Here is a 117,822-nt window from a genome sequence, read left to right as displayed (position 1 = left end):
TTTGGATTAAACTCTTGGCAGTTCCCCGCCCCTAAAGCGATATCTAGCGCAACACTTTGAAGTGGTTCCTTCAACATTTGTGCTGTCTATATTGTAGCAGCAAGGTAGAGTTGTTCCTCCACAACCTTGTGCTGCATCAGAACCTGACCATTTTGCGCCAAAGGTCACCTAGTTGGCGGTGTCAATATTTAACTTTGCAAGTATAATCGAGGATATTGTTGAGTATCCACGGAAAATATGAACATTCCTGTCGTTCATAATTTCCGATTACACCGGCATTTTCATGGAAGCCAAACCTTTTGGTTGTTTGCTCATTTTCGTCTACCGACTTTTGAGTGAGGTCTCCATAATAGCCCACTACGAGGGAAAGGCAAAGCCGAAAGGTGAGGTCAAGCCAATTTAACATCATGCCCCTAGAGATGGATGGAGAGTCTGCACCTGAGAAGAAGGTGAGTAACCGACTCGTGTACATGGTAGGCCGAGAAAAAAGAATAAACTCAGAAAGAGGTGAGAGTCCAAATAATTGTGTCCGGAACTACACCACACTCCAAATGGATCCGACTCAACCGATACTAAAGGACCACAAATTCCTTGATGTGCATCACGGAGAGGTCCGCTCTCATGTCGATATGTCTAATCCATGCGCCATCGTGCAAAGCTTGCTTGACGTTCCATCTTTTTCTTCTAAAAATTTCATAAATCCGAGGAATGATATAGACACGCATGCACAGAAAAGGTCTAAGTCCGTCTCGTCACATGGGTTGTTAGCTCCTAGCCACGCTTTCGACGAGTCGGTCCATTATAGCCACCTCAAGCGTAAGGCTCTTGCAAGAAAAAAGAGATTAAGCACACCGAGGCCACCAAGGTCCGTGGGGTGACACCTTGTCAGAACCGGTCCAAAGAAAGACGCCCCTTAACTCATTGTTCTTGATAACCCGTATGGGGATGGTACAAGGAGTGGGGTGATAAACCGCCTGAAATGTCACTTGTCACGTTAATTTTTGCATTGGATTTGTGTGCTGAATTTCCCCGGCCGTAGTACCGTGAACTGATGATAATTGTAACATTGGAGTACAACGCTAACATTTATGAACAAAGTCTCAGAGCTGTACAATGAATACTCCTATATGCTTCATGCTCCAGCTCCTGCTATAAAGGATGTAAGGAGGAAACAACAAATTGAAGCTGCACGCCTGCACCTTTTGTTTTGGCTAGTAATAATCGTTTGTAAGTATGACACAGGTGTCATGTATTATTCAGAAGTCAGTCATTGTCACGGTACGTATTTTCCATCTACCTATCCCGACCGTTGTACAGCGATGCATTACAGTTACTGATGCTTCTTTATGGATGTATATGAGCAGCTATCAGCGACGAAATTCAATCGCTTGTGTAACATTCACAAGTTGCAGCAAGACTGTTTACCCAAGCAATCTCAACCTGCAAACTCTAGCTGCAACTCCCCTGTACCTGATAGTAAGTGATAAGCAGCTACCCAAATGCGCACATCAGAGAGCATTGATCAAGTACACAGCTCTCCCGCATCCCCGTCTCCTGAAACCTCAGTCAGTGTACGCAGATAAGGATGACTACTGTAGACACAAGTTTCTCTGTAATCAGAAAGCAGACGAACAATTCGACCATGATTGTTCCTTCTCCCGGACCTACAGCTGCAGTACCAGCGCAAGCAAACGGCAGCAGGATTATCAGAATCCTGCTGCCGTAATTTTCTCCCGGCAGGACCACGCATGAAAACCCGTCGCATTGAATTCGGGGGCAAATCACTGGCCATGGATCGATCGGTCAAGCAAACGAGCTGGTATCCGCGAATTATTTTTCTTGGCCCAATCATTGTTAATTATTATTATCAGGGCGGGGGAAATTCTAGTACAACCGTGTCCACGACGTGAATCATGACAGACAGCAGGTTCCCCGTGAACTCGCAGGCGGAGCCCGCAGGCGTCGGTGCCTGCGGCTCTGTGGCGTGTCGTCCCCTCGACCGGCCCTTGCTCGCAGGAGGGGGACGTGAATTGATGAGGCGAAAGGGATCGGGACGGCAGACGGCGGAGACAGAGAGAGAAGAGACGCGGAGCAGAGTCCGTTGCGGAGAGGGCTGCAGGCTAGTAGCACGCTGCTGCACGATCGGGTCGGCAGCACCTGGCGCGCGCATGCACCCGTTGCTCTAGCCTGTCGGCCGTACGTGCCTAACATAAGCCGTAGAGACGTAGAGATCACCAAGAACTTCCTCTCTCTTTTTTTTTCCAAAAGAAGATTAGGAGAAGGAGACAGAAAAATATATATCAAAAAATGCCCTGCTGTACAAGATTTGTTTCTGCTTATCGTACAAGCCATTAGAGCTCGAGATGCCAAGTGACCATATGTACGCTTGCTTCCAAAGCAGCGGTCCTACTTCCTCCCTCCTATAATACGAGGCACGCACACATTCTTGCATCGTGAATTTAGCTAATAAAAATCATCTGTCACGAATGGGATCAAAGTAAGCATCTACTGTTTAGTTCTTCTTCTTTTGACAAAAGAAACTACTACTCCCTCCGTCCAACAAAAGATGTCTCAACTTTGATTAAACAAAAGATGTCTCAATTTTGATTAAATTTGAATGCATCTATACACTAAGTCACATTTATATACATCCAAATTTTGACAAACATAAGACATCTTTTGTTGGACGGAGGGAGTAGAAGATCCCATTCGTGACAAATTTCGTCGGCTTGGGTGTGCATTTTTAATTTGCCGAAATTTTCTAAATCTACTTTAAAAAAAATTGAGGGTGGCAGAAGTTGACACCAAGACAAAGCAAGTTTATTTTTTAGAGACAATAACATTTACACCGGGCACATCTTCAGTGGAACTTTGTTTCCAGGTTCACACGCCCTGTCATTCTCCGAGACATACGCGTTAATCCCGGGAAAGGAACCTCGGAGGTGGTCACTGACAAGCTGCAAGAAGTCCCAATTAGGAAGGCTGAATCTCTTGCGGCGAAAAGTTCTTTCGAGCTACGCACTTGGAAATCCGGACGAGACTACAAAGAAAGCCAACCCAAACTTCTGCCTCACCATAGCGGAGGCATTAGGGTTCAAGTCCATCAAAGCCGAGTACGCCAAAAGTTGGCTAGGAGGTACTGCGATCCACTTAACCGAGGTGCAGGCTCAATACCTGGGCAACTAGAAAAATCTGTTGCTTCTTTTCTACCGTAGGGACACGGCCCCTTGGTAGAAGTATAAGGTATCCACGGACAAGATGACGATCAGAGATGCGAAAGAGCTTGCGGAGACTTTAGATCTGTGAAACAAACCGAGTAGGTTGTTGAGATAAGTACAAATATCCGGCCACTGTAGCTCGTCCAACAACAGGATCAGCGAGGTTGTTTCTCTAGGGTTTGTTAAGTTGTTGTAATCCAAACTGACTTGTAAACACCCTATAAATATGAGTATGGCCGGTGGTTTATTCCCACGGCAAAACTCCCAATCTCTCCCCAATATTCTCACTTGGTGTCAGAGCCTTAGATCGCAATGCCGGACTCCGGCTCATCATCCACGACGACCTCCCTTCCGCCACTAGCAAGCTTCATCACCATTCGGCTGACATCTGCAAACTACCTCATCTGGAAAGCGCAGGTGGACCCGGCTCTTTGCATCCACTAGGTCTACGGCCACGTGGATGGCACCGTCGTCGTGCCGGCCAAGACGATCGTCACCGGCACCAACCCTGCGTACCTCTCTTGGTACCGATAGGACAAGTTGGTCCTTGGCGCTTTGCTGTCGACCATGACTGAGGAGCTCCTCGGCCAGGTCATGCGCCACACCACCGCCGCCGAAGTGCGGAGAGCACTCGGGGGATGTTCTCGTCTTCCAACTGGCGAATCCGAAGAAGGGGGACATGATGGCTGAGGCCTACTTCGCCAAGATGAAGAGGCTCGCCGACACGATGGCCACCATTGGGTGGCCACTCGACAATGATGACTTCGGCGGCTACGTCTTCGGCGGCCTAGGATTGGAATACGATCCACTCGTGCCTCCCTCACCACGGGCGATGATGACGTGAGTATCAGCAGTCTATACTCTCGTCTTGCTGAGAACAGCGCCCAGCTTGAGCTCCACTCTCGGCTGCCAACAATGTGACACGCAGCCAGGGGAACTCCAACAACCGGAACGGCGGGCGCAACAACTCCGACAATCGACACTCCGACGGCCGCAACGACAACACCCGCAACGACAACCACAGCTCCAACAACTGCCGCAATAACTACAATGGCGGGAGCAAGGTGCAATGCCAGGTGTGCAACAAGTTTGGCCACGATGCACTGCGGTGCAAGAACCACTTCAACCACTCCTACCAGCCCGATGATCAGCAGGACCACTCTGGCAACTCTGCAGGGCATGGAGGCTACTCTGACGACACCAACTGGTACGCCAACACCGGCGCGATGACCATCTCATGAGCAACCTCGACAGGTTGCACGTGCATGAGCGCTACACAGGAAAGGACCAAGTCCAAGTTGCCAACGGTGCAGGTTTGCAAATTTCGCACATTGGTCGTTATGTACTTCCTGGCTCATCTAAACCACTGATCCTAAAAAATGTTCTTCATGTCCCCAAAATTAAGAAGCACCTTCTTTCCGTTTGCAAGCTTATCCCTGATAATGATGTCTTTGCTGAATTCCATCCACATTCCTTTCTTTGTTAAGGACAAAGCAACGAGGAAGGTCATCCTTCACGCTAAGAGCAAGCATGGGCTCTACCCGGTGTCAGCTTCATGCTCTCTGTCGGCTCCTGCTCCTCGCCATTCCGGTCTAGCTGGCACCATTGTCACCAAGGGACATTGGCACAAGCGTTTAGGTCATCCCTCGTTATCAGTAGTTGAGTCTATCCTTCAGTCGAATAAGCTTCAGTTTGTGTCACCTAGCAATGGATCTTCAGTTTGTGATGCTTGTCAATATGCCAAAGCTCATCACTTCGATCGGCGGTTTTAAAATATTATGTGAGTTTTCTTGATGATTATAGTCAGTACAAATGGATCTACTTGCTTAAACATAGATCTGAAGTTGAGAATATTTTCTATTCTTTCCAAAAGCTAGCTGAACGAACTCCCAATGCTAAAATCCGTACCGTTCAATCCGATTGGGGTGGCGAATATCACCCTTTAAATCGATATTTTTCTGATACAAGGATCACTCACCGTGTGTCTTGTCCCCATACTTCTGCGCAGAATGGCATCACTAAGCGAAAGCACAGACACATCGTCGAAACCGACATCGTGCTCCTTGCTCATTCCTCGTTGCCGCCTTCCTCACTGCATGCTACCTAATCAATCACATGCACACCCATGTTCTTCAGAACTCCACGCTGCCGACTACACTTCTCGGAGACACGCCGGATTACTTGTTCCTTCGAGCGTTCGGGTGTGCCCACTGGCCCAACCTTCGCCCATATATACAACAATCGCAAACTCATGTTTCGCTCTCATCAATGTGTTTTCCTTGGGTACAGCACGCGCCATAAGGGTTACAAGTGTCTAGATCGCTCTAATGGGCGTGTCTACATCTCTCGGGATGTGGTGTCTGATGAACACACCTTTCCCTTCGCCACACCTAAGCCCTCCAGCCCAAACCCTAATCCTAGTTGAACTAGTTTTCCTTCCGATGGCCCAGTTTTGCAGGAAGATCAGCGGCGTTATGAGCTTCGCCTGCTACACCCTGACAACTCTGCCTCGAGCAGTTCCTCTTATGGTGCATTCGTTACAAATAATGTAAAGAGACCAAAATTGGACATCAAGTGAGGATGTACCAAACCATACATCCTCCCAGAATTTAATTTTGGTTCCATCGCCAACTACCCATCTATAACCAAATTTTGCAGCTTTTCCAAAATTTGGAGACACCTACAGTTCTACTGTAGAAGATGTTGGGGGACTAGACACCATATTTGTTATCAGCTATTGTTTTTCGGATTTTCCCATCGCTGTAGATGTATCTTTTAACCCAGAAAGCTAACAGAGATAGATTAAAGACTTAGAAGCTGAGAACACCCAGCCCCCAAAATCCTTTTTCATGCAAATCATGGACCAATTAGATAGGTGAAGTTTTCTGTGTCCTTCAAAATCATTCCAGAGGTCAGCAGAAGTCAGAACGGTAGTTCCAGGCCAGCACGAGCCTTCGGATCGACCGGTAGGTAGCTGGTAAGTTGTACGCACGCGGCCTCGCACTCCACCAAAGCTCCCGAATCCCAAGTCCCCAATGGCCTGCCTTTTTCGAGCCCATCCTTCGGCTTCGCGCCACGTACGTCCGTCCACCGCGACAGCTCCATCATCCATGGCGGCGGCGGCAGCAGCAGCGACGATGATGTTCCGCTTCGTCGTCCTCCTCGCGCTCTGCTCCGTCGGTCCGTACCCAATGGTTAAACTACAACTATCTGCAGTTGGAAACTTGGCATTTATCACCTTGTTTGTTGCCCTGACTGATCGATGGACGGTATGTGCAGCGTTCGTGGCGCTGCTGCGGGGTTCCTACGGCCCGGAGGAGCTTGTCGCCGGCCCGGGCTTCTCGAGGCTCCTGCGGGTGAGCTCCCTCTTCGTGCAGGACATCACGGTGAGGACGGATGAAGAAGAAGAAGGAGAAGGGCCCGGGGGAGAGAAGAATGGGCTCGTGCTCTACGGGCTGGCCGGGGCGCCGCGCCTCCTCGGCGCGCCGGCCGCGTCGTGGACGACAATGCGGGCTCGCCGCATCTTCGTCGTGCCAGCTAACTCTCACAGGGTACTCTTGCGTTGCCACTCATGTCTCTGAATTCATGTGCTGCATTGCGTATTTGCGTTGCTGCATCTGTCATGGCGTCATGCCATGCCATGGTTGTCTTGTCAGCCGTTGGTTTCAGGCAGCGTATCAGTTCGGCTCTCTCTCTCTCTCTCTCTCTCTCTCTCTCTTCTTCTTCTTCTTATTCTTCTTCTTCTTCTTCTTCTTCTTTTTGAATTTGTACACGCTTGTATGATCACAAATTCACAACTCCTCATTTTAGAGATATCGTACAATGTTGTGTCGAATTGCTTGTGAATTTTCTCTCCGACTTCTTGGTTTGATTTGCTAGTGCACTTTGCATCGTGCAGGAACGGGTTTATTTCCTGAACGAAGGGAGTCAAATCCAAGTCGATTACAGTGTCGACACTGGAGCTGAACTGATCTATCCACTTCACATCATCATTGCACAAGGTAAAATTTCCGTATCTGCAAAATGCCATGCATATACTCTCGTCAATACAGGGCATAAACGTGTGACTAGCGCAGTACTACTGTAACTCACAGTCTCACTCTCACCTGTTGAGATTGATTGCACTACTGTATAATTTTTCACAGGGAAGGAAAGATTCACGGAATGGACAGCCAATCTATCAGTTCATAACGCCACGTTATCATGGCGCATTGTGCACGGTAAAAGCGCTGCGGTGTCTGAAACTCTTAATTACGAACAAGCTGCTGCAATACTCCGAAGCATCACAAAAATCAATCCTAACGTGTACCAGATTTCTGAAAAATCACAGGAATCGGAACAGTTAAGCAGTCGATCGTTTCCTCTAGCGACTACTACTACGTCGCCGTGGGCAACTTGAACGACCAAAACACAACGGTAAAGAAATAGCCATGCATGTCCTCTGATAATTCGTCGTCAGGAATTCAGCATCAGATACTCGTATTAGCGCCGGAACTTGGAAGATGTCGTGTTACACTTCCACGTGCAAGAGCACACTAGCCCACACCACATGTATCCTCTTCTGAAGATTTCCCGTCCGTTGTGGGAGCAGGTGACGCTGGATTTCAGGATCAGGGCCGCGTTCTACGACACCACGGGAGCAGACTACGCGTGCTCGCCGGCGCCCGACTCCCCTTGCACATACAGGTTACCCATTCTGGGACACAACGCCGTGGTCCTGTCATCTGGTAGTACCGTCAAACAGGTGAAAACCTGGAAAACTAAACATCTGAACATTCAGTTTAAGTCGCACCGCACTGTTCTGACTTCTGACATGTAATATTTCAGAGACCGGATTCTGACGACGAACAGCAAGTGAAAGTGAAGCTGTCGTACGGGCCGCGCTGGATAGTGTTCGTCACCGGATCAAGTAAGTACATACTGTTCTTTTCAAGATAAAGAAATAATGATTTGATTCCATTGCCTACTGTCGCTGCAACAAAGCGATATACCCAACAAGAAGTTTTTTGTTTCATCTAGCGATCCTGGCGGTCATCCTGCTGCTGCTGTACGAGGTGATGAGCGCGCTGTTGGGTTGCTGCAACGCCGGCGGTACTACTTCCGGCGGCGGCGGGGACGACCAGAGGAGGACGTCGCTGCTGGCGGCGGGGAGCAAGGAAGGGGAGGAGGCGAGCTTGGGCTCGTCCTATGACTCCGTCTCCGACGACGGCGGCGAGGACGTAGAGGGAGGAGGAAATTACGACGAGGAGGGGCGGCGGCTGTGCGTTGTCTGCTGCGACGCACGCAAGGACTGCTTCTTCCTCCCTTGCGGCCACTCCGCCACCTGCCACGCGTGCGGCACCAGGTATATATTTGCGTCGTGGAGTGGAAGGAAAATTGTACTGTATGATGTTGATTTTGCTGCTGCAGGGTTCTGGAAGAGGGAGATGGAAGCTGCCCGTTCTGCCGGAGGAAGCTCAAGAAAGTGAGGAGGATCTTCGCCGTATGAATATGATGGTCGCATGGCCGGCCGGCTGCCCTGCTCCGGTGATGATCTCTGCGGAGTGACCATTGCCCGGATTTGGATGAACAGCTATTTTGGATGACTGTGAGAGCCAAAAAGGAAGCGACTCAACGTTTTGAAAATTAGTATCGCCCACCGTGGGGCTCGAACCCACGACCACAAGGTTAAGAGCCTTGCGCTCTACCAACTGAGCTAGACGGGCTTGGCGAAAGGAAATGAAATGATAACTATATCACTATTGTACAATGTTCACGTTGAACATATTAAGTGTACTTCTTGGAGATGTAGGAACCAGGATGAACTTATCGGACCGTAAATGGTGAGATTAATGGCAGCACACTCAACATATTACTCCCTCCGATCCTTATTACTTGTTGCTATTATAGGCATGTATCTACACACTGAAAATACGACTACTAAAAATAAAATAATTAGGTGTATTGGTTTATTTCCACCATGACATTAACAATAAAATTCTTCGGACAAGGATTGAAGCTAGGTCGGTAAGAAAATACCATCGTTCCACACTAGGCCGCTACTATGTTGATCGAAGGATTGTAATCGTCTAAGAAATTTTCCTTCAAATCTTTTGGATTGGCTGAATGGAACTGGAAAGTTGGCTTTACTCCAAATTTAATAGGAATTTTAAAATGAGGCCGTGCATCATGCAAAAAATCATCAGAGATGTCCAAGGTGAGGTCACGTTTTGCCCTTTTATGTCCAACCAAGAGACATTTCATGCAAGGCAGATGCACAACTATGCGCGCGAAAATTTTGGATTTACAAAATTTTGTTTGCTAAGAATTTTCAATTTTCCTAAGAATCTAATACTCCATGCTAAATTCATGTGTTTCGAACAGATTTTATTTAATTTTATATTTGGGGTCATTCCCTATCTACGGCCGCAAAGCTACAAATGGACCGGAGAAATGCCGTTGGATCCTACATGGTTGAAATACAAAATATCAACCCTACGATTTCCAACAAAAGCGGGGATAGCTCAGTTGGGAGAGCGTCAGACTGAAGATCTGAAGGTCGCGTGTTCGATCCACGCTCACCGCATCCTTTTCTTTTTCTCTACAGAGAGGCAGTGTTTGTGTACTCCTCCTGTACCTGAAGCCCTGAACTGAAGTTATCTAAAGAGAAAGCATGTTTGGTTTCAGTTCCTTTTAGTTTTGGCCCCCTGTGTGACCTTCGCCGCCTTGGTAGCTTCTTCTAATACAAGAGGGAAACACCATGCCAAGTATGCCACCAATGTTTGATCTACATAGGCAAAAGATGAGGTATTGAAAACTCATCTTCTATCGGGAGATTGTTTCACATTTCTTGGGTTACAATCATACAATTACTCTACAGCTACCGCACCTTCACCCTCCTCAAGTCAGAGTAAGCTTACAAAATACAACGGAGAGCTCCTGGAAGGCTTGAGCGTGCTCTACTTCTACCATATTTTGGAGGCGCATACAAAATACAACCGAGCAACTGGAACATGTTCTACTTCTGCCATCTTTTAGAGGCCTGAACTGAAGAGCCTCCTGCTAACTGGTTTGATGGAGCCTTTGTATGATCTGGTGAGACAATATTATTCTCATTAGTACCAGCGGAGGATAATTAGCTGTTCGTTCTAGTTTAAGTATTCACAGCACGTCACACATAAATATGGAAATCATTCGAGATGGAACAATATGCCACTTTTTCCAAAATTTGAACGCTTATAAGCACTGTTCACTTAAATTTTTGCAGGTGCAATAATAATAGAGACGTATCATGTCAGAAGGAAGTCTTATGCTTGGTTGGTTCATAATACATACTTGGAGTCTTCAAAACTGCATCCCTTGGTTTTGACCTGGGCATTGCTGACTGCCCATTTTTTGTGAGAGTGTATTTGGCAGTTCGCAATGGAACTCTATCTCTATGCCTGAAATCATTGAGCATTACCAGATTAGTAATTAAGCATACTTTTCAGAAGACGAAAGACTCTCATGATGACAAGTATAGGCAGAGAGAAATACTCCTAATGCATCCTAGTAATGAAAGGAGAGAATTGACAATTTTGATGAAAGTGCAATAGGAACTCGAGAGTACATTGTTGTGTCGTCTGAGTTTGAGTTCAGGATATTCGTCTTGCCAATAGAATAGTCGGTTTCTCTTACTGAGGAGCCATCTTCAGATACATTGTCATCATAATCTGCTTCATCCAACCTCGTAGGTGCAATATCAGTGGGTGAAGTATGACCAACATTTGCATTCACCTCAGCGTAACTCAGACGATCCGACAGTTCGCTCTGTTGGTTTAATATGTCCAGCGATGTCTGGTTGGAATTAAAATTATTTGGCAAGCTTGCACCATGTTTGTCAATGACAAAACTTGGGGATTTAGCTTTGTCTTTCACGAGTTGGAGCTGCTCAATTTCCATATCTTTTCGTGAAATAGTGTCTTTCAAAGATGAAACCTGAAATGAAAACATAAAGTGCAACTTTTCAAACTGAATGACAAAATATCCACAGTACAAGAAAGAATCATCATCAGTGACATAAATAGCAAACATGAACCATCAGTGTGGGAGTTTAAACTATTAATTAACAGCAACACAAAACTTGAATGATATCCGCAATAATACTAAGCTATTGAATTATAGAAAGCTTTTGTCTAAAAAAAAGCTTAAAGCATACACATGGTCCTATGAAAGTACAACTATTTGTATTTTTCTTTTCTTTCTGTAGTTGATTACTAACTTTGTTCACAACAGGACTATGTAACATGTTGCCCTACATGGTCCATGGCATTGGCTATCCTTGTTGGTAATTTCATATCCAGTACTGAACTATCCAGCAAGGAATAGATTGGAAACTCCTGCTATTTTACTATTGATTTTCACAAATTGTTAATGCATGCTACGAAACCAGTTTCAACAGTTTAACATCTTACCAATTGTAATTAAGAGGTTACAAAAACCATGCTCCATGCTGAGGTTATAAATGATCATAAAAGGGAAAGATGTATTTTGATTTTGGGGAGATAATTAGGATAATGATAATAATCTGGTACCAAGTTTATATGTAAGTCTAACCAAAAAAGTTCAATAAGTACACAAAAGGAAAGCAAATAAACTCCAGTTCGAGACGAGTTTGATAGAAGCTAAAGTATTAGAACCTGTTCCAACAGCTCTTTGATATCCTTTCCCTCTTTATTACTTCTTGCAGCACCTAACTCTACTCCAGAAACTCTTTCAGCAAACTTTAGAGTGCTTATAGTTTCTGAATATGACTCAACATCAGGATTTATTTGGACAAACATCAGTGTCTTTGCTTGTCCACCTGAAATTAAATAATTTTAAGAAATAATTGAAGGCCACACAAAGCCTCAAATGCATAATTTACCAACAAGTAAACAATTGATTACCCAAAGAGCTTTGAAGAACTTGTGTTAGCTTGCTGTTTCTGTATGGCACATGGGCATTTTTCTGTGCCAAAGCAAAAATCACATCGCCTAAAGCAGAGAGTGATTTGTTAATGTGTTGAGCCTCCTTTAATCTATCTCCAGTTGCTTCAGACCGCTCAACTCGTTCACTGCCAGCAAGATCAATGAGATGTAGACACCCTCTAGAGGTAGATCCATTCTTCACATCCAATCCTCGAACATGTACGGTTAGAATGCTACATGTAACAACAACTTCTTAATAAATCAAAATTATAGAGAATAAAGATACATATCATACAAGTTTGGTTAAAAGTTCAGTCAACCTGTGGGACCGACTGCTCCTTTCATTTAGAGCTGTTGAACCAACTGCTCTGTTTGCTAGTCCGATTTCCATCAAGTCTAACACATCTGATGTTGACTTAACTGGGTGTAAACTTGCATCTGGTACAACAAGTCCATTGGGTTGAGAAGTGTTCCAAATCCCAAGTGTTTATTAATGTCAAGGAGTACCATCATTACTTTTTGCAATTTTGGTAGTAACATAAATATAAGAAATGTAAGAAAAAATGGCATAGTTTTCAAAGGATATCGTTTCTGCGCAATATTGTTGGACAGAAGATCACGAACTTGTTCATTGTATATCTCAACCATTTGTACGCCAACCTCATATGAGAAAACATTTCTCCTACTTAGTGAGATATCAAATAGATCATTTAAAGCCCGGTAATTGACACCCCAATCTTTTTTTGACATACTAGGTCCACTCTGAAGAACAAAAAATGTAGACAACAAGAGATTAATGATTATAGTCAGTAGCATGCTCAGTACATTGCAAAAAAAACATGGCACTCAAGATTAGAGTTAGTACCATTGTGTAAGTTTTTCCAGAACCAGTTTGGCCATACGCAAAAATACACACGTTGAATCCATCTAGAACTGATCGAATCAACGGTTGAATGTCTGAGTAAACGTCAGCTGTGAATTGAAAAAAAGTGTAGTTATTACAAAATCAATTAACATGCAAACCCAATAACCAAAATAAGCCTTACAAATTTGTACCTTGAGAAGCAAATGAGCTGAACACTTTGTTGAACTTGAACATCCGATGTCCATCCTTTCCTTGCTTAAATGGATTTGAAATCAGAAGTTCACCACTTTCACCAATGTAATCAACAGTGGTTGATTTTTTATCTTGACCAGGAAGAAATGGTCTTACACGACAATACACTCTTATATTACCTAGAAGAAAGGCGGACATTTTAAACAAAAATGTTAACATGATAGATCGGTAGCTATGTTCTGTAGTTAAAAGAATATGAGCAATGGAATACCTTTTAATTCTTGCATTTCGTTAAACAACTTCTGATTTTCAGCAAGAACTTTGTGATAGTTTTCGGCAGCATCAACCATACATTTTAAATTGGACCCTGGAAAGTTTAAATACCAAATAGATTAAACATAAAAGTAAACATATACTCTGAAACATCAGAAAATAATGCAACAAAACATACCTAAATTAGACATTTCATCTTTCCACTTCATTTGAAGAGCATACATGTCATTTCTGATCAACCGTGATGATAAATTTAAATCCTATGATGGTAACTCAATAGAGAATATGTAAGAAACAAAAAAATGGAACCTTATTGACTATTCATGTAATTCCAAAATATAATTTCCTGTTGCAAATAAACATACCTTGACATATAACTGTTGACTGTTCATGTAATTCTGAAGAATGTTTTCCTTTTTGTTCCATAACTGCGATTTTAGCTGAGAGGCAGTCTCAACTTCTTCTATTTTCCTGTTTGATTGAAATACAAAAAGCTCAAACTCCTTAACTCTGTTGGTTAATTGTTCTCTCATTTGCATTGTCTTTATTTCAAACTGCTCAAGCTGTTGTTGATGCAGCCTACTCATCTCTTCCATTTCTTCCTTAAGGCTCCCTACCATGTTCTCAGCATTTTCTTTTTCTGTCATTAACCGTATAACATTTTGCTCACTGAGTTTTCTTCTCTCTTCAATATTTATCTTTTCTTCCTGCAAGAAGCAAAAGGAACTGCAATATGTTATCCTATTCCTAACTAGCAGCACGATTTCTCCTAATAGTACAACAGTACAAGTGATGAACAAATTATCATAAAATATCACAATGCCATTCTTCTTTTTATCTGCTCAGATATAGATATTTAACTAGTACATAACATATTTATACGAAATAACTCCACTTTTGACCCCTGAACCTCCCCTGAAGTCATTTGGCCCTAAAACTTTGGGACTTACTAAAACTGAACCCTGAACTTTTGAAAACGTCCACTTTTCAATCCTCGGCTGATGCCAAAACGATGTTTGCTGACACGACGTCCACGTCAAGTTGGTTTTACAGATGTGGTTGCCACAGGGATATGAGGTGCACGTTCAGTGATTGGTCTCCCCTACCATGACTCTGTGACCGTGAGACCTCGCCAGCTCGCAGAAGAGTAGCATCAGAAGGATTAGAGATTTTAGGGTCCATGTTAGTATTTAGAGGTTTTAAAAAGTTCAAATTATTAATTGGAGTTTGTATCGTCTTATATTGCGCAATAGAAGGCAAAGTCAGCGAACATCACCACCACATCAGCCAAAACTGCTTTGCAATCAGCCAAGCTCCAAAAGTCGATGGTTTGAGCAATCCGGGGTTCAGTTTCAAACGGTTTCAAAGTTCTAGGACCAAACTTGACTCCAGGGAAGTTCGGTGGCCAAAACTAGACTTATTTCTATATAATACTATAGAAGCAAAAAGTATGTTGAGTGAAGAATAGGGATGACAAATCTTCTATATCTAAGTAGAAGCAACCCACTACTTGATTTCTCTAAACATGCAAGCATGCCACATCATCACATAATTAATTTGTTCACACCTATTTAGTGGAAAACTCATACTTTTGCACATGCATGTTACTTCCATCAAGTTATTCCCACTAAGTGAAGAATGTACAATTTTATTATATGTTTTAGTTTTGAATACTCTTTATGTTAACTAAAGTTTCCGCAACAACGTGCGGGGCATAATCTAGTTAAAGATATACATATAAGAAGTTAGAATATTTCATACCTTGACTGCCTTGAGCCGATTAAGTATCATCTAATCAAGAAAACTACACGGTATCAGCACAAAATGAAAAAAAAATGAACTTCTATAATTTCTCCTGACAGTAAAGTAAATAATTTGTACCTGGTTTTCTTCATTTGTGCCATTTACCAATACTTCGAGTGCTTTAATTTTTGAACGGTACTTTTCTTCCCTTGTCCTGGTGATAGTATTTTGCTGAAAAGCAAGGGATCCTCTGAATTCAAGAGCTGCTTTATAAGAAAATAGAAAAACATAAATTTCAAGTAAAGTTTTTTCTTACATTTCTAATGTACTCTGCTTGAATACAGAGGCGACGCTCGATTTCTTGGACTACTTTCCTCAGTAGATAAACTACACGCTGATGTGAAGAGATTCAAGTTAGATGTAAATGTAACAGTTAAATAGAGAGGGTTGTGTGGTTCAGAAGCAAGACATACATGTGGAATTTCTCCTTTTTTTCTCTCAATGCTTTCGTCTAGAATGCCATTAACAACAGTAAGAAGCGACTGAGTTGGTGCATCCTGTGAGAAAAGAAATACTATTAGGAAAGGGATAACCAATCACAAGACAGAGCAATTCAACAAGTTTAAGCAATATCCTAGATGGCAACAAAAGTTACATCTAAACTGTTCGAATGCATCATCTCTGAAATCTTGGCAGACGGAAGATCAGCATAGGATCCCCGTTTTAGCTGGAAAATCTCACGAAGCTTCTCCCCTGCAGTGTATAACAAGATGATAGGAATTAAATTCTACAGAAAAATATGATCCTGAAAATATAGAAGACATTGGTATTCAGTGACTCAAATTGCAACAGAATATAAATTCTTAAACAGTATTGTGAATATGAAGCATCACAACCATGTTTAAAGCCCTGCCAATTGCCAAAGCACTCAACCTTATCAAATCATGCGTTGTCATTATGTTTGCATAACTGCTACAAGTATAATATGAATACATACACATTGTATCTTATATGCTACTCACACAATATGATGGCCAAGTGGCAACTACACAGCTAATTTACAGAACTGCATGCATAATAAACAACAATATGTGCATACCGTTAAAGACAGGAGTTTTCTGCTGAGACTTGGGGTATGGAAGCCCATTTCCCCTGTCCTCTCCTGAGGATGTTTTCCCTTGTGCTGCACTAGCAACTACAGGCCCATCAGTTTCCAGAACTCTCCATTTTTTCCGTGAAGGAGTCTTTGAAACATTCCCTAGATTATCAACTAATGCAGGATTCAGATTGTCCTGCAGAACCAGGAGGCAATCCACCACCGAAGACATTGATCCCTGCAATCATCAAGTCCATTGGAGTCAACATAATATAACATGTGAGCAATGCAAACATGACCAACAAGCTATTTCCACAAGCCATTTCAGCATTTCCTATTCTTCTCTCTTGCCTCAATCTTTTCAGATTTTTTTCTCGCTCTCTCTTCTCTCTCCTATTCATTCTCTCATCTTGTCATGGTACTTGTGCTAGGTTGTTTCTTAATTAGGAAACAGCTTGTCCCATCCAACCCTATTTATCTCTTATTTTATTACATCTCTCCTCCATTTCACCTCTAAGAAAGGGCTTGCATGCATTGTTGGAGATGCCATTAGTATGTAATATGATTATAAGACAAACACCCAGGTTCTAAGAAATTGCTTCCAACAATGTGATAATTAAGAATTCAAGCATGCATACAAACTACTCCGTACTTAATATGATAAGAGCTACCTCACCTCCTCAAGATCTTTGACGCTGAAGCCTGGTATCCCCATATCAGCAACCACTGAGAGGAACTTCTTCACATTGCCTGTCCGCTGCTCTGACGATGCGTAAACATCAGATAACCCCTAAACAAAAACAGCCATATCAAAGTATACCCATCAACATCTCCACCGCTCAACAAAACACCAGAATTTCTGGAGCACAAAAGTCACACCTCAAGAACACCAGGGATGAGTGTGTTCACAATATGGCACAGAGCTGTGCCATCGCTGATCAGCTCCCGAAGCTCTTCATCAGATGAATCCAGTGGCAAACGGAACTCTGGGATTAAAGCACTAAGCCATTTGATCACCTCCGCACGCCGAGCATCTACCAAGGTTTTTAAACAATCATGTGAAACAAATATACAAGGAGAGAATTAGAGAAACATGTAAAAATCACAAGCACGAGAGCAACAGCTCAAAGTTAACAATTCATAGGGGGGAATCGAGACACAGCAAAAGTTCAAAGGGGATAAACGAGGCACAGCAAAAGCAAACAAAATTCGAAATCGGGGGGTATAGTAAGCAAAATGTTAACAGCAGGGCACTTCTTTGGCAAATATCTTATTACAACCACCGAAATACAGTAGAAATCAAACACCGTGAGCTAGAAGAGATTCGACTCCAGATAACTGAATCAGAGCTTCGAATAGGAGGGTTGCCTTTGCGCAAAAAAAAAAGAAAAGAATAGGAGGGTTGCCTATAGCTGACGAACTGTATGCACCAACGGAAAATCACGAGAAATACTCTCGCTGACCAAAATTCAACCTCCTAGGCTCGACCCTATAACAGCACGATGAGCATTCGGAAGAGCCGCCTCACCTGCCTGGAGCCCCTCGGAATCGCCGTCCATGCTCCCCATTCCCCGCCCCCCTAGCCGGCGCGCGGCGGTCCCGGCACAGATCGAGGCTGCCGCCGGCGAGATTCGGGCGGATTCGACCTCGGAATGGGCGGGAATCGGGGGTTTCGGGGCCGCAATGCGGGGGGCTGGGGTTTTGCCTCCCGCCGTCAGCCGTCTCGTCCGCCGGCCGGGGTGCGCGCTTTGGCCTCTGTGCTCTGTTTTCCCTTTGGTTCGGCTCGGTAATGTCGTGTGTCGCGGGGTTTTGATTTGTTTTGATGTCGCCAGCTCGTCTTCCTTAACTCGTGCTCGCGTTACCGTCAGTTATAGCAAGCGAGGGTGAGACCGTGACAGGAGCTATGGACTTTTTTTCTTGGGAAATCTCTCTCCTTATTTTCCTAGGATCCCTCCATCCAAAATTGCAACGGGCACCGAATTTTATGATAAATTTTGGCCACTAATTTAATTACTAGTACCTTTTTCGCAACGAGACAAGGACTTTATCAAACTAGATGATGTCCTGCGTCTCGTTGGGAAATTGTATTAAAATTGCATAAATAGATGCTTAAAGTTAATTAACACTAATACTGTAGACAAATATAAAATTGTTCTTGTTTTATATACTTAAAAACAATAAACATAAGGAGTATGTGACAAAATGATGTTAAGAGAAAAACTTAGAACATACATGTACTTTTTTATAGGTGCAAATCATAGCTGCTCGAGTGATTAGGACTGCCAATGACTCGACTAAAATACTTTTTAGAACCTATATGTGCATTATTTTATGTAATCATGACCAACAGGCGCACCTCAAATGTTTTTATCAATAATTATAGGGATACATCTTTTTTTAGTTAATGAAAGAGAACACCTCCACTGGCTTATGTATCATCTAATGCACACAAACCATAAGTTTAGCAAACATACTCCAAGCTCACAAGCAAAATAACTATGAGCAGGAGTAATAAGGTCCCGATAGATGAAAACTAGTAAAGGAACATAGCCTACTACGTTAATGGGTGTTATTGGTGTGTTTTGTTTTGTTGCCTTTTTTTTTGGCAAGCCGCTATCTCTATGCCCAAATCTAGTTCATTTTTCTTTACTAATATTGGTCCATTCTTGGAGAAATAAAACCATGGTCAAAATTTTGGTTGGCCAATTTGTTGACAGGATAAACTTAGGTTAAAACCAACAAAACCTCTAATTTTCCAATTTCCTTCTGCCCGCATCTTTAGTTTAGCTCCAGCTGCTCGTTCTAGTAAACATAAGTTTTGAAATCTTGTGCTCCAGTCACTTCTTTTTTAAAGGAAAAATATCAGTCACTACATCAATGCCAAGCGACTCTGTTAAAGAACAGAGCTGACGGCGTCAGAAGAGATTAAACGTCCAGACGACGTGCGCGGCACACGCGTTTGAAGTTTTCTTGCCTGGGGCCCACCTGATGGCCGGCACGTTTGGTAGCGCTGAGCTGACGACGTCAAGCGGTTTTAATCGTGTTCCCGCCAGGCCCGCCAGGGCGACCGCCTTTGAGTAAATCAAATGATGCCCAGGAGCCCCACGCTTCTGCAAACAAGCGATGGATGAAGAAAAACAATTGGGTGTACTTCATACTGATATACTAACACGCGAATCTGTAAGCTTGAATCCCAAAATATGACCATCTACAGCTTGCATACAACAGAACAAGAGTTGAATGCTCTAAGCTGCGATACTATTCAATACCTTATTGGATTGAATATTCTTTTCTGTTTAGCCATATACTACTTCCGTTTCGTAATTCTTGTCCGCAATTTGCTCAAAAATGGATATATCTCTTCCTAAAAAGCGTTTAGATACATGTAATATTTCGACAAGAATTATAAAACGGATGGAGTAGTTTTTTTTACATGTTCACATGTTACATCTACATCCACAGTTTGTTTTACAATCCTCAGTTTCGGTCCTAATTTCTGAGAGTTGGGCGCGGTGGCATTTTAGCTGCAATATAGGACGCGGTGGCATTTTAGCTGCAATATAGGACGCGGTGGCATTTTGATTGTAATACTGGTCCCCAGCAGTTTCTCCTGATAGCGTCGGTGCAACTGTTTCGTGGCAAACTTGCAGAAGGAATTAATCACAACGACGTGATGCACTTCAATTTATGTCTGCCTCGAAAGCTGGGTGACGATAAATGTTGTAACATTCCCAGCCTTTCAAGTGGTTACGACTTAACAGTCAGGCTAGAAAATACTGCCGACGCATTTAGACTTTGCAGTTCTGCATACCCAGATATATCCTTGGTAGCTCAGTCATGTCCATCAGAGAGATTTTACAACTATTCCAGTTAGTTCAGTAATGTCCACCAGACCTTGATTACATCCATCGCAACCTCCCTCCTGTCCGTCCAAAGCTCTTTTAACTTCAGCCCTCCAACATCAGTAGTTACCGACACAAAATAGATTCAACTCTGCAGAACGATCCATCACCTGACAGTTGAGGCAAAATAAGAGCAGAGAAGAAAGCGATAAAAACACAAACTCATAAGCTAGATCGATTTTAGTTTTATCGCATATATAGCGCAATAAGAGGACATGTCATGTACATCAGAATATTGTCTATTATCACCACAATAGGGCACCAACATGGTTGCCCGTATGATTGTATGATATGCAATTGCGCCCTTGAGGCCATGACAACACCATGCCTTAATCCTATTCCTGGTGGGTCTTTTATTCACTGCAACTACCCCATTCTGGTGCACCTGTCTGTCCGAGTGCCAAGGTCTGGCTCCTTACTTGCCTGCAGGCCTGGTTGCGGTCCCGGCAGGACCGGCTTGTCGCAGCAGCTGCCGTGACCATGTAATGTTATTAGAACAAGAAGATATAGGATATCATGGTGATGGCTGGTTCTCAAGAGATGAAGCTGGGGATGACAAAGATTACCTGGAAGTAGGACTCCAGCTTCTGCCTAAGGATAGCATGCTCCCTCTTCACTTTCTGGAAAGATCTCATGCAGCTGCAAAACATCCATAGAGGAAGACACATAAGAGATGAACTAATGAGAATTCATGTGTCAACATGCTAACCAACTAAGCAGTAAAGAGAGAGAAAGGGGGGTTACCCTTCAGCATTTTCTTGTCCACAGTTGTTCCTGAATAATGTGCACTCATTGTTCATCTTAGAAGCACCAATGCTGTGACAAGTTGTGTTAAACCAAAACACTATAATCATAATATATAAAACAAATGCAAAATTGTCAGCTCCTTATATCATGATGACAAATAAGCTGTAAGCATGTAATCTCATCATTTATAATAGGTCGACGTCGCCACCTCCACATGCATTGAACTTTAGTTAAAATGGACGCACATGACCAGTAGCACACCAGCAAAAGCAATACAAGTCTCTGCATTAGCAGATCTCTGTAAAATTTGGTTTGCACATTCACTGGGCTTTAACTGCATTAACAGGGCACTAAACAGAGGCACGTCAAGTAAAATACAAATGCTGAAGCACTCCAAGCAAAGAATGTAATTGAACTAACTACAAGGCACTATTTCGAGTTGAGAACACAAAAAATAAAGTGGTCGAACACACCAGACATCTAGAAGAAGTCTAGAATCCAATCCTGCAGGAGCATTCTGGTGGCTCATGAAACAAATAGTTGACAACTCATTTGACAAATTTCCCATACATATAACTTGTACAATAATAAGTGTAGTCAAAGGTTCAGACTAAGTTCAGTGCAAACTATGCAAGAAAACATGAAACCAAAACATTCTCATTGATAGCTCATGACACCGCCACGTGCGGCTCTCCTTCAACAGGAGATGGCTTTCAAATCCAAGTTGAACAGTTTGTTGGGAAAATCAGGATTTTCCTTTTCCCACCGAATAGGTAATTAATACTAGGCAAGAACTTGCCTAAAAGGGCAATAAATTCAACAGCCTCTAAGAGTCCAACACCAGTTCTGTGACATAGGCATGCATCATCGATTGCATAAAGATAATCAAAAGCAACTGTCTGGAGTTACCTATAACAACTGCCTTTCAGTTGCTGCATGTGTGCATCCCATCTATTGAAATCTTCGGGATACTTCTCCCTGCAATGTTGTTGTTATATTGCTTACCAAATACAGCTGAATGTGCAATAGAATCAACCAATTTTGTGGAATTCCATTGCTTACATAGCTTGCTCGATGTTTGTCACTAGCCTCACCGAGTCCTTAAAGAACAAGGAAACCACTTCTTCCGCAAAATTAGGGCTTGTTTCATCCTGCAAGTCCTCAATCTGACAAAATTGCTCATCCAAATACCCCTGTTACCATATATGGTTCTCTAAATCAGCAAATATCACTAACACACATTAAGGTAAATAGCAGAAACATGAGAGTTAAAAAATGGTAAAAATGTATATCTCAATTCTTAAAGCATTTATGCACATAAAAAGTAAAATAAGAATTTGGACTTTACATGCTAACAAACTTATTCAATATTTTTTACTTCATTCAGATTCTTCTAAGGTGTGCCAAAGTTTGTATGCGGAGGTGCCAAGTGGCAACTCTTATCTTGCCTCTCTAAAAAAATGACATGTATTATTGCCTCAACTACAATGCTTAAAGTTTGAGATGAACAGAGCACAAGCCTGATCAAAGAGGCTCCTTTTCAAGGATGCTGCTTGGCGTCGCAAATTAGCATACTCCATTTACAAGTATTGAATGATTGAATGATGGGGAAAGAGGCAAAGCAGAGGCCTTAAAGGTGGGAGCAAAGCACAAATTGCATATCCAACTGGTCGATCACTTTGGGTGTAGAAAGCTGAACATGAGGTTGTTTATATAGGTCTCGAGGTTGTCGCTATTCCTGGAAGTGAAGATATTTTGAAGTTCCGAAGACAAAGCTTATCATCTCACATATGCAAATGATTATGTTGCCAACTTGTGCAACATCTATTCACATTTTGGAAAACGACTCGAACAGCTACAACATTTGGCGTGCGCTTGGTGCGCAGAAACCATAACCTTTGTTCTTTGCATTATGCAGACCGCTTAATACATACAGTCCAACAAGATACAATGTTTTCCTCCGCAAAATCTGCTAACCTGAAGAAGGTAGGTGAACTCCATAAGAAGGTATGATGAGAAAAATGAATGCCTATCGCATAATCTGATACAGGTCCACACATGACAACTTCAGATAAGTCCTAAATTCCTAACAGCTCAAGGCTTGACGACACCAAAATATTTTTGTAAAGAAGGAACCATTGAGGGCAAAACAAAACAACCTTCTCTTTTCATCACAAGAAACTTTTACATGAGTTCATGTCTACATGACTTGGTCTGAGCAGACTGGAGTTACCAAAATCAAGACAATGAACACAAAAGAATATGAGGTTTCATCAGAAATCATGTTTCAAACGGTAGCCAGTCTTACAGGAAAAGAACATGTGTCAAGTCTGAATTTGATATCCTAACAGAGGAAATTTTTTAGAGCGACACGCTGCAGGAATGAATAGCCAGACCTAAGGGGAAGGATACTACGATACTAGCATTTGTGCATCTAAAATCGTCGAGAACGATAGAGAATTAGAATAGGTCTAAGATACTACGATACTAGCATTTGTGCATCTAAAATCGTCGAGAACGATAGAGAATTAGAATAGGTCTAAGATATGTCTACTTTGTGCACAACCAAAAGAAAGCTGTAGAGAGAAAACGATTTCAATAGCTCCTTCCAACAGTTACAAACCAAGACTCTCGCAAATCACTGGACCACGTGGCAGAACATCAAGCTTTGCTAAAAGGAGCAAAATAGATTCATTCAGCGATTGGTCGAACGAGTTATCTTTACCATCCTTCAAGCAGCATCACATCTTGATAAGAGAATCTGATGTGGAATGACACAACCAAAAAGCCTATTGACCGGAAGATAAAAGAATGAAAACTCTAGGCAGATCAAACTGCCATAGCACGGAGTGATAAAATGAGTGCACAATATAAACTACATAGAGCAGTTGCTACCTTCCCCGAATGTTGCACGCGCTTATATTAAGATCCTATAGCATAGCATGGTTTCACTATTCTATTCATCCTTGCAGTGGCATCACTTTCCCTTTATTTACAGAACATTCGCATGACAACATCTTTCTGAGAGTGCAAGCCAGCGTTTGGCCTCAAAATGCAACAGAGGATGAAATATCTCTCTGGAGAAATTGCACAGGCACACGACAACATTTTTTTCCTCTTTAAACCACATTCAAGACCGTGCGACAAATACATAATCCATTGTTGCATTTCTGAACAAGACAACAGCAGCGTCCAATTTACCTGCAAGTTGTAACAAAAAAGCCCACTGTACCAGCAAAATATGACATGTAATGCCATGCCAGCACTTCATGCATGATTGGTACATGAGTTTTTTTGTAATTAACATGACATTGACGGAGTTATGGTCCTACCTGATTCAGCACAATGTCATGATAATATCTGGTGATCTTACTATTGTGTATGACAGTGTGCATGCCAAGTGGTTATCGCTTGCTCCTTGCCTAATCACTACCAAAATTTTGAGATCAAGCTCAGTTCCTTTTTTAATTTTTGGTAATTTTGAGTGAATGGTTCCCCGGAAGCTAGGGTGTCTCATGAAGTTTTTGCACACTTGCTCTGAGAAGCAATGAACATCATGTCGGCGATAGGACCAGCATACTCTGATGATATTCTTTAATCGTGTGTGCAGGATGTACCATATACATGGCATATATATCCTCTTGCGTGACTTTATCTATACCAGTGGCTTATGTCAGCTGTGAAAAGTAACACTTTTGTAGCAACGATACATGAACCTCCCTAAGCTAAAAACTACCATCCACAAGTAGCATAAACTCAACATGGCTGACAGTGCACTTCAGATGCTCTACCTCGTCTTCCGAACATGCTCCTTTTATTATTATTTTCTATATATGTTCATAATGTTCTTATTTGCTTAGTGTCCAGATGAATTTTTTTTCAGTGTGTAGTTCTTGTGTTCGTCCCTATAATTTCAAATATAAAGATAAGACAGGCCATTCATTTATTAACCTCTGGTGTGTGGTGGATAGCAAAGAATATTGCATGATCTACAATAGGTCCACATGATTATGCATAACACATTATCATTACTCTGGTAGCTCCAGCAAGGCATCAACCTCCTAATCTGGATTACTGCTTGCACCAAAGTCCATACATTACGATAACAAAAAGCACCTAACGCGCATTAACAGTCCTTGCTAGGCAGTGCACACAGTGTGTTTCTAGCAGTGGGATCATACACCTATCTCAGCAAAATCTAGTACTCCGTACTTCAAATAAATGTAAGCAAGAATACAAGTGGGGCAATCTTTGTCAAGGTAGCATAGCAGCCTGTAATGCATGTCGCGTGGATACACTACCTCTTTTAGATATCTCGATTCCGTGGCTGATGTGATGGCTCAATGGCTCATGGCAACCCACTGTCCCTCTAGTGATACCCAGATTGGGGCTGGGCAAAGCTGCAGTGATGCCTACACCAAGCGGAGGGATTGGCGGACACGGGATTCTTCGATAGGAGCCCCCGCGACCAGCAGCGTCCCCAATTTGCCGCGCAATCATGCACATCTCTGCTCGAATCGGAACAAATCAGCGTGGCCAAACCAGCATCGCAAACTCGAAAGTAATCGAAGAAAATAATCAGGAACACCGGTGCCGGGGTGCCCTCCTGCATAACTGAGCACGCAAGGGAGAGTAGAACCGAGTGGGGTAGTTGTTACCGGCGGGGCGAGGTCGGGACGACGCCGGCTTGACGGCGGTTGCGCCCTGTGGAGCGAGGCCGCGGCGGCGGCGGAGTTTGTTGGGGCTAATGGGCTGGGAGGATGCTGGCCTGCTTGGGGAAAGGGATAAAACTGTTTCTAATTGGGCCGTGTACACGTGGAATGGATGTACGAGAAGCCTTCGCGTCTTCGATAAGTTTCCCCTTCGAAGAAACTAGAGCGTCAGAGGCCCAGGCAAAATAGAAAAATCGGAGAGGAACACTGGAGAAAGCTAGGCCAAATCTCGCTTTGCGATTTCGGCGTGGTCTCCGTCCTTGGCCTCGGCGTCGCGGGTGGCGAGATGGCGAGAGACTGGGAGGGGATCCCGGCGAGGGAGCGGCGGCAGATGGAGGAGATCCGGCAGCTCGACGGTGTGGAGCTCAACTTCGTGGTGCTCGACAGTGACGACGACGAGGAGGACGAAGAGGAAGAGGAGGAGGAGGACGAGGAGGAGGAGGAGGAGGACCGCCTTCGCTCCATCGGCTCTTTCAGGAGGTCATCTCGCAACACCTCTCGTCTCCCTGCTCCCATGTGACATCCGCGCTGCACGGTTGCGTGCTCGATTGATTGCTGCTCTAGGGCCGAGGAACTGTAGAGTTGGGACTAGTGGAATCGGTGTTGCCGAGGCTGTTATTTTGGTGGCGATCAACCTAAGAGAGCATTTCGAGGTGAGGGTTTCGAGGGTGAGAAACTGAGAACGGAGGGCGTTGCAGTTGGATAAGGTTTAGGCGTATGGATTGTGTACTCTAGTTTCGCCTCCATAAAGAAATATTGTCACCAGCCTAAACCATAGAGTGGAGGAAGAGTTAGATTTCGGGGCAAAGGAACCTCTCCCGCATCCATGACCTAAATATCACTTTGTACGGCTCGATTTGCTTTGCAATTATTCGTCTTGTCTTTGCTTGTGTTACTTTAAGCTTTATCTCATGATCAGATGTGGTAAAAGATTATAGTATAGCTTGGGCCAATTTTCAGCCTTCTATCTTTTGTTCACTGTATTAGTATCGACAAGGTCGGTGCCTTGGAAGAATACACGCAACTTCTCGTTAGTTAGTTTTTCATTAGACTTTGAAGATATTTCTCCCTATTCATTTCCTGATTCGTGTGTATCAGGTTGGATAACGCGGTGGCTGGCAGAGACGGAAGTCCAACCTCATTGCACTCTTATCTCGGTGGTAAATATCATTGCTATTTGCTAACCTCCACATTTTTATGATGCTAATTACTTAGTGTAAATTTGTCTTTCTGTGTCACTCAGCGGTTGATGATACACCGGGTAGAAAAATGGTTCTATTAGATGCTGGTGCAGTCCTCAGCTTGCCAATGCTCTTTCTTCATGGTAATGCCATTCTTTGTTTTTATTTACAGTGTTAACCGTCAAACATGTACCCTTTATTTTCATGACTTGTCAACCTTGAAGATGCATGAATTGGTGCTTAGTCAAATTTACCTGACTTCATTTGTTAGATAATTTTTGCTGCCCCAGAGTCATCCTTCCACTGTCTCTTTTGAAGTATTTTGATACTTAATACTTTACCGTTACTGTTTGTCTGATTTGTCTAGTTTCAGGATATCAATGTCTTGTGTTATTATTAGTTGCCCACAACAGATATATTTTAGGTCCATTAAAAGCCACAGTCCAGAGCAGCATGTGTATCTAGCATTTGTAGTAGGATCTAGGGTTTCTCTTGATTATTGATGATTTCATATGTGTATACGACTAGATAAGTTATATCCAGTAGTGACTAGTCTATGAGCAATCCTAATTCCTAAGAAGGCAATATGTCGATTGCTTGCTATTCTTATCCTTTTACGTGGTCTCTGAAAATATATTCTTAGATGCAAAGCCAGAGCCATTAATAAGAGGCACAAATCCCCGCCAGTCTTTAACCTGACCCGTGAGTAATGGTGTAAAGTTAATATTGTCTTTCTGATAGACTCAAATGTAATGCTATGAATCTTTTGCAGATGTCGTCCTATTTCCTGAAGCTACCCTGCCTCTGAGACTAATTCATGCTAGTCTTGTGGTAGCTGTTGAGAAAGCTTTGAGACATGTCGATGCTCCAAACACAATTGGTGTGGTGCGTCCCAATCATGTTACAAATTTACAATCAGCTGCTTTTACTTGTGGATTTCCTTTCTAACGACCATGGTCCAATGTTTAGGTTCTCATGCATAGACGGCTAAATCATCAATATGTTAACGCCTCAGTTGGAACAACAGCAGAGGTGCGGCACACTTTATCTGCTATACTTTGAGTTGCAATTTTCGGACCAGTTATAGATTCTTTACCAATCACTCATGTTCTTGGGTTCCTCACTATTTTAGTTTTTTTTTGTGCCAACATTCTCTGTGGACCAATTACAGGAATGTATCTTTATTCCTATATGAGTTATTAGTTAGTTACCCTATGGCACACATGTAATACAGGTTTGTATTCTATTGCTGCATGTGATAAATTTCAAATTAACCCCCTTACTATGATAACTTTCAAGGATAAAAATGTTATGTGTAATTTTATTCCATCTGCGTTTTATGGTTGCAACAATTTCTTCTGAACAGTCTGGTCAGATGAGTTAACATTCTGTTTATTTGTTGCAACAGATACGGCAACTTGGACGATTGGATGATGGTTCAGTAAATGTTCTAACCCGTGGTCAGCAACGATTTCGTCTGATCCGTCACTGGGAGGATGTTGATGGGGTGGTAAGTATAATACCTAATTGAGTAGGCTTATTTTATGTTCTGGATTAGAAGAAGGGTATAATCTAGCTTCATTTCATTTACTCTTGTCATTAGGTGTGGGGTGACATCCAAATCATTGAAGAAGATACTCCTCTCAGAACTCCAAGAGATGCTTTTGCTCAACTAGCTGCATGTAGCAGCTTCCGGCCGCATACTTCTTCACCGGTTATGAGTTCAGATGTCTCCCAAATCAAGCAACAGAATCATATGGATTCAAAACTAGATTGCGATTCCCCGTCTCACACAAGTACTGTAAGTGATCATTCAACAATGGCTGCAAAGATGTGCCACTCACGTTCACAATCCAGCAATTCAATGAAGTTATGTGTTTCTGGTCAGTCAGTAATGAAAACCTTTGTTGATGACGATGACGATGATATTGCTGCTAGTTGGTGCTCGTCAAGTGCAAGAGCAACACGTAAAAAGCAACAGCATCAGTGCACACCTGCTAGTTACTCAAAGCAGCCAGTTCAGGCATCACTGTCATTTTGGCCTCGATGGGTTTATGAAATGTACGACTCATACACACTTGCTCGTAGAGCTGCGGGTAGGTGAGGTGCTCCTGTTTTATTGAACTTATTTTGTATGAATCTTGCAGTACATTGTTGTCATTCCTTATTTCATTGGATCTTGACTGAACAATGGTAACTTCATGTATGTATTGTTTCCTTAGAAAAGTACCCGTTCATCATTGTGATTGAGAGCTAAATGTGGAAATCCTTAGATATGTTGCAGTATTCAGTTGCTTTTTTTTTACACCATTCCCTTTGTTGCAGAATTGTGGAAACGCACAATAAAAAACTCAAACATGGATGATCATGTGGGGAAACCAGATCTTTTGTCATTTTACATTGGAAGCAAACTTCCTGTATCAGAATCTGGAAGACAAAAATTGCTGGAGATTGATGGAATTGTGTATCGCCTGCAAAGGGAGATCCAGCTTCTAAAGATCTTCGATATTATAAAATGCTGTCGTTGCAAGGTAACAACCTTCTGTACCTGGAATTGATATGTTGACGAGTTTCTGATAAGAACTGATATCTTGCACTAGGCTTTGGTCTGTGCTTTTCCTTTCAGCTTCTCTAGATTACAAAAGCAAACTTGTAAGTCATACAATCACAGTTTAATGTTTTGGTGCACAACAATAGCACGAGTCAACAATATCTCCAGTTCATTGTCTTGGGTCAATAGCAAAAGATATCATGCAACATGTACAGTTCATTGTTTTGGGTCAATAGCAAAAGATATCAGGCGACCGATACAGTTTAGAGGTGAAAAGTACACGTCTCTGACCTGTCCTTAGTAAATTTCCACTTTTCAGTATACAATACATCCATCCCAACATAGAGGAAGAGAACAGTCTCAGCCATCAAGGGCAAGGATGATGCAAATGCACACCTGAGTCGATGAAAGGGCTGGCAAAAATGAGCCAACGGTTTTTCACTAAACTGAAGATAGAGAGCACTTCTTGTAATAACACTGACTTGCAACTATAATTATTTGGTGTAAATGACTGAAAGAAAGAAAGAGATTTAGAACTATAATTACTTCAGTGAACATAAGATAAATGGACAGAGCCAAACATTCATGTTTGCAATACATAAATAGAGAGGAACGTTGTGTCACAATTGAAAGAGAATGGAAAAATAGTTTCTGTTTATGAAAGTTTCTCTTTCAGTTGTCACCTCTATACTGTATCAGTTGCATGATATCTTTTGCTGACCAGAAACAATGAACTGGAGATACTATGGACATGTGCTTTTGTTGTGCACCAAAACATTGATCTGTGGTTGTATGACTTATAAGTCGATTTTGTGTTCTATCCTATGTAACAGTTGGATATGCGTGTTTGAGAAGAAGAAAATATGTGCTGAAATTTCTGTTTTTATGATAGTCCAAACTAGCAAAACGGAGCGATCTGGTGGAGATGTCTTGCGATGGGCCTGTTGGTACTCATGTCAACCCTCATGGTTTTGTGCATAGTATTATAACAGTGAACAATGCAACTGGGCTTGCTCTAGTGGGGACTTCTTCAAAAGAATACAGCTGGTTTCCAGGGTATTAGCTTACCTCCACTCCTTGCTATGTTTTCAGTCGCCTCCATGTTTATTGTACAATATCTGAATGTAACAATAAGTAGTAAGCACATTATTTTGCTACGCAGATACTCTTGGACGATCGGGGAATGTGCCAACTGTGGCAACAACATAGGCTGGTTCTTCAAAACCACCAAGAAGCATCTGTGCCCAACATACTTTTGGGGGATCCGTACCGCCCAAATTGCAGATGTTGTAGAAGAAGATGATCTGGAAGAATGATGCTCTCCATGTAAAGCAAACTCTGTATGACTTGTGATGTCTTCCTTTTTTGGCTCACTCCATGGTAAAGAGCTTGTCTAGGTATAGTTTCTTCATTTTTAGCCATAGGCACCGGCAACTGGGGACATAGTACCTGCCGTTTCACCTTCCGAATGGTCGTGATGAACTTGTAAAACTAGTCACCACCTTGGGTGTGTTGTACTGTGTTGTACCCCGGGCTTTGTTACAGACGTTTTCCGAAATGAATGTGGTACATACCCTGGGTCGTGTGACCATTTTCAGAGTACTCACATCGTTCACTTCAGTCGTGCCCTTTGTTCATTTGCAGCAATTGTTTTAGGTTTTACAGTCTGTTCAGCCTATAAGTCGTCGTCGTCTCCACGAGAATCGGAATTTGAAGGCAGCGGGCTATAAAACGGAAACCTGAATCAGCGGTCCATATTAATAGTTTGGTGGGCTCATTTCGCAGTTCATCTTGCCCTTGCACTCTTTGGAGAGGATACGGCCCCCAGCAAAACCCACAGTGAAGCGTGCTTGGTTCTGTTAGGTACTGCCCTCGACCAAAAAAAAGTCTAAGGCACCACGGCTTTTCCAAATGATTTTCCCAAATGGTTTCTTCCCTTTCATTTTGTAAGGGGATATGTTTTCGACAAAAGAGATTCGGTTCTGAAAAAAACACGGCTCCGTCCTGCAGAAGCAGGAGGAAGAAGAAACTTGCATTTGTCCATACTCACGTACACACGAGTGCAGTAGCGGTATAGTGGCCCTATGCGTGTGGTACACTGGGTACCCCATAGTTCAGCACGGAGCTGGAGCCAACAGCAAGAACGCTGCTAGCCATAGCTAGCAAGTGTCGAGTAGCAATGCAGAGCATATGGCCGGGATTCTACGTGGAGTGTTGTCCTTTTGTTTCAGCCAGTTTCTGTGGAGCTGGTAGCGATTGGCCGGTATTCCGATACCGCCCTTCATATAAGGATTAAGGAGTACTGAAGCTAGAGAGGCCTCACGGGTGACAGAACAGAAGCAAGGCCATGGTAACATCACGTACCCTCTCATACTTGATGGAACGATCTGAAGTACTAGTGGACATCCTATCCTGTTTAACCTGTCATTTAGAGGATTCTGCGGTTTTAAGCTGCAAGAATAGCAGTGGTACGTACTTGACGGTAACCATCGGTAGCTTAAAATTTCATGATTTGGTTGTAGAATTAGATAGGCTAAAGCTAAACATGTATAAGATGATGACCGTATATAATTCACAAGTTCTAAACTCGTGCGTGGTGTCTTCACTTTTCTCTAGTGAGAGATACATAGCAACTTTCATCGCTCAAAAAATAAATAAATAGGTACGTACAATTTTCAGAAAGGGGGTATTTAGGACTCAAGACGACTTAATGATAGTTTAGTCACAAGTTCTAGCAAACTCATGCTGGATTCTTGTACATTTGCGATCGAAACCTAAAGCTGTTCCCATCCTTTTGTGCATGACGGCTTGTTACTCTTCCCGCAAAAAAAAAAGAAAGACGACGTAACTCTGTTTCCAGGCACCCATCCACTAGAATCCAAAGACCCACGAATGGAACCAGGATAGAAGAAAACAGTGCTCAAAACAACGCAAAACCACGGGGCAAAACACAAACAATACTACATACACGCCTTGCTACGGGAGGCGGGAGCGTCCGTCCGTACCGAAGACCGCAAAGAATTTACACGCCGTACGCAGCCCGAAGAGAATTCCCCGCAGCGTCGCAATGCCACTTAAAGAGTAGTACTAAGCCAAGGGAATGACGAACACACTTGCACATGCATGAGGATGTGGTGAACACCGCAGAGATGCCCGCGCTCCCGCGGCTCGTGATTAAGCCGTGGCATTCCATCGTGCCCTTCGGAAGCAAGCAGGGGACGCCCGTGATCTCCTTAAATTCTCCCCACACGCCCTATCCTTTCAACCAGCCTCGAGGATTAAACCTGACACACATCCCTCCCTTGTAGGCTAGCTAAGCCCAAACCGGTGACCACCGTCCACCGCAGCAGCCATATTACCAATCGCCGGCCATTGGCTTTCACAATTAACCACCAAACACATTGTCAGCTTGCCACCACCGGCCGGCCGGCAATGGCCATGCCATGGGCACGGCTCCTGGCCTGCGTGGTCGCCGTGCTGCTGCTGCTCGGCGCCAACGTAGTAGAGTCCGGCAGCCGGCACCAAGGCCGGCACCACGGGCGCAGCAGCAAGTCCCCCCTGCGTCGACCAGGCAAGAAGCAGGCAGCATCGCCGGGGCCGGCAAAGAAGAGGAATGAAACGCGGGAAGCAGAGGCGATCGAGCTCGGGTTCACGAGCTGGGTGCAGTACATGGGCGGGCCGGAGCACAGCGCCTTCCTGCGAGCGCTGCGGCTCAACGTCGACGTCCCCGCCCGCGGGGCGTCGTTCCTCTCGCCGGTGCGCACGCTGGTGGTGGATAAGAGCCCCGGCGCGGGCAACTTCACGAGCATCCAGGCCGCCGTGGACTCTCTCCCGCTCATCAACCTCGCCCGCGTCGTCATCCGGGTCAATCCCGGCACATACACGTACGTCTAAACGCTGCGTAATTGATCAGACATTATTGCTCTCTTTGTTGGTGCAGCTGTGCTTTGGATGAATGGAATGAGATTGTGCACAATGTGCAGGGAGAAGGTGAACATATCGCCGATGCGGGGGTTCGTGACGGTGGAGGGGGCCGCGGGGGCGGAGAAGACGGTGGTGCAGTGGGGGGACACGGCGGAGACGGCGGGGCCCTGGGGCCGGCGGTCGCCGCTGGGCACGTTCGCGTCGGCCACATTCGCCGTGAACGCGCAGTTCTTCGTGGCCAAGAACATCACGTTCAAGAACACGGCGCCGGTGCCGAGGCCTGGGGCGCTGGGGAAGCAAGGGGTGGCGCTGCGGATCTCGGCGGACAACGCGGCGTTCGTCGGGTGCAACTTCCTGGGCGCGCAGGACACGCTCTACGACCACCTGGGCCGGCACTACTACAGGGACTGCTACATCGAAGGCTCCGTCGACTTCATCTTCGGCAACGCCCTCTCCCTCTACGAGGTATGCACTGCATCAAGTGTTTTACGGGTTAATTGTTGTCAGCTCAAGGGCGGCTGATTAGATTAGGACCTGCAATCCAAATCAACAGAATTTCTTTGCTCAGTGGCTCAGTGCGATGTGTCAGTGAGTCCGCGGGAACCTATACAGCACAAAGAGAGCGACATGTCAGCGCTCACCGGGCCACAGCTAGCTAGCTCTCTGACAGAGCAGAGCATCCATCTTGGCCGACGCCTGTCCCACGTAGGAGTAGAAAGGGCCGTATAGTATAGCACCATAGATACGGTCCCAGCAGCAAATTAGACATTCCGGGCGTGAACGAGATCTCATTCTCTGGCTGGCAGCCAACCGCGCGCTCGATGCTGGTCGTGGCCTCGTTCGCTGGGACGGGAATGTTTGCAGATTCCCGTGAGTTAAATCGGGCTTTTGAGGGGGGGTTTAACTGAAGCGAACGTGTTGTCGCCCCCATTGTCGTCGTGCGCCAGCGCTGTTTGCGATTTGGGTTTTCTGAAGGCGGCAGGTTCTGCGGGTTCTGGTCCCTGTGAGGCGACCTGGCCCCAGGTGCCGGCCGGCCGCGCTCGATCCGGCCCGTGACGGAGGAGCTAGCAGCTGGTGCTTTTTTTCTTTGCCAGTCTGCTTTGTGTACCCCATCCTCGGAACTTACCTGGATTGGGTAACATTGCCAATGTTTTTAGCGTCATTACCAACACTCAAATGAGTAATGTACGGCGCAGGGGTGCCACGTGCACGCGATCTCGCCGCGGTACGGGGCGCTGACGGCGCAGGGGCGGACGAGCCTGCTGGACGACACGGGGTTCTCGTTCCTCAACTGCCGTGTGACGGGCTCCGGCGCGCTCTACCTGGGGCGCGCCTGGGGCACCTTCTCCCGGGTCGTCTTCGCCTACACCTACATGGACAACATCATCATCCCCCGCGGCTGGTACAACTGGGGCGACCCAACGCGCGAGATGTAATGCTAAGCCCGTCCCATTTCACTCTCATCTCTGCTTTTGCTTTCTCAGATGGTGCCTGACGACGGGGTTTTTGGTCTGCAGGACGGTGTTCTACGGGCAGTACAAGTGCACGGGGCCGGGGGCCAACTACGCCGGCAGGGTGGACTGGTCGAGGGAGCTCACCGACGAGGAGGCCAAGCCGTTCATCTCCCTCAGCTTCATCGATGGGTTGGAATGGCTCAGGTTGTAGCACGAAATTAATGAACTCGACTGATTTATTAGTGGTACTAGCTACCTTGTGAAAACAAGAGGAGAAGCACAAAAGAAAGAAGTACGGAGTACGTAGCAGAGTAACTTGATCTGGTCGCAAAATTGGCATGTCACACCGATTCGTTTTGGCTGTCATGAGTTTCTGACGAAGACAGAAAAGGCAGCATGCATTTGTGCAGTGTTGAGTGACTGACAACATTTTATTTTGGAGAAACAGAAAAATATTCTGAGAAGAACTTTCCCGCAAACAAATCGGAAAGGCCGAGAAGAACAAGTCGTGACGGGGTGGAGAAGTTCGGCCGAAGAAGTAGCGGCATCAACGAGTACGTCCTCAGCCCAGCCCATATAGAAACATCATCCATCGTGGGCCGGCGCACATCACTTACAACCAAGTAAACGGCCCATCACAGCCCTACGTTGAACACGTTTCGTCTCTTCAGTTCTCAAAAAAAAAAACGTTTCGTCTCTTCAAACAAACAATTCCACCACTGTTGCTAAAAACAGAAGGAAGAAAAAAATCACTGCTTTTCACAAAATCTTACCGTCCCGTATAATCATTTGCCAAGAAAAAACTTACAGCACCGATGATGCTAGTGAGTAGATTCTTTTTTTAAGGATATAGTGAGGAGATTTGATATACAGGTCCTCCTACTGTCAGCCAGTCCTGTGCTTCTGTCCTGCACCGGCCAGAGAGCCACTGTAAAATGTCAGCCGAAGGCTACTTGCACGCTCACGCTACGCAGCGAAGTTGCCGGGGGCGACACGGGCAGTCAGTCAGGCAGCGGAACCCGTGTTGCCCCCACAGCGCGCACGCACGCACGCTTGCTCCCGTTCGTACGCCAGCAGGGACAGATCCAGACGACACCGATCTGCCAAAAAGGCAGTGCTACTCCTGTAAGATCTAGATCCCGACCGCATGCAGCGGGAGAGAAAAACAAATCTCGGCTCCGTCTCCATCCTTCAGCCGTCCGTCCGTCCCCTTCCGGCTTCCGAGTCACTTCCCGTCGTCGTCGGCTGGAAACAAAAACTGACAGCTGCAAGCCGTATCGTCTCCAATGGGGGTGGGTTCAGACTTCAGAGTTCGGACAGCTTGGCGGGAGCAGCAATCGGGTGAAAGAGAGAGTGAAAGCTGATAAGTAAAAAAACTGCGGGTGCGTTTGGATCTTAAGCAAAAATTAGTTGTAGCCTTGCTTAGCAAAGGTAGGCCTTTAGTAGAAAAATAAAAGCCAGATTTGCCCAGCAAACTAGTCAAGAGGGGTTAGAAAATGCTTGTACAGCCGGAAGAGCCAATTCGGCTCTCCTCCAGCGACAAGAAGCTAAGCCGTGAAGGTAACTGCTCCACTAACTGTACTCTTGTTCATCGTTGGCTGGTTGCTAGGCAAGTGAACCAAATAATTAGCCTAGCTTGCAGGTTGTAGCCCGTCCTATCCCAACTTCTGCGGTCGTAACCACAATCTGAACCAAACGATGATTTGAACGCACTAAAATCTGTAAACGCAACTGCTTCGTGTAGTGTATATTCTGCAGCGAGTCCAAAAAAATTACCCACTGCCATCCATAAGTGATACCGTTTCGCTTCTTTTTCTTCCCCAGCCCTGCGAAGACCACGCGTTTTCTCCTATCTCACATCGAGAGGAGACAGAAACCCGTGAGCGTCTAGGGTTCCAGCAAGTCGCCGCTCCTCTGCCGCCTGTCCGGCCGCTCCCTGCGTCCGCCCTCGTCTTGCTCCAGCACAACAACTCGACCCCCCCCCATCCTGAACCCCGCTTCCTCTGGACAGTCTGCCGGCGGCGAGGCAATATTCCGGTGAGGCGCAGCTCCTTGTTTCTTCTTCCCGTGTCCCGGTCTGAGGAGGACTCGAATCGCATCCCCGACCAGCAAGCCACCCCCTTTTGTGCTGCTCACGGCCGGCCGAATCTTTTCCTGAGGTACATGACTCTTCCCATCTTCTGCTTGCTCTCTTACGCATAACTCCATGCCTATGTCGATGCTATATGATACCATAGCTGTGTATTGGTATATTGGTTGTGTGCTTCATCAATTATCAATTTATCATGCCTGAAATCAATTAATTTTGTTGTTTGATTGAAGTATGGCTGACAAGGCAGTTTGGGATGATGAAAACGTGAGCCACTTTATTGATATTTGCAAAGAAGAGATTAGTAATGGGAACAGGCCCTTAGGTTTTTTCAATAGAATTGGTTGGAAAAATCTTGGTGACAAGTTTGAAGCAAAATCTGGGAAGAAGCTCACAAAGACTCAACTAAAGAATAAGTGGGACAATCTGAAAAAAGAAGAGTAAAATGCAACCGCGGTCCTACTACTTTCACAAAGGTGTCAAGTTAGTTCTAAATGTTTGAAAATGCACGTCTAAGTTCTATATCTTTGATCAGTGGTTCACCACAGGTCCTACATGTGTATGCGTCTCTCTAACCGCTCGACGTGGCGGTTTGACCTTTGCCACGTGGCATGGGCCCATATATGTCAGGTACCCTTTTCAATAAAACACTTGCAAAACACCCCCTGCCTGCTATGTTCTTCACACCCGTGGTCCTGCTCTAGCACCCCTCCGCCTGCCTCCACCTCCTCGGCCCCACGAACACCGCCGCCCCACTGCGACCTGCTCCGGCTGAGGCCTCGCTGTCGCCCACCTCTCCTGTGTCCTGGACCCAGCAAGAAGCAGGAGATGGAGCTCCGGTTTGCTACAAATAAAGGCCTGAAATTCAATGTTGACAAGGCTGGAGCTATGCACATGCTCTAAACAAGGCACATGACGGCAATGCCAATGGTGGCTTTGGTAGTCCGGTGACTGAAGTTCTGAAGAGTGTGCATATCAGTGGCACCATCAATGGAAGCTGTGGAAGTCCTGATCAAGAGATCGAACATTTAAGAATAGTGTTTGAGGTGGCTGAGATGCAGTACCAGGAGGAGCAAACTCGGATGACCATCGAGACAAAATCAGCCTATGAATATTGGAGAATGTGAAATCTGAGTGTGCGCACAATTTGTGATATTGAGCTCAAGCTGACGAGCTAATTGCAGCATTGGCAGGCCGCAGGCAACGCGCATGACCTTCACACGAGGCCGAGAAAAGCAGTCGTCGCGTCGCCAGGGCCTAGAGCAGCTTTGCTCTGGACTGGACTCCGCGCAGGCAACGAACACCGTCGGCCAGGAGCCCCGCCGCCGCCTCGACCCGTCCTTCTCCCCACAGAGCCCCACCGCGCCTTGACCCGTCCTTCTCCCCACCGAGCCACGTCGAGGCGCCCGCCTCGCCTTCCTGTAATGAAAGCCGCCGTCGCGCGGAAGCACTTGCAGGAGATGCTCGCCTTCTGCGCCCTCAAGGAGGAGGCCAAGGAAGTCACGAACAAGGTCGCCGCACAGAGGAGGCAGTTTTTTTTTGCAAGTGTTTTATTCGAAAGGGTACCTGACAGGTGGGACCATGCCACGTGGCAAAGGTCAAACCGCCACGTCGTCCGGTCAGAGAGACGCATACACATGTAGGACCTGCGGTGAACCACTAATCAAAGATATAGGACCTAGACGTGCATTTTCAAACATTTAGGACTAACTTGGCACGTTTGCGAAAGTATTAGGATCGCGATTGCATTTTACTCAAAAAAGAATATACATGGTTCGGAGTTGAAAAATGCAACTACTGGACTTGGATGGCTTGATGATAGGCAAACGGTTGATTGTTCTAAAGAATGGTGGGATGAACACATTGAGGTAAGTTACAAATTTAATTTCAGAGATGCAACAATGCTGAAAAGGGTACATTTGTATTTATAGGATTGCACTGTCTAAGTTACAAATTTAATTTCAGAGATGCAACAATGCTGAAAAGGGTATCAAGTGCAACGATATGAAGTTTAGAAAGCATGGAGTGAAGCATTTGGATGATTTGCACATAATGTTTGCTAAGATACATGTAACAGGTTCAAGTGCAGGCTGTCCTGGAGATGTGTCCAGTGCTAATGACAGTGATGAGGATGTGATTGTGGTGCAGCAAACTAATGATAGTCCTGAAATAAAGTTAGCTCCTTTGAAGAAACCAAAAACAAGCAAGAAGCGCAAGGAATCCTCAAATGCAAGCGAAGAGAAAGATGAGAAAAATCCCTTCTATAGGTCGTACAAGAGCACTTGTGGTAGGATCGGAGCTGCAGCTGACAATATATCCTCAAGTGTTCAAGCATCATCAGCTCCTCATCCAACCAGCCATGTCCCTAGTATTGCAGATGTCATGCAAATGGTCAAAGATTGTGGGGTGCAAGTAGGAACTGCTTTGATGCACACAGCCACCATGTTGATCATGAAGCCTGATTTCAGAGAGATATTCAGTAAGCTTCAGACAAAAGAAGGGCGATTGATTTGCTAGAGAGAGAGCCGAAGAAGAGCATGTAGAATCCTTTTTTCTGTTGTTGTTTGCTGTGAACCGCTATTGTGTCGTGTTGACAAGGATTATTTTCTGTTCTTGAGAACCGTTATTTTCTGTTGTTGAGAATCGTTATTGTGTTTTGTTGAGAACCGTTATTTGCCGTGATGAATGTCATGATTGTGAACCATTATTTTTGTCCAATTGTGCATGTCGAGAGTATTGATCCTACCATGATTGTTAATTTTACCATGTCTCCAGTGTTGCGCTGATTATTAACGTGAACATGTCTCCATGTGTGTAGATGGATACAAACACGGAAGACTTGGCAAAAAAAGGACATGATGGGCTTCTATTTCTAGCTGAACTTGCGCAACAGGCTGCCATCATTGGGAATATGGGTGACCTCTATGCTGAACGCTATTTGCACAAAGATTCTTATAGAGAAGCTCCTGAACTGGATTGCAATGGGTCATGAGATGCTTTGGTCGGCCTAGATATTTTTACAAGATGTTTCGCATGAGCCCTGAGGTGTTCACGTCACTCCATGATTTGCTTGTCTCTACTTATGGTTTGAAATCAAGTATCCATGTTTCATCAATTGAGTCACTTGCCATGTTCTTATGGATTGTTGGAGGCCCCCAAGCATTTGCACAAGCTAAAGACCGTTTTGTAAGGTCATTGTGGACAGTTCACACAAAGTTCAAGGAAGTATTGTTATCTTTGCGCAAATTAGCAAAAGATAACATTGTACCATGAGATCCTACTTTCAGTAGAGAGCACGGGAGGGTTAAGGAAGATCACTTTTCGCCTCACTTCAAAGGCGCTATTGGTGCTATAGATGGATCACATGTCCCTTGTATAGTGCCTGCAGATGCGACGGTTAACCACACATGTCGGCATGGATATACATCTCAAAATGTGCTTGCAATATGTGACTTCGACAAGAGGTTTACATTTGCCGTTGCTGGTTGGCCGGGCTCAGTACATGACACGAGGGTCCTCCATCATGCATCTGCGAATTTCCCTTCCTTTCCTGTCCCACCTAAAGGTATAACACAATTATATATGTTTCTATTAATTCTTTTGTTATTTCTGCATGCTCACGGGTTGTTTTTTTCCAGGAAAATACTACCTTGTAGACTCCGGTTATCCAAACCAAACTGGATATCTTGCTCCATTCAAAGGGAGTACATACCATTTGCCGGAATTCCGTCTTCACCGTGGGCGTCCACCTCAAGGGAAGTATGAGATCTTCAATTTCTTGCATTCATCACTATGCAATGTCATTGAGCGTGCATTCAGAGTCTTGAAGCAAAAGTGGCGCATATTGAAAGCTATGCCGAGTTTCTCTCTTCGTAGCCATACATTCTTGCTTGCATGTCATTGCACAATTTTATCCGTGATAGCAAATTGCGTGATGAGGAGTTCGATAAATGTGACGGAGATGGGGACTATCTACCTGAAGCAGCACGTGGATCAGCACAAGTACACGGAGATATGTTGCTCCAGAGGTGGAGAATGAGGAAACCATGAATGATATTCGTAGTAGGATCGCAGATGCTTTGCTAGCTGCAACAGAAGGATAGAGCAGCTATGTTGATGGAGGATATTGATCCATGCCTTTTGTTTGATCCGTATGTCTAGCTTTTGTAATAATTTTAGGAACTAACTTCTAAAAACTTATCTATGAGTAGGCAATAATAAAAAGATGGCTGTCCCAAATTGGTCATTTACATACCAATGAATGAACTTATCTATGTTTTTTTATCAAAACGCATACAAACAGTCTCACATGGTCTCGAGGGCATTATAGACAATTCTAACCAAACTCACAGTTCACAGTTGCTCCAACCTAACAACTTGCTGAGAAATCCACAGTTCCTATCTCACAGCTGCTATTCCACAGTTCACAGTTCACAGCAGCTTTCTCGGAATCCACAGCTCAACCAAACACACCCTAAGTTAGACCAGCTGAGAATCCAAACACACCGTGTCTCCGGAAGCAAGCGAGTTTGAAACTTCAATTTGGTTGAACGGGCGGAAGAGCAGTTCATTGCTGATCTTCCATATTTGTTTAAGCCTGCCAATTTCAATTTGATCGAACGAGCTAAAAAGCGGTTCATTGCTGATACTCCGCATTTGTTTAAGCAGTCCTTCTTTCATGGTTTAAGAGCATGGACACAGCTTCGGTCGCATTTCCTAGCCACTCCATGAACAACCCTTTTTTTTTCTTTCATGAACTTGTATTGCATCTGGTTCCGTAGTCGTAATTGCAGAAATGCACGAGATGGACAGTCGGTTTTTTTTCTGACTTGGGCTACCCCCATTTTTCATTTCAATAACGAAACAAAACAGCGTATCAGTTATACAGAACCGCACAGACGGCCGGTTTTTGGGACTGAATCTGAGTAGTTCACCGGGTCTTTCCTACGCAACCAACTTCCCGTCCTCCACAACGTTGCCCAGAATCGGCGGGCCATAATGGCCGAGGGCAATATTTTCAGGTTGCTCTCTTTGTGCCGAGCCCCAATAGAAGGGGACCCATATTTTATGTATTTTCGTTTGTTTTCCCTTCGCTCGCCAATTGTGAGGCAATGTTCCGGACCATTATGATTTCAACATCCTTCAGCTAGTCAAGCCCGACAACTACGACGACACTCTCACTTAGTGGATTCACGCCTCTAAGGAGATTGACAAGAACAAAAGAAGAAACTATTTTAATGGTGTGGCCATTTACATCATGTGAAACATTTGGAAAGAGAGCAACCGGCGTATCTTTCAGGTCGTGGCCGCCCCAACTTTAGTCGTCGCTTCCCTGGCCCGTGACGCTACCGACGCTCATAGCATAGACTTGCTTTCTATCCGGTGACCGAGTGGTGAGGTGTACCTTTGACCTTTCGGCCAACTGTGCTTGGTCCGATGAGACGGATCGCTTTCTCATTTTCTTTGGCCTTTTTTGCCTTTTTTTTTACTTCGGTCTATTGTACATATGCTTGGTTTTCCCTGATATTGCATGGCAGACCTCCTGCCTTCTCGCCAAACAAAAACAATGGCTGAGGGCAGTGGTATAGGCAGGATTTTGAGTCAGGTTGGTAAACTATAAAAAAATATGACAAATAACCGAGAAAAAAAAAGTGTGTTTTTGAATGATCGAGTCAGAAATGGTGCGATCAAGATCAACGAGCCTATCTCATACAAGGAAACAAATATGTCAGTACGAGAAGGAGGCCGCGGACGAAAAAAAACATACTATGTAGACATTGCAAATCTAGCTAGGCTTGGATCTGGCCTTTTTATATATTTTTTGATTGAATTATATGGTTATATGAGCTAATGTAAAAATCGCAGCATGGTCCCCTATTCTACCCCCTTTGCTACGCCAATGGATTAAGGTTAGGGGAGTTGCTACCAAAAATAGCATGTTGCAATTAATTGGCTAAAATTATGACCGTTGAGTAGGATACATGACAAGTTGATCCGATGTCATTTGTTACTATGGTGGAATTTTAAATTCCTCTTATCAATTTGCGGTGAAATCAATGTATTAGACACATGTCAACAACAATTGTTAATTTTGCCATAACACCATCATGTTTAGACGTTAAGTTTAGAAACAAATTTAGAAATTAGAACTTTTGCATATTATGTGTTTGGATGCCATTAGAATTCAAAATAACTTCTATTTTTGTTGAATCGGGACATAGTAGAACACTCTCATCATCCTCTTATCTAATGAAATTGGTTTGACAGTTTAAGCATATTTGTCGAATACTACCACCGAAACGCCGATGCACCGTCGGATGCCGCCGTGGAATCTTTATTGGCCACCACTTCAACCTATGTGTGCAGCCATAGTCGTGACAGTTTCACCGGTCACCAATTTAACGTGTCGAATCTGCACTCTCTAATTTTGACCAAACTCTAAATCGATGTAAATGCTCATTATTTTCTAGAAATCCAACTCTATTTGAATTTGAAAAGAGTATAAAATTCCAACATCCCCAATCAAAATGCAAATCTGATATATAAAAACAAATATAAGATTATTTAGAAATCTAAACTAACGCTAAAAGTTAAGATTGTCATCTTTGTGGTGAAATATTGTTTCTGCAATTAGAGTCAGACAATACAACATTTTTCTACAAGCTTGGTTCGATGTTCTATGTTTTATTGCTTTCGATCTTCCGCCACCTCGTAGTATAGCAAACTTGTCGAGGAATTGGCTCATGGGTTAGCAAATCCACAAGTTGTTTACTCTAATATGGCAAGGTGACTTGTTGGTCCCTTTTTGAATTGTTGGAACGAGTTTGATTTTAACAGTTTATTGTTCAACTTTTTGCAAGTTATCAATATGGCAGGGCACTCAATTTGTACCTTTCTCTACTATGCTGATCGGACCAAAGAGATTTTATGGAATTGTTTAGACACTTTCAGTCGCAATGTTAGAAGCAGAGGCAATGCAAGCTGCATTGTTTTTATAGCTTTTCCTATTGCTGCTATACGAACGACCAAATGGTTTGAAATGTCGAAGAAATGAAAAATCTACAATGAATGTACTCAAGAATTCTAGAAACGGGCTTCATGGATACTTGTCTCTCCGATCACTTCAATCAATAGTCAATTCTCAGCAATATAATCTTGCAGCTTGTTTGGCACCCATCCCTTGGGCCTAGAATTATGAATTTTCAAAAGGTAGTCACGAAATTGGCCACATGAATTCAATTTGAAATTTCATGATATCACACTATAACTAACTCGAATTATTCTTTAAAAGTCATCATTTATCTGAAATTGTCTCTCACTCAACAAATCCATGTTGTGGACAAACATGATTTTTAAACTCAGAATTTTAATTCAATCAAATGAAATCCTATCAAAAATTGGATTTTCATTTCATTTCTACCAAATGAAATTAACAGATGGACGTCAACCGAGTTGTTAAGAGTGAGTCTCAACAAAACCAAACAAAAACAAAGTTAGTACAATTCTGTGCTAAGTGCCCAACACTTTTCATGGGTCGGAGAGAGGGAATACTAATTTTCTTTTTACAATTTTCAAAAAAGACCAAATATACTACTGTATGTATTCCCCATGTTTTTTTTAGGAATGTATTCCCATGTTGGGCATTACTGACCCGTGCTGTACCACAGTCGGTCACATTAACTCTTGAACAAATTGTGGAGACGAAAAGGACGTGATCGTCCGCTCGTCCAAATGTGCACAGGCATTGAATATTTGCTTAACTTCTCTAACAGCGAAACAGCGCCCGTCACGTCCAACGTACAGCTACCCCTATATGAAACGAAACCATATGGAGCAGCAGTACGACTGCTGCATCAATTTTTCACGATCCTTGCCTGATACCACTTCACATCAAGGCACGGCACGTCAAACATTTAAGCCATCCATAAAGCATTGCAGTTGAGTTGAGAGCCTGTACTGGCAAACAACCACAAACCTTTGTCTTCACTGCGAAGGATCCTCCTCCTCCCGCTAGAAGGCCAGAACTCGTCCGTATGCACATTAATTCCCCTTCTTCTTCATTCTGATTTCCATGCTCTCTCCACTGCACTCCCCTTTGTTTTTTACACCAGTTTTAGAGGCAGACGTCGGGATCAGATTCTACTGCGGCCTCTTTTTCACGAACGGTTTCAGTGCCTGCATTGAATGGCGGCAGGGCCGGGAAGAAGCAACCGGAAGTGGGAATCCACGAACTCCGGCCTCGTTTTCCCCCAAATGGTTTGGCAGAAGCAGAACGGATTTTATTCCCATTCTCTGTTCTGTGCCATGCTTGAGCTACATACATTATCAGATGATGATAATGATAACGCTGTGCCGTGAACTAAGCATTTGTTAATCCTAGTACTAAGATATATACCGAGATGGTTAAAAAGCTTTTCCCCTAATCAGTAGCGGCCGGGACGACGAGTGGTAAACTGGTAATCACCAGAGCTGGTCGAGGTAGTAATCTCTGGTGACCTCGTCGCTGATCTCGGAATAGTCCTCCATGCGGCTGGCCTCGGAGCTCTTGAAGCTGAAGCTGTCCTGCGGCTGCGCCTTCCTCGACCCGGAGCGGGCCAGGCCGGGCGCCTTGGGCTCCACCGGCGCGGCGTGGGCAGACTGACGCGTCCGGGGCGCGCTCTGGCACCGGCTGCTGGTGCGCGCGACAGAGGAGGCCGTGTCCGCCATGTACCGCGGGCTGCTGCTGGACTCCCGGCCGCCCACGCACGAGGACCGGCCTTTCGCTGGCGAGACGCCGCCGCAGATGATGCCGGCCGGGGGCAGCGCTCCGAGGCGGGGCGTGTTCTGGGTCGTCTTGGGCTGCGGCCGCGGCGTCTCGAGCTCATGGAGCCGCGACGGCGTCGGCTTCTGGTAGAAGAAGCACGGGAGCGGCGAGGACAGCGGCGGCGCCGGGTCGGCGGCGGCGTGCCGGCTGGGGATCCGCGACGACCGGCACCGGAGCTGGCACGTGTCCATCTCCACGATCCTCGGGCTGCCGCTGCGCTCGAAGCCGGCGTCCATCCCGCCGCCTTCCGACAGCCTCCGCCGGTGCATCATCACCGGCAGCACCGACGTCTTCCGCTCCTGCATATATAATCAAAACAAAAAAGTGTCCAAACTTAATTCCATCTCAAACGCTAGCTGTTCATCTGACGAACACCCTCGTCACGGTCAAAGATTCTCTCACCTGTTCGATGGATTTCCGGGACGACGACTTCAGAACTTGGGACGAGGCCTGCAGCCTCATGAGCGCCTGCAGCCGGTGCAGCGTCTGTGCTGCTTGCTTCCTCACGAGGTAGCCGCGTACCAGAGCTTGTATCTTGACGAGCGATTTCAGAGCGCGGAGAGCTCTCCTAGCCTGCATTTCGGTTACAAATTTCAAATTTTTACAGTCCTATTGTTGGGAAAAACCAGAGCTTTTTTTTAATCAGTGACAGGAAAAACATAACTGCGATGACGACTGCATCGACTAGGCTTGTGTCACGACGTGCAGCTAGCTACTCGATTCAGAACTAAAGAAAAATATCCGTAGCAGAGGATTAAACAATGAGCAGTCGCTAACGACTCAACGGAAAGGAAAACGCAGCCAGCAACCATTGAATTGCAACAGTTGGTAAAGTGAAGTCAAATCTCCCGTCCAATGCAAAAGCAGAAGAATCTACCAATATCCGGTTTACCTATTCATCCCTGTCTAACTGGCTTAGAACTGTATCCACAGAAATACAAATAAAACGCCTAAAGTCACCTAAACTAAATAAAATCTCCAACTATACGCAGCATGTTCAGCAGAAATTCAGATTAATTAATTTTTCGTGGGTTTTCGAGAAAAAGCTGCAAGAAAAACCTGAAAATTCATAGTTGAGGCTCAACATACCAGGTATCCTCTGAAGGCCTTCTGAATCATGACGGCCGCCTCCACCTCGCGCTCCTGGCCGCAGTTGCACGGCCTGACCTGAGAAAGCTCGCCGGCCACGACGGCGGTCACCGAAGGCCTCCGGCTGCCGTCGGCCACGCTGTTCCTCGCCTTGGCGAAGCTCCACCTCTTCCTCTCTATCATCGGCGGCGCGCCCGCCGCGGCGCCATTGATGTGCTCCTTGTTCCGGCCCCTGTCTCCTTCCTTCTTGCCGCCGGTGAGCACCTTCTTGAGCCACCTCATCGCGCGGCCCATGGCGCCGTGGTCCTTATCTGCAAGAACAGCGACAGAATGATGCGTCAAGAAGTGCGGCGAGCGTCAAAAGGATTCAAGAAACAGGCTGGGGAACAACAAAGTTACAATTTACAAAAGGGCACCAACTGCAAAGAACAGAGGCACTACTAGTGCGTACAAACTCGTCGAGATCAACTCAGGAGTTCTGGGAAGTTGGAGCTATAGGGGCACCAAGAACAATTTGAAAAGGAGATTTTGAAGCGCCAGAAACAAAACCTTTTCCTTTCTGAAACGGCAAAGGTAAGAAACCTTTTACAGAGGCCTGCAGCGGAGAAACATGGGACTGAGAGCAGAGAAGAAAGGAAACCGACTGGGGGAGGAAGCCTCTCCCGACTAGCCCAAGCAGAAAAGAGCAAGAGGCGTAGCGCCAAGGCACTGCGGCCTGCGGGAGTTGGTAGGAGATCGCCTACGTGAAGCCCGGAAGAGGAAACCTTTTTTCCGGACGAGAGCTTTTCAGGCAAAACCCACACCACACCTCGCGAAATCCCGGAACCAACCAACCAACCGCCAGTAAAAAACACAGCAGAGAAACGGAGAAGAAATGCAGACGCAAGGCGCAAACGCGTGTTCTCATCTCAACTCACCTCACCTCAGCTCGCCAGTCACCACGCAGCAGCAGCACTGCACAGTGCACAAGCAGCTCGCAGGCTGGGAAAAAGGGAGTGAAAAGATTCCCCCGAGTTGCCCCCGCGCCCCACGACGCCGAGAGAGAGCCAAGACAACAAACAAAAAGCCAGGGATCGATCGGGACACACACATGCGGGGGCCAAAGCGAGAAGCGCGAGAAGAAGAACCGGAGTGAGAGAGAAAAAACGGACACAAAAGAAAGAAAAATACTTGCAATCATATCAAGATATCATTCTAGCCCAACCTCAAAAACCGAAGCAACAGCGAGCGAACTAGTGGGTTGTGGTGGCCACAGCCCGGCGCGGCTTGGCGCGGCTTTTGGAGCGCGCACAGGCAGGCAGCCAAGATCCGATCCTGCAAATGATTATATTTCCGGCGGGGTGTGGTGCTGCTGTGTGTAGCTGAGCCGCTGAACGAGGGAAGTATAGCTGCAGCAGCCGTATCGCCTAGTGCCTAGTGCCCACCTCCCCTGCCTGCGCTGGCACCGAGGACTAGCTCCGCTCCCTCTACCTGCTCGTAGTTTCCGGTTTCCACACGGCGCACCGATCTGAAAGGATTACTCCGGCCACCCGGGTGGGTGGTGTTGGTGCTCTTTCTCGCCCGCTGGGTACTTGCGCTGCTGCAGTGTGTACACAAGGCAGTGGGCACTGATCTCCTCCGGTCAAATGGAGTAAATATTTTGGGATGCTTCCCTTTTCATCGCATTGTTTCTTCATCGAGGCGACGCCAGCGGTCGGTGCGCTATGTACTACGGCGTTGTAGGCGTGTGGACCACCCTAGACCGGGCTGCGTAGATTAGATTAGGGGTGAGAAATAGAAGGGAGGTGTGTGTTTTTGTGTACTCCTAGCACCAAAGTGAACACTGAGCTACAGTAGGCCCAAAATGGAGTACATTAAGTATAACTTTTCTTGGAAGAGGCAACAATTCGAAAATACGAAATTCAAATACGAAGTGTGGAGCAAACAAGGACCGGCAACAACAAAAATGAGCGTCTATTTCTCGCTCGATTTAAAATAATTATTTCGTAGTCGACAATCATAACCATTCTGTTAAAATTTTCTTCTCATCATTTGTACCTGTATGAATTTTACACGAATCTAAAAAATTGTATCAAACGGTTTCTAACATCTACTTAAATATTTATTTCTCAACAGCCTTAGAAGTAACAAAACTGAAGGGAAAAGTGTACAAACCAGACAACAAAAACCATAGTTGTGGGAGTAAAATGTGCATCCTTTAAGTAATCGCACCATTGATGGACCAGGTTGTCCACGATAGTTGGTGGCTGAATAACGACCCCCTAGTTGACCCTAGTTGAGTTGTGAGACTATATGGTCTGAAGAGATTGGGAGTACCGAGATAGAAAAAAGTTAAATAATACAAAATTTATGTGGAAATCATGTTTCGTTTCAGAAAAAGCTATTTTTTGTAGGAGAGTTGGCGGTTGTAGGATGATCCGCTACTTGACCTAGGTGGAGTTGTGAAACTACATGGTTTAGGTAGTGTTTGGTTGCTAAAACATGGTGGAACGTAATGAAAATGTTCAATATTTGAGCACGATTTTCATGTTTGGTTCCTAAAATATATAAAAGTGGAACGGAACCATTTAGTTCCTAAAAAAAATCCCTCAATATGTCTAACAGTCCATTCTTAAAAAAATTAGGAATCCTATGGTTCCAAGTGGAACCAGTGGATTTAATTGTTTGGTTTCTATTGAATATAAAAAAACTATAACCATTTTATTCTATTTCTATAGAAATAGAACATTTCGCTCACTTTTTTCCGGGTACATTTCACTTTGCTCTGCAACCAACGCTATCAGGGATCAGCAAGATACGGACATAGACAAACAAAACACGATAAATGCTGAAATTCTGTTCCCGGCCGCTTCTACTCCAGTCAAAAATATTTTCGCTTTTTCTTTAACCGAGACTATACTTTCGTTAAAGTTTCTGTTTGTATCACTACTTTTTTTTCTTCTCGTTGATGTCTTTTTATTTTTTATGCTAGAAGAGGAGGAAGCACGACTATATACATGAAGACGAATTGCGTATACTATTCACATTCAACAATTGCGAACGCATGCAGAAGCTCGAGAGGGGTCGAGTGGAAACGCATCGCCACGTGCTCGCCATGCTGTCATATGGCGTGGTTCATGTTTTCGTCTCATCCGAAACAGTTGAACACATTTTATCCCGGTTTTACGCCGTAGGTAGAACAAGTTGGTAACCGAACAACTAATACGTACAAGCCGTACAAGAACACCGCTGTAGTATTGTCTCATTGCCGTCGCATATCGACACGGAGGAATGATATCTTGATGCAACAAAGGGACAAGATGCACTAAGCAAATCCTTAGGCGAAAGAAATAGGAAAACAGGCTTCTCTCACACTGTCACACACGCCGATCCAATCCACAAGAGTACGGCGGGGACCAAACTAAATTCGCCCGTCCATCGATCGTGTCTTAACCACCGCGATCACGTGCGAACCCCCTTCCAAGCAAGACAAAAACAACACATAACACGGCAGGGATGGATGCGTCGTGCGTTCCCCTGCGCCACGGACGCACTCGTAACGCAAGCCGCGTGCTGCCGTGAGTTTTAAAATCGGGGAGAAAGTACGGGCGGGCCCAAAAAAATTAACGCCACGCGCGCGGCCCGGCTCTCGAGACGGCCCAGTGGTGACGCCATGCCACCGTCGCCCCCGTTGAGGCGTCGTCGAGGTATAATAAAGTTTCCAGTTTCGCTGGAAACAGGGAGACGAGAGGGATCTCCGGTACTGTTGTCCGCTGGATCCCACTCCTCTCCGGCAGAGAGCCAGAGACTGAGAGATACGCGTGCGTACACGACGATAAACCACAGGAGCTGGGGACACGTACGTACGGAGAGCACTCGAGTTATTCCGAGATCTGTATATTCTACGGACAATTAGGGTTTGTTTGGTTGGCAGAATATCGTGGAATGAAATGTAATAGAACCGTTCCATTTTTTTCATGATTCCTGCGTTTGGTTTCTAAAATATGCAAAGCTAGAATGGAACAAGTGGTTTCTCAGAAAGGAATATACCTTCTATATGTGGAACCAACTGATAACACCAAAACGAAGGAATGTGTTGGTTCCTCTCGGAACCGGTGGGGCCCAACAGAAAACCAGACCCAAACTCTCCCGAAATCCCCTTTCCTCTCTATTCTCACCCTCGTCTCCTATCTATCTCCTCCGGCGGTCCTCCCCCTCGTCTCATGTCTCTCTCTCCCATGGCGGTTGGGAGATTGGGCTCCACCCCCACGAGATCCCCGCCAACTCGAGCAGATCCCGGCCGAGCTACGGTCAGAGGAGGTTGCTGCAGGCGGCAGAGGCTGGGGACAAGGGGTGCTGCAGGCAGAGGAGGCCGGCTACGTGGCTTTTGCAGGGAGAGGAGGCCGCTTGCGGCAGAGGAGGCCCGCGGCGAGGCTGGCTGCAGCAGAGAGGAGGCTGTAGGGAGAGGAGACTGACGGAGGGCAGCGGACAGAGGAGGCCGGCGGCGAGGTGCTGCTGCAGTGGAGCAAGGATGACGATGGGTGAAGGCCGACTCAAAGTCAAATTAAATTGATCTATGGATTTCTGTTATCTCCATGTTCATCATGGCCGGCTGTGCCATCTGATTTTGCTATCCACTCAAGGAATTCATTTTTCATAGTGTGTTGATGAAGAAAATACAAACAAAGTATTGCCGATTTTTTCCAGATGTCATGAATGAATTATTGCTCATACCATACTCACGGTGAGGTAATCTCACCATAAGGTGATTACATTCTTCTCATCTCATTCCATTACCCCCAACCAAACGCAAGATGAAACCGTTCCATTTCGTTTTATAACCATCCTAACCAAACAACATACTAGAACCACTCCATTTCGTTCCATTTTAATAGGAACGGAACGGTTACGTTCCATTCTAACTGATTCTGCAACCAAACACTGCCTTAGCGGTCGAACAAATCGGAACACGATATAGTGAGTTAGTGCACCAGCCAATTAAAAGGAAAAAATAAACTCAATTACTATGCCGCACGTACGAGTCGATCGCACGCACTCGGTGTGCATTGGGAGGAACTGTAAACTTTAAAAGCTACGAGATCGGCCTGCATGCATGCCCTCGCTAGCGCTGTCGGTGTGCCATAATGGCCGCTCCCAGGCAGCCAGACCAAACGGCATATCTCCGGCCGGTTCGATTGCGGGGTCAAGAGAGCTCTTCTGTGTGCCCCCCTGCAGCTCTGCGAGGAGGCATTTCTTCCGGCTCAGTTCTAGACCTGCTGCCCGGGGGCCGGGACGACGTTACTACGTACGTAGCCCATGCCGGAAACAGCACAGGGCCAGAAGTGCCGGGGGTCCCCAGGGCAGGCGTTTCGTCTGTGTGCAAAGAGGACAGGAGTCAATGCAATTAGGGCATGCATGATCTGCATCATGATTCATGCATGCATGCGCGCGTATCGCATGAACGAACGGACCTAGCTACTCCTACGTGGTAGTACGAACGTGGCGCGCTTGTAGCCGGGGGGCATTGAAGTGGGCTTTGCGAGCGGGTACACATAATTTTGGCATTCAAGCCGGCGAGGCGATACGCATTTGCTGCTCGGCCTGGAGTTAAGTGGTGGTAGTACGAGTGAGCAGGGGTTTGCGGCGTGCACGACGGACGGTGGTGCAGGCTGAGAGCTTAATTGCGACCCGCCCGAAGTATGTTTGTGAAACAAAAGGATGGACCAGTTTAGCTGTTTAGCAGTTAGTGCTTGGGGCACACTGATGTGCGCTTTGCTGGGCTCGTGTTACGTAGGTGTGTGCCCGTAGGCCTGGCCGTAGCTGGACCTGCCTCTACGTGCGGCTGGCTATCTGGACTTCAGGATGCCAATGGGTAACCATTACCCATTCCCATATCCATACCCATGCAACTGGGTCGGGTATGGGTAGAAGAGTTTTTTGTCCGTAGGAAATGGGTCAGATATGGGCAATTGTCCACTGAGGTAACACGTAAACGGGGAATACCCGAACTCAAGCCACGAAACGAATGAGAAGGTCAAATCCCCACTCGTTCGAGGGCAAGTGGGAGGCGGTCGGAGGCTCCGTGGCCGCAGGAGGGGGGGGCGGGGGCGGGGGGGGGGGGGGGGGGTTGGCGGGGCATCGCGGGCGGCCGCGGGCGAGCGGCGCCGAGCGGCGCCGCCGACGGGCGCGCAGGAGGCGGCACGGCAGGCGGGAGGCTGCGGGACGGCGGCGACCGCCGACGGGCGCGCGGGAGGTGGCGCGGCAGGCGGGAGGCTGCGGGACGGCGGCGGGAGGCGGCGGGGCAGCAGAGATTGCGGACGGTTGCGCCGGAGGCTGCAGGACAACGTCGACCAGCCGACGGCGTGCCTCGGCGAGGGGTAAGGTGGTGCTCGCCATGCATCTGCTTCTCCTGCCCTCGACCTAAGGTCCTGTTTGTTTGAGCTGGAGCTCTCCGGCTGCAGATTCTATAATCAGCTGTGGCTGCAGCTGGAAAATTAGACCTGTCTGATGCATGTTTGTTTGGGCGGCCGGTCCGGTTGCAGCTGCAACTGAAATGTGTTGAAATGACCTGAATGACTTTATAGTTTTGTAGATTTAGTATTAGTGCTAACTGTACTGTTTTACGTGTAAATTAGTCAGGGTTTTTTCTGCAGATGATAACTTTTTACTCCATCAAACAATATGTACACATTATAATATATTTTTAAACACATTATAGCATAGTATACTAATAATATATTGTCTACGCATCGTTTGATTGCAAAATATTACAATCGATCACAAGCTAACATCACCATTTCCCCACGGTACAGAGAACAAATAAGAACAGGGAAGAAAAGACAGAGAACAGAGAAGGAGAGGCACAACAGGGGCTGGTCTCCTGGGCAGGAGCCCATCTCAGCGGTCGTGGCAACACTTACGGTGTGGAGGCACGCGCTAGCTCCCTGGAGAGGGGCGGTTCAAAACGAACTCAGAGGAGGGGGGCGGGACCATGGGGCGGCTCCGCGCCGTCGGACAGAGGGAGCGGCGGCGGGACCTCCGGGGCCACCATTGAGGTGGGCAAGTATGGGGGAGCAGGGGCCGTGGTGGCCTGAGATCGAGCAGCGGAAGCGGCACAGTAGGTCGGGGGAGCTTCAGGCCGATCTCCGGCCATCACCGCGTCGAGCTAGAGCAGGAGCGGGCGAGGTCTATGGCAGAGGGTGGGGGTGGCGCCGAGGCGTCTACGGCCATAGGACGAGGCGGCGTTGATAGCAGAGGAGAGGAGAGGAGAGGACCTCGGGGCGGCTCCGTTCCACAGGACAGCGGAGGGCGTCGGTGCCGGCGATGGGAGATCGAGATGCAGCGGCGGTGTGGGGTACTTTTCCGCTCGGGGTGGGGAAAGGGAAGAGCCCGTCGGCAGGGTGAGTGGGGAAGAAAAACACGAAACGTTTTGTGGCATTTTTGCCGTTGTATGGGAGTTGGTGGAGGGTATTCATGTAAAAGTGAAGTTTAGAAGCTGCAGCTGCTGCACGAAGCACCCCAATCACAGATTATCGCCCGTAGTGCGTTTTGATGGAGTGCTCCATGCCAGCGGCTGCTACAAGTCGGCCCGAAAATTAGTGTTTGTTTGGGTTCCAGCTTCCACAGCCCAGAAGCTGTTGGAACAGTTGCTAGGAGCCCAAACAAACGGAACCTAAACCTGTTCTGAAATTCAGATTGCCCAGATGTCCAACAGGTAATGGACAAAATGAGTAATTACGAGAATGGTAATTACGGGTAATTTTTACTTTGGGTACGAGGAGGGCAACACGTGGGTATACCCGTACCCTCCCAACGGCATGCTGATCTGGACTCCTCCTACCAGTGTTATTTGGTTTCGCTAAAAAAAACATTTATTTTAGTGTTGTTTGATTTCCATGATACGGTATACACTATCTATGATAGATGGGAATGTGGCCCATCTGTTAATGTTCTGGCGCTGCTGGCGTCTGGCGGGCCATCTGAGATGGCTCGCGCGTTGCTACAACTTTGTGTACGCGCTGGGCCAGATTCGTCGGAACGGAACGTGGAACTGGGTGAGTTGGACCTCCAACCAGGCCTTCTGCTGAAGTATTTGAGCTGGCCCAAGTCCAAGCGGAATTTGCAGGCCCGTCAAGTAACCCTAAATATACTTCTCGGCCCTGACAATGGATAAACCGGCCTGTACCTTCTCTCTCTAAAAGCGGCCTTTACATATGATGATTCGTGGCACTGGGCTGGGTAACTGAGTAGCGGGCATAAAAAAAAGGGACTCGACACAGTACGTCGTGGGCTTCGTCAGCCCGTCCTTTCCTCGGCCCTCTTTCTTTGTCTTCTCCCCGCGCTGAGCACGACAAAGAACGAAACGAGGAACAAAACGAAATCATAGGTGTCGGCGGCGAACACTTGCCTCTGCCGGTCTTCTGAACCTCGGTGGCGAGCAGCCCATCATCGCTGTCAACTTGTGCACCGAACCATCGGAAAGGAAACGTCTAATTGGGAAGACCATTTCCGGGAGGCAATCATTCGTGTACCTTTCCGTTAGGCGCTGGCTGAGAGGACCTTTCAGAGATTATGGCGGGGGATCGGCGCTCTCCCAACCGGATCACAAACGTGTTCTCTTTCTTCTTTCCTGTATGATTGGACACGCAATCGCGCAGTAGGCACAACTAAGCGCACAAGATTTTGATACGATCTGATCTCTCGCGTTATATTCTAAGACCACGCGCCCGGCCCTGCCAACAAGCGATCTATTGGGTTTTTCTTTTTCTTTCCAATGGATTGATTTTATAAGGCAAAGGTGTCGGCGGCGATGGCCGATGGCCGATGGCCGCTGCTATCGCCCGGCCTCGAGCTAACTAGGAGTACTCAGCGGACGGTTGACCATATGGCCCTATCCTGCACGAATCTCCAGCAAGACAAGAAAAGAAAACAGCTTCCTCTCTCCGCCTCGTGGCAGTCGTGGCTCATCCTCACCTAAAGAAATTTCCCGGTGGGCCCACTGTACATGTGACTCGGCACTCATAATCCAAACATCACGCATCTGACTTTTCGAACAAGTTGTTCTACCCTTCTAACCAGAGGCAATGAAATGAGGACCCTTGGTAGTAAGTCAACGGCCAAGTTTAAAGATCCGGGTGGTAAATAGATTTTTTGGGTAATTCCAACCTCTCCTTCGCCAAATCCATCTGGTAATTATTGCGCTATCTGGAAATCCGTTTGGGTAATTTTTACACTCAGCCGCTAATCCAAAACTATCAATAAATAGAGGAAAAGAATCTCCCAGATCCAGTTCCCCATCATTCTGCCATCCTGGCCGTCCACTTGGACCGTAAACAAATCGGAGCCGTGTAATATTTATAGGTGGATCCATAAATGCCGCAAACTGGGAAAGAGGGGAACCCGAAGTTACCGGTTAAAACGCCCTCCCGAAAGCCAGTGGCTCCCGTCTTCCTTCTCCCCTACGCGGCCGGGGAACGATTCCCTTCTCTCACTGGGTGGTATAGCCTCGGATCCAGAGCGGAATTCGTGTGGGGTTCGGGAGATCGTCGCTGTTGGGGGTGTCAGGGGCGAGAGGGATCTAGCGAGAGGCGGCGATCATGGGGAAGGCGGCGGCGGTGGGTACGGCGGTTGTGGTGTGCGCCGCGGTGGGCACGGCCGTTGTGCTGGCGCGGCGCCGGCGGCGGAAGGATGCGGAGCTGGTGGGGGCGGAGGTGGACAGGAAGAGGAAGGTGGCGGCGGTGATCGAGGAGGTGGAGCGCACGCTGGCCACGCCCACGGCGCTGCTGCGGGGCATCTCGGACGCCCTGGTGTCGGAGATGGAGCGCGGCCTGCGCGGGGACATCCACTCCCAGCTCAAGATGCTCATCACCTACGTCGACAACCTCCCAACCGGGTAAAGGATCCCATTCCCGATCTGATCTGGCCTGACCTCGTTTTCCTTTTTATTGGGTTGACTTATGAGCTCTGTGATCCGAAAGATGTCGTCTGTTGGGTGGAAAAGGTATCATGTGGATGTGAATTGGACGGAGCTGCTTTCCTCCTTAGCAACAGCTGGCCTTCCGGTGAATTGGTCGGAAATGTCCGGATCTTATTGTGACTTCTTGTGGGAAGATCGTGCCTTGTGGTGATTCTGAGCGTAATTGGGAAATAAGCCCCATTTATTACATCTGGTTTTGGTTCTAGATGAATCGTTGGCAGTGATATGATCCTCTTATGGCTTGTGAACCGACCAATTCTCCCCTGCCACCGGCCCTGCTTGCGATCCATGGTAGTTCCAATTCTGACATTCTAGGATTTTTGGATCAATGAGCATTACATTGGACTACCGGTCATGAAGTGATGGGAGATTTCATTGAGTTAGTCGTGCTGTTTGTTTTGCATTTGTGGGTGTACATTTGTCATATCCAATAGTTACGCTCTCGGAAGCACGGATACTTCACAAATTGCGCGCGTATCGGGGGTCAGATACCTCCGGATCCCCCAAAATACGTATCGGATGATTTTTCCTTTTTTTTAAAAGAAAATTAATTCGGATACTTAAGGGATACCTCCACGACATGATAGGATATAGAAATACCCTGGTCTCCTGCTGCTACGCTGTCGGATGCGGCAGCGGTGCTGGAGGAGCACATGGAGTCCAACTGGTGAATGCTAATCGTGTGTTTACTGAGTTGTGTTTTGTTTTGTCATGGGAGCTAGGTGGAGAAGAGAGAGGGGTTTCGTGTATAAAATCACTAATTTTTATATATTATTAATTTTTATTATATATATACAAACGTATCCCTGTATCAGGGTTTTTGAGAAATTGCCGTATCGCAGTGTCCATATCCGTATCACCGTATCCGTGCAACCTAGGTTACGCTGATGGAATGTATAGCCGGTTTACGGCAGTGATATTTCTCTCATATTTACTTTCATATATGCTCAATTCTGCATTTCATTATTTAATCATCTGGGTGATATTTCTGTAGAGATGAACATGGGTTGTTTTATGCACTGGATCTTGGAGGAACCAATTTCCGTGTTCTGCGAGTCCAACTTGGAGGAAGGGAGAAGCGTGTTGTCAAGCAACAGTATGAGGAAGTCTCTATTCCGCCACACCTAATGGTGGGAACTTCCATGGTGAGTGCCTGCTTTTCAATTTCCAAGTTTCCTTGTGTTGCACATTTACATGCATTCTTGCCTTATGTATCTTGAACTATTGATGCAGGAACTATTTGATTTCATTGCTGCTGCATTGTCCTCTTTTGTGGATACTGAAGGTGCCGATTTCCACCTCCCAGAGGGGAGGCAGAGGGAGCTGGGTTTCACTTTTTCCTTCCCGGTGAACCAAACATCAATATCATCAGGGACACTCATCAAGTGGACAAAGGGCTTTTCCATCAGTGGCACGGTAAAGTTCAAAACACTCTGAAGCACATGTTGAACAGGATTTCCCTCGGCAAGTTTCTTTAAACACATGGATTCCCTTGTTAAGTTTTCGGGGTAAAGCTTTATTTGATATAACAATTGCTCCTTTTCACGAAGGACCAGTGTTCAGTGACACAATTCATCGCTCTATTAGAATATTTAAGCAGATCTTTTAATGTTTTAGTTTCGTAGTTGTGTGGCTATTAAATGTGATTTCGTTTTTATTCGTTTGGCTATCTGATACTTTCATTTTTCAAACGGTACATTATGTTCAAACTCATTTATTTATCTCAATGATGAAATGTCAAGCTTTGTTAGGATAGAAAGCATATCCTTGAGATGCAGTAAGAATGATATGTTTTTCTCAGTTCGTGTTATCCGAGTCAATTCTGAACCTATAATGACTGCAATTACTCTGATTTTGATGTGTTATTTGATTACTCCTTAATCAGGTTGGTGCGGATGTTGTCTCTGAGTTGAGCAAGGCCATGGAGAGGCAGGGGCTGGATATGAAAGTTTCAGCATTGGTTAGTTAATATGCCATTTCTATGATTGACTGTCGTTTATAGTATATCTAATTTCTGTGTATGCTGATGGTGCTTCTGTTTTTGTAATGTTTTCTCTATTGATTGGATGAACATCATGCAAAATATTTTATTTTTGGCATTCTTTACTATGCAGGCTGAGCGTTGATGTTTTGTAGGTTAATGACACTGTCGGCACATTGGCTGGTGGGAGATATATGGATAGTGACGTAGTTGCTGCCATAATATTGGGCACTGGAACAAATGCAGCATATGTTGAGCATGCTAATGCAATTCCTAAATGGACTGGATTACTCCCTAGATCTGGAAATATGGTTAGTGTTTAAAATTCTTTTTTATGTTAAAAGTTCTATGAAACATTGTGGCGTCATATCTTTACTAGTGTACGGTATTCACCTCTCTTAAAAATTATTTAACCAGAGTTATTTGATATTCTGCAGGTAATCAACACGGAATGGGGAAGCTTTAAATCGGACAAACTTCCACTTTCAGAATACGATAAAGCCATGGATTTTGAAAGTTTGAATCCTGGAGAGCAGGTGTTTATCTTGGTGACATTTCCAGTTATATTTCTGTTTTTGCGCTTAACTGCACTAATATAAGAAACATCTGTATGACAGATATATGAAAAGATGATTTCTGGCATGTATCTTGGAGAGATTGTGCGAAGAATCTTACTGAAACTGGCTCATGATGCTTCGTTGTTTGGGGATGTTGTTCCACCTAAGCTGGAACAGCCGTTTGTTCTGAGGTATACTTTCTTGACCCATCGGTAATCGAGTTTAAGACTTGCTTCTTGATATGGCAAAAGCTGCTCTACTCTTTTGTTAGCTAAACATCGAGCAAGTATTTTGATAAAGTTCCTTGGTTATTTTGTGTTTTTTTTCCACGCTAATATTGAGGGGGTGATAATAAGAAAGCAGTGTCTCTACTGAACTTATCATGTTACGTTAGTTGACCAATCCGTGCAAGGCCAAAAGTCCACAAGAATAGGGCAGTTGCGTGCCTTGTTAAGTTATCATGTACTTCTGTTGACTAGTCCATGTGAGGTGACAAATATTCAAAACTAAGTGTCCATTCGTCCTGGTTGTGATTTCGTACTTTTCTTCTGGTCAATTCTCTGCTTTGTCACAATTGTGTGCAGTTCAATGTTTGGTGGTATCTTTTTCCTCTGGCCTGTTATCATAATTAGCTGCATGGTGTATGCAATTGTGTGGCTGCACAGCTTAATTAATTGAAGATCGAAAGAGAACTTAAGCTTGTTTTCTTTTGTTAAATGGCTTATAAAATCTGAGTGGTGTTCTAGTGAGTAATTTTCATCTGCTCCTTAGAATTAATAGAGTATTTATTTGGGGCCACATATATAAGGTGACGTCATATTCTTGATAGATAGATGTATCGAGTTGCCTGGCGTTCTTGACGCCTAACAGAGATTCCATGCCATTAGTTGCACAAATCCGTCATACTTCTTGACAAATGTTTTGTACTCCTCTATTCTTATTCTGTGTAAATCCAACTTCTGCATCTTATGTATTGCAGGACCCCAGACATGTCTGCCATGCACCATGATGCGTCACATGACCTTAAAGTTCTGGGAACTAAGCTAAAAGATATCGTGGGGGTATGACTGTTTGAACCAAAGTGGATACCTAAACTGTTCATGATCTTTTTAGTTGATTACTTGTATAATACCTTGATCTCATGTTCAGGTTGCAGATACTTCCCTGGAAGTAAGATACATCACCCGTCACATCTGTGACATCGTTGCAGAGCGTGGTGCACGCTTGGCTGCTGCTGGTATATATGGCATCCTGAAGAAGCTAGGCCGAGACAAAGTGCCAAGTGATGGAAGCCCAATGCCAAGGACAGTCATTGCCTTGGATGGTGGGCTCTATGAACACTACAAAAAGTTCAGCAGTTGCTTAGAAGCAACTCTCGCCGACCTCCTTGGGGAGGAAGCTTCTTCATCGATGGTTGCTAAGCTGGCCAACGATGGTTCTGGCATTGGAGCCGCTCTCCTTGCTGCCTCGCACTCTCAGTATGCAGAGGTCGACTAGTCTTGACAACGAGCCCTTTGGATTGAACTCTGAGTGTAGCCTCTCTCTCTTTTTTTTCCCTTCCAGTCTTCCTAATATTCTGGGCTCCCATGGTGGAATTTTACCTTCTCCGGCTATTCTGCAGACACACTACTCCGGTGCCTCTGCAGCAGGAAAATAGCTAGTATAGCGCCAATGAGTTTGGAGGTTATCTAATGGCATAAACGTCTCAGTGGCAGGAACATGGAAATGGAGGTTTGAACAATGCCATTCCTGATCTGCCAATTCTTTTTCCCCTTGTATGGTGTTGGAAACCAAACATTTTTTCTACCCTTCTGTATTTTCTCTTCCCAATAAAGATGGGGACATCATCCAATTTAACTATCTGTTGTCTTTCTTGATTTCTCCAGTGTATCTGTATATGACTCTGTGCACATCTTTGTCTTCAAAATGATGTTAAACTCAACACACATAAAGGATGGCACACAGTGCCCAATCCGCCATTGTTATCTGCTCTGCTTTCCTAAGAAACCGGGAAACTGCGCAAGTCATACATCTGCACGGTACTACTGTAGTCTATCTGCTTATTGTCGCTGCACATTTCGGCACATCGTCAGACGTTGCAGTCAAAACCATCGTCGGGGACCTTTTTTCGGCGGCTGCCACCCCGCGCCGGAAGCAGCGGCGCAGCGTCGTACTCGGAGACCTTCCCGTCGGTCGCCGTCTTCTGGTTCGCCGCCTGCTCGCAGCGCAGCAGTATCTGCAGCACGTCCTTCATGGTAGGCCTTGTCGACGGCTGCGCGCCCGTGCATATAATGCCGAGCTTGAACATGACCTCGACGTCGTCGCCGTGCGCCGCATCGCCGAGGCGCTTGTCCGCCGCGTCGGCGACGGGTCTCCCGGACTGCAAGTGCCGCCACGCCCACTCGGCGAGGGACCCGTGCTCGCCGCCGTCTCTGGCTTCCCTCCCCGTGGCCAGCTCCAGCAGCACCACCCCGAAGCTGTACACGTCCACCTTCTCGTTCGCCTTCCTCGTGTACGCGCACTCTGCATCAAACACAAAGATTAGTTAACTGGCGTTCGATCAGGATTCAGGAGGAGGATTGATCGCCAAGGTGATGGTTGATTAATTACCGGGAGCCATGTAGCCGAAGGTGCCGGCGACGGTGGTCATCGTGTCGGGGGAGCCGGCCTGGGCGAGCATCCTGGCGAGCCCAAAGTCGGCGACCTTGGCGTTGAGCTCGCCATCCAGCAGGATGTTGCTGCACTTGACGTCCCGGTGCACAACGGCCGGGGAGCACTCGTGGTGCATGTAGCACAAGCCCCTTGCCACGCCCACAGCCACCCTCACCCTCGCCGTCCACCCCAGCGGCGCCCTGTCCCGGCCATGGAGCCACGCATCAAGGCTGCCGTTGTCCATGTACTCGTACACCAGCAGCCTGGTCTCGGCGCGGGAGAGGCAGCAAAGGAGCTTGACGATGTTGGCGTGCCGGACGTGGCCCAGGATCGCCACCTCCGACTCGAACTCCTTCTCCAGCCCCTTCTCCACCTTCCCGCCGGTCCAAATCCGCTTCACGGCCACCGTGATGTTGTTATTACTGCACTCCACGCGGTACACGCTCCCGGACCCGCCTTTGCCCACGAGGTTCTCCTCGGCCAGCCCGCGCAGCACGGCCTTCTCCCCGAACTCCAGCGGCTGGAAAGGAACCAGCTTCCATGCTGCCTCTGCTTCTCCTCGTCTCTCCATCTCCAGCCGCTTCCGCCTCTTGGCGTCGCGGACTAGGAAGAAAGCCAGCGCCACGATGAGCACGAGCAGCCCCGCACCGGCTGCGAGGAGCCCCCCGCGGAGCGCCGGCGATACCCGGTCCGATGCCTTCCCCGCGCACGAGCTCACGCCGGCCAGGACGAAGCTCCGCCCGGGCGTGCAGAGCGCCGGGTTGCCCAGGAAGCTCTCGTCGTAGGCGGAGATGGCGAGCGCCGGCGGGATCTCGCCGAAAAGACGGTTGGACGAGAGGTTCAGCTGGTTCACCTTCAGCGACCCCAGCGCCGGCGGGATGGCGCCCGAGAGCTGGTTGGCCGAGAGGTCGAGCAAGGTGAGCACCGGCATGGCGCCGAGCGCCGCGGGGATCTCGCCCGTGAGCGCGTTCCGGCTCAGGTTCATCTGCGTCAGCCCGCCCAGCGTCGCCACGCTCTCCGGGATCTCCCCCGACAGCCGGTTCCCCGACAGGATGAACTCCTGCAGCAGCGGCATGCCGGCGGCGAGCCCCCGCGGTATGTCGCCCGAGAACAGGTTGTTCGCGGCATTGAGCTTCTGCAGCCGGTCGGCGGATTCCGGGAGCAAGCCGCTGAACCTGTTGTTCCAGATGTAGAGCCTCGTCAGGTTCCAGAACAGAGTCCTGGGCAAGGCCCCGCTGAGGCCTCCGTTGTTGTGTAAGAGCAGAGTCATCAGCTTCGTCTCTGTCCACAGCGCCGCCGGCACCTCGCCGGAGAGCCGGTTGTCTTTGAGCTGCAGGCTTATGAGCGTGGTGCAGTTGGCGAGCCCGGCCGGGATCGAGCCGTTCAGGCGGTTGTCCGAGGCCGTGAGAAGCCATAGCCCGTTGTTCTGGCAGATGCCCGCCGGGATCGGACCCGTGAGCTCGTTGTCGTCCACCTGGATGTCTCTTAGCTCCGGCGAATGCATCCCGAGCTCTGACGGAAGCATTCCCGTGAGCTTGTTGCTGTACAGCCACAGGAACACCAGCGACGGCAGCTTCGCGATGCTGGCTGGAATCTCGCCGGATAAATTGTTCGTCATCAATTTTAACAGCCTGAGCTTCTGCAGAGTTCCAAAGCTCTCCGGGATGAATCCAGTCAGCTGGTTCTCGGACACGTCGATCTCGACCAAACCTGTCGCTCCAATCGGGCCGTTGATGGTGATGTTGCCAGTAAGCTTGTTCGTGTAAGCGTAGAAGTACTGCAGCTTGGTCAGGTTCCAGATCGAAGGGGGTATGCTCCCGGTGAGTCCGTTCATCGACAGGTCGAGGTACGCCATGTCCGGCATGTCGGCCACGAAGCTCGGGAACTCGCCCGTGAGGTTGCAGCTGGCGAGCCAGACAGTCGTCATCTTCTTCAGGTTCTTAAGCGAGTCCGGCAGGTTGCCTGGACTGAACTGGTTGCGCTCGAGCTTGAGCGTCTGGAGCCCTGTGAGCCCGCCGAGCTCCGGCGGGATCGTGCCGGTGAACGCGTTGCTGTTGAGGGCGAGCGTCGTGAGGTTCGTGAGCTCCGACAGCGCCTCCCCCGGGATCGCGCCCGTGAAGCCGTTGTTGTCGAGGGCCAGGTACGTCAGGGTTTTCTTCCCCAGCCGGCCGATGTCGGCCGGGAGTTCCCCCGCGAGATTGTTCCTGGAGAGGTCGACGCGCGTGATGCCGGTACAGTTGTAGAGGAACTTCGGGAAGAATCCGCTGACGCTCGTGTTGCGGAGATCGAGCGTTGTCAAGCTCGTGAGCTCGCCAATGGCGTCGGGGATGATGGGGGTGCTGCCTGAGATGATGATGTTCTGCAGGGAGAGGGAGGTTACACGGCTGGAGCTGTCGCAGGAGACGAAGGCCCAGCTGGTGCAGTGCGAGGTCCCGGCGGCGCCGGCGGCGGAATTCCATGACGCGAGCTCCGGCGGGTCGCCCCACGCGCGCTTGATCCGGAGCAGGAGCTGCTGCTCGTCGGCCGCCTGTGCCGCGGCGAAGTGGCGCGGGAGGAGGACGACGAGGCAGAGGAGGATAAGGATGTGGGGACCGGCCCGGCCTGGCAATGCCGGCGCCATGGCTCGTTGGTTAGGAGGAAGGAAGCTTTTTTTCTTCTTCTCCGGCCGCCGGCTCAGGCGCGGGAAGGACGCGTGGGGGGTTAGTTTGCTCGGTGAGTGTGGCCTGCCATGGCTGACTCCCGTATGAAAACGTGTGGCGGCATTATGTAGTGGGGGAGCTGGCAACGAACGCCTGCTGATTTTATGTTTTTTATTAAGAATATATAAGTTGTCTGCTTCTTCTCTTTTGTTCCACTGTATATATCCTCTAGATTATTGTAATCTTTCTGGGTTTGTCGAGCGGCGCTTGCTTGGAAGCTTCGATCTTGCTTGATGTATCTCGCTTGACTGTGCTAATTGATGTTTAGTCGTACTGACCTTACATGTTTTATGCATGCCGGTCAAATTGCTTAATTGCTTCGGAAGGGATGTGTTCGAGAAGGTTAATTGATTAGTCTAATAACCAACGGAACTGTTAATTGGTAGTACTACTCCGTTTTCTAGTAGCCGTAGCTTTCTATTAACGCCAAGTCGTTGATTTTATCCTGATCATAGAAAGACAATTAGCTACTCGACCTGAATCTCGGTCTGGCTTGGAACAGTGAGCGGTGGCGGTCGATCACATCGTCCCCGATTCGTCAAACTATTCGGGAAGCACAGCGAGACAGATCACTTGCGACAAAAGGGAAAGTAGAGATGGACGAAGGCTGTTTTGTACACACCAGAAAGGCTGTTTTGTATCCGTGCAAATCGAACAAGCAGCTGTCCGGAGACTAACTGTACATGTTCCAGCTCCATTGATCCTTTCAGCTCCTCTGTTGGTTAAATTTTAGTTGTCGCCGTCGATGCAGATTTCTATAATCTTTCCCTGTCAAAGCACGGCACCAACGTCGCGGCCACTGACAAATCACAAACGGGCACTCTTCGTTGCTTACACTGAACAACACTTGGGCTTGAGGTCACGGGGCAGTGAGCATGACATGATTCGGATGGTGCCGGCACGTTGCTTGCGCCCCCGGCCCCGGGTTACAATTTTCTGTTTGAACTGCCACCGGGTTGCATCATACGGAGTACCAGTATCCTAGATGGTGCAATAGATCCTCCGGCAGGCTGATATCTCGAGCGAGTCAAACGGAAATTAAAAGAGGTCGTAGATAAGGATGTGTACTAAAGTATACTCGAGGTTGTTTGACTCAGTGTGCTGCCCGTCCAGAACAGAAAGCGAAACGTCGACAGAAAAAAGGATATCTGCATTCCAGCCCAATACGGCAATACCGCACGTGTGCATGCGCTTCTGGGCAATGTACACCCAGTGTAGTACTCTCATCAGTCCTCATCGCAGCCGTCCGTGCTCATGTGCTGTTCCCGAAAGATCAAGGAAAAAACTATAGAAGGTCCAGGCGTATAAGATCTTCAGAAATTTTGCACTGAAACCTCGTTTCAAGCCGCCTGTTTACATGTTCTGGCTTGTTCTTACAGTAGAGATTTTATATCTGCGCGCTCTTCTAGAAAAATAACTTCCGGAAGAAGACCGAAGAACTTCGAGTAGAATCTAGAGTCGAGCGGATGATTAGCTCACTTGATTGCAGCGGCACGTTGACCCGTCGTCACCCGCAGAGCCGAAAAGCCGTCGAGATGCACGTTCGGAAGGCAGTGCGAAACCTATGCGTGCAAAGTCAGGGACCGGAGAAAGCTTAACAAATTAAAGGGTCCGGTCGCCTTTGCTGACCGTGGACTCGTGCGTAGACTGATATCACGATAATGCCACCCCTAGCACCCACCCACTGTTCTTGCTACAATTTGACTCTGAAATCTTACAGGAGGTTCGGTAGTAAGTACACCACGGTAGGGCCATTCGGTCATGAGCGTTCAGATGCACAACCAAAAGTAAATAAATGACAGAACAAAATTTGTAAATTAACCACATTAAAAATAATCGTAAATTAAGTATTTGGTGTGAGAGGCTCACCACTCCTGCCAGGCTACCACAGAACAAAATGAATAAGATCTTAAACAAACTTCGTAAATTAAGTATTCGGTGTGAGAGGCTCAGCCCTCCTGCCAGGCTGCCACAAACTCAATGATCTTAAACAACCGTTACTACAGTACCATGTAATACTTCCTATTTCGAATACTTGCGAATCTCTAGTGTTTAAGCTTTGGATGTGTTCTTATTGCGGAAGGCAGCAATTATGTTTCGAACTATGTGGTGTGAACCATGGTGTTTACTCCGTTATCAGTTGACGGTGGGACCAAATATACGATCATAAATAAAAGTTATGACAAAGATAAACGTTGGGTGGGTCTGTTACATCAGGGAACACAAGAACAACGACGTAGTACAACACAACTAAGTTACGAGCAGTTCTGATAATTCGATGAACCACACAACCTAGCCTTGGCGCAGCCAATGCTTGGCCACCCCGGGCAGTTGCCAAGGCTCTCCTAATTAAACTCCCTTTACTTAGGTCATAACAACTTAAAAGAATAACCTCTTACAATTTAAGAAGTACAAAGAACCTCGGTTGACCAGTTCCCTTTGCAATATCTCCCAAAGCTACAAAGTACAACTCCAACAACCATTCTGCAAAATATCACTCAATTCATAGGTGGCTACCCCGATTACCACTATGAACTGACTGAGGCTAATGGAGTTAGGAAAAGATACAGTCGCAGCAGTACATCTTAAGACCAGAAATAGGGTCTGCAAAGGTATTTCTTGTTTTTTGAAGAAAAAAAGGTTACCTCTTGTTAGTGTGTTTATTAATTTATGTGGTGTATTATTATGGATGATTGTTTGCTCAAAATCAAACTACCACTATAGATATCTCTCTTGTTTTTCTATTTAATTTCCCGACTAGCAAACTTGTATCGATTATACTAAAAGCAGTTAACTCAATAATGCTGGTACCAGGTAGATTTACGGAACGAAATTGTCAAACAATAGTTTAAGGTTGCATGGATGGATGTTAATCAAGGGAGAACAAAGGATTGAAACAAGAACAAGGAGCTAGGTAAAGAAAAAAAAATGAGCGAGGGGACGGAGGTGTCAGGTGTGGCTTCTCACGGCGGGCTTGGATGCGGCGCCGGTCCCGCCAGCTCCGGGAACCCCATGGGTACGCCGACGCGTTAGATCCAGACAGGCCCAAAACGGCGAGGCGTCTCGCTCCTCCCAATCCACTAGCAACCTCGATTTGGTTTCCAATCAAACCAACAAGGCGAGCTCTTCCCAAAACCACAAGGCCCATTTGCCAATTTCGTTTCCGTTTTCAATTAACCCAACAAGGCGAGGGTGCGAGTGGGAGAGATAGCGTCGGCGCCGCCGGGACTCTGCTACGGGAGGAAATCGGACCCCCGTAATGCTTGTGCTTTTTGTTTGACGAGTGCAATTGGAAGAAGCCTCAGTCTGTGCAACTGGGTTACCCGTCTAGGGCGCCCAATTCGTCCTATATCAATCAGCCTATGAGTTGCAGGTCTGTTAAAATTTGGTAACATAGACCCATTGATTGATCCCTTGATGCCTTGTATTTCAGGTTGGGAAGACGGCTCGAAGGAGAGCAGCGGATTATCGCGGCGCCCTGTTTGGGGCTTTGCACATTGCAGGAAACAGTTTAGTTTGCTGCAGGCATTCTGCAAATCCCCCGCAATCCAAACAAGGCCTTAACAGTACAGCAACAGGCCTTCCGGAGTTTCACAGGCTGTTCCGAACTTGTGATCCCATGGCCATGGGTTAATTGAATTATTGCTTCAGTTCCCCATGTTTTGTCTGGCATTGCTTCAAATGTTCACCTATAGAGTATTTTACAGGTGGTGTGTCATACAGCCACATGATGTGTCCTTGCTTTGCATTCTTGTGACATATACATAGCTGAGCTGTCAATTCTCATTACCTGTAGGTTCTGATCTGATGGGTCATAAACACACAATCTCTACACCACTTTGTGTGCTTGACACAAAATGAGAGTAAGGTACTTACTCAAGAAACGTCACATTTCGTTTTCAACTGAAAACGTTGTTAGTACCAAATGAGAATATTCTACATGTTTGTCGGTGCACATGTATAAAGTGTCATTCCACGTCTGTCATGTGCTTAGCAAACGAAGTTAAGGTTTAAGAAACTGCTAATCATCATGGTTATGCGTTGTGCTTATTTTTTAGGACCATCTGTCTGAATTCAGATGGACCACCTCAAATTTTACGATTACCAAGGCTTTTCTTTGATGCAATTATTTACACATTAGATTTGTCAAGGATGGGTATTTTTAGTGGTCACGGTCTCATTTGGTCTTAGAGAGTAGGGCTGCTTAGCATTATATCCTTTCTAATCGTGCTGTAGAGGATTGTTCCTCGTTACATTTTATGTGTACACTTTATGTTTTGAATCCATCTATTTGCAATGAGCTAACTTGACGTCTATTGTTGAATTGCTTTCCTTTCTTTTTTTTAGTTAGTGAATTGTAGTTTCTTTGCCGTTGTGTACTCATCTATCTGGCATGGTATTGCTAACCCTTCTCATAACTTGTAAGAAACTCCAGATACATGTCTTAAAGAAAATTGTTAGCCGCATACTCTGCAGCTGGCCTGGGACCGTTTTTTTTTTTCTGATGCTGCAGCAAAAGGCAGTCTTTTTTCTGCAAGTTCTTGCACAACCTGTATGCTCAGGGTGGTATTTGTCATAGACAGTATGTCTGCAATTCTGCGTCATAGGAGTCGTACTACTGTTGAAACAGCTGCAGAAAAGTCTGAATATAGTCTTATGTGGCCTGAGCTATTTCTCTATAATTGGGTTGCATTAGTTGTTCAATGGATCTTGATTCTTATAACAATGGCCTCAATTATTAACATATCTTTTAAGTTTGCCACATATTTTGGAGATCATATTCTGCTGGTTATGACATGATTAATCTGCACTATCGCACTCGGAGTTGGACACATAGCATCTGAATCCACTCACAGTACATTTATCTATTTGATTGGCACTTTGGCAGGCTGCTTTCTTGAGCAGTACTGGAATGCAATAATGCAATCAGCAGCAGACTAATACAAGCTCTGCACATATAGGTAATGGACAAGCTAATAAGGATGATGCATGGTGGCATTCTTAATTTTCTGGACACCCCTGTTGCTTTCACCTACTCCAATGCAATGTTCCTGCCAAGGGAATTTAGCTTTTAGCCCACGAACTAAAATAGTATACACTGGCAACATATGAGCACACAACACGGGGGATACAGATGTTTGGGAAGGATATAGCAAAAGGAGCTAAAGATTCTTTCGTAACCCACACCGTCTCTTATGCTTTTCCCGCCGTTCGGAATTCCAGGGTGGTCCAATGACAATGACCTTTCCTTAGTCCCCAATTCCAAGGTTGGAAGAGTTGCAGCATCTGCAGTTCTGCACCATAAAAGGGTCTATCTTTTTTCTGTTATATATTCATCATCTTCAACTAAGAGGTATTGATTATCTTCTGACGGAGCTTGTGATGATAAATCATATGGCAGGGTGCCTGTAGGCTTTCAATAGTGAAACTGAATACTGGAGCTGCCGCAAGCAGATATGGGGTTTTATTGTTCTAAATTTCAGGTAACTCCAATGCTTACCTCTTGCAGACCTTTATTTTAACAACTAGTGCATTTTTTATTTGTTAATATATATTCAATTATTGCTACTAATTGCTGGAAGTAAATAGCCAAGTGGCTCGCTTCTAAGTTGTGAGTAAATGACACGGAAAACAAATCATCAAAATACTTCCGGTAGTTCCATGACAAGTTGCAGTGGAATGTCGAGTTGAAGCGTAAGCATTGTTTCCATCATGGGATGGATCAATGCCATTTGTGCCCTTTGAGAGCAACTCTTATTATACGCATTGCCCAGAGTGGCTCCATATATCTTACATGTTTGGCAAATATTGCTGTCAGAGAAAGCAATGGGCATGGCCAGCGTGTAAAGATAACGAGAAATTGTTGATTTCGTCAATAACTTGTAAGCCACGAGCAAAATTTAGAGTGGTTTAGTTTAGCCCCAGCGATTCGACATCTGTAATAAGATGGTGATTTGGTACCCAACAAACTCGAAGTCCCAGTGAGCCATATGTACATTTTCCGGCTATTGGGTTTGGTTTCACAGATAGCTGTTTGTGATAACTGATAAGGAAAAATAAAATAAAATTTGTTTCGTTAGATTGATCATATCAGAGAGTGGATAACTGTATGAGGTTCCACATGATGTTACTGTTCCTTGACGGGCAACCAGCATTGTATATAGTTGTTCACTTGCCCATGCGTTCACAGCGGCTAAGAACTCGACAAGTCAGGCACCATTGGGGATCTTATCATTAGGTCTGCATCCTGCACATGAGTGCAGCTAAGGAGATAATTGTATCACATCACGCTGAATACACTTTCAACACCTTTAATAAACCTAAAACATATAGAGTTGCACTTATCAACACTACTTTCGAGACAGAGTAGGGTATTTTGCAAAATATGCAGTGTCCACTGCAGCTGCATGATGATTTTTTTTCCTTATTAGATTCATCTCTCTCCAAGATTTTTTTCCCCAAGAAAGCGCAAAAAGCTGTGCGTCTCGATGCATTGATATCTCTACACACTAAAGACGGTTGATCTCCAAAAATGTGATGAACTGCCGTTTGCATCAGGGAAATGCATGAATCCTCATTCAGCAATCTGCTACTCTCCCAGAGACAGCTCCAATCTGGAAAATAACATGGGAAAACCGAGGGAGTTTCAGGAAGTGAAATATAGCATGTTTTTAAATTTTTAAATTTACACATGTGTGTACTGGTTTGATCCAAATATAACTACTGGTGAAGTTAGGTAAATGCACCCAAAAAGGAAAATCACACAACTTGAAGTGGCACCGTACTTACCAGGCCACGAGGAAGCTCTGACCTCCTCATAACCCTCAGTCTCTTAGCAGTTGAAACAAACGCGCTGCAATGTTAGAAGCATTCCGTTAGGCATTGCACATATGTTCTTGCGTTGACCTGCTGAAGCAGTGATAAGTTTTGGAAATAATTCTAAAATTACTCTTAAAAGAAGGCACTAAAGCAAATAAACTTTGACTGCAATTGAAGTCTGTTGTGTGTTTTGAATGCATATTTACATAAAACTCAGTGTGTTTGTCAATACTGCTAATACTCATAGTTAATCTCATATACAGTAGGAGGAACAGTCAAAGCTTACCTCCATGGTATGTCCCTGATTAGCATCCTGTTTCCTTCATTGTCTTCGTACACTAAGGTGTATTCACCGGTTCCATCAAGCAACCCTGAAAACAATTTCACTTCTGCTCCCTGCTCTCCACTTTCAGCACAAGACAGATCCTTCTGAGCTGCAGAGGAGTATATTTTAAGCCATGAGTATTTGGCTCCTCAAAATAATTTGAAAATTTTGTTTTCTGTTTGCTGGTTATTGTTCTGTACCTTCAAGAAAGCCATGGAACAATTCTTTGATGGCAGATGACAGCTTCTGATAGCTGTCGTATGCGAGGAGGTCTACTTTCCTCCCAATAGGGATCCCATCCATGTTTATTTTGACAAGCGGACTCTTCTTGCAGATTAGCTTCGCCTTGCCGTCATCTTCATTGTTTTGTCGCTCAGGGGATTGCTTAGATGAACTCCCATGTGCAAGGTTTCTCCTAAAGGATCGGACTGGAGGCCAACCGACTGCCGGAAGAACAGCAGCTCTGCATCACATTAGAGCACTGGTTAGTTCTGTCAAAAAGAGTTCGGCTGAGATTATATGCAAAAATGTGTTCTTACAGTGATCATTATTCAAATAGGGAGCACACTGTTCTACTGCTGGAAAGCATACGCAAAGTTAACTAAGAAACAGTAAGCAAAATACTGAAAGGAGAACTAGTCACAGAAAGTAACTGCTGCACGGTTGATTAAAAGACAACCTTCTTTTAGCAAAGTAATGGTTTTTAATTCAGACACTAAAGGTTACTTCTCCAGCTTGCAGTATTGGTCTATTGTACTGTCATTCAGCTGACTCAATAGCAAGATCTAAACTCAGTGCCACTAAAATTTGCTCATTACTCTGATTCAGTAAACTGGAAAACTGGAAAAATTGAAGACTACATAAAAGCTGAATTGAGCACGAGCACCATTAAATATGCAACCCTTCAGAAGTCATACACACATGATAACAAGAATGAAACATCATGCAGCATGGGTTCCATAACTGGGGACTGGGGTCACAAAAGACGGGAGAAGCAGCAAGCCTATCGATGTTTACCTCCCCTGGGGGCTGCTGCTGCTGCTGCTGCTGTTGTGCACAGGTGCAGCTGCAGCTGCTGAGCCATGTGATGATGATGGTGGGGGACAGCATCCTTTCTTCCTCTCACCTGACATATTTTCACCTCCTAATCTCAACTCAACCCACTCATTGCCACACCCTTCCGTGTCCTGCAGGCTACAACCTAAGCAACAGAAGACAAGATGTTAAATAGAAAAGGAAAATAACAAACAACTCATTTGAACTCAAGAAAAGCTGCATGTTTTCTACCTTCTGGTTTGGCCACAACGGTGTCAAAGAACCCTCTCTTCGCCCCAGTGTTGGGGAGCTTGGAATGCGCAGGGAAGCAGCCGAGAGAGAGCTCCGAGCAGCTCTCTGCTTGCAGTTGCTGATGTATCTTCTGCTCCCTTGAACCAGCTGCTCCCTGATCTTGCTGGACGCCAGGAAGGCCAAGCTTAAGTTCCAGCTTATTGTCCTCTTCGGCGCCGAAGCTTATGCCTCTTGATCCTCCTCCTGCTTCCTCCACCTTCCATTCTCTCTCGTCTGGGATGAGGATTAGCAGCTGGGGAGGAAGGCCTCTCTCCTTGGAGCGTTCTCCCATTGGACTTGATCTGCGAGAGGCACAAGGAAAGAATTGAAGGCTTTTTGTGTGAAAATACTATACTGTATTTTTATATGGTCGGCGAGCTGAGGTGAGCAACAACTCACGAGCCAATTTTAAAGGCCTCGGCAGCACACTCGAACTCTACCCACTGCGTGTGTATGATGATACGTATATGAAGAGTTTGGAAGCAATGCAACGAGAGGAATTAATGTTAAAAGTTGAGTTTTGCACTCAACTTAGGCCGGAGAAAGTGGAGAAAGTGTGAAACAAACGCGCGCGGGGTCCGTGTGAACTGTGAACCAAAGAGAAAGCGGGAAGAGATGAAAAGAAAGGAATTGAAGAACTTGCGCTCACTCGTCAAATCAACTCATGTCAAAAAGCCATTTCAGGGTAGCAAGATGGACCCTGCAACTTCTCCTACCCGGCGACAAATCCTAACACTTCCAAGTTGGTCTGAAGAAAAAAAAAAACGAACAACAATAATCTCAAAGAGTTAACCGTGCACTGCTAGATAGTAACTTGCAACTTGGTGTAGCAGGAGGATTTTATATAGAACTCACCGGCCGGATACGAGGACCAAACAGCTCCAAGGCCTGGGCTCTCAACTCTCAAGAACTACTCTGCAAGAGGAATGGCTCAACGAGAAGGGCAAGTGAGCGCGCGGCCAGCCGTTGGGGACATTGCGCTTTGGCTTTTCTACCGGCGTTCTCGCTGTCCCCTCGAGCTGGTACCGTTCTTTCCTTCACTAGCTCTCGCTGGTGCTAGCTTCTACAGGGGCCCTATATGGCTATATAGATCTCCTTCCTATCCTGCGCCATGCTGCGAGTGTGTATGTATGCAGCCAGCTCGGGTTCCGTAACATTTTGCTCAATCGGCCCCGCCAATGTTTTTGACAAAAATAGCCCCCCAAAAAACAATTGTCAAAAGTGGCCTGGCGGAAGGACTTAACTCCAATTGCATTGGGAAGAAAAAGACTTAGATCCAATTGCATTGGCGGAAAGCATATGCATGCAACTTTAGGAGAGGAACCCTACTTGAATTAAACAAGTACCGAATTCAAATAAATTTCGGAATTTCAAACTTGTTCCAAAATAATTGAAAATTTTACTGTAGAGGAATAACACTATTCTAAATTTATCCTCAAAATTTCATAAAGATTGGAGTTAATTTGGACCTCAAAATAAACTTTACAAATTTCAGATTTCAGAACGGGTAAATATAAAATGAGAATGGAAAGGAGAATCAATCTGCGCGAGGCCTAAAGTTGCATGGATAGACTTTCCGTCAATGTAATTGGACTTAAGTCCTTTCCGCCGATGGCATTGGGGAAACCTCGAGGTGGCGCTACTTCTGTCTTTCTCGTTCGGAAGGGAGTCGTTTTTGTAAAAAAAAAACGTTGCCCGGAGGGCCAATTGACCAAAAAATTCCCCTTGCGCGTGTGTGTTATTACTGGGATGGATGATTGGGGGCCATGCCAGGTGAAGCCGTGCCGTGCGGCTGGAGCGACGCTTATCCTGGCGGGGCAAGTGGGGCGCGATGGGACGGGACGTGCATGATGGGATGGGTGGATGTGTTAAACTGGCCGGCGTCGTGTTATACTCTTGTTATCTCAATCCTGCGCTGCATGCGCGTGTAGTTGTTGTCGGGTGATATGGTGGTGCAGGTAAAACGCCATGGGGGCGACGTACCGCTCTGGCTGGCTGTGGCCGGGAGAATCCGTTCCCTGCTCTTTTTCTTTTGAGGGATGATGGCTAGCTTAGCCCTTTTTCCTCTTTAGTTCCCTGTTCATAGTCCGGTTTGCACCTGCTGCTCAAAGATGATGATGAGCCTGAGCCATGCTGGTGATGGGCCAAGGACAAGTTTTTGTCTCCAAAGAACCGGTTCAATCGGTCTGCACTGATTATTTTGCGATAGATAGATGCTATCGATCTTCTCCCCCTGTATCTGTATGGCTGTATTCGGTATACCCTTCCAGAATGCAAAATGGGATGGAAGCACAGGGGGATAGATTGAACTTAAAACTGTTGCCTGCTGATGGGCTCCCGTGCATCCTTTTGCAATTTGCATATGATGCAAGTTGAACACGTGGCAGGTCGAGATGATGCCGGTCCCCATGTAGCCGCTACGTCTACGTGTGGACGCGATCTCTCGCCCATGCATGAGCACGATCGATCGTCTCAAAGAGGCAACTTCCGCTGTTCCCAATTCGGTTACGCAACGAAACAAAGGCGCACGCTCAGGAGATGCGTAAAGCGTCGTTCCAGCAGAAACCCTTGACCCACGCAGCACGAAATCAGTTATACAGGACAGGAGAGTGGACTTTTTTGGTACCGTATGATGTACGTATATATGTCATGTTCGCGTGGCAGAAAAAAAATTAAAGTGTGGACTTTTTGCGTATGTGCGTGATGCGTTAGGTAGGGTTGAGTGGAGTGGTGGTGGTCACCGGCTCGGGGACCGGCCTACACTACACTACGGCGCTAGCACATCGATCTGTGCCTACGGTATATTGCGGGGGCTCGATCTGGCTGTCACGCCAGGCAACACGGCGGCGGCATGCATTGGCAGTCGGGTTGGACGAGTGTGGAGCAGAGATTTGATTTCCCGTACCGACGGAAACACGCGCCCACGTACGAGCGTGTCCGGCGTGGATGGGTTGGGTGTGGCGCGTGTTTCCGCTCGGGTTCGTGCGTGCCGATCTGCGCGCGGCATGGGGGGACGTACGGCATGCCGCGGCGCGGCGCCGCCTCGATCTTAGACTTTTGGACAACTGGACGGGGCCGGCTGGGCAGAGTACGCGCTTTACGCTTGGGACGGTGCGGCGCGGGTGCATGCGGCCGATTTTGGTGGTCCAAGCGCGCGCCGCGGGGGTACGTAGTTAGCGTGTGTCCAGTCCAGGACGCAGCCGCGCGAGAAACAAAATTCTACCGAGGACTGGCGTCGAGCTCTGTGGCAGGTGAGCTCAAGTTTTTGAATGCATGATAGTCGGATGCTAGATATTCTTAAAAAGGAAGAAAAAACATAGTCGAATGTTAGATAGAACTGGCCTGGGTCAGGTAACCTATGTATTTTGCCCTGAAGGCCTTTCGCTCTTCAAAAGCTCAGCCTTCCTCTCGGCTGCCCGTGCCGTGCGCTGCCCCTGTCTTCCTCTCGGCTGTTTACCCTTTTTTGCGAGATTGCGATCTCCTATATGTACGTACGCCTTCTGCGGGTGCATGGTTCACGAACGTACAGGGGAGGCACCGCAAGCCAAAATTGGTGGATACGTTACACGCAGCGCGGATGGACGTGATGTTTGAGAGCGAAATATCGGCTTGCTCCCGTCGGTGGACGGTGACGTACTCCCCGTCGCTCCCATCTCCTCGAGTCGGCTCCTTCGACGGGGATCTCCTCCATCTACGGGCCTCTCGTCAGCTTGTCCTCTTGGATGCGGCGGGGGTCGCCGTCGATGCGATTCTTTTTCAGCCGGCGGAGTTCATCTACGTGGGCGGGTGGCTGACTTTTCCTTGCCACGTCGTCCATGGGCTTCGCGGTGCTACGCTGGCTGCTCATTCCTCTCGCCCTGCTCCCGAGGTTGTGGTTATTGGGTCTATCCCATGCCGGACTGATGCTCTTGGCCTGCTTGCTACAGCACCTGGGCTGCCTCGGCACGGTCACGCTGGGCCGCAACCTGGGCTAGGGCACACCGCGGCGACCTCGACTTCTGGTGGTTGCGCTCTGAGGACGCCACCTACTTCTCATTCCATCGGTGAGTCCGTCTCAGATCTAGAACGCAGTTTCGCTCACTTTTGGTCTCGTCCTAGGGTTTCACCGCCGGCTCCGCGCGGAGCTTCCTTTGGTTGGTGGCCCGGGAAGGTTGCGGGGGATTCCCGTTCCTTCACCCAGGTTGCAGCTACATCGTCATCTGCTTCCATGGGAGATCGTGATGCGCGCTTCAACCGCGGTCACTGTCTTGATGGCTTTGGGGCTGGGCGCCAAGGTCGGGGTGCGGGGCGCTTCGATCGCGGGCGCGGTCGCACCAATGTTTGGAATCGGAACTCACTTGAGCAGGGGCAGTCCTCCAACACCAGTGGTTCTGCAGATCTGAGATGGGATGCTGCTGCTCAGGGGCACGGCGGCAGCCAACAACAACATCAACAGGAGCGATGGCCGGAAGAGAAGCAGGCAGAGGCTGCTCCTGCTAGTCGCGGTCAGCCAAGGGGGGTGGCCACGCCGAACAACGCGCCAACGCTGGTAACATCGATCAGTGCATGAATTGTCGTGGCTCTAGTCATCTTGCTCCTCGCTGCCCTTCGATTGTTTGTGAGAGATGTGGTAGATCTGGTCATTTGGCTTCGGTTTGTCATGCTTTTCTTCCTTGGGAGTGTATTGCTTCTATGTGTGCTTTTCAATCCAAGGGGCAGGGCTTCTACTATATGCATGATTCTAGCACTGCTAAAAAGTTGAAGGATCGTTCTAGTAGCACGGTGATTTCGGTTGTTGAGGGTGAGGTTTCGGGAAAGGATATTGAGGTGGAGTTCAACAATTTCTTTGCTTCTGGTTGGCACTATTCGGCGAAGCCGATTGGTCCTAAACAGTATGTGATGCGGTTTCCTTCTGCTCGTGAGGTTGAAAATGCTTGCTACCATGAAACTTTTCGCATGCGTGGGGTTCCGGGTTTGCTGCATCTTGCTCCTTGGACTGCTTTTATGGGTGCTAAGGCAGCGTTGCAAACTGCTTGGGTTAATGTGGCAAATGTTCCTCTTGATAAACGCTCTGAGCGAAATGTTGCTTATGCTGCTTCTCTGGTGGGGGTGCCTTTGGAGATTGATTATTCTACTTTGCACAGACCGGAGTCAGTGAGGGTTTTGATTGGTTGTAGGGATGTTGCACAACTGGGTCCTGTGGCTGAAGGATGTCTTGTGCGTCATTTTTATGATTTCTTCTATGAGATTGATAAGGTGGTGTGTGGTGGTGATCCGAAGGAAGGCCAGTCTACTACTGTGTCTCAGCGTGATCAGCTCCCTAGAGCTTCTCCTCCTAAACGTCCTAGAACTGATGATCCTTCCACCTTGAAGTCTGGGGGTACTACCAGTGGGCAAAATGTTCCAGTTCATAGTGGGAAGGCGTCTGTGGTTCGACAGGTGGTGGACTCTGTTGTTGAGCATACTTCAGATGAGGAGACTGAGGATGATGATGATGAATTGTTTATGAACAAGTTGGCTAGAGAAGGAGTTGACCCTCAGAGTACTTGGCTTGTTCCTTGTTCAGTTCCTGCTTTTGCTCCATCCACTCCCTCCTTCTCTATTAATCCTAAATTTGTGTGCCCTCTGGTTCAATCTCTTGCTATGAAATCCTTTGGTTTTGATGTGCTTGGCCATGCTGATACTACTCCATCTATCATTGAGTTAGATGTATCTCATGCTGTGAATTTGATGGAGGACAATGAATATCAAGTGCACTCCTTTGGTGATCTTCTGCAAGATTTTCCTGTGGAGCAAGAGGTTCAGCATGAGCAGAAGGTTCCTCAGGCTGGTCCTAGGATCAGTAGTAGACTCATGAAACATGGAGCTGTTAAGGTGGTTGATAGGGCTGCTGCCCTCTCCAAGAAAATGAATCTGGAAGGTACTAATGAATCTTCTTCTTCTGGGGTTAACAATAATTTTTTTGTTGCACTAGCTAATCATGAGTTGATGCTTAGAGCCTCTGATATGGGTATTCATTTTCCCAATAATGATTTCACTGCTATTTCTATTGTTAAAGAATTAGAACTTGCTAGATCTCAACTGGTTTTAAAACAATCTTCTCTGACTCAGAATACTGATTCCTTACATGTGGTTACTCAAAATGGTTCTCATACTCCCCTTCTCCTTGATTGGATTCCTCCTGATGAGGAATTACAAGAGGAACCTGATTTCATTCTGGTTCAGTCTAAGAAGCAGAAAAAGAAAACTAAAGTTAAAGTGGCTGCTGTGACGACCAGACCCACTACTAGAAGTCAACAAAAGCCTATTATGGGGCCTGGCAGCTACCTTGAGCCACCTGGTAGAGCTGTCAGGCAGAGAAAAGAAAATCCTAAATTTAAATGAAAGGTGTGTTTTGGAATTGTAGGGGGGTGGGGAAGAAGGGTATGAGTGTCTGCCTTTCTGACTTAATTCATGCTAATTCTCTTGATTTCATTTGTTTGCAAGAAACTATTAAAAAAGAGTATAAACAATGCTTTTTTAGATGTTTGGATCCTGATAATGCCTTCTTTTGGAAATGGGTTCCTTCTGTGGGGAGATCTGGTGGAATTTTATGTGGTGTGAGGAATGATTCTTTTGAAGTATCTTCTTATAAAATTGGTAAATATGTTCTAACTATGAGTTTATGGGACAAGAAAAAGAAAGAGAGATGGTGCCTTCTTTCTGTTTATGGGGTTGCTCAGGATGATGGCAAAGAGGATTTCCTTGCTAAAATTGCCGCTGCTTGCAATTCCATTGACTGTCCTTTTTTAGTTGGTGGAGATTTTAACATTCTCAAGCATGCTGGTGAGAAAAACAAAAATTTTATTCCTAAACATTTCTCTGACTTGTTTAATTTTATCATTTGCACTTTGGGATTAAGGGAGATTTACATGGCTGGTGGTACTTTTACTTGGTCAAATAACCAGTCTGATCCTACTTTGGAAAAATTGGATAGGGTTTTGATGACTCCTAATTGAGAAGAGTTGTTTCCTATGGTTTCTGTGCTTAAATTAGTAAGGGATAAATCTGATCATAATCCTCTGTTAGTGCAGTCTAATGATGATGTTCCTCTGAACATTAAACATCATTTTCATTTTGACCTTGCTTGGTTGAAAAATGAGGAATTTCTTCCTAAAATGAGTGAGCTTTGGAACATGCCTGTTTTTGCTTTTGATCATATTGATGTGCTCAATATCAAATTGAAAATAATTAAGAAATACTTTAAGGGTTGGGGTTCTAGTTTATTTGGTCATAATAGGAAAAAAAAAAAAAAGGGCCCAGCTGAAAGAAGAGTTGGCTGGAATTGAGAGTTGGGAAGAAGTTGTTGTTTTGTCTCTTGACATGTATGGTAGAAGGGTGGCTATTCAAGCTGAATTGAATGATCTTTATGCTGATGAGGAACTGGTTTGGATCTAGAGATCCCATTCCAATTGGATCTTGCAAGGTAATCAAAATACAGCATACTTCCATAGGATTGCCAATGGAAGGAAAAGAAAGAATACTATACATAATCTTAAGAATGGTGAGGTGAATATTGAAGGAACTTTTCAGCTGTTAGCTCATGCTACTGATTATTACAAAGAATTATTTGGTCCTGCTCCTGGTAACTTGTTTGCTCTGTCTCCTGATCTTTGGGCTCCTCATGAAATTCTGAATGCACAAGATAATCTTGCTTTATCTAGACCTTTTTCTAATTCTGAAGTAAAAGATGCATTATTTTCTATGCAACCTAACAAGGCCCCTGGGCCAAATGGTATACCCGTGGAGTTTTTTCAAGCTGCTTGGCACATTATTTAACATGATGTGATGATAATTTTTCATTCTTTTTATGCTGGGAACTTGGTTGTTAGTAGAATAATTATGGAATCATTACTTTGCTCACTAAGATTGGTGGAGCTGATAGAATTCAACAATTTAGACCTATTTGTCTGTTGAGATGCATTTACAAATGGCTTACTAAAGTTTTGGCCATTCGTTTGGAACCTTATGCTAGGAAGCTGACAAGTGTACAGCAGAATGCCTTTATAAAACAGAGAAATATTATGGATGGGGTGTTATTCCTACATGAGATTATGCACCATACTCATGTTAAAAAACAAGTGGGATTATCTTGAAGCTTGATTTTGAGAAGGCCTATGATAAGGTCAATTGGAACTTTTTGTTAGATTGTTTAAAGTTGAGAGGCTTTAATGATAAATGGTGTCTTTGGATTGAACAAATTTTAAATGATGGTGCTGTTTCAGTTAAGTTGAACAATGAGACGGGTCCCTATTTTAAGAGTTCTAAAGGAGTCAGACAGGGGGATCCCCTGTCACCTATGCTTTTTAATCTGGCTGCTGAGTGCTTTACCAAGATGGTGTTGAAAGCACAAATTAATGGGCTCATCACTGGCCTGGCTTGGGATTTGGTAGACAATGGTCTAGCTATTCTACAGTATGCTGATGATACTGTGCTGTGTATTACTCATGATCCTGATAAGGCTATGAATCTTAAGCTACTTCTTTCCATATTTGAGTTGATGTCAGATTTGAAAATCAACTTTTTCAAGAGTGAGGTCTTTGTGCTTGGTGGGAATAACAACATTGTTGCTTTCTATGCTGATGTGTTTGGTTGTCAAGTGGGGACTTTACCATTGAAATATCTTGGGGTCCCAGTAAGCTTTTCTGCTATTAAGAATAGAGATTGAGATTTTTTGGATGCTAAATTTCTTAAGAGGCTTGAGGCTTGAAAGGGCTGTTGTTTGTCAATGGGTGGCAAGACTGTTTTACTGAACTCTTGTCTTTCTGCCTTACCATCTTACTATATGTCTATGTTTTTGTTCAATAAGACTTTCATTGAGAAATTGGATAAGCACAGAAGAAAACTCCTGTGGCAGGGCACTGGAGAGAAAAGAAAATATCATTTAGTCAAATGGCATAGGGTTTGCAGATCCAAAACTAAAGGTGGGTTGGGGGTGAAAGATCTTAGGAAGCAAAATATTAGCCTCTTGTGTAAGTGGTGGTGGAAGTTAGATACTGGTGAGGGTTTATGGCAAACTCTAGTTCACAGGAAGTACCTCTCTGCTAATTCTGTTCCTACTGTCAAGTTAAAAGCTAATGACTCTCCATGTTGGAAAGCCCTTCTCAAAGTTAGAGAACATTACTTGTGTGGGAGAAGTTTGACTCTGGGTAATGGTAGTCTGACAAGATTGTGGGAAGATGCTTGGGGTGGAGATGAGCTGGCTTTGTGTGAGCAACTTCCTGAACTGTATAGCATCTGTCAAACTGAACATGTGACTATTCAGAGGTTTAGGATGAATCCTGCCATTATGTCTTTCAGGAGACAATTATCTCCCCTGCTGCTTTCTCAGTGGCAGGGGGTGTGTGAGAGAGTTTCAAACTTAAGTTTATCTGATAATGAGGATCAGGTGATTTAGAAACTGGATAAGAAAAAGAAGTATACTGTTAAATCTATGTATGCTTGGCTTGAGAGAAGTATTCATGGGGCTCATAACAGATGGATTTGGAAAGCAAAGGTTCCTCTTAAGATTCAGATTTTCCTGTGGTTGATGTTTCAGGATGTTGTGTTAACTAGGCAAAACTTGCTGAAAAGGAACTGGCCTGGTGCCCCTATTTGCTCTTTCTGTGATCAGGTTGAAACTAATATTCATTTGTTCTTTCAGTGTGTGGTTGCCAGGGTTGTCTGGCGTGTTGTGGTTCTCTCTTTGCCTCTTCGCTTGTCCCTAATTCGATTTGGCAGTTCTTTGTTTGGATGCATTCCTTCCTGCCTGGTGGGGAGCGCTTCTATATGACTGGTCTTGCTGCTATTGTGTGGGCAATATTGAACTGCCGCAACAAAGTGATTTTTGAGAAATACTTACTGAGAACTCCTTTTGAGATTGTGTTTTCGGCATGTGCATCTCTGTTGTCTTGGGCAGATCTACAGAAGGACGGGGACAAAGACTTGCTGCGTGAAGGCACGAAGAAGTTGGTTGCGAATGCTCAGAGCATGATGCGGCGCCTGGGAGAGGGGTCAATCTCTGCTATACCTGGTGAGGGCGTGATGCCAGCCACCACAACTTGATGCTCGCTGCTTCTGCTGGGTTGTAATTTTGTGGTTTCATTCAGTCTGTACTTTGGATCTTGTTGTATGGTGAACTTTGTTAAATGTTGTTAGGGCCTGTAGTTAGGGAGCAGGTTTTCGTCCCATAGTCAGGCTCCCGATTGCGGGAGCTTGGTCAGTGGGTTGCCTGCTCCACCGTAGTTTCTGGCTTTTCTCCCCTTTGTTGTTCTTCCTTTTCTTACGTTCGGTGGTTGGAACAGACTTTGTATTTCCGTTATTTTTCATAATGGAAAGGGGAGAGATCCTAGGTTGGAAAAGCTCAACCTGCTTAACTCAGCCCAACCAAAAAAGAAACCAGTCAGGGCCCAAGACATGATCAATCGAACGGGGATGGATGGGTTCACTGCGTCGCTCCGGATGGCGTCACCATCCCACCGGCCAATGCCTCGTGTGCGTGCTGCACTACTGCGCCAACCCTTCCCTCAATTTGTTTTATGAGATTTTATTTAGTAATCACTATACGATCATGCATTTTTCTTAAGTTGATGTTATTTTATGTAGTTTTGAACGTCACTAAAAGAGGTTTAACCTCGATATAGACATAGGTTTTCAGATATTGCATCGACCACTAAATATTTTTTTGGTTGTTTTGTCTTTTCTTATGAAATTCAATTGTTTATTTCTTCAAGGTGTATAGTCTACTATTGATGATGTGGTAATTGGTGGTTTTGTACCATAATTATTTACACTTGCACTAGTGTATGCTGTTTTATCAACTTTATCTAATTTTTGTATAACTCAACATGAAGGTTCGATTTCCTTAATAAATGTGCAATTAAATATATTTTGTATACTTGCACATGGGCTATTTTCCAGGGACAGCTATAACTGTTTTTTTTCTAGGTCTTGCTCGAATCCGGGCTCTGACACCGTCAAGGACTGGAGTGCATTTATGAGAGATGTGGCCCATCTTATGCCAAACAAAAATAACTAGTTCATGGACCAACGACAGAATGTTACAAGGAAGAGAGACACTAAATAACTATAGGCTCCACCTGTTTTCAATTTTTGTTATGTTCGCCTATCTACCTACAGGACATCATGTATACACCCAAGTTAAAAGGCGAAGTATTCGGTGAAAACCCTCATTCGGTGCAAACCGTGCAAACTCCATAAAAACCATGTTTAGAAGTTTCAACAAAATTCTAAAAAAAATACCATATGTTGGGAATGTGATGTTATACAAACCTGCAAAATTTCAAATTCAAAATCAAAAGCATTTGGGAGAAATTAAAAAGAGAAATTTACAATGAATAGTGTCAGACACTGAAAAACCACTATTCATGCAGAATTTGTCTTTTTCTCTGCTACCAAACGAAATTGAGTTTGGACTTGAAATTTTAACATATATAAAACATCACTTTTCTAACATATGTGAATTTTTTGAATTTTTTTCGATGGAGTTTTCACAGTTTGCACCGTAGAGGTGGTTTTCACCGGATACTTCACCAAGTTAAAATTTGTGTGCCTGCAAGATTACTAGTTTTTGCAAAAATCCGGGTACTCATGCATGTGCCTGGTTGCACGAAGTCCATAACCCGTTATTCAACTTCTCCATTGTATGGAAGTGGAATTGCTAAATTTGTATGGAGCACAACAAATAAATGGAGCTCGATGTCGATGCGGAAAACATATGTAACTGGAACAGACTATTTTTAAATCTCTCTGTACTCACATTGCAATGAATGAAACAATCCTTTCACACAAAAAGGAAATATATCTTTACAATGCAATAACAAAAGTCCCAGAATTTGTTCGATCTCAACACGCAATTCGCGTGACAAACCAAAATGAGGCACCGACCGTGAAGGGAAAAGAAAAGCAGAAAGCCAAAAAATGGCATTACAAAATAAATGAAACTTTTCAGAGCGACTAGTCATATCAGACTAGAGCCGGTAAAAAGAGGAGAAGCCCCATATATCCATAGATGTTTTAAAGAAACGTGGAAACTATATATGATCATGTCGTCCAGGCCATGGATCAACCGGCCTACATGCCTTGTTCAACGAGGTAGTCGCCAAGCCTCTCCACCACCATGTTGCACTGCCCAGGGGTCATGGGCTCGTCGTAGATGCCGATGACCAGCGCCTGCCCTGTCTTCTTGATGGTGATGCCTCCTGATCCCTGCAAACCACGAAGAGCGAAAACAAACACATAACGAAGAACACAGATCAAGATGCAGGAGATCATATTTCACAAAAATCATTCCAGAGATCGATTGGAAGCATGCGCGTGTGCGGGTCACCTTCTTGCCGCGGATGACCGCGCCAGGTTCACCGGCGATGACCATGTACTTGGCGCCTCCGAGGAACATGCCGGTCGGGGCTAGGTGCCCCGGCTCGTCGAAATCCTTCATGATGTCGGTCATCTCTTTGGGCTCGAACTGGACAGCATATGCACACACCACACACACACACAAGAAAAAAAGAACTCTGTACGTGAGATCTGGACGCCATGATAAGTTGGATGCAGAATTAAAACTATACGTGTATTTCAGGTACCGCGGGGAAGGCGGCGCTCTGGGCCCAGACGGTGCCGTCGTGGCCGAGGATGGCGGCGGAGCCGAGGTGGTGGCCCTCGATCTCGCACATCAGGTGCTCGTCAACGTACGTCTGCCACGACATCTTCTTCTTCCTTGGTTAATCTGCCGGAACGGCGAAGCTACGGGTGATCAGAGATAGTGGTGCGATGGAGTTGCGTTAAGCTTTGGTGCGTGGAATCGATGGTGGAGGACATAAATAGAGCCGGGAACGGAAGACCGGATCCCGGCTTCGTCACAGCCACCCGTTCGCCTCTTCGCGCCCCTTGGGCCTCGCCGGCTTTCAAGGGGATGCTTTGCTTGCTGCCCTGGCCTCTGATTGGTCAGAGTCAGCCCCTCGATGTTGACGGAATATTCGGCCCTGCCACCCGAAAATGAATAGCACTATGTTGCTTGAATTTCATTGATCAAAATGGTTCGTCACGTGTCCTACCAGGGTCTGATCTGCCTGAGTGACACGTTAACGGATTTTTTATGTACCCTAAGAGCAAGGTTTTGATTATGGCATTATTTTTCCCGGACTGATATTTGTGGTAACTGGGGTATACGTATGATATCGCCAATGAATCGCTATGATTTATAACTGAGTATTTTTTAGATGAAATTTTGAATTTGGTTTTCTTCTCTTTGAATATTATTATGTTATTGCACATATGCAATTTCCCAAATTTAACAGTAGTGAGTGGCGAAGCTATTTTTCCTAGTTTGAGGGTCAAATGTTCTTTTTTGTAGAATAAGTTGTAACTTTATTCAAACTCGAGAACCATTACAAATACATGTATTGGATCATAGGCCCTAAAGATTACAAGATAATCCTTATAACTAAGAATTGCAAAGAAATCTTTTAAAGACATCTTCTCGTGGTATCATTCTTTGCATAAAATACTGGCAAGGCTTCAACATGGAGATTACAATCAGACTGTAACGGCAACATAGTCACTCATATCCCCTACACGAACTTGGCTACCTTCAAAGGTTTCAGAAAGAACCTTGAGTCGCTCATCCAAAAAAATGAAAAGCCGTGAGCGTTGAACGTACTTGGACCGAGGATGATCCCCTAAAAGTACATGTTGTCGAATCTCAAGATCTTCACCAGAACGTCAAAGAATGATTCCAAAATTATAAAAGATAAAATCAGCAAAAGCACTACGACACACTGACAAAATCTCAAAATATACGTATAAATGGATCTGCGAGTACACAAACACAAAATCTGTAAGATCAGGTGGACTGAACCTATGGTGGCTAAAACTTTCTGGATCCACGGCAACGCTCGCTGAGACACCCCCACAACAGAAGAAGAACCAGAGTATCTTTATTCGAGACGGCATCGCAACCTCCAACATCGCGTCGCCGATCAAAACCAAACAATTGATATAAACAAACACTTGTGGATACTCCTGAGAGGAATCGAGGATTCCCTCACCTCGCAACGCCTAGACGACGGCCGGAGGCGAGAGGAACAGACAATCTTCAACGATGGCGGCTGCTAGGATTTTCTTCCTTAGTCTCGCATGCGCCAAAAAAAATTGCACGGTCAAATGTTCAAATCGACATTTCTTTATCTCGTGCGTAGGCCAGCCCACATCGATCGAGTCACCCAAGGCCGAACCCTTGGGGTCTCTCCCGTTGCTGTTAGGCCCGTTTTTCTTCTGACTCAGCTTATTCCCAATGTTGGGCCTCTTCTTCTGTCCTTCAACCTTGTGGTCTAATTTGATCTAGGAGGCTCTTGTTCCATTCCAGACCCCAGATCGAGCCCAAACATCAAACCTGAACAGCTTGCGTCAAACTCGTCCTGAAATCCTGTTCTGGCCATGAAACGCTGAAATTCCATATTCATTCGCCCGGCGAGCTCACTGTGCGCAGTGCGCTGTTTGTAACCGAACCCGTCGTCACGAAGCTGCGACCGTTTTCGCTGAGCTCTGCGACACCCGCTGTGTGCTGAAGGGCTGAACCGCTGAAGACGAACAGATAAGGGCATGTGATGTCAGATTTCTCTTGGCGATGTCATGTAGGGTAAAATCTGACGTGGAAGAAATAGAAACGATGAAAAGGCACAAGTCTTCTCTTAATTAAAAAATGATCTCTTCACAGGAATGATAAGGCAAAGATAAGACAAATTTAATATTGTACTAGATTTCATTTTTTCTTAGCATTTATTTAATTAATTAATATTAATTTTAATATAGAACACTAAAAGATAACCCATTGTACAACATGTTTTGTTGTCTTTTTTAATTGACATGAAATGCTTAAGATATAATAAGACAGTTTTATCAATCATTCTACATGACCTAATGGCTTTAGCGTAACGGGAAGACGTGTACCCATCTGTTCGATACGTACGCCGTACGCATAATGCCATCTGATCCGGAGAAAGTCGTTTCTTTTCCTTTCTGTCCCTTTTCTCGTGCCCGCGACGGGGAATTCCGCCTACAGGATATGGATGATGCCTTTTATCTTTCGCTGTCATTTTCATCTTTCGCTTGCGCTTCTACAGGACGGAGTACTGTTCCAAAAGGCCGAACGGTTCCATTCCGGTGTAATTATTGCGGAGGTGAATCATGCGATGGCGATATATATGGCGCGAAAGGGATAGGCGCGGACTCTGGAAGACGTGGACCTTTTTTTTAGAACTATATGCAGCGTAAAGAACACCGCCACGTCGCACTAGATGAGCTGGACTTGCTTGGTGTAAAAGGTAATGTTTGGCAGAAAGGGTGTGCTAGTGAAGCCATGTTCTCTGCTAGCCATGCATGTTTACTTGGTAACAGTGTAACATCCAGATCTGGCAAGCCGGCAAGGAAGGAAGGATTCCACGCATCATGTAGGGATAAGAAAGCATCTTAATTTGCACCCACCAAAAGGAAATCCATAGCGGCACCGAACCATATGCCACATGGTAATGCATGCATTTTGCTGTCACCGGTCCAAATCCGAGGGCGTTTCCCCCCTGCCCGCAGCCAGGCCATCCAAGCAGGTCGTGAAACGTGCGTGGTCATGGTTCAAGCGATCCACCCGGCGCTCGTCAGCTCGTGCTTTTCCCAACGACGAAAATTTCTCTAAATTCGCACGGTTTCCTTAGCTGTGTGCTATATCCAGGGCCAATCGTGAACTAACTAACTCAGCAGTCTTCAGCTAACTGTGGCAATGACCGACCCGTGTGGGTCTCGATCGAGCCCTTGGGTGCTGTTGTTGTCTGTTGAAGTGGTGACTCCCTGACTGGTGATCGATCTACATATGGTCTTTAATTATCGGTCCGTGACTTCTAAGTGCTAATTAACCAATCTAATCTGTTGGTCAATTTCATCCCAGCGCGGATCAGACGCGTCGGTTTGGTACACCGAACCGTGGAAAAGGAAAAGAAAGCAAACCCAATTAAGATCGACCTGACCGGCCGGCCGGTCTCGCGTCTTACCACATTAATTCTTTGCACACGCTCTAATCCTGGCACCCACACAGGTCGAGTCTGTAGCTAAACCCAGCTGGTCACGACGTAAAGGACAGGGCCGACAGGACATGGGAACACGGCTTTGTGCTCATCCACAAACAGTCAAACACCTCTTTCCTCCATCGGAACATCTCAACATCCATGCATGACTCGGACGGGGATTAGTTAATTTAAAACTTTCTGACTAACCTCGATCAGACACTAAGCACACGGTGGTAATGCCAAAGGATTAGCTAGATTAATGGCTAGGACATTCATCTGGCTCCAGCAGAAAAGAAAAGGCATCTGGTTCTGGGGCAGCGTGTCCAGCAACGTGCGAACACGAGAAATCAAGCCACGGTGTCCTCCGGTCAGATTACCGTGGCCCCTGTGCCCCTGTCGCCGGGAATGGCAGGCGAAGTGACGCGCGCCGGGAATTAGTGAGCAGCCGTTCGATCCAATTTCCTCCTTCTTCTCCGGGGGTCGACGTGTTGGGTTAGTGCGCTCGACGTGGCGGCCTCGCCGGGTTCTGCACGGGACACGCACTTGGCGCCTAGCAGCTCCTCCGGACGCGTGTCCGGTTTTCCTTTGAAACCCCGTGCGCCACGTCGTCGTGTGTTTAGGGTTCGGGGTCTGGAAATGATAAAGAAATGCCTTTGCTTTTCACGGACGGCGAGGTGCTACTCGCTGATTTGCGCTGTCGAGACTGCAGACTGATATGATGCACTGCGTGCAGAAACAATGGAGATCTGGTCGATCGGTACTTGTTCCGGCCGCTGTGAGTGGTGCGCATGCAACTGTCTTTTCTACGAGAAACGCACATTTGTTTGTCTGAATTCTGAAAAGGAGTACCGATCGCCAGAGTCCAGACCTAGAGGATCACCGTGCCGGGGCCCGCCGTCCGTCGGAACTCAAAGAGGATAAGATCAGGCCAGACAGCACCGACCGGCCCGGGGCACACCGCCGCAATAGAGTCCGGGGGATAGGGCAAGAAAAGCCATGTGACAAGTAGTGGCCATCCCCCATTTTCATTCATCATCGTTTACTCCCGTGCACAAGAGCATCTCCCGTAGCATTTCCGAAACTATCCTAAATATTCTATTTATGAATATGAACATTTTGTCTCCAAAATCATCTCTCAATGTCATCATCGACAAAATGGCATGTTTGTGCGGACACATCTCCCAAACTTGTCCCAAATTTAGGGGAGGTTTGGGGTGTCCGGACATTGTCCGGTGCTCTCTTTTATTCGCCCCGGCCCGACAACAAGAGATGAAAAAAATAAAGGAGAAAATGAAAAGGAGAAGAGAAAGGATAAAGAAAAAAAAATCTAATTTGGAATAGAAAGGGTGTGGTTGGGTGATGAGGGTGGACATAAGGAGGACATATGTCTACCTGCTCTTCTAAATGACTAAAAAAAAGACATTTTTGGACGAAATTTGGGGATAACCGCACAGACCCCGTGCGTCGAAAATGGAGGCGCACCGGCGAGGCAAAAACAAACGAACCGCGCGCATTTGCACGTTACCGCGCTTAAGCTCAAGCCTGTGCCCCCGTCGGGCCAAACTCACGCGCGTTATCCTGTTCGAGACCAGCTTTCCATCCATCGTGTATATATAAACGCGCGCCACCCCTCCGGAGCTTTGAAAGGCCAACAACGACCCCCAGAGCAGCAGGAAAAGCAGCAGACCAAAGTGCGAGAAGAACCAGCTCTCGTCTCGTGTGCTTTCCGTCCTGTGGATCTATTCCTCTCGACAAAACCCGACCGACAAGCATGAGCTGCAGGCGCGGCGAGGATCTGGCCGCGGCGGCGCGCCACCGGCAGGAGGACCACGACGACGAGCTGTTCGAGGCGGCCTCGTCGTCCGGCGAGGAGTCCGCCGACGAGGAAGACCGGTTCCCCGACCAGGAGAGTACTGCCCGGCGGCCGCCAGCCCCGCCGCAGCCGCTGCGGCGGATGAACTCCGACAGCGTCTACGACATGTCCGGCATGACGGCCCAGCTCCCCGCCAAGTAAGCAACACATGCCCGGCGGCGAACTAATCGACCTTATCACTCGTGCGAGAACTGATCCGGCTGTGGTTTTGCAGGAAGGGGCTGTCGATGTACTACCAGGGCAAGTCGCAGTCGTTCGCGTGCATGACCGAGGTGAGGAGCCTGGAGGACCTGCAGAAGAAGGAGAAGAAGAAGACGCCGCGCGCTCGCGGGGAGCAGAGTAGTAATAAGATGAAGCCCTGCAAGAGCTACGCCGCGCTGGGGGCCATGGCCGGCAGCAACAAGGCGGCGGGTTCTTGCGCTAACCTGAGCCAGCTGATGGACGGCAACGGCTTCATGGCTGCTCCCCGGATCCCTGTCAACGAGAACTGCTGCTACCGTCAGTAGGACAGGGGATCGAGCGCTGTACTAGACGGAGTAGATCGTAGGGATGGATGTTTTTTTGATGGTGTTGAGATCTCTTAAATTTGTTCTGCTTGATTGCCCGCTAGTAGCTCTTCTTGCGGGCAATTTTTTGTTGCGGGCGCATTTGTCTGTGGATGATTTATGAGGTGTTCCTTGGCTCTGCCATCAACCGGTAAACGTTTGATGTTCATCTTAAGACATTTTATCAGGCTGCGATGTAAATATATGGAGGAGTATGTTCTAGTGCGAAAAAGGAAGGCAAAACGAATTTTGGTGCCCGGAAATGAAAACACGGTGGCCTTTATTTGGGCAATCCGCCAGATCTGAATCCTCTTTGGTGGGCCTCCCGGAGGTTACAAATAAAGATATGGACCGAAGTATGGCGTGAAATGGGCCTCTGTGTAATACGGGCCGACCGATTCACTTTCTAAATGGCACAGGTAGAGACAACGAAGAGCTCTCTCTCAAACAAACAAAAAAGTAGACAACGAAGAAAACCTTGCCGCCGTCGTTATTGCCCGTTTCCCTCCTCGTCTCCGCCCCCGTCTCGAGGGGAATCCCTATTACTACTAAGAGTATTCACAAGTGTTTGCTTCATCAATTGTTTAGTTACGGGGAATCCCTATTACTACTAAGAGTATTCACAAGTGTTTGCTTCATCAATTGTTTAGTTTGATCGGCAACGTGATTGCGGAAGTTGCGATATCGTCTCGAATAAAGATACTTTGGTTCTTCGTCTGTTGTGGGAGTGCCTTAGCGGGCGTTGACGCGGAGCTAGAGAGTTTTATTCACCGTAGATTTAGTGTACCTGATCTTACATATTTTGGGTTTTTGTACTCACAGATCTGTTTATACGTATTTGTTGAGTTTTTGCCAGTGTGTCGTAGTGCTTTTTCTGGTTTTATCTTTTGTAATTTTGGTATCCTTCTCTGGCATTTTGGTTGAGATCTTGCATTTCGACGACCTATACCTTTAAGGGATCATCACCGGGCAAGTACGTTCAACGCTTACGGCTTCTTATCTTTTTGGATATGTTGAAGCATTGGCAGTATTTATCTTGCAAAGAATGATACCACGAATATGTTTTTAAGAGATTTCATTGTAATTCTTAGTTATATAAATTATCTTGTAATTTTTAGGATATATGATCCAATAGTACATGTAATGGTAAAATTGCATGTTATTCTAAAAAAAACTAGGCGTTGGGGCTTTTGAATGGCCCTCTCCAAGACGTCGCAGAATTCTGTCGCAGCGGCAAAGCACCAACAGAAAATAAAAAAAGTGAGTAAATTTCACAAAATCACAGTTATTTTTGACAGTCGTGTCGCTGAACCACAATTAAAGGAAAACCGTTCGCAGAACCACACATTTTGAGTCAAGTTGTTTCAGTCAGCCCGAAAGCGAGTGGTTTGTTGTACGCCACGTCGGCCCCACACATTTTGCTTGATTTATTACACGTGGGCCCAATGTTGTACGCCACGTTAGCCCCAACCCGACCTGACCTGTTAGCCCGTGATTAAACCCCCAGTCCCTTTCTCACTCCCGCAAGTTTTCAGAGCCGACGTGGCGTCTGACAGGTGGACCCCACTGGTAAAAAATCAAGCAAAACCGCGAAACCACCCGGTTTCGGGCTGACTGAGACACGTTGACTAAAAGGTATGGTTCTGCAAAAAGTTTTTCGTTAATTGTGGTTCAACGACATGACTATCCAAAAAGTGTTGTTTTGCGAAATTTACTTGGGAAAAAAAAAGACGAGCGAAGGGGGTTGGGACTTGGGAATCTGGAGGGGGCGGACCTTTCGCAGACCGGCTGGAAAATTGGAGTGAACTTCTTTTGCTTGATCTTGCCATCTTAGGGTGGAAGAATGTACAGGCGTCGGATTTACTGAGCAAGCAGATGTATTGGAGGAGACTGCACCAGCATCTCTAATCGAAGCGAATGCATGGTTTGGTGAATGCCAACCAAACTATTAGCCCTGGGGGTTTCCGGGTTAGTCCGATCGGCGTTGAACAGCAAAGCAATAATGATTCGTCAAATAGATCTGAAGCGATGGAGGAAGGAGACTTACCAGGATCAGGATGGAAGAAGAGGTAATAATTGTCTTGTCATTTGAAGCCAATACGTACTGCTTGTATGTTTTATTTTCTATTTTTCGTTAATTTATATCACTGAAACGATGCTAGTTGAGCTCAATCACCTATTTCGTTAGTAGGTGATGACAATCAAGGTAGCTCACTTTTCTTTTCTTCCGATTTTTACTGTGTATGCTGTTCAGAGTTCGAGTAGGTAATGCTTCAGAGGAGAGAAAGCCTGACCCAAACAAACCTTGCGCCCTGGAAGTTTCCATCAGGACCTATGCGGAAAGAAAGTCTGGTGTCGTTGTGAATCCTTCCGTTGGTACTTCATTTGATTCACTCGAGGAGGCGTACAGTTTCTACAATTTGCATTCATGGGAGGTCGGATTTGGTGTTCGTTTCGCGAAGAGCAGGCTGAATGTACGAAGGAAAAAATGCATGCAAGAAATCGTGTGCGGTTGTGCAGTGAGTGAAGTTACTGCTATTTTCGTAAAATACGTGACTATTTGTAAATGTTGTGTTCATAGTTTTCTTGCTGTATGGTAATTAACTAGTTAGGCTCTTCACTTGCTTTTTCAGGGTAAACCGTTGCGAGATAATAGTAGGTCAACTCGGTGCGGGTGTATGGCATTTATCAGACTTCTAAGATCCAGTGATAATGGATGGTATGTATCTGAGCATAGGGATAAGCACAACCACCCTTTGTTTAGCACGTGCGGGGAGAAATTACATTGGCAATCTCATAGGAACATAGACAAGTACACAAAGGAGTTAGTGAAGCACCTTCATGAGAACACCATGAATCTAGGCAAAGTGTATAGCATCATCGATAGGTTTTTTGGGTCTATGGAGAAAATTCCTTTTACTGAGCGATCCCTTAAGACCCTTTGTGGGAAAACCAGCCGTGAACAATCGGATAACAATGCCGTGAAGACAGTGGACGACTTTAGTAAGATGCTTGATGCTGATCCTGACTTCAAGTAGTGTACAGATAGATGATGATAATGGTATTAAAACATTGATGTGGACTACGGAGAGGTGTTGCGAGAAATATGCTTGCTTTGGTGATGACACGATGTATAGGACAAACCTATACGACATGTCATTCGGATTGTTTGTGGGAGTCAACAATCACTTCCATAGTATAATTTTGGGGGGTGTTCTAATGCGTGATAAAAAAGAAGAGAGCTTCAAATGGGTATTTGCTGAGTTCATGTGGACGATAGGCGGAAAGGACAAGCATCCTTGCACGATTTTGACAGGTCAGACCATGCAGTATGGGGCAGTTGAGCTGCAGATTATTTATTTATTTGCTGAATGCTTCAAAAAGTAGTAAAAAAAGTATAATCTTCCATATTGAATTGAAACCTGTTATGTTTTATCAGTTGGTTAACAACCTTGTTTGTCTGTGTTTCCTTGTGGCAGACCAAGCGCGTTCAATGGAGCTTGCCATAGCGGAGGTACTACCAGGGACGACACACAGGTGGTGTAAGTTGCACGCACTAATTTATTTGGCAACTGGTTTAATGGGTCAGACAACAGAATTAAGGCTCATATTCGAATGAGAGTTTCGGCTTTCTGTTGGGCTATTTGGAACTGCAAAAATGACGTTGTTTTTAATAGAACCAGAGTTCCACATTTTTTGCAGGTTGTTTTCAGAGCTACCCATTGGATCCGACTGTGGGCTTTCCTGCTTCCTGCGCGTCTGCGTGAACCTTTGGATACTGGATGCAACCGACTGGAGATGGTCGCTCGGGATATCTTCAGCCAGGCTGGCTGGCGGTGTACTAGACGCCTAGATGCATAATTTCGTCTTGTTAGAGCTATTTCATTGGCTTATCTTTGTATCGACTATCGCTGATCGGTGAATTGTATGATTTTTGATCACATTGCAATAAAAATGGTTGTGTGCATCAATTGATGCAGAGGCCGGGGATCGCTTCCCTTTTTCGAAAAAAAAATGTTCTTGAGAAGGAAAAGGAATCGTTGGGTGCTTTATATGGGAAGCAAAGTGATTTCATAGCAGATTTCAATAGACTGGTAAGTGAGTTGTACACGGAGGACGAGTTTGAGAAAGGATGGACAAGCATGTTGGACAAATACAGCCTGTGGAAGCAGCCATACTTGACTCAAATTTACGAGGTTCGACATAAATGGGCGAAGCCCTACTTCAGGAATGTTTTCTGTGCTAAGATGACTAGCACGCAACAAAGCCAGAGCGCTAACCATATGCTAAAAGACTTATGTACCTCCAGGTTGCCCCATGCATCTGTTTATTAAGCAGTACAAGAAATTGAAATTCGACAAAGACTCAGAGGAAAGCTATCAAGAAAAAAGGACTGCAATTGTAAGTGTCTCCATAGCTCTAATTTTGACACATCGCAGGTTAAAGAAGTAATTTTTTTCTTGCTAATACTAGTATTTGTGGGACAGTACTTCACATATCTTTTGTATGGCGCAGGCTGGAGTCGTATTGAAGGCTAATGTCCCAATCGAAATTCAAGCAAGTAAGGTATATACAAGGGCAATGTTTGAACAGTTTGGAAAAGCATTGTACGAATCTGGACAGTATGTCTTACATGAACTCGAGCCTAAAAAGCTTTACTTGGCGAGGCGCGCTCAGGCAGTGGTCAAGGAGAAGTGGTGCAAGGTAGTTTTCCGTGTTGAAGTTAAACTCGAAAAGGATGAGTTTGGTTGTGAATGTGGGTACTTCGATCACACAGGGATGCCATGTGCACATGCTTTGAAGGTTAGTGACCTTGGAATTAATCTTCAATTTGTAATGAAACAGTGTAGTTACCTAATTTCTTTTCCGTCATTGGTACGACTATATAGAACATTTACAGATCCTCTATACTTGCAGGTCATGGTTTCATTTGGGTTGCGAGAAGATTCCTACTCAGTATATTATGAAGAGATGGACAAGAGATGCATGTGACATTCTGCCACCACGCCTCTTGAGGTACCAGAAGGAACAAGGCGAACCCACATGTGCGACGAATCGGCACTCTAACCTGAAAATTACTGCCCTGGAAATTATAGCTCTCGCTGACTCAAATAGAGAATGTTATGATGAAGCTATGCACGAAATGTTGAAGTTAAAGGAGAGACTCATACCTATGAGTGTGGAAAAAGACGGGCTGGGTGTTTATGAACTAGAAAATGCAGCAACAGAAGAGATGAACATTTCAGGAATTTCAGCACCGGTTGTAGCAGAGCATGCAAACTTGTTGAGTTCAGCAGAGAAGGCAGCAATGACTGTTACGGAGCCAAGCAAGAAACGACCTGCTGGCAGACCTACAAATAAACGAGACAAAGCATCGTACGAGGAGGTGAGCCAGAGGACTAGATTTTGTTCAGTTTGTATGCTGGTGGGGCACGAGATCACTACTTGTCCACAACGGGGTGATGTGCCTAGTCAAGCAAGGAAAGAACCAAGATGTTCGAACTGTGGAGTGACAGGTCACCGGAAGAACACGTGCACAAATCCAAAGTTTTCGATGATGTGATATGATATGATGGCGCGAATTAAACTGTTACGGAAGGGCGGAAGAGATTAGGACATACGAGCAAGGCGTTATGTGTTACTGTGTGGTGTTATTGATAATAAGTGTCATGGCAATCCATGGGACTTGGAGCTATCTAGGTCAAGAACTATTTTCTGGGCAGTTATCCGGCTAAGAGTGGCTTATTGTATTATCATGTAGGTTGCTGTCTGGATAAATTTGCTATGCCTGTGATCATAAATTTCGGTTTGGGTTCTGAACTACTTTATACATGTAGAACTGAACTACATGTTACGAAAGTAATCAAGGGGATTCGTATGAATACATGAATCATTTGAAAATTTTAGGACGATTCAACCCGTAAGAATGCTGAAACTGCAGACTATGTTTTCTGTGCCGTGGTGCACTGGTACCTCATTGTGAGATTCTTTTTTAATTCAGACTGTAATTTCTTTGGGGAGAAATGATTTTTATTTCGTCAGGACCTAGTTCAGATGTATAAACCTAACCTGGGAAATTTGTGCCTCTAAAACTGGTTGAGTTGTGCGTAGTTGACAAAAAATAAATAAATCAAGAATGTATGCTTCTACCCAATTGAAGTGTGCAAGTGCAGATATATTTTGTAAATCTAATTTGTAGGCTCAATTTTTTTGCACGTCGAAACAAAAAATTGGTCTCGTTTTGAATTTTCAGGCGACGTGAAAAAGGTAGCACATAGGTTTGTTGGATCATGAAACAATTCGGTCAATGTTTAAAAATTTGCTACTCCCAAACGCATTAGGAGCAGTACCTAGAAATATGCATCAGAACATTCCGTCGAGAGGGCGTTATTATCATAGAACCACAGCATGAGTTTTTATGCTATAGAATTAAGAAAAAATCTACTCCATAATTAAGCAGCAGCTATTGTTCCCGTAGCCGGTCTAGCTGACGAGGGAGAAATTTGCTTTTGGTTTTGTAGGCCAGTAGCCGTCAACTAGACTGCCCGTAACGAAGATCGATTCTTCACCAGATTTTAGGGAAGACGTTTAAGATCTGAACTGTGAACGCCAGAGGAGACCAAGTAGAATTGCTGTAGGCGCGCGGCAACTCCGGCATTGCGTTCGCCGGGTCCGAATCCAAGTGTGTGCGCAAAGAGTAACATAATGCACGAGAAGGGGTTCACGCAAGCATCGATCGAGAGCGCGTCAAGGAAAATCTGGTTGTGCTCGTCGTTTTCTCCCTTGCCGTGCACGCCCGTAATATCGAGTTTCGAGGAGGGAGGAGAATATATGGCAGGAGGAGGAGACGACGCTCCTCGGCCGGCTGACCACGACGAGACGGCGAAGACGTCTTGGCCAGAGCTAGTGAGCCGCAGGGAAATCAAAGCGGCGCTCGCGATCTTGAAGGAAAGGCCCGATGTGCGCATCGAATCGTACGATTTTGGCCGGCAGACGGCGCCGTCGGAGTTCGACCCGAAGCGTGTTGTCCTATACTCCGACGACTCCCTCGTTGTTGTTGCAACTCCCAAGATCGGCTAGCTTAGCTTAACTTACCGAAATTCCCAACTCCGTATATCTGATCTATTCCGCGGTAAATTGACAAAGTTAGGTATCTCAGGGCTGGGATCGTAGCAAGGTGCTCTGTCTGAATAACAGTAGAGAACATTTTCGTTATTGTTATTGTTATTATCATCATCATCATCCAAAAGATGCAATCTTTTTGCGACCATTCATACTTATGCCTTTTCCTGTATAAATGTACTTCAATTTTTTTTTGTTTTCTTATAACTACTTCAGTATATTGGAAGAATATTCCTTTTGAAAAAACCCAAATGGTTTCATTCCGGTTTTTCTATATTCTAGAAACCAAACATGAAAATCATATAAATATTTAGAACCGTTCTATTACCTTTTATCCTATTGTACCAACCAACACTATCTGTATTACTCCCTCTGTTACTTAAAGAATGACATATTAGTTTTCATTAAGATAAAACTTTGACCACAAATTACTATATTAAAGTGTGATTTATATGTCATGAAACCATAAGTATCTTGAAGTACTTTCGATATCGAATCTAGCGATACTAATTTTATGTCATATAAAACACATCTTGATATAGTAATTTGTAGTCAAAACCTTGTCTTGATGAAAACTAATATGCCATTTTTTAAGGAACAGAGGGAGTACTAATCTTACAACTATACTTGATCATGCTATCGTACTGCTACTTTTACAGATCTGCTATTAATTCCATAAGTAACCGAGAGAATAGACAAAACAAGGTCGATTCGCCCATCGTTTTTTTTTCAATGAGGGAAATTTGATTGATAAAATAAATGTTACGTTAATGACAGCCAAAAGAGGATTATACCGTAGCCGACAAGCCAAGTTGTAAATGTGTTCATGTCAATTAAGGACATGTGGAAAAACAAAAAATTGGTCTTGTTTTGAAATTTCAGGCAATGTCAAAAAACTTATGTTTGTTGCACATGTGTTGATGTCAATTAAGGACATCACCTAGCCAGTGTCCCTCTGAAGTCTGAAAGATACCCATAAAACAAAGAAAATAACAATACCAATTCCAAAAAAAAAAAAAAAACGTTACCGAGCACATTTAACCAAACTATACCTGATCTTAATAGAAGGCAAAGGGCCACAACATTATTCACGACCACAGACGCCAACTGGTGTCAGTCAAGATAAATGCCATATCGTTCAAGCAAGTACCATGTTACCCCACGCAAGATTTTTGGCAGGGAAAGAGTACTGACCGTTTACCAAGCGGCCAAACTGAAAGTAGAATGGTAAACAGGCGGTAGACACTGTGACCACATTCACAGGTCAGAAGCTATAGTCAGGCGAACTCACCTATCTCTCCCTTCAATCTGTCTATCTCTCCTTTCTCTCTATCTATCTCTCCTCTCTACAAGACATACAAAATTATCCTGAGGGCTTTCCACAGGCTGTAGAAACTAATACCGGTCATTTACACTCATCAGATTCACCAATATGCAAAAATGCAGAACCATACGGTTCAGAGGTGCTTTGTGCTTGCTGGCGATCTTAAGGACCTGGGAGGGTGTATTCCTCATGATGGGCTTGTCCGACTTACCACCTCCCATGAGGCAACATCCTTTTCAGGATCAATGTGACTCATAGCCATCAAGATCTGCATCAGTTATGATCACCATATTGCTGCAGCCAGGACTGGTTGGCCTGGATATATGCCCACGGCCAGTCTCGGTAGGGTATCCATCAACTTCAGTGTCCATGAGGGATTCTTCAGTCTTGGTATGGTTCAGACTCGGAGCAAGCGAAAGCTTCCAACAGCCTGTGGCAAAGATGCAACGAGAGAGAAATAATATCAAGACTTGTATGATTTTAATTTAGACAGAGACTAGAATTTAGAACAATTATTATTATTTAGGTAAAATTGCATAAGTGGTCAGGTTGCATGACTCCTCCTGTGCTGCTGTTAAAAGAACTCGAGGCCTTACAGACCGTACATGATCCAAAGCCGAAAGAGGAGTCATGTTCCTGTATTTAATCTGCAAGTTACACGGATTATAAGCTTCCATATGTAGAAGAAAAACAAGATATCTAAGACATAACAAAGGATGCACTTTGTCATACGAGATAGCACAAAACTACAGTAGTGCTCCGTCCTCTTCCAGCCTTACAATGTACATACGTGGTACCACCTTGCAACACATTTTCTGGAAAATATAACAGGCATATATTAACTCTGGCTGCTTAACTTACATGCAATTTTTTTTAAAATACAACGTCGTTATTTCGCAAGCCTTAGCAATGTGATGAATGTTTCTAACTTGCTAGTGCAATTGGTGCATACCATGTACAGCAGCTACAAGAAAACTTGAATAGTCCGATGTTATTTGTAGTGTGGGCCAACATTGTTGTTTGACTGGTTACAAGCTAGTCCAATAAAATGAATTTCCTTGTGGGGTTTATCATCAGGCAGCAAAACACAAGATAGCAAGAAAGTCAAAAGGAAATGCATTAGTCAAAAAACTCAATAATTAAGAATGATTGAGACACAAAAATGTTATTTAATAAGCTATCTTTCCAACCGATCAAGTAGTAGCAAGGCACTAATTAATTCACTTCATTATCCTCCAAGCACACTGATCATGGCTGATGTCATTTGGCTGTAAGGTACTTACCATGGATAAAATCCAGAGCTCGACAAATATTGTTCATAGAAGGGGCGTCATGATAGTCCATCGTGGGAATCTCAAGATGCTTTATCCCGTGAGCCTGAAAATATTATTCAAAATAAAAAGGTGAATACAGGCCTTCCTGTGCCCTAAATACTTGTTGGTTGCATGATATGTGATGAGGCAAAATAATGATCATCGTAATAACCAATCGACCACAACATACATATACTGACTTTACATGCTTTGCTTCCTGTAGTTGAGAATATTGGTTAAACAATGCATTAGAGATAAGAAGATCATATAATCTTACCAAGGTTACTAAATCAAGTCGTACTATGGCAGTCTAGGTGTTAATTCAAACCAATGCAACATTACATTTTGGTGTTAAGAATACATGTAGATACTGAAGTTCGTAACTGCTATAAAATCAAATGTCTTAATACAAATGGAAAAATGTTGCATATACAAAACCGGGATAGAATGTTCACCTTGTAATAGGAACTTGGAACTAGAGTTTCAAATGACTCATTGAGTGTGACGACTCCACTTACTCCAAGTTGCTTCAAGACTGACACGTCTCTGCGGAGAGGAACAGCACCTAGCAAAACATACTAGACATGGAGGCGGAAATAAAATAAATGAGATTACACAATCTAGATGGGCTCTAAATTAATTTATGTATCTAAATTACAAATCCATAAGGGCGTCACAACGCTCGTATCTAAACCTTGGCAGCCGTGCAATATGCTTACGTGGTGGGGTAATTAAAGGAGAGAGAAGAATCATCATATCGCCCCGGAGATACGACTCTCGATGCTGAACCCGACGCGAAATTTTACCGCCCCATCGATCCGATGCGCATCTTCCCTGCCCCATGCACTCCTTTTCTCCTAGATTTTCTATTCCCCGATCCATCACGAGCATATGCTCTGACGCCATCGCCACCTCCTTGCGCCTCCGCCCACCCTGCACGGCAGCCGTCGCCTACTCGACCATCCAGTAAGCTGGCTGCATCTCCTGCATGAAGACCCTCAACCGCAGCTCTAGAAGGCTAGAACCAAGCAATGCAAGGTGTATTCTATTCCCCGATCCAACCAAATTGGGTTTATCAATCCGGACTTGTTTATAGCACAAAGGCACATCACCATCTGGTCTCCCGTCTCCATGACTCCATACAAGGCCAGCAGATTGTGTTCGAGCAATGCAGCAAGCCAGATTGCACTGGATGACAAAGGGATACAAATCGAAGTAGCATAGTTCATCTCTTAGCTTGGTTCTGGTATTATACGCTCTCTCTGGTTATATCTATTGCACAACCATTCTATCCAATAAAATCAATTTTGTTCCTAATCAGTATTTTTCATATGAGCGAGGAAATGAACTTGTTTCTTGTCCAAATTCAACTCTCTTCGGTTGGATCAGTTAGTGCACACAATTAGGCTACAAGGTTTTAAGCTAGTTTTGATCACAAAACCCATTAAATGAAAACTCATTTAGATACCGTAACTAGATACTCTGTACTGAGAAAGGTATATCTATGTTCGTTAATTAGGTGCTTAGATAAGCTGATGAATCAAGGGCAATAAATTGAACACCCAAATCAACTAATAACAGAACAACAGCTGCATTATTCGCCCCTTGTGGCTTGTATGGTGTATCGGACACCAAAGAAAGACCAAAGAAAGCCCAAAATCGCACCCAAAGCAGCCAGAGCAAAAATTCCGAATCAAAGAGATAGAGATATGTATACGCGATCCCACCAGTGGAACTCGGTCTCGGTCTGGTTGCGGAAGAGGTTGTAGGCGACCGTTGGGTAGAAGAGCACTCGCGCGCCCGCCCCGACAAGCGCGCGCCGCGCGGAGCTGGCCACCCCAGCGCCGCGGCTCCTCGCCTCGCCCTGGACCAGGTCGCCGCTGCCGCGGCCCCTCGCCTCGCCTCGGAACACGTCGCCGCCGCCGCGGCCCCTCGCCTTGCCTCGGAGTATTACATATGTTGATATTTTTATCTTTAAGATTGACGAAGTTTGAGAACAACTCCAAATGTAGAGATATTTTAGAAACGAAGGGAGTAATTATTATTGACGCTTATAGTTTACATATACTAGATTGACACCTCATGCCATTAGGGAGCTTACCACATCTCTCTTACCAAAAAGGGCACAATATGGTTATTCCTGATTGACTAATTTTGATGACTTAACTTTCAAGCCAATGATTTACCGTCGAATACCATGAAAGGAAGATCGACCAATGGTATTCGGTAAACAAGGAGCAATCATTCTACAAGATAAAATTAGTAAAATGGGCTTACAATGTTGGGAATGTCTAGAATGTAGATCACAAAAGTAAGAACTAAACTATTGAAGGCAAACCATCCGTCTCACTTTACTTTCCCTGAGGCATTTTAGTACCATCAGTGAGGAAAACTTTTAATATTCCGACAATAGGCAGTTATCTAGATAGTAGAGAATATTACTACCATGTGGTACCATGTACAACATGTACAACGAGAGTAGAGTATATTATTAAAACTATGCTACTAAACAAATTCATGTCACTTATTTTGGGACGAAGAGAGTACTTGTTTAGATAGTGTTGTAGTAAAATAAAACCCTTATATGGGCCGGGCCGTAAATCCTACATGGCGACGGCTAAGTCAACATTTTGCAAGCACGAGTCAAAGACACCTACGTGGTGCGGTCAATCCTACGTGACAGAGGAAGACTAGTCAACAAGTCAAGCCTCCCATACCATGGTCAAAGGGTCAAATGAGGTAGAATGGGGGGCAAGAAAGGCGTGAGGAGGGGGCGCTTAGTCCATGGTGGACTATGGACCAAGCCCCTCTTTTCTCCCATGATGCACACAAAAGTTATGGACCAAAGGAGCTACTTTTACCACTTTGGCCCCACTTTTCTCTCTCCTCAAGGGTAGCCATGGTCTTTTGTCATGGACCCCTAGACTATAAATACCCCCCATGGGGGCATGTATCATTCACTCTTAACTTGAATAAACTCAAGGGGAGAGGGGTAGAGCCTCTTGCAAAGAGCTCTAGTTTCGAGATCCGGGAAGACGCGTTCAGCCCGGACTCGAGGGAGAAGGGGTTGGGTTAGAGTTCCGATGGTATCCTAACCTCGATACTTGGAAAGACGCGTTCGGTCCAAGTACGAGGCGGCCCCGACGAACCTCTCGTCAAAAGGTGTGTTGGAAAATCTGCTCGGCCCAAGCCCTTGGCTAACAACCCCCTCGAAGCCTTTCCTAACATAGGATTAAGTCACACCTGCAGGGTCGGCCGAACCTATTTAAAAAATATCAACGTGTCAACTTGCCCAAGTGTACGGCGACCTTCGTTATAAGGCCGACGTACACGCCCTACTTTTATACCTGCACTTGTGCCATCGATCATTGGCACCTCTTATTCTAATTGTTGTCGAGAATAACAACCGATAGAATTAGTGTAATTGACAGTACAAAGCAATGAATTGATCAGGACTATATCCAAAGAATATAACTATTTTGATATTGCGTGACAAACCTACGTGATACTCGCTGTCTGTTTTTTTAAAGACGCACCAAGGCAGCGTGCTGCACTTGCATTGATTGGCAGCAACTACATGCAAGTTTTATTTCATTGGACGCGGAGAGGCTGTCATGGGCCAAACTGAGATATGTGCCTGACAGCACGTGACTATATGCATTTTTTTATTATAAACGGAGGTGTTTCTTTCTATGTTTTTTTTTTAAAACAAGGAGGGCTGCATGCAACACTGATATCATATCATGTCCATGCTAACGCTACAGAAGAAGTATAAATAATTCGGTCCATGCTAACACAATATCAGGTCGAGCGATAGCGAACGCCAACACTATGCCGATCAATGGACTCCACGGACCACGGTACACTCCTGTTTGCAGGCATCATGAACACGTGATGGCAGGAAAAAACAAAGAGTGTGTCTTGATAAATGATGAACAATAATAAGCACTTCAAGAAGGACATGAATGCAAAACCGCCTGATGACCAGGGGCCAGCTCAGCAGCGACAGCTCGGCATGACCGCATGAGGGCCAGCTCAGCAGCGACAGCTCGGCATGAGCACTTTTGGTTACCTTTTACATGCGGGGTTTCCCGGTGACGGTCTCCTCGAGAAGCTTCCACAGGTCACGAAGGATGTCAATCCCACCGCATATTCCTACCGGGAAGCCGGGATCAATCCCACCGCATATTCCTACCGGGAAGCCGGGAACGGCCCCACCGCATATTTCTACCGGGAAGCCGGGAACGGCCGCTACTGCGGGAGACTGACTGTTGTGAAATAAATGAGAATGAATGTGTTCATATATATAAAGGGGAAGGGGACACCAACGCAAGTTTTGGCATTTGCGTTTCAGTTTTGAAAAAATCAGAACGCGAACGGTTACGAGGTTAAATGTTTAATTAATTATTAATTAATTAATGATTAATCCTAATTGATCATGACTAATTATTCTCAACACTAAGTCTGATATTTTTCGAGAGGACCGCAGCCGTGGATCTCCAACGGAAATTCGCGCCGGAATTATATTTACTCGGGAAAGCGGAACGCGAGCCGTGGGCCGAACGAAAATTTCCCCTAGCCCCATTGGACACTTGGGCCGAGCCTTGCAGTCCATGAGAGAAGCCCACGAGGCAACGACGCCCGAAGCGGATCCCAGTCGCCGCTACTAGCTTTTACACGCCCTGAACCACCACACCCCCTCACCGGCGGCGGCTCCTTCATCCTCCTCCACCGCATCAGCGTCCCGGGATCTCGGCTCGTAGGCGACCATGTATCGCATCGCGGGGAGACACTTCCGTTCTCTCAAGGTTCGACCCGTCCCCCCGTTGCATGTCCCGGCCCTCTGTCAATGGACGCAATTAGATCCCCAGGCTGCTCGCGCGGGGGTCGATTTCGTCCTGTAGGGATGCGTATGTGCCCGGTTCCATTAGTCTGGTTTATTAAAGCAGATGGACACCGAGATTTTCCTTATGAACAGTGCTCTGCACTCTCTGATCCGTTCGGCGAACACTTTAGAAACTGAACGTGTGTCGTTGCGGATAAAATGTGAACATGAATCAGGTTCTGTTATGTTTGAAGTCTTCGAAGAAGAGCAGTACACATTTGTTAGGCACATGAGTCGACAATTGAAATGTTTGTTTCATGAAACAATAGTAAATTCTGACAGGATGAGCTGCTTCGTTTTGATAATTTCTTTAGGCTTGCGGTAGACTTTTGCCATCAACTCTCATTGCGTTTTTTTTTGTTATATATGTACGAAGTTTATGGTTCAATGTGATCCACCTGACCGTAAATGCATAGCGTCCAAAAGCTTTCCACATTTTTTCGTTGATAAGTTAGCAAAATTTATGACAGATAGCCCAAAGGGCTTCCAATATCCAAAGCCAAACCAAACAATCGTCCTAAATGCTATCTCATGTGGCATCATACAACCGACAACTTTAGGCTTGTCCCCCAGTCAGCTTTGAACCCATGGAGCGCTAGGAACGGATCCTGACTCCTGTTTTGTAAGACCCTGCTGTTGCACTTATGCCAAACCATCCATATGGTGAGGATTGGTGTTACAAAGTCCTTCCCCTTTGCTGGAGGTAGGCTCTGCGGTCTAGAAGGCCACTTATCTTGGATCGAGTCATATTGGAAGAAGGAAATCGCTGCCCAAATCAGACGATTCAAGGGTGGCCAGCTAAAGCTCTTGGGTCCAATGGCAGCGCATCAAGATGTGCTCCACTGTCTGATGTGCCAGAGAACAGCGAGGTAAAGTCCCTGGTTCGGCATGTTGTCGTGCTTGAGATGGCCTGCTGGTCAAATTCTGCGCTGTATAGCAAGGCAAGAGAAAAAGTCAGCATTTGAGAGGCACCTTCGCCTTCCGTAGGTTGCTGTTGCAGGGGAAGAAAATTCTTCCAACGATATGTCGACTGTGCTGAGTATTGGAGGGAGGGTGGCCAACACCATGGGACGGCATCCTCTTGGAGCGTGTTCAACTGCTGATGCGCAATAAGATTCAACAACGAGTGGTACTCGAATAGCTTTGTCTGGATAGTGCCCATTGTGGCAAGTCCTGTGATAAAGGTGTTTGCGCAAATTCTTGAGAGCTAGGAGTTGCTTCTATAATCACTGTAGTAGTTACTTCTCATCTTCTTTGCAGTCCTTTGAGGTGTTTTGCTCTATAGTAATTATTGAAGACAAGTTTCTACTTATTTCAACTTTCAGCATCATGGTGCTAGTAGGTTTGCTAGCACAAGTATTGTAAAACAGTCTTCGGGTGGTCTATTGAGCTGGCTTCTTGGCGGAAACTCAAGCCAACTTCCCCCTCTTGATGTTCCACTCTCAGGCATTACGATTCCTCCACCTCTACCAGATTTTGTTGAGTTATCCAAGACAAAAATCACTACTCTTCCAAATGGCATCAAGATTGCATCTGAAACATCACCGGTATAGCAGCTTGCTGGTGTTACAGTATTTTCGTTTCGTCCATGCCAGCTTCTTTCCTAAGGTCTTATTTCAGGGCTCGGCTGCATCAGTCGGTTTGTACATTGACTGTGGTTCTGTTTATGAAACGGCCGCTTCATCTGGAGCATCACATCTGTTGGAGAGAATGGCCTTCAGGAGCACAACAAATCGTAGTCACTTGCGGCTAGTACGTGAGGTAGAAGCCATCGGAGGAAATGTCTCTGCATCTGCTTCCCGTGAACAAATGAGCTACACTTATGATGCACTGAAGACTTATGCACCGGAGATGGTAGAAGTTCTCCTTGACAGTGTGAGGAATCCAGCATTTTTAGAATGGGAGGTCAAAGAGCAGGTACTTGATCATTTTCAGTAAAACTTAGAAGTGTTGTATATTTTCCTGCCTTTTGCTATTCATGTCCATTTTTTCTTCTACAGCTCCAGAAGATAAAGTCTGAGATAGCTGAAGTGTCTAGCAATCCACAAGGTCTACTTTTGGAGGCACTTCATTCGGCTGGATATTCTGGGGCATTGGCGAAACCTCTGATGGCTACAGAATCTGCAATAAATAAATTGGATATTAGTACCCTGGAGCAATTTGTTCATGTTAGTCCGAGTAATTTATTTTGCATTTTATTTCTAGTCAGAATTTGTCCAATTGTGTTAAAAAAATGTAGGAAAATTACACTGCGTCCAGGATGGTTCTTGCAGCATCGGGAGTTGAGCATGATGTGTTGGTTTCAATTGCGGAACCACTTCTATCAGACCTTCCCAGTGTGAGACATCTTGAAGAGCCAAAATCAGTGTATGTGGGAGGGGACTATCGTTGCCAAGCAGATTCTCCAGTGAGTTGTTGTCTGCTTACAGCATTGTTGTTTAGGATCTATGCAGGTTACCTCTCTTATGCTTAAAATTGATTTTGTGTTACCAGAACACACATATTGCACTTGCTTTTGAGGTGCCAGGTGGCTGGCGCCAAGAGAAAACTGCAATGATTGTGACTGTGCTTCAGGTATGCCTAACAAATGTTGAAGTGATTTAATCATTTAGGACTAGTATATGTTGTCTGTAGATCCATTATTGGGCTTGCTATATATATTATCACACATGGAAAGCTCGTTGCAACCAAAGATAAGATAAATCAACTTGATGTTTTGTAGATGCTCATGGGAGGAGGAGGTTCCTTCTCTGTTGGCGGCCCTGGGAAGGGAATGCACTCTCGATTATGTATGTTTTGTTTTTCATACTTGTCTGAGAGGCACAATAGCATACTTTAATAATGTGTCCTAGCGTGAGCTGTGATCCTCTACTTGCAGATCTTCGTGTCTTGAACCAATACGAACAGATCGAATCATTCTCTGCTTTCAACAGTATCTATAACAATTCAGGTCTTTTTGGAATTCATGCAGCCACTGTAAGTCTCTCATGGAGCATAGCCTCCAATGTGTTTGTATTTATAAAGTAGGCATGTATATTTTTTATTCCTATATGATGAGTTACTCTTGGAGAATAAATTAAGTAGTGCAATTATATCTACGCATGTTTTGTCTCATGCCAGGTTTCATGGTCTCAATCTTTTAGGCAATCTAGTAGTTAATGCATGATTGCATGCGTTTGCTGTCCAGCTCAGGGCATTACTTACTTGGTCCTAGTCCTTAATGTTAATCCTCCCTAATTTCAAATTCCAACTTAAAATACGAGTCAAACGCTGAACAGCTGACTTTCACTATTGCTCTTATGATGTACTCCCCTTGGCTCTGACATGTCATGTTATCATCCAACAGAGCCCAGATTTTGCATCGAAGGCTGTGGATTTGGCAGCAGGGGAACTCCTGGAAGTTGCAACCCCTGGAAAAGGTTTATTGTTTATCATCTTAAGACTTTCCAGGTTAGATTGACATTAGGTCCATGATTAGTTACATTCCTTTTGTTCCTTGTTTTTTTACCTCATGTAGTTACACAAGAACAGCTTGATCGTGCTAAAGAGGCTACGAAGGCTGCCGTTCTGATGAACTTGGAATCAAGAGTACGCTATTCTTTTTCCTGATGAAATCCCAACTTGGATGACTCGGTTTCCTAAAATGCTCATCATACTACATTTTTCTTCTTACAGATCATAGCATCTGAAGATATTGGAAGACAGGTTCTGACTTATGGGGAAAGGTATAAGAGTGTGCTAGTACATTAACCAAGTTAATTTTCTGCAAATTCCTCTTTTCCAAATTAAATACTAGCATATCTTCTGTACCATTTTTGTGTGTGAATTCCATATCATATTTATGTATATGCAATGCAAATCTTGTTGAACAATATGAATAAAACTGAATTGTTGCTCCCATCAACTTCCAGACGTCAATGAGAACAAAACTAACTTCAAGAATTCCTTAAGAGAGTCTTTTTCTCTTTATTTTTCTTTTCTTTCTACCAAGCTGGTTGGGCAACAACCATCGGCGAGTAGAGTTACTTGTAGTCACCTCCTCAAGCCATCTTATATCCTGCCAGCCTAGCGGTTTCCCAATGACAATGACACAAACTTTGAAGGTCATATTGATATTATTGTGGTCTATTACTGTGGTGAAGACTTGCAGTATATGTTTTTTAGTTATAATTTTATAGTATCAATCAAGTAATTTAGTTGCCCAACAAGACCAAGCAGGATTATAGATTTAGTTTCTTGTGGCCCCCAATTTCATGTGCTGTAAAAAGAGTTGACACACAGCATTAGAAGTGAGCCAGCTATCTTATGATGTGATGCATACAATGGTGCCGGTTTTCTTACAACTAGCATTTCGGCACAATCCAGCCTGTATAGGTAGAGTTGTTCATCTTTTAATCATTGTGCATTGTTTAAAATTACAGGAAACCTATCGAGTATTTCGTGAAAGCTGTTGAGCAGACCACTCTGAATGACATCTCTTCAATTGCCCAGAAAATAATTTCTTCACCACTTACATTGGCGTCATGGGGTGACGGTACGTTCGATACTTGGAAGTAAACGGTAGCATGATGCTTGCTTTCACTGACTAACTGGAATGCCTTTCACTGACTAACTGGAATGCTGTTGTTGCAGTTATCCATGTCCCGAGCTACGAGACTGTCAGCCGCAAGTTCCATTCGTAGTGAGCATTCAGCGCCAGGACCATGTGTTCCAAGCTGTAGCCGTTCAATGGCCCTCGGTTGGAACAAGTCATTTTTTTCTTTTTTGTAGTTACAGAGATCAATAATACGGTTTTGCGCATGCCCTCTACCATGCGACGCTTTGGCGGTTCCTATATCTGATGGCACTGCTTGGTGAATTAGTTGTTGGTATAGACACCCTGTATCACGCTTCCTGTATACGTTTTCATTCTGGGTCCATTTTGACATACTAGTGACCGTAATTCTGGTGTCCTCATGGTTGAACCCGTTTTCTTGCCATCTTTCCGATATAACAGAATTGCATTGTCAACTAAGGAAATCGTAACCGGCAGTATGACATATCGTTATGTAGAATAATGGCACGAAGACAAAATGGAAACGAAATGCAAGTTCATTGGTTCCTGGTCTGTCGACCGCTGTCGTGAAGTTGCGTAAGCCGTGCGTCGGTGGCTCGGTGCATGACTAGGCACGCGCGTTTCCTGTAATCCGCTTGGTCCCTTTCCTGCGGCGCAAGGCAAAAGGATATTGACTCGCGCTAGGCTCTCGGGGTCGGGGGCGTGGTTTTGACTCGTTTATGTGGGTCTTGGTCGTTGGTCGGGGCCGACCAGATGGTCCAGATCACGGCACGCCGCACGCCTCAACGCCTGTGGGCGACGCCGCTGGGATTCGAAGCGTTTGATGCGTACCCAGATGACCAGATCGCAATCATCTAGAAGGAATACGATCATAAGGATTACGGGCCCGTACAAGTAAGAGCAGGACTACGGACCTGTACGAACCACTGGGTTTCTCAAACTCTTAATTTTGCCACACATGATCGAGAGAACAAAGCTAACCCTTCCTAAAGTTTGACTAGTCATGATGAGTTGTTTTATCAAAGGAAAACCAAAAATACTGTTACCCTGTACATTGTACAATTTGCCTTGAAGGCTCACCGTCAAGCAAACCGTATAGCCTGTGTGCCGAGTTGCCGACGGCCGAGGAATGAATGCCATACCGCAGCTAAAACCGCCAGCCGAAACCACCCGCGCCGCATCTTGGCCTCACTTTCCAGTTTCTACCCGCACCTCAAATTCGGTTCTCCGGAGCAGCCGACGGCCTCTCTGTCCCTCACATCTCGCAGCACCACCGAGCAAGCAAGCAAGCGAGCATCAAAATAACCCCCCCGGAAACGCAGACATCTCGTCGGCTTCTGCCTGCGCACAGCTAAACCTCCGATTCCAACACTACCCATGGCGTCCCACATCATCCTGCCGCCGGACGACGAGGAGCAGCGGCAGAGGGATGAGGAGGAGGACGGCGGGCAATCGGCGTCGGAGCACGCGCCGCTGCCGTTCTCGGCCATGTGCGTGCGGATCTCCCGCGACTCGTACCCCAACCTCCGCGCCCTCCGCAACGCCTCCGCCGTCAGCCTCGCCGACGCCGCCTACGCCAAGATCTCCGAGGGCGACTTCGGCTACGTCCTCGACGACGTGCCGCACCTCGCCGACTACCTCCCCGACATCCCCGTGAGCGCACCCCACCCTCCTCCTCCTCCTCCTCCTCCTCCCGCCTTGTTGTTCTAGCGCTGCTGCTGATGTTCGCGACCGTTTCGGTTCGTTGGTGGGTTTTGTGCGGGTGCAGCTTTAGCTAATGCAAGTGTGAGCAGCTAAATGATCCGGGCTCGGGATTGATTTAGGGGAGCTCTTGCCTTGCCGCGATGTTTGTGGGGTTTGGTCGATTTGGATATCTGTTACGGAGATCCATTTTTGGGTACTGTCGAATTTGTTGGAACACACGAAGGAAAGCTAGCTAAAAAACAACGGGCGCTAGGATTAAGTACACCAGAATTTAAACATGACAGCGTTCGGCTAGCTAATTAATCAGTGAAAATCCAAACATAGCAGGCAACTCTGGTGAATATTATCAAGAGTGTGGCTACTGTTGTTGTTTCTGCTTTGGTAATGGGGGGAGATTTGATTGTGTGGGATGGAGGATATCTTCTTCACAGGAAGAATCAACATGCTACTATTGGCCGGTTGCTTCTCCTTGCGATATTCAGTTACTTCACTTACCTGTCAACTGATTCATGAGAACATGTAGAAGGTGGCCTCTTATATCAGTGATGTTGGTTGATTTTTTTAAGCAGGCTCAATTGAACGATGTTTGAAAGGTGAAATCATCATCCATGAGAATTGAGCTAATGTTTTGCTGTTTTATTTTCTTTTTCAGACCTACCCTAACCCATTACAAGACCACCCAGCCTATTCAACTGTCAAGTAAGGCTTGTCTTGTATACATGCTGTTTATTTTATTTTCAACATTTTGGTAAGCTTTAAGTGTGCATGCTGATATATGTAATGCTGCAACTTATATTCTTGTCGCTACCAGGCAATATTTTGTCAATGAAGATGACACTGTACCTCAGAAGGTATAAAACATATTACTTGATGTTTAGGACTGTGCTATTGTAGTCGATGGTGAATTTACAAGTAGCTCTCTCTGTTCTTGCAGGTTGTTGTTCAGAAGAATAGCCGGCGGGGGGTTCACTTCCGTCGTGCTGGACCTCGTCAGAGGGTAGGATACATTGGCCACCTCATTAAAATTTTTTACCACATCACTTGCGTCTTGGCTGACAGAAACATTTGTGCTCCAACCTGTTAGGTCTATTTTGAGTCAGACGAAGTGAAAGCATGCATTGTAACTTGTGGAGGCCTTTGTCCTGGACTTAACACTGTTATCAGAGAGCTGGTGTGTGGCTTGTCACATATGTACAATGTCAACAAAATATATGGAATACAGGTTTGTGCCCTGTTCAAAATGGCTAGGTACCTTAGTATCTCTAGATAGTTGTTAAAATGTTATGCATTCTTGTACATGTTTTGCCTGTTTTCTGCATTTTGCTTTCGATTAAAGGACTTGCTAGGTACCGTAAGATATCTAGATTTTGGTGACAGCTTATCAAACATTTCAAATTGCAATGCATCTTGTTTTATAAATCTCCTATCACATTTTGTACAACCATTTCTGTCATATTGTATCGAAATACCTGTAAGATGAATGACCTGCTCTGAATGTTTCTATAAAATGTTTGCTTAAAAAAAACTCAGTAAGACCTGTGTCATGTTAAGACAACTACACTCACTAGTGGGCTTGACATGGTTAAACAACACATATGTTTAGTTTTGTTTATGATTCAGGATCTTCTGTCTCTTAACATTTTATTACCCAATTATAGAATGGTTACAAGGGCTTCTATTCTAGCAATTACCTTGCTGTGACACCAAAGACTGTCAACGACATCCACAAAAGGGGTGGTACAGTTCTTGGGACATCACGAGGTGGTCATGATACAAAAAAGATTGTTGACAACATTCAGGATCGTGGAATTAATCAGGTAAAGATGATTGTTAGAATTGCACCACTGAGATATAGCTGTTCTGAACTGGACATGAACTGATACACTAAGATACATTATTTAGGTGTATATCATTGGTGGAGATGGAACTCAGAAGGGAGCATATGAGATCTACAAGGTATTAATTTTGATAGTGCTACAAATGTCATGTGTTCATGAATACATTATACGGAGTACTCCCTCCGTTCCATAAAGATTGGCACGGTTTTGAACTAGAGTTAGTACAAAGCCGCGCCAATCTTTATGGAAAGGAGGGAGTAGTATTTAGTGAATGTGGTGTTACCAGCCTCTACATAATGCATTATAGTAGTAGGAGTAATACAGTAACGAGGAACTTTTTTAAAACATCGAACTACATCACGTATGATTTTAGTACGATGGAATTAGTCAATTTTGATTAGTAATGATAAAGATGTGATCAACGGCTGCTGTGCAGAGTTGTACAAAATCATACTAATTTTGTCGTACATGTGCTTTTTAAACATGTGTTTACCCAGGAGAACACCCTTTATATGACATTAATGCATCGTAGTGGCAGGAAAGTATGTGGAAATACCTGATTAAATAGTTAATTTCTTAACTATATTCTTTATAATACTTCATTGCTTCTGTATTGGAGGAAAAAACTTAATTGCTTTTAAATTGCTGGCAGGAAATCCGGAAACGTGGCCTAAAAGTTGCTGTTGCTGGGGTTCCCAAGACAATAGATAATGACATAGCGGTAATTTTTTTATGATATGTTTATTACTTTTTTTCTTCGCACAGAAGCTTTTTCTACAAATCCAATTATGTGCCTGCTTTTGTGAGGATACGACTCCTTACTGATTTTATCTTTTGATTATTAGATTATCGACAAGTCCTTTGGTTTTGATTCGGCTGTAGAAGAGGCTCAACGTGCCATTGATTCAGCTCATGTGGAAGCTTGCAGTGCCGAGAATGGAATAGGCTTGGTAAAACTGATGGGACGTTATAGTGGTTAGTTTCCTCACATGTTCTCCAGAAAGTCGCTTCCCATCTTTTTGGTTGCTATTTTTCTTACATTGCTGAAAGCACCTGTCAGATTTGTAAAAATACAAAGACATTCAGCTCATCTTGCTGCCATATACTGTTAGTAAAACACTTCAACATCGTATTACTTGTGTTTAGAGTATGCATACCGAAAAAGGGCCACTTGATCTTTCTTTATTTCAAACATGCTGATTTTGCTAACTCATTTTGTAGTTGATATTTCATTATGTTGTGCTTAAATTCTTTGTTCCTTATGCAGGATTCATTGCAATGTATGCTACTCTTGCAAGTCGTGATGTGGTAAGTTGATGCCTGTTCAGGGTGTTGCATTTTATATTTTAGTCCATTCATTCTGATTCCTGCATATTTGAGATTTGACTCTTATTCTTCAAATTCTGGTATCAGAATTCATGCTTTTATGATTCCTTACCTGACCTCCATGTAAGAATTACTTATTTATTTGTTATTTGGATCTATGTCCAATTTCTGCAGGATTGCTGCTTAATTCCAGAGTCCCCGTTTTATATGGATGGTGAAGGTGGGTTGCTTCAATACATAGAAAAGAGGCTGAAAGAAAACAAGCACATGGTTATTGTTGTTGCTGAGGGAGCAGGCCAGGATATTATTGCAAAAAGTATACCTTCTTCAGATCAGCAAGATGCATCTGGAAATAAGCTGCTTCTTGATATTGGTCTTTGGTTAACTCATAAGATTAAGGTACATATAGACATATCCTTGCCACTGGACTCAATGCCACTCTCAGGTCCTAACTAGTATTGGTATTTACTTCACTAGAGAATGTGTTGCCTTACCTGTTCCTTAGATGTTTCAAGGAGTAATCATTTACTTACTCATCCCATTGATTGATTTAGGATCATTTCAAGAGCAAAAAGGTGGAGATGACAATTAAATACATTGGTAACATATTGACTAATCATGTTCCTCACCGACGATAATGTTGTAAAACAACTTATTTATTTGTACAGCACTAGGTTAACAAAATCTATCTGCATTGTGCAGATCCTACCTACATGATTCGAGCTATTCCAAGCAATGCATCCGACAATGTCTACTGCACACTTCTGGCTCACAGCGCCATTCATGGTGCAATGGCAGGATACAGCTTCACGGTTGGGATGGTCAATGGCAGGCATACCTATATACCTTTCTATGTGAGTAATATCAACTGGCCTTGTTCCTTATTGACATGCACAGTAGGACAATTTGTGCTTACTGAATATGCATAACATCTGCTGGGTAGTTCAGTTGCTATTTCCATTTTTTCTCTCTTCTCGCAAGAGCTGGTATGTGCTGCCCGAAGGACACAGTGAAGAGTCTTAGCTAAGATAATTTAAGCCATTTATGTGTATCTGTTCTCATGCTAACATGATTTCAACATAATGTAAAATTTCCTCTTGTTTACAGAGGGTGACATCCACACGGAACAAGGTTAAGATCACTGACCGGATGTGGGCGAGGCTGCTATCATCAACCAACCAGCCAAGCTTCCTGAGCCAGAAGGACATCGATGAGGCCAGGGAGGCTGACAGGCTGGCCAATAAGCCGCCGCTGCCATCTGGCGCTAACCAGAGTGTGGCAAACGCCTTTGGGCAATCTGCATCATCGTCATCGAACGGTGAGATATAGTGATGCAGATGGTCAGTAATCGTGTGCAGCAGCTACAGCTATCCTGTTGAGAACCTGTGCCACGCCACGCAGTTTTGCTACCATACTGATACACGGATAGTGTCGGGGTGTTCCGTGAAATAAGCAGTACTATTGTATGCAAACTATTGCTGATAAGCTGTTTTTTGCCCTGGCAAAATCCCTTGTATTTATTTCTACGTAGAATCTGCCGTGCCGCAGGGTCTATTTTCTTTGCCTGTCTCCTGATCCATTTCTTTTCTCTCCGCGCCTAGCATTCTGATTTATACTCCTCTGTTCCTTGATATAAAATCTTCTACTCCCTCCAATTCATATTAATTGTCTTAAATTTATTCAAATATGGATATATCTATGTTTAAAAAACGTCTAGATACATGTAATATTTCGACAACTAATATGAATATGGATTAAAGAGAGTACTACTTTTATCTCAAGTCAAAGTTCTTATTTTTAAGAAACTTTACTATTAAATTTATAGAAAAATACTATTCCCTCCTCTCTTTCATAATTCTTGTCGAAATCTTACATATACCTAGACATTTTTTAGGAATAGATACATCCATTTTTTAGCAAATTTGAGACAAGAATTGTGGAACGCAGAGAATAACATTTACAATATGAAATAAGTATGCTACTTCCTCCGTCTAACAAAGGATATCTCAACTTTGACCAATCTCAACTTTGACTAAATTTGAATGCATCTATACATTGTTTGACAAACTTGAGACATTTTTTGACAAACAAATTTCGACATGTCTAAAAAGGATACACTAAGTCATGTCTAGATATATCCAAATTTTGACAAACTTGAGACATTTTTTGTTGGACAGAGGAAGT

General features: G+C 45.4%; 15 protein-coding genes, 1 long non-coding RNA gene and 2 other non-coding genes across 36 annotated transcripts; 10 read left to right on the top strand and 8 right to left on the bottom strand.

The window, feature by feature from the left end:
• Window positions 1-6,175: 6,175 nt before the first annotated feature.
• Window positions 6,176-9,013, top strand: LOC104583123. Its single transcript, XM_024459949.1, has 9 exons — window positions 6,176-6,398; window positions 6,498-6,769; window positions 7,117-7,219; window positions 7,364-7,438; window positions 7,549-7,634; window positions 7,810-7,962; window positions 8,046-8,127; window positions 8,238-8,562; window positions 8,628-9,013. Exons 1-9 carry the CDS (start codon window positions 6,254-6,256, stop codon window positions 8,704-8,706), a joined length of 1,320 nt encoding a protein of 439 aa, XP_024315717.1. The 5' UTR covers window positions 6,176-6,253; the 3' UTR covers window positions 8,707-9,013.
• TRNAK-CUU lies at window positions 8,851-8,923 on the bottom strand. Its single transcript has one exon. It is a non-coding gene; the product is annotated as a tRNA-Lys (tRNA).
• Window positions 9,014-9,710: 697 nt separating the features above from the next.
• Window positions 9,711-9,783, top strand: TRNAF-GAA. The gene has a single exon. It is a non-coding gene; the product is annotated as a tRNA-Phe (tRNA).
• Window positions 9,784-9,940: 157 nt separating this feature from the next.
• On the bottom strand, window positions 9,941-18,114 carry LOC100825500 (kinesin-like protein KIN-14K). Its single transcript, XM_003565978.4, has 21 exons — window positions 17,843-18,114; window positions 17,194-17,348; window positions 16,991-17,104; window positions 16,318-16,552; window positions 15,874-15,971; window positions 15,692-15,775; window positions 15,535-15,612; window positions 15,357-15,449; window positions 15,237-15,266; window positions 13,841-14,182; window positions 13,654-13,735; window positions 13,474-13,569; window positions 13,202-13,381; window positions 13,011-13,117; window positions 12,732-12,907; window positions 12,466-12,630; window positions 12,125-12,378; window positions 11,876-12,039; window positions 10,807-11,174; window positions 10,533-10,639; window positions 9,941-10,289 (listed from the first exon to the last, which is right to left on the bottom strand). The coding sequence occupies exons 1-21, from the start codon at window positions 17,880-17,882 to the stop codon at window positions 10,216-10,218; spliced, it is 3,042 nt and encodes a 1,013-aa protein (XP_003566026.1). The 5' UTR covers window positions 17,883-18,114; the 3' UTR covers window positions 9,941-10,215.
• A 2,264-nt stretch (window positions 18,115-20,378) lies between these two features.
• Window positions 20,379-25,773, bottom strand: LOC100825195 (pseudo histidine-containing phosphotransfer protein 5). 2 transcript variants are annotated; one of them, XM_024458356.1, is made up of 8 exons: window positions 25,622-25,773; window positions 25,265-25,471; window positions 22,860-22,940; window positions 22,026-22,156; window positions 21,873-21,941; window positions 20,961-21,032; window positions 20,783-20,855; window positions 20,382-20,685 (listed from the first exon to the last, which is right to left on the bottom strand). In XM_024458356.1, exons 3-8 carry the CDS (start codon window positions 22,872-22,874, stop codon window positions 20,632-20,634), a joined length of 414 nt encoding a protein of 137 aa, XP_024314124.1. In that variant the 5' UTR covers window positions 22,875-22,940; window positions 25,265-25,471; window positions 25,622-25,773; the 3' UTR covers window positions 20,382-20,631. The 2 variants fall into 2 exon arrangements, with proteins under 2 accessions (XP_024314123.1, XP_024314124.1); XM_024458355.1 differs by lacking the exons at window positions 22,860-22,940; window positions 25,265-25,471; window positions 25,622-25,773 and adding an exon at window positions 22,484-22,850 and having other exon boundaries at window positions 20,379-20,685.
• A 57-nt stretch (window positions 25,774-25,830) lies between these two features.
• Window positions 25,831-31,013, top strand: LOC100824897 (protein cereblon). 2 transcript variants are annotated; one of them, XM_010232847.2, is made up of 11 exons: window positions 25,831-26,155; window positions 26,774-26,835; window positions 26,919-26,999; window positions 27,629-27,741; window positions 27,826-27,888; window positions 28,265-28,366; window positions 28,460-28,657; window positions 28,745-28,952; window positions 29,182-29,387; window positions 30,300-30,463; window positions 30,570-31,013. In XM_010232847.2, the coding sequence occupies exons 1-11, from the start codon at window positions 25,962-25,964 to the stop codon at window positions 30,721-30,723; spliced, it is 1,545 nt and encodes a 514-aa protein (XP_010231149.1). In that variant the 5' UTR covers window positions 25,831-25,961; the 3' UTR covers window positions 30,724-31,013. The 2 variants fall into 2 exon arrangements, with proteins under 2 accessions (XP_010231149.1, XP_003566024.1); XM_003565976.3 differs by having other exon boundaries at window positions 25,832-26,155; window positions 28,460-28,952.
• A 1,493-nt stretch (window positions 31,014-32,506) lies between these two features.
• LOC100824585 (probable pectinesterase 53) lies at window positions 32,507-35,219 on the top strand. 2 transcript variants are annotated; one of them, XM_003565975.4, is made up of 4 exons: window positions 32,513-33,291; window positions 33,391-33,796; window positions 34,528-34,763; window positions 34,849-35,219. In XM_003565975.4, exons 1-4 carry the CDS (start codon window positions 32,840-32,842, stop codon window positions 34,994-34,996), a joined length of 1,242 nt encoding a protein of 413 aa, XP_003566023.3. In that variant the 5' UTR covers window positions 32,513-32,839; the 3' UTR covers window positions 34,997-35,219. The 2 variants fall into 2 exon arrangements, with proteins under 2 accessions (XP_014753881.1, XP_003566023.3); XM_014898395.2 differs by lacking the exon at window positions 34,528-34,763 and having other exon boundaries at window positions 32,507-33,291.
• A 1,062-nt stretch (window positions 35,220-36,281) lies between these two features.
• LOC100824279 lies at window positions 36,282-39,547 on the top strand. The gene is made up of 4 exons (XM_024458762.1): window positions 36,282-36,345; window positions 36,530-36,944; window positions 38,610-38,742; window positions 38,840-39,547. Exons 1-4 carry the CDS (start codon window positions 36,282-36,284, stop codon window positions 39,389-39,391), a joined length of 1,164 nt encoding a protein of 387 aa, XP_024314530.1. The 3' UTR covers window positions 39,392-39,547.
• Window positions 39,548-45,087: 5,540 nt separating this feature from the next.
• On the bottom strand, window positions 45,088-48,456 carry LOC100823375. 6 transcript variants are annotated; one of them, XM_010232843.3, is made up of 4 exons: window positions 47,971-48,456; window positions 46,767-47,077; window positions 46,080-46,250; window positions 45,088-45,976 (listed from the first exon to the last, which is right to left on the bottom strand). In XM_010232843.3, the coding sequence occupies exons 2-4, from the start codon at window positions 47,058-47,060 to the stop codon at window positions 45,335-45,337; spliced, it is 1,107 nt and encodes a 368-aa protein (XP_010231145.1). In that variant the 5' UTR covers window positions 47,061-47,077; window positions 47,971-48,456; the 3' UTR covers window positions 45,088-45,334. The 6 variants fall into 6 exon arrangements, with proteins under 6 accessions (XP_010231145.1, XP_010231146.1, XP_010231148.1 ...); XM_010232844.3 differs by lacking the exon at window positions 47,971-48,456 and adding an exon at window positions 47,684-47,951; XM_010232846.3 differs by lacking the exon at window positions 47,971-48,456 and adding an exon at window positions 47,689-47,951.
• A 7,683-nt stretch (window positions 48,457-56,139) lies between these two features.
• Window positions 56,140-61,136, top strand: LOC100823060 (hexokinase-5). The gene is made up of 9 exons (XM_003568024.4): window positions 56,140-56,637; window positions 57,716-57,866; window positions 57,955-58,137; window positions 58,607-58,681; window positions 58,858-59,013; window positions 59,140-59,238; window positions 59,320-59,450; window positions 60,239-60,320; window positions 60,409-61,136. Exons 1-9 carry the CDS (start codon window positions 56,342-56,344, stop codon window positions 60,754-60,756), a joined length of 1,521 nt encoding a protein of 506 aa, XP_003568072.2. The 5' UTR covers window positions 56,140-56,341; the 3' UTR covers window positions 60,757-61,136.
• Window positions 61,137-61,173: 37 nt separating this feature from the next.
• Window positions 61,174-64,707, bottom strand: LOC100823670 (receptor-like protein kinase HSL1). The gene is made up of 2 exons (XM_003565974.4): window positions 61,870-64,707; window positions 61,174-61,782 (listed from the first exon to the last, which is right to left on the bottom strand). Exons 1-2 carry the CDS (start codon window positions 64,529-64,531, stop codon window positions 61,349-61,351), a joined length of 3,096 nt encoding a protein of 1,031 aa, XP_003566022.1. The 5' UTR covers window positions 64,532-64,707; the 3' UTR covers window positions 61,174-61,348.
• A 2,793-nt stretch (window positions 64,708-67,500) lies between these two features.
• Window positions 67,501-74,031, top strand: LOC104582610. Of its 8 annotated transcripts, none has more exons than XR_002963992.1 (6): window positions 67,501-67,626; window positions 68,044-68,317; window positions 68,407-68,478; window positions 69,572-70,093; window positions 72,089-72,238; window positions 72,314-72,560. It is a non-coding gene; the product is annotated as an uncharacterized LOC104582610 (long non-coding RNA). The 8 variants fall into 8 exon arrangements; XR_002963991.1 differs by having other exon boundaries at window positions 67,531-67,866; XR_001405893.2 differs by having other exon boundaries at window positions 67,531-68,317; window positions 69,572-69,877; window positions 70,012-70,093.
• Window positions 70,748-74,077, bottom strand: LOC100823365 (auxin-responsive protein IAA18). Of its 4 annotated transcripts, none has more exons than XM_014898255.2 (8): window positions 73,936-74,077; window positions 73,730-73,828; window positions 73,042-73,382; window positions 72,772-72,955; window positions 71,955-72,217; window positions 71,716-71,863; window positions 71,400-71,463; window positions 70,748-71,224 (listed from the first exon to the last, which is right to left on the bottom strand). In XM_014898255.2, exons 3-8 carry the CDS (start codon window positions 73,370-73,372, stop codon window positions 71,189-71,191), a joined length of 1,026 nt encoding a protein of 341 aa, XP_014753741.1. In that variant the 5' UTR covers window positions 73,373-73,382; window positions 73,730-73,828; window positions 73,936-74,077; the 3' UTR covers window positions 70,748-71,188. The 4 variants fall into 4 exon arrangements, 3 of the variants coding, with proteins under 3 accessions (XP_014753741.1, XP_010231139.1, XP_010231140.1); XR_001405892.2 differs by having other exon boundaries at window positions 71,208-71,224; window positions 71,400-71,516; XM_010232837.3 differs by lacking the exon at window positions 73,730-73,828 and having other exon boundaries at window positions 73,936-74,075.
• A 10,754-nt stretch (window positions 74,078-84,831) lies between these two features.
• Window positions 84,832-86,025, bottom strand: LOC100822745 (profilin-2). Its single transcript, XM_003568023.4, has 3 exons — window positions 85,683-86,025; window positions 85,427-85,564; window positions 84,832-85,305 (listed from the first exon to the last, which is right to left on the bottom strand). The coding sequence occupies exons 1-3, from the start codon at window positions 85,803-85,805 to the stop codon at window positions 85,171-85,173; spliced, it is 396 nt and encodes a 131-aa protein (XP_003568071.1). The 5' UTR covers window positions 85,806-86,025; the 3' UTR covers window positions 84,832-85,170.
• A 4,742-nt stretch (window positions 86,026-90,767) lies between these two features.
• LOC100823048 lies at window positions 90,768-91,803 on the top strand. The gene is made up of 2 exons (XM_003565972.3): window positions 90,768-91,163; window positions 91,241-91,803. Exons 1-2 carry the CDS (start codon window positions 90,925-90,927, stop codon window positions 91,530-91,532), a joined length of 531 nt encoding a protein of 176 aa, XP_003566020.1. The 5' UTR covers window positions 90,768-90,924; the 3' UTR covers window positions 91,533-91,803.
• Window positions 91,804-99,804: 8,001 nt separating this feature from the next.
• On the bottom strand, window positions 99,805-103,344 carry LOC100822733 (putative dual specificity protein phosphatase DSP8; the record flags this gene model as incomplete). Its single annotated transcript, XM_024458761.1, has 6 exons — window positions 99,805-100,486; window positions 100,547-100,664; window positions 100,750-100,832; window positions 101,301-101,394; window positions 101,786-101,908; window positions 103,048-103,344. Coding segments are annotated over 6 exons (942 nt in total), but the record flags the coding sequence as incomplete, so codon positions are not given.
• Window positions 103,345-105,968: 2,624 nt separating this feature from the next.
• On the top strand, window positions 105,969-111,194 carry LOC100822433 (mitochondrial-processing peptidase subunit alpha). Its single transcript, XM_010232836.2, has 13 exons — window positions 105,969-106,138; window positions 107,541-107,762; window positions 107,836-108,132; window positions 108,216-108,383; window positions 108,455-108,622; window positions 108,709-108,789; window positions 108,938-109,004; window positions 109,094-109,191; window positions 109,562-109,634; window positions 109,733-109,803; window positions 109,891-109,940; window positions 110,637-110,749; window positions 110,848-111,194. The coding sequence occupies exons 1-13, from the start codon at window positions 106,100-106,102 to the stop codon at window positions 110,895-110,897; spliced, it is 1,497 nt and encodes a 498-aa protein (XP_010231138.1). The 5' UTR covers window positions 105,969-106,099; the 3' UTR covers window positions 110,898-111,194.
• A 739-nt stretch (window positions 111,195-111,933) lies between these two features.
• On the top strand, window positions 111,934-117,297 carry LOC100821809 (ATP-dependent 6-phosphofructokinase 6). The gene is made up of 14 exons (XM_003568020.4): window positions 111,934-112,423; window positions 113,127-113,173; window positions 113,286-113,325; window positions 113,409-113,471; window positions 113,559-113,696; window positions 114,133-114,291; window positions 114,377-114,430; window positions 114,965-115,033; window positions 115,158-115,287; window positions 115,580-115,620; window positions 115,813-116,037; window positions 116,193-116,238; window positions 116,341-116,492; window positions 116,746-117,297. Exons 1-14 carry the CDS (start codon window positions 112,148-112,150, stop codon window positions 116,965-116,967), a joined length of 1,662 nt encoding a protein of 553 aa, XP_003568068.1. The 5' UTR covers window positions 111,934-112,147; the 3' UTR covers window positions 116,968-117,297.
• Window positions 117,298-117,822: the final 525 nt, after the last annotated feature.

The sequence above is a fragment of the Brachypodium distachyon genome, chromosome 2, assembly GCF_000005505.3.
Source record: "Brachypodium distachyon strain Bd21 chromosome 2, Brachypodium_distachyon_v3.0, whole genome shotgun sequence".
Classification (NCBI taxonomy): domain Eukaryota; kingdom Viridiplantae; phylum Streptophyta; class Magnoliopsida; order Poales; family Poaceae; genus Brachypodium; species Brachypodium distachyon.
The sequence above is the reverse complement of the archived record's forward strand: the minus strand, read 5'-3'. Positions and strand labels throughout refer to the sequence as shown.

Coding starts and splice junctions, on each gene's coding strand:
- LOC100825500 (XM_003565978.4), bottom strand. CDS start 17,882: ATGGGGAGCATGGACGGCGATTCCGAGGGGCTCCAGGCAG. Junction 12,379..12,465: donor AGGAGCAGTCGGTCCCACAG/GTTGACTGAACT, acceptor TGTTACATGTAG/CATTCTAACCGTACATGTTC. Junction 10,640..10,806: donor AACTCAGACGACACAACAAT/GTACTCTCGAGT, acceptor CAATGATTTCAG/GCATAGAGATAGAGTTCCAT.
- LOC100823048 (XM_003565972.3), top strand. CDS start 90,925: ATGAGCTGCAGGCGCGGCGAGGATCTGGCCGCGGCGGCGCGCCACCGG. Junction 91,164..91,240: donor ACGGCCCAGCTCCCCGCCAA/GTAAGCAACACA, acceptor GTGGTTTTGCAG/GAAGGGGCTGTCGATGTACT.
- LOC100823670 (XM_003565974.4), bottom strand. CDS start 64,531: ATGGCGCCGGCATTGCCAGGCCGGGCCGGTCCCCACATCCTTATCCTC. Junction 61,783..61,869: donor CTTCGGCTACATGGCTCCCG/GTAATTAATCAA, acceptor TGTTTGATGCAG/AGTGCGCGTACACGAGGAAG.
- LOC100823060 (XM_003568024.4), top strand. CDS start 56,342: ATGGGGAAGGCGGCGGCGGTGGGTACGGCGGTTGTGGTGTGCGCCGCG. Junction 58,682..58,857: donor ATATGAAAGTTTCAGCATTG/GTTAGTTAATAT, acceptor GATGTTTTGTAG/GTTAATGACACTGTCGGCAC. Junction 59,239..59,319: donor GTTTGAATCCTGGAGAGCAG/GTGTTTATCTTG, acceptor TCTGTATGACAG/ATATATGAAAAGATGATTTC.
- LOC100824585 (XM_003565975.4), top strand. CDS start 32,840: ATGGCCATGCCATGGGCACGGCTCCTGGCCTGCGTGGTCGCCGTGCTG. Junction 33,292..33,390: donor GTCAATCCCGGCACATACAC/GTACGTCTAAAC, acceptor CACAATGTGCAG/GGAGAAGGTGAACATATCGC. Junction 34,764..34,848: donor GGCGACCCAACGCGCGAGAT/GTAATGCTAAGC, acceptor TTTGGTCTGCAG/GACGGTGTTCTACGGGCAGT.
- LOC100825195 (XM_024458355.1), bottom strand. CDS start 22,543: ATGGAGTATGCTAATTTGCGACGCCAAGCAGCATCCTTGAAAAGGAGC. Junction 21,942..22,025: donor ACAAACATCGAGCAAGCTAT/GTAAGCAATGGA, acceptor ACAACATTGCAG/GGAGAAGTATCCCGAAGATT. Junction 20,686..20,782: donor AGCTGGAGTCCTACTTCCAG/GTAATCTTTGTC, acceptor TGGTCACGGCAG/CTGCTGCGACAAGCCGGTCC.
- LOC104583123 (XM_024459949.1), top strand. CDS start 6,254: ATGGCCTGCCTTTTTCGAGCCCATCCTTCGGCTTCGCGCCACGTACGT. Junction 6,399..6,497: donor CCTCGCGCTCTGCTCCGTCG/GTCCGTACCCAA, acceptor CGGTATGTGCAG/CGTTCGTGGCGCTGCTGCGG. Junction 8,128..8,237: donor AGTGTTCGTCACCGGATCAA/GTAAGTACATAC, acceptor TGTTTCATCTAG/CGATCCTGGCGGTCATCCTG.
- LOC100823375 (XM_010232843.3), bottom strand. CDS start 47,060: ATGGGCCGCGCGATGAGGTGGCTCAAGAAGGTGCTCACCGGCGGCAAG. Junction 46,251..46,766: donor AGGCCTTCAGAGGATACCTG/GTATGTTGAGCC, acceptor ACCGAAATGCAG/GCTAGGAGAGCTCTCCGCGC. Junction 45,977..46,079: donor CCCGGAAATCCATCGAACAG/GTGAGAGAATCT, acceptor TTATATATGCAG/GAGCGGAAGACGTCGGTGCT.
- LOC100822433 (XM_010232836.2), top strand. CDS start 106,100: ATGTATCGCATCGCGGGGAGACACTTCCGTTCTCTCAAG. Junction 106,139..107,540: donor GACACTTCCGTTCTCTCAAG/GTTCGACCCGTC, acceptor TTCAACTTTCAG/CATCATGGTGCTAGTAGGTT. Junction 108,623..108,708: donor GTTGCCAAGCAGATTCTCCA/GTGAGTTGTTGT, acceptor TTGTGTTACCAG/AACACACATATTGCACTTGC.
- LOC100822745 (XM_003568023.4), bottom strand. CDS start 85,805: ATGTCGTGGCAGACGTACGTTGACGAGCACCTGATGTGCGAGATCGAG. Junction 85,565..85,682: donor AGAGCGCCGCCTTCCCCGCG/GTACCTGAAATA, acceptor TATGCTGTCCAG/TTCGAGCCCAAAGAGATGAC. Junction 85,306..85,426: donor CGGTCATCCGCGGCAAGAAG/GTGACCCGCACA, acceptor CGTGGTTTGCAG/GGATCAGGAGGCATCACCAT.
- LOC100821809 (XM_003568020.4), top strand. CDS start 112,148: ATGGCGTCCCACATCATCCTGCCGCCGGACGACGAGGAGCAGCGGCAG. Junction 114,431..114,964: donor GAGCATATGAGATCTACAAG/GTATTAATTTTG, acceptor AATTGCTGGCAG/GAAATCCGGAAACGTGGCCT. Junction 116,038..116,192: donor GGTTAACTCATAAGATTAAG/GTACATATAGAC, acceptor TGATTGATTTAG/GATCATTTCAAGAGCAAAAA.
- LOC100824279 (XM_024458762.1), top strand. CDS start 36,282: ATGCTTGTACAGCCGGAAGAGCCAATTCGGCTCTCCTCCAGCGACAAG. Junction 36,346..36,529: donor CAAGAAGCTAAGCCGTGAAG/GTAACTGCTCCA, acceptor TGCTTCGTGTAG/TGTATATTCTGCAGCGAGTC. Junction 38,743..38,839: donor GGTGGGATGAACACATTGAG/GTAAGTTACAAA, acceptor ATTTAATTTCAG/AGATGCAACAATGCTGAAAA.
- LOC100823365 (XM_014898255.2), bottom strand. CDS start 73,372: ATGGGAGAACGCTCCAAGGAGAGAGGCCTTCCTCCCCAGCTGCTAATC. Junction 72,956..73,041: donor CGTTGTGGCCAAACCAGAAG/GTAGAAAACATG, acceptor TCTGTTGCTTAG/GTTGTAGCCTGCAGGACACG. Junction 71,225..71,399: donor CAGAGCTTCCTCGTGGCCTG/GTAAGTACGGTG, acceptor GTTATTTTCCAG/ATTGGAGCTGTCTCTGGGAG.
- LOC100824897 (XM_003565976.3), top strand. CDS start 25,962: ATGGCGAGAGACTGGGAGGGGATCCCGGCGAGGGAGCGGCGGCAGATG. Junction 26,836..26,918: donor ATTGCACTCTTATCTCGGTG/GTAAATATCATT, acceptor TGTGTCACTCAG/CGGTTGATGATACACCGGGT. Junction 28,367..28,459: donor GGGAGGATGTTGATGGGGTG/GTAAGTATAATA, acceptor TCTTGTCATTAG/GTGTGGGGTGACATCCAAAT.